General features: G+C 44.6%; 7 protein-coding genes and 4 long non-coding RNA genes across 18 annotated transcripts in view; 3 read left to right on the top strand and 8 right to left on the bottom strand.

The window, feature by feature from the left end:
• The window catches only part of LOC106097179 (uncharacterized), an 11177-nt gene extending 3460 nt beyond the window's left edge, over positions 1 to 7717 (top strand). For both annotated transcript variants that reach the window (XR_002061190.2, XR_003217504.1), the window contains exons 2-4: positions 418 to 597; positions 906 to 1039; positions 7275 to 7717. This is a non-coding gene — a long non-coding RNA (uncharacterized LOC106097179). The remainder of the gene's footprint in view (positions 1 to 417; positions 598 to 905; positions 1040 to 7274) is intronic.
• A 12649-nt stretch (positions 7718 to 20366) lies between these two features.
• Positions 20367 to 22750, bottom strand: LOC106097180 (uncharacterized). The gene is made up of 3 exons (XR_001223493.3): positions 22653 to 22750; positions 20943 to 22034; positions 20367 to 20785 (listed from the first exon to the last, which is right to left on the bottom strand). It is a non-coding gene; the product is annotated as an uncharacterized LOC106097180 (long non-coding RNA).
• A 10626-nt stretch (positions 22751 to 33376) lies between these two features.
• On the bottom strand, positions 33377 to 38926 carry LOC106097178 (NLR family CARD domain-containing protein 3). Its single transcript, XM_025904378.1, has 4 exons — positions 38338 to 38926; positions 36399 to 36570; positions 35573 to 35637; positions 33377 to 35018 (listed from the first exon to the last, which is right to left on the bottom strand). The coding sequence occupies exons 1-4, from the start codon at positions 38877 to 38879 to the stop codon at positions 34826 to 34828; spliced, it is 972 nt and encodes a 323-aa protein (XP_025760163.1). The 5' UTR covers positions 38880 to 38926; the 3' UTR covers positions 33377 to 34825.
• A 974-nt stretch (positions 38927 to 39900) lies between these two features.
• LOC112844755 (uncharacterized) lies at positions 39901 to 41705 on the bottom strand. The gene is made up of 2 exons (XR_003217503.1): positions 40362 to 41705; positions 39901 to 40199 (listed from the first exon to the last, which is right to left on the bottom strand). It is a non-coding gene; the product is annotated as an uncharacterized LOC112844755 (long non-coding RNA).
• Positions 41706 to 47379: 5674 nt separating this feature from the next.
• LOC100708399 (uncharacterized) lies at positions 47380 to 58015 on the top strand. The gene is made up of 3 exons (XM_005464714.4): positions 47380 to 47728; positions 47836 to 48919; positions 55912 to 58015. Exons 2-3 carry the CDS (start codon positions 47838 to 47840, stop codon positions 57143 to 57145), a joined length of 2316 nt encoding a protein of 771 aa, XP_005464771.2. The 5' UTR covers positions 47380 to 47728; positions 47836 to 47837; the 3' UTR covers positions 57146 to 58015.
• A 5229-nt stretch (positions 58016 to 63244) lies between these two features.
• On the bottom strand, positions 63245 to 77683 carry LOC100708131 (retinal guanylyl cyclase 2). Of its 4 annotated transcripts, XM_025904384.1 has the most exons (25): positions 77417 to 77683; positions 76768 to 76907; positions 73980 to 74226; positions 73171 to 73401; positions 71993 to 72148; positions 71769 to 71911; positions 71463 to 71618; positions 71171 to 71320; positions 69859 to 70078; positions 69598 to 69673; positions 69029 to 69113; positions 68644 to 68760; positions 68487 to 68570; positions 68153 to 68329; positions 67597 to 67750; positions 67244 to 67387; positions 67019 to 67167; positions 66761 to 66924; positions 66230 to 66353; positions 66080 to 66148; positions 65801 to 65975; positions 64566 to 64664; positions 64387 to 64472; positions 63954 to 64039; positions 63245 to 63854 (listed from the first exon to the last, which is right to left on the bottom strand). In XM_025904384.1, the coding sequence occupies exons 3-25, from the start codon at positions 74215 to 74217 to the stop codon at positions 63767 to 63769; spliced, it is 3171 nt and encodes a 1056-aa protein (XP_025760169.1). In that variant the 5' UTR covers positions 74218 to 74226; positions 76768 to 76907; positions 77417 to 77683; the 3' UTR covers positions 63245 to 63766. The 4 variants fall into 4 exon arrangements, with proteins under 4 accessions (XP_025760169.1, XP_025760168.1, XP_025760167.1 ...); XM_025904383.1 differs by having other exon boundaries at positions 76768 to 77683; XM_025904382.1 differs by lacking the exons at positions 76768 to 76907; positions 77417 to 77683 and adding an exon at positions 75931 to 75954.
• Positions 70004 to 74037, top strand: LOC112844758 (uncharacterized). The gene is made up of 3 exons (XR_003217506.1): positions 70004 to 70123; positions 72439 to 72727; positions 73953 to 74037. It is a non-coding gene; the product is annotated as an uncharacterized LOC112844758 (long non-coding RNA).
• Positions 77684 to 77815: 132 nt separating the features above from the next.
• eif4e2rs1 (eukaryotic translation initiation factor 4E family member 2 related sequence 1) lies at positions 77816 to 87353 on the bottom strand. The gene is made up of 7 exons (XM_003459269.5): positions 87166 to 87353; positions 86489 to 86570; positions 84949 to 85083; positions 84648 to 84752; positions 82696 to 82848; positions 80751 to 80887; positions 77816 to 78013 (listed from the first exon to the last, which is right to left on the bottom strand). The coding sequence occupies exons 1-7, from the start codon at positions 87180 to 87182 to the stop codon at positions 77974 to 77976; spliced, it is 669 nt and encodes a 222-aa protein (XP_003459317.1). The 5' UTR covers positions 87183 to 87353; the 3' UTR covers positions 77816 to 77973.
• A 962-nt stretch (positions 87354 to 88315) lies between these two features.
• On the bottom strand, positions 88316 to 103386 carry zgc:158659 (phosphatidylinositol 4,5-bisphosphate 3-kinase catalytic subunit alpha isoform). Its single transcript, XM_003459264.5, has 28 exons — positions 102837 to 103386; positions 99493 to 99616; positions 99163 to 99266; positions 98922 to 99084; positions 98631 to 98840; positions 96134 to 96201; positions 95911 to 96039; positions 95778 to 95831; positions 95375 to 95484; positions 95154 to 95295; positions 94778 to 94863; positions 94576 to 94681; positions 93931 to 94083; positions 93719 to 93850; positions 93174 to 93298; positions 92780 to 92861; positions 92525 to 92689; positions 92265 to 92368; positions 92080 to 92179; positions 91626 to 91697; positions 91435 to 91541; positions 91050 to 91171; positions 90894 to 90972; positions 90652 to 90822; positions 90459 to 90576; positions 90232 to 90383; positions 90009 to 90157; positions 88316 to 89709 (listed from the first exon to the last, which is right to left on the bottom strand). The coding sequence occupies exons 2-28, from the start codon at positions 99575 to 99577 to the stop codon at positions 89585 to 89587; spliced, it is 3213 nt and encodes a 1070-aa protein (XP_003459312.1). The 5' UTR covers positions 99578 to 99616; positions 102837 to 103386; the 3' UTR covers positions 88316 to 89584.
• Positions 103387 to 103539: 153 nt separating this feature from the next.
• On the bottom strand, positions 103540 to 113750 carry tsc22d4 (TSC22 domain family member 4). Of its 3 annotated transcripts, none has more exons than XM_019356739.2 (5): positions 113325 to 113750; positions 109545 to 110219; positions 108825 to 108958; positions 106127 to 106175; positions 103540 to 105498 (listed from the first exon to the last, which is right to left on the bottom strand). In XM_019356739.2, exons 2-5 carry the CDS (start codon positions 110193 to 110195, stop codon positions 105349 to 105351), a joined length of 984 nt encoding a protein of 327 aa, XP_019212284.1. In that variant the 5' UTR covers positions 110196 to 110219; positions 113325 to 113750; the 3' UTR covers positions 103540 to 105348. The 3 variants fall into 3 exon arrangements, with proteins under 3 accessions (XP_019212284.1, XP_005464773.1, XP_005464774.1); XM_005464716.3 differs by having other exon boundaries at positions 106127 to 106178; positions 113325 to 113749; XM_005464717.4 differs by lacking the exon at positions 113325 to 113750 and adding an exon at positions 110670 to 111413 and having other exon boundaries at positions 106127 to 106178.
• A 1373-nt stretch (positions 113751 to 115123) lies between these two features.
• On the bottom strand, positions 115124 to 121236 carry mogat3a (monoacylglycerol O-acyltransferase 3a). Of its 2 annotated transcripts, XM_003459268.5 has the most exons (9): positions 121143 to 121236; positions 120436 to 120614; positions 120211 to 120271; positions 119989 to 120132; positions 117738 to 117868; positions 117445 to 117488; positions 117272 to 117362; positions 116862 to 116970; positions 115124 to 115662 (listed from the first exon to the last, which is right to left on the bottom strand). In XM_003459268.5, exons 1-9 carry the CDS (start codon positions 121234 to 121236, stop codon positions 115508 to 115510), a joined length of 1008 nt encoding a protein of 335 aa, XP_003459316.1. In that variant the 3' UTR covers positions 115124 to 115507. The 2 variants fall into 2 exon arrangements, with proteins under 2 accessions (XP_003459316.1, XP_005464776.1); XM_005464719.4 differs by lacking the exon at positions 116862 to 116970.
• Positions 121237 to 141775: the final 20539 nt, after the last annotated feature.

Below are 141775 nucleotides of genomic sequence, written 5' to 3'. Positions count from 1 at the left end.
TTATTGATGAGATGAACCTTTAATCCCAGCGTGTTCACCTCCTGTTACATGAACAACATGAAGCATGTTGGTGCAGGGGAAGAGTTGGATGGAACTCTGTCTTTGGTTCTAAGTGATTAGAAATGTTAGTAGTTATTTAAATACTGATGTCAGACACACTGATAGATAGTTTGTTCATACTGACAGCACAGACAGTGTTCAGCTCACATAAACACCGGATCGCTGCTCTGTGCATGCAAAGCCTGCAGGGAAATGTAGTGCACTACCTGTTACTGTTGCACAGTCTAACTGTGTCACACAGTCATAAATGTATTTGCATGTGTTGTATTTTAACCCAACACACAGACGTGGAGGTGAGCAGATATTTGCAGTGATGTGTCCTGAAATAAGCTGATTATGGGTCTGAATGCTCTGCAGGTCCCTGCTGTGACTACAGTATCAACCCTGGTCCCACTGTGGATCTTTCTTGAAGCCCCTGGATGACTCCCACAGTGGAGGAGGGGCCCTTTGTCACAGTGGATGACCCAGCACTGGCTCCTGCACCTGGACTCTGGACCCTGCTCCAGGTCATCCACACCCACACAAACTCCACAGGAGGTCAGGAGAACATGTGGAGCTGGTGTTCCTCACATGTAGTGGGAATATATTCGGATCAGTTTTCCTGCTGGGATTACATTTGGCTCGAGCAGGCATAGCTGGGAATGAGGAGACTGTGAGGCTGTGAGCAGATGGAGATCCTCGTCTTCCTTAGCTTTGAGTTCTTCCTCTGTCTCAGGGGGAGAACATGTGCTCACTCTCACTGCTTTCATTTTGAGTTTAACACAAAAGAAACGTGTTTAGATCAGAGTGAGCTGAGAAACTGTTTGTAACAGCGTGTTTGAACTCTGTCACTTTTCTCTCCTCAGTCTGCTGCTGGACGCTGTCAGGCCCATGAAGCTCTGCTGTAAAGGCTTCCATGTCCCAGGCTTCACCTTTACCTGCTGACCAATGGGAGGCGTGGCCAAAACACAGATGGCGAGTGGAGCAGCAGGTAGGAGAGGTGAGTCTCTTGTATGCAGCCTGTTATCTGTGGGACCAGGGAGGACGTGAGAGCCCCTGTGTGTCTGGATCAATGAAGCTGGTTTAACATGGAGTCAAACATGGAGATGATCCCAGTCTGTGTGCACTCGTGTCTTTGTGAGGACAGTTTGAAGATGTTTCTGGAAACAGTCACATTTCTGCTCTCAGTCCGAGGTTGAAGATGTCTTTGTTGCATTTACTCGGCTGTGCAGCACCCTGTAACATGTTCTCTGATAACGTTCCAAGAACATGTCCAGGAATATTTGGCTTTCCATGTTTTCAAGTAATGGTTTGACAGGCTGGAGATGAGATATCCAAAGCATTCTAACATGGCGTCTCCATGAATACATTACTTTACCTGTGATGTGCAGTTCTGTTGTAAATAGAGAGGACCTTTCCTACAGTGCTGACAGTGCTGTGCTGTAGCAGCTTTCACCAATGTGCACACGTTCATGCACAGCAGCTGTCTTTGCCAAACTGTTGGGAGAGTTTCGTTTAGTCAACAGGAGGTTTTTGTGTCCTTTGCTGTGCAGCTTGTGTTGTGAGGAGGTTATACAGCCGTCCAGCTCTGGGAACAACTCCCACCTCTTTGATTTGACGGGATTCTGATGCTCCACCTAAATGCCTCCAGTTTATTGGGCTACAGACACAGTCTTCCTATGGTGGGGACGGCCTCGAGCCACAGGTTGATCGAGCTCTGTGTATATTCTTGCTGACAGAGTGTAGCAGCGGCGAGCTGTCCTGCTGCTGTCAGAAATAACTGACAGCAGAGATGGCAGGCTTGGACAGAGGAGGAGTTTCAGCTGTGTTTACAGCTTTCCCAGGTTTCCTGATAAATCACGTGTTAGTGTTTGTCACCAGGACTCAGCGTGTGCTGTTTGGGCCACATCCTTCTCCTCCATACGATGTTGGTGACACAACTCTGTAAAGACTCCAAGGCAGATTCGCTGCAGAAGTCATGAATGAATCTGCAGGCCTAGTCTAAATGCAGCAGGTTCTCATTGTGCTTTATGCTTTGGATGCTGCTGCTGGCTCTCCTGTACAGCTGCAGGATCATGGCTGAGTAACTAAACACAAACTGGTGCTTCTCAAAACCCATTTAGTGGCAATGTAAAGGATTTGTTCACGTGCAGGTTCTGAGATGCCTGCTGGGCTGTGTTTCTGTGTTGTTCAGTTGATTCACGGAGTTTCCCCCTGATGATGATAAATGATAATAAAAATGCTTAAGGAACCATCCAGAACCATTAAAAAGTGTGTTGAAGTCAGTTTCAGCTCAACGATTGTCTTTATTTAAAAAAGAAACTATATTAGTCTATATTTGCAATATCATGTAAAATTATAAGGGAGCTTTCAAGGAGATGTTCACATGACTTTCTGTTTGTGTGTGTGGTGAAACAGTGTTCAGTGCGAGGCCACCATCCTGTGACAGACACAGGCTGAAAGCACATTCTGTTGCTCTCTGCTTTGTTAAGGTAGCCAAAGCATTTCCATATCACAGAGGCTGTGTGATGTTTGCTCTTTAGACCTTTTTCAAAGAACAACTAAACCTTTATCCTGTGCAGGTCACCTCAGGTTACTGTAGTGATTTGATAGATTGGATGTGGTTTAGAGCCCAGCTGATACTTGTTTGATTGTCCCAACAAATCATGGATTTCTGCACGAGTCGTTGGCTTAGTGACAAACACTTGCTGATAACAGGAGGTTGCAAAGTGCCCACTGCTGAATAAACATCGTATCAAACCCATGTGATGGTTGAGACTTTCTGCTGTCTCCACTTTACTTTAAATCTTCATTTATTGGCCTTTATAAATGTGATACATGCATACTGGGGAAAGCTGATGTCGACTGGTCTGCCTCGTCCCAGTAAGGGTGAAGCTGGCTGGTAGGTGGATGTAATCTCTGACCTTGGTTTGTTGTCTTTGTGAATCGTCAGGCCTCGGTTAGACTTGGGACATGTTGGGATATGAAGATTTTCTCTTGCCAACAACATTTTTTATGTCTCTACTGCCATTTGCAGAGCTGCTCCTTTTTCAAATGCACCACTTTGAATTTACTGTGAATGTGAAGAATTGAAGCAGTGAAAGCAAAGACACACAGGAGACACTGGAACAACTGAAGAGACACTTCTGATGACTGAGCTTTGTTTATTCTGACTAGATGATGTCATCAGTCATCATCAGTTTTGATTGGCCGTTGGGTTAGGTTTGTAACAGATATGGTCACCGTGGAGACATGAGTGAAGATTTAAAGAGTTTGACATCACTACTGAAGGAAGAAAAAAACCTTGTTAAAACTGATGCTTTAATTTAAGCAACATGTGACTCTTTGTATTTAACCTTGCTTAGCTGCTACTGTCACACTGTGTTTGTCCATTATCCCAGTGCTTTGGGCTTATGGGTGGTCATTCACAGTAACTCACAAGGCTCCAGCCTCACTGTAATTACAGTCCATACTGCACTTGAGCAGCTCATCACATGCTCAGGATTTATCCCTCTATTGATGCTGCTCTTTGACAGGAGTCTCATTTAAAGACTTTAACGAGTGAAAGAGCAGCTGATAATTACTGTAACAGAGAAGATGTGAGTCAGGTCAACACTGCCTTCATACACAACCAACAACAGTGACCAGCAGTGACCCCAGGCTGATATGGTCAGCACTGATACTCAGACAGGCTGTGGTGTTTTTAAAAACAGAGGTGTTAAGGAATCCAAAGTGAACCCGAAATCAAACATAACATGAAAACAACAAAAGTCCAGCTTCTGAGTAGCAGTTACAGAAGTGTTTGTGTGAGCTCTGAGCAGAACACAGATGTAATGAGCTCTGTTATTCAGTGACTGAGGAGCAAAGTAAGACAAGGCTGTACGACTTTGTGAGACTCATCAGGAAAGGCTTATTGCAGTTCTCAGAGCTGCCCCCTGCTGGCCAGTAGAAAGATTGCAGGTTAAAGGCACTTCCATATTGGCTTCCATTTTTCGACCACATCCGTCTTTTAACAAATACACTTCATGGTATTTGTCCACAGGACCTGGTTAACAGGGCAGCACAGTGTTGCAGTTGTTGACAGCTAAAAGGTCTGAGTCTGTATCCACCATCTGGTCTTTCTGTGCAGTTTGCATGTTCTCCCTGTGTTTGCATTGGTCCAAGAACAGATTAATAGTCTCCAGTGGAACGTCCCCTTTATCTTCAAAGTCTTCATGTGAAGGGTGAGAGCTGCAGTAGGCAGACCTAAAATGCATGAAGCACCACAGGATTGGTGTTTGTGGCTGAGGACATGTTGAGTCAGAGTGGCTCCAGTTCTGAGGCAGCTTAACAGAAATGAGAACGTGGAGGCTCAGGGTGGATGTGGGCTCACATTCATGGCTTTCATTTTCAGAGCAAAAAACAAGCTGCTGTTGCTTTTTATGGTGTAAAGTTGTGATGCTGATTGAAATGCTGGAAAACTCTCACACATGTGGAGTTTGATCTATAGGAGAGAGAAAGCTTTGAGTCAGCAGGAGCTCAGCTGTGGGACGTTTCCTGTCTCTGTGTTTGCAGCTGAGGAAGAAGCAGAGACGAGAGCTGTTCTGGCTGCAGTGGAATATGTGACAGAGGAGCTGCAAAGCTCTTTGTTTTTACATGGAGCCATTCAGGCTGTGATTTCACTGCACGTTTGAACAGAGAAGGTGACACTGGGCCACTGAAACACTGTCTCAGAGTGAGTCACACTGTCAGCAGCTCTTCAGCTTCACTCATAAGTGCTGCTTAAAGCCATCATGCTCAGGCTGTGGGACAGTCACAGAAAATCTGCTCACAGTGATTTCATATCATTTACCAATATGTCCATGAAGCTGACGATCAGGATCAATAAGTGAAGTCAGGGAAGCGCCCAGATAATAACACCCGACTTTGGTCCAGTTTACATGGAAATGCTTCTTTTGCAGAACATAGTGAAGAAAAAGATGCTGCTGTAGTGTTGTGTTGTCACACACACGCTCTTCTATATCTATATAGATCTATAGATGGATAGAGAAACTAGAGCAGCGCTCCCCAACCTTTGTTGCTCCACAGATGGTTTAATGTCAGACGCCTTTAAGGTGGATAAATACAACAAAATAAAATGATACGACCAAGACAACAACTGTGGTGTTTTGTAAATATAATAAAAAATGTAAATTCACTGTGTAACTGTGTAACGTAGCCCTTTGTTGTCATTCTGTGTGCTCCACACCAACAATGCTGAGATCAAATATAAATGGGACACAGCAGGAATAAATAGCAAACAGGAGAAATGTGTACAATAAAGTTTTATACAAAACAAGACAAATGTACACAAAATAAAGAGACAGGCACATATTAGATGGTCCAAAGAAAAGCCTGAATAGTCTGTGTGTGAGTGGCTGAGTGATGAGGGTTACCATGGCTCAGATCGGTGAGGTTGGTGGTGTGTGGGGGTCGTACTGTTTGTTAGCCCCCTGTGGAGCTTTCCTGTTCTCAGCTGTGGCCCCTGTGTACCAAACACCCAGGCAGTGGGAGAAGGCCAGCAGCAGCTCCTGGTCCTTGTCCTGGTGCAGGCGCTGCTGGGCTTGTTTACCAGGGCCCAGCATCATATACCAGGTGTCTTTGGTTTATGATGATTCAGTTTGAGTCAGTTTCCTCACTTCAGGTCAGTCAGTGCAGCACTGTGAGTTGACTGCAGGTACCTCGCTGACCACTTGACCCTGATTCACATAGTGAAGAAAAAGATGCTGCTGTAATGTTGTGTTGTCACACACACACGCTCTTCTATATCTATATATATCTATGTATTCCCTGTGGGCCCATTAAAACCACTTGTTCAGTGGTTTTAATGGGCCCACAGGGAATCAGGCTGTATCTGTAGTGAGGACTGTTCAGGACCTTGTTGGCTGTAGTTGGAATGAATAAAATGCTTCCAGACTACTTTTGTTGGCTGCTGAATGTGTCAGTCAGTATAGTGTGTGTTTATTGTTCAGTGGGTCTTAGTCCTGCTTTTAAATCTCTGACTCTACATGAAACTGTCAGGCAGAAGAAAAGCATCATACTTTCAGTGAATGATGAAGTAATGAAAAATACTGTGAAAGCTTTGGGAGTAAAGACATAGAGTCGCTGCTGAAGCGTCCACAGCCCTTAAGTCCAACTATCTCAGTGCAGAGATGTTGTCTCAGAGGTTTGGAGCCCACACACATATTTAAAGAAATATGTCTTTATATTTGCATCCAAATATGATCCATCTCTGCTTCAGCTTGTCTTCAGTGTGCATAGATGTGTTCAGCACAGTAGAAGAGGAGTCTACAGCCATCTGTCAAACCAGTCTGTGCTGGGAATCTTGTCCAAATGTGATGGAATTATGGAGGTAAAAAAGTTTGATCCACTGTGTAAGATCATCTGGAAAGAGTCTGATTTGTTTTTCAGTAGGACAATAATCCCAAACTGGGTATGTGGAGAAGTAGGACCCACACTGCAGGACTCTTGTGACGAAAAGGTGTCTTTATTTACAGTAAAGTAAAATAAAAGGTAAACAATAAATCCCCGTGTCTCCCGTTTCATGTCTTCTCCCTGCGCCCGTGCTCCGTGTGTCTGTTCCCTGTGTACAATCCGTTCGCTGCTTCCTTGTTTCTGCAAATCCTCCTTGGAAACACAGGAAGGCAGCCATGAGTACCTTCACAGAATAGCACTTACTTCAAACAGTTGCTGAGAAACTGATGGGAACGATCCAGCGTCGAGGAGCGCTCAGCCACACTGTTAAGTAGCTCCCCGACGAGGCTGGATCAGCTCCAGGTGTAAGTGAATCTCTTTCGCAGGTGTGGCCAGGCTCCCGGCTGACACACCCACCAGGCCTGAAGATGCCTGTAAGCTGGTGCTCAGCACACCCACAAACACACAGATGCACAGACTCCTATACATACAAGCATGGAAAAACAAGGGACCGCAACCGCAGACCCAGGGTTCTTGACCCAAACACATTCCTTTATATTTTCCTAGGAGATATAAAGGAATAAACTGCACTATATTAGATTTAAATACATTGAAAAGCAACAATTGGGATTCTGTTTATTCACTCATATTTGATGACTTCATATTAGCTGAAGTTCAGACTGGTATACTGGGCACATGACATCGCACTTTAACATATATGCATACACTAACAGTGATACTGGGACAGGCCATTGAAGCTTCTGTGTGTGTGTGTCTGTGTGTCTGTGTGTGTGTGTCTGCAGGGCTCTGAGACCTGGACATCACCTGGAGGATGACCACCTTGTGCCTGAACTGGCTCACATCCATCCCAGTGAGAGCCCAGACTGGGAGGAAACCATCAGTGCCATGGTGAGAAACACCTGACTTTGATGGATTGTTGTGAGCATCATTATCCATGTTTTCTTTTTACACCTGCCCACTCATGATCACAGTAAGCTGCTGAAGTGTCACCCTGTGGCTGAGTGACTTTTCAGGGAGGATGGAGCACTGGGATAACATTCACTTGCCACTGTTATGTTTCTAAAGGTAGACTGCATGGCTACAGTGTTGCAGTGGGACTGAAAACACCTGAGTGTAAAGATGTTGTCCCTATAGTGTACTGAAGCTTGTTTATAATGACATATGCCGTTGATGTCCTTACCATTGGAAATAAACCTGTACATTAAGGCTTTGCAGTCATTGACAGTATGTCAGTGTTCAATGAGTGTAATGTATCACTATACTTGTATCCTTTTCATTTTCATTCATAGCTTCATATAGAGAATGGCATTTACACAGACGCACTAATGCAGGGTTTTCTGTTCCTATCATCAGTTCAGCTCCATCATTAGTCTTTACAAACATTACAGACACAGAGAACCAAAGTCCAGGTATGTGTGGTCCACATGAGTCCAGCCTGCAGGAGAAACTGTGCACCCGTCACTGTAGCCAACCTAGTATGTTTGTGTAGCAGCTTTGTGCTTTGTGTCAGATGTGATCTGTGTAAAACCTTTAAGTTGTTTTGTCCTGTGATCACCGCGGTTCAGTAAAGTCTCCTGTCAGCCATCGCTGACACGTCTGATCCAGTGAGAACACCTCCTCACCCTGTCAGCTTGTTTGCTGATGTCACTTCCTGATCAGTCTGTTTTTAAGCCACTGGACGATCAGTTGTCTGTGTCTCGTATTGAAAACTGTCTCTGTTTTGCTCCCAGAGACTGCTGAACCTTCATGATTGATGCAGGTGGTATAAAGCTGCCCACTCCAAGCTCGTCACACACATCGGTCATGTACCTGTTTCATCTCTCCGTGCTCGTCACATTCACCAGACGCCATTTATTTATTATTTCCTTTCCCCCTCTTATTTAGTTCGGGTCTTGCTTCCTGCATTGGCAGCAAAATGAGGCTGTCTCCATGGTAACATGTTGAGCCGCCCGTGGTTGGCGCGTGGCTGGAGCGGTATCACGATGGCTCATTTAGATCGGCCAACAGAGAGGAAGAGAAACAACAAGAGAAATCAGAGGCGGGGCTTTTGTTTGCTCAGTGTGTGACACAGCTGTGTGTCCACCCTGCATCATTTATGTCTCCACTGGTTCGAATGGAAACAAATGTGAACAGCTTGGTGTAAGCTGGTGCAGATCATATTCAGTGCACGAAGAGCAAAACATGTGATGACTTCTTTCTTCAGCAACATTCCTGTTTGAGCAAGGACACAAGATTAAGATTTGATTTTACCAGCAATCCCAACACTGACAGATTATTTGTGTTGTAGTGATTACAAAGTTACAGCTGTAACTGGAGTGACTGATGTTGGACATTGAACACAGAGATGGGCGATGAAATCAGAAACGATGTGAGCAGCTCAGTTTCTTTTTTTTGCCAGATGAAACACAAATGTAGGTATAAATAGTTTCCTTTCCCCCACAGATCATTGTGCTGTCTAGAAATCAGCCCGGCCCTTTGTGCAGCTGGAGCAGAAGTAGTGGTGCAGAAAGTCTCAGTGGAAGCTTTTGCGTTAAACAAAGCAGCTCGTTGTTCTTCTTCATAATGCTTTGATTCTTCCATCATATGTAGAAGAATTCAAACAGCACGTCCTGACTTCCCTCCAGCTGCTGAGTTAAAAACCAGCCAGCTTTGGAATGATCTTCAACCAAAAACAGGACTGACTGTGATATTTGAAGCGTGCACACTATGGACTGAAGGCTATTCCACAACACGTGGAAGTGTGCAAAGAATCCCTCAGCTTGTCCATCAGCCACATGTATGAGACGCTCAGTCACATTAATTACATTTAAATGAGGGATGCACACGTGTGGCTTTTCCAGCACAGATATGATACAGACGGCTGCCAGGCTGCATTTAAGTGTTGCTTTCTAAAGTCAAAAGTAACAAATAATCCAAAAACATTCACGTATCAGTCTAGTATTCATTAGCACAATCTCATCTCTTGCAGCCAATCAGAAGAAAGCTGGCTTAAAGGAGAGGAGCTGGTTTTAGAGGATGCACTGAGATAAATGAGGATTAACGTGTCCTGTGAAATCATGCAGAGTTACTCTGCTGGAGTCTGAGAGCAAAAAATATCAAGTTTAAAAACAGCAAAAGGAAAGTGCACATGTTTAAAGGGCAGGATTAGCTGCTGTCAAAGAAGTCCTCATGTCGTGCTGTTGTCCAGTAAACTAACAAGCAACTGGACACGTGTCAGGATCAGCTCATCCAAACACAGCATGTTGCTGTACAGCATTGCTTACATAAGTCTGACTTTTGCAGAGCCTCATGTTGGTGTGTTTTTAGGCGAGGAGTGCTGAGATCCCTGAGCTGAGGACTGAGCCCCTCATGCAGCAGCAGAACTTCTCCTCTGTCCGTTTCTAATATCACTCAAACTGGCTGCTCATCGAGTCCAGTCTGTGCTTTCACTCCCTCTGTTTGCATCGCCCTCGGCCTTTCCTGCTAATCACACTCCAAGCTGTTTCCATATCAAGACAATGAAGTGCTCACCAAACTGTGTGTGTGTCGCATTTGCAGACTTTGCTTCACCAAGGGCCAAACTGGCAGTGTGCTCATTTCCACTGTGGAAATGTGGACTTTGGTACAATCAGGTACAGTTCTGAAGCTTTTTGGTTCCTTCTCTTGAGTTTGTTAATGCTGTACAAACATGTGGTATGACAAAGGTTTGATGGGGATCATGTGTTTAAAACTGCACAAACGTCAGCGATGTTGTGGATGAAACTTTGTACATGTTAGTGAAACATACCGAGAACAAACCGGCTGCTGATGTTTGTACAGACAGAATGAAGCAGGACTTCTCCACATGAGGTCACGTAGAACTTTGTTCCCATTGGTACATGGAGACTGGTGGTGTTTGTGTTGGTTTCCCAGCTCCTAAAAGCCCAATTTCACTAATATAATACAAAAATAAGGTCTTTAAAAAGCAAAGTTTCCTTCTTCCACATGGCTCTCTCATGTGACCTCAGTGGCTGCTGAGGCCAAACCTGCCAGCAGTTGTTTTAAGTCGCCCCAGTTCCCTGCAGCTTTAAACTATTGGTTACATACTTGGTTTGTTACACTTTCTGTTTAGAAAATGATTTTTTAACTAGTTCAAAACAAAGAAATCACAAGCTCAGCGAAAGCCTGTGCCCCTGTAGTGCAGCTATGTCTAATAATATATTTGTTTTATTGTAGTGTGTCTAACATCTGTCAGCATCTCTGCTACATCAGGTTTCACTGATCTTTGAAACATTTAATTGTGAAGTTTTGCTTTATTTTTGTGAAAGACGATTATGATCAACACCACCGTCTCTGTTTTACAGGTAAATACAGCTCATGTCTGACTGGTGGGCTAACGTGTGGCTTACAAATCCTTTGTGTTACAGCATGTGTGCAGTATTTTACAGGCATCATTATTGGGTGAATATTTAAACAGATCCAGGAGTTACAGCTTCAGCAATGAGACAGGAAGCTTTACAATCTTAAGATATGCAGTTTGAATATAAAATGCGATGCTCTTCTTTCACTTTTCACCAAATGCAAGCTGTTATTGGCTCCATGTGACTCAGTAGAAATAAAGAGGCGGATGAAAGGATTCTCTATTATTGCCACGACTGCCAGTGTGAAAAATGTTTATATGAGAAAATCAAGTTTCCAGTCGGGAGAGCTCTGTGTTACCACATGCAGGTCATTTGTTGATCTAACTCAGGTCACACTGTGAACTCCATCTGTCAAGTCATTGTGTAGATATCTCAAGCTCATTTAAATGGTCTACACACTGGTTGTTCTTTTGTTCTGCCAGCTGATCCTTGCATATATCAGCATCCTGGGTGTCTTATGCCTTTGTGTGTCTTTGTGTTGTGTACTTGTAGTATTCAGTGCAGCTCCCGCCTCTTCTTCTGAGCAGCTGAACCCAGGTGGAAACACAAATCTTCGGTGTTTGCTCAGGGATTCATTAGTTCTTGTTTGTTCCCCGTCTCACTCAGCATATTATGTCTAATCTCACCTCAACCAAACATGCTTGCTTGTCTAATGAATTGGTTCCAGTGACTCTGAGAGGGCGCACATACTAAAGCTTTTTATGATACGTGAGAAAAAAATCATTCAATGAACAGTGTTAGCGCCATTTATAGTTATTACATGTTTTATTTTGGAAAGCCTGAAAAGGATATGGTGCTTTTGAAAGGTTTGTGAGAAATAAACAAGCGAATGGCGGAGCGACACGATGGTTTTACCCTCGTTGTTGCACAAACCGACGCGTAAAACAGCCTCTTGTCCATCCAGACTCTTATTTTAGATATAAGAGAAATAGAGAACTCCAAGAAGAAACAAGATAGCCGCTACATTAAGTAAAACCATCATGCTCCCGAGTGAGACGACTGCATCGCTATGAGATCGTACAAAGTTTGGTACGGCAACTCAGTTAAGTGTACAGAGCTGTATGCATGAAGAATCTAAGAGGAGAAGAAATAAGCTTCCATAGATAAAGTTTTGGACTATGATATGCTGCCAAGCTACAAGTCGTGCTAAAATTGAACAATTGCGATATTCAACTTCTTACAAATAAGTCAGTGACAGTGTTTTTGGTCTTAAGAAGATGACATTCACTACGAAAGCCTCAGCTTTGTGTCATAGACCATTTGTTTCATGAACACTTGTTGAATAAGAAGTTGTGTAAAAGGAGCAGAGATGGCAGATAAAGAGCCGCAAGGTTCCAGGCCCATGGCACAGAGCTGCAGTAGCGGGACTGGCCACAAGAGGGCACAAAAGTACACCGAAAGAGGTTTGGAAGAACAGCTCGGCAGGCACATAAACGCAAGAAGGTCCAAGCTGTCACAATTAACTGCAAAAATGAATAAAATTAGCGGACTGATGAAAGAGAATGAAAGCCTTGACATTGTTGATGAACATTTAAGTAACTTTTCAAAGCTACATGAAGAATTCTTACGGGAAAATGATGATGTACTGTCACTGTTGCCAGAAGATGAAAGGAATGTGGACCAGATGGTCTGGTTCAATCCAAAAAAGGAGCAATTCAGTGCGTTTATGACTGAAGTTGAGAAATGGATCATGGTAACAAGACATCAGCATCAAGATGACGTGAGCCCAGATGACAGCGTGTCAGTGACTGCTAGACCATCTGCAAAGAAATCAGGTACCAGCGTTGGAAGAAGCTCAGTCAGTAGCCGCTCATCGAGGTCGTCCAGAGCTTCTTCGGTATCATCTGTACGGCAGAAAGAGGAAGCAGAGCGTGCTGCTCTGCTCGCACGAGCCGCTTCCTTGAAACAGAGACAAGCCTTGGACATTGAAGAATGCAAGTTAAAGGCAAGAAGAGAACAGCTTGAGATCGAGACAGCTATTGCTGCTTCGACAGCCAAAATAAAAGTGTTAGAGGACTGTGAATATGAGAGCTGTAAAAATGATGTGGAACAGTGTGAATCAGCTGTTAAACAGTTCAGCTTCCAAGAGTCAAAGGTACGCAGTGAACATGATGGGCAGTCAAAGGTAAATGGTGACAGTGTAAAACAAGAAGATGACTTGCACCAAAGTGATGCCAGTGTTATTCCAATGAATCTATGTGAAGTCATGTTGAAACAAAATGATATCACTGAGATGTTAGTCAAACAGCATAGACTGTCACATTTGCCTCAAAGAGACATTCCCATCTTTAGTGGTGATCCACTTGAGTTCATACCGTTTATAAGAGCCTTTGACCATACAATTCATGACAAAACTGACAGTGACAGGTTATATTACCTTGAACAGTTCACCAGAGGTGAGCCCAGAGATTTGGTAAGAAGTTGTCAGCACATGAATCCTCAACAAGGCTACAGTGAGGCAAGGAAGTTGCTGTTTTGTCATTATGGTAATGAACTGAGAATTGCAACTGCCTACATGAACAGAGCATTTGATTGGCCACAAATTAAAACAGATGATGCAAAGGCTCTTCATAGCTATTCACTGTTTCTCACCGGTTGTAACAATGCAATGCAAGACATCAGTCAACTCCAAGAAATGGAGATCCCCACGAACCTCAGAGTTATTGTCTCTAAACTGCCATACAAAATGAGAGAAATGTGGAGAGTCTCTGCTTTTCACATTCAAGAAAGAAGTGGAAGGAGAGCAAAGTTCTCAGACCTGGTCAGATTCATAAACAGACAAGCAAAAATAGCTACAGATCCTTTGTTTGGTGACATTAAGGATGCTGAAGATAAAGCAAAGTCATCTGCAAATGTGAGAATGAACAGATCATCCAGGCAAAGGGGAAGCACATTTGCTACAAGTGTAACACACGCTGCAAATGAAAGGCCACCTGAAATTAATAAAAGTGCTTCTTGTCACACTAGCAGTGCCTCCCAGAAACCATGCATATACTGTGAAAAACTGCATACACTGGCAGAATGTCAAAAGGTCAGAAACCAGCCTTACAAAGAAAGACTAGAGTTCCTCAAAGCAAAGGGTCTGTGCTTTGCATGTCTGACACAAGGTCATCTGAGTAAGGACTGTAAGAAAAGATCATTGTGTGAGTACTGCTCTAAGAGACATCCAAGTATGCTTCATCGGACAAGGGAGGAGGACAGTAAGGCAGATGATTGCATCCAGAGAAACGTCACTGACATTCTCACGACAAGTGATGAAACACACATTTCAGGCAGACTTTGTGGAGCCACAGGGGCCGGAAAGGACATTCATGTGTTATCGGTTGTTCCTGTGTCGGTTAAGTTAAAGAAAGGCAATAAGTTAATTGAGACTTATGCATTCATGGACAATGGGAGCCAAGCCACATTCTGTTCAGAAAAGCTGATGAGACAACTTGGTGTAGAAGGTAAGAAGACAAAATTCATGCTTCGCACAATGGGACAGGAAAAGTTGGTGACAAGTTACCACCTGTCAGGATTAGAAGTGTGTGGTTTAAATGAGAACACCTATATAGATCTTCCTGACATTTACACTCATACAGACATTCCAGTGTCTAGAGAGAACATCCCTACACAGGATGACTTAAAAGGGTGGCCACATCTTCGGCAAGTCAAGTTCCCACATTCAGATGCAGACATTGGACTTTTGATAGGATGTGATGTGCACAAGGCTATGGAACCATGGGAGATTATTCATAGTAAAGATAACGGTCCATATGCTGTTCGAACAGTCCTGGGTTGGGTTATCAATGGCCCTCTCAAGAGAGATTCTTGCTCTACTCCTTCTGACAGAGAGCTGAGTGTTTCAGTAAATCGCATCTCTGTCACTAATGTTGAGAATCTTTTGATGCAACAGCTCAACTATGATTTTCCAGAGAAAGCTTCAGAGGAAAAACAGGAAATGTCACGAGAAGACATCATGTTTATGGATTCTGTCAATGGCACAGTTGAAAGGATTAATGGTCATTATAGCATAGGTCTTCCTTTGAGAAACAAAGCTGTCAAAATGCCAAACAACCGCAGTGCAGTAATGCAAAGGGCAGAGAATCTGAAAAGGAAATTAATCAGAAACACAGAGTTTCATCGGAGTATCGGAGCTTCATGTCTGACTTGCTGAATAAAGGCTATGCAGTTCAGGTACCAAACACAAAGACTACCCCTGAAAATGAGAGAGTTTGGTACATACCACACCATGGGGTGTACCACCCCCAGAAAAGTAGTAGTTTTTGACTGTGCAGCATCCTTTTCAAGGGAAATCACTGAACGAAGAACTCTTGCAAGGGCCAGACCTAACGAACACACTGATTGGAGTACTAACAAGGTTTAGGTGGGATCACATTGCCTTGATGTCAGACATAGAAGCTATGTATCACCAGGTGCGAGTACGTCCAGAGGACAGTGATCTTTTGCGTTTTCTCTGGTGGCCAAATGGGAACTTGAATGAACCTCTGCAAGAATACAAAATGATGGTGCAATGTTTGGGGCAACATCCTCCCCAAGCTGTGCAAACTATGCACTGAAAAAAGCAGCAGAAGATGCTAAAGAAAAAATGCCACTAGCAGCAGTTAACACTGTTCTGAACAACTTTTATGTAGATGATTGTCTTCTGTCAGTTTCAGATGAAACAGAGGCATGTACTATGGTCAGGGACCTGACAGCATTGTGTGAGAGTGGAGGATTTCACTTAACAAAGTGGATGAGCAACAGCAGATTTGTCCTTGCTTCCATTCCTGAAAAGGAAAGAGCAAAAGAGGTTAAAGATTTGGACTTGAGACATGATGCACTATCAGATGAAAGAGTCCTAGGAGTGAACTGGTGCACAGAGACAGATGTATTCAAGATCAGGATAAATGAAAAACCTATGCCAAAGACTAGGCGAGGCATCCTCTCATTTGTAAGTGCAATATATGACCCACTGGGCTTTTTGTCTCCTGTCATTCTGCCAGCAAAAATCATCCTGCGAGAGCTATGTGGCAGGAAGATCTCATGGGATGAGGAAATCCCAGCTGAACTGGCTCAAAGGTCACAAGTTTGGCATTTAGAGCTTTCAAAACTTCATGGCTTTACCGTCAACAGGTGTTTGAAACCTGCTGGATTTGGAGTGGTTATATCTACACAATTGCACCACTTTGCTGATGCCAGCGAGAGAGGTTATGGAGTCGTTACTTACCTCCGTATCACAAACCAGAAAAGAGAAACTCACTGCTCATCAAGGTTATTATCGTTAACGAAAACTAACGAAATAACGAATAAAAAACAGTTTCGTTAACGGAAATAAAAATAAAAACGAGACTTTGCAATAAAAGGAAAACTAACTAAAACTGAAATGACCGTTCACAAAACTAACTAAAATTAACTGAATTTATAGAGAAAATGTGTTTAGTTTTCGTTGATGTGTATGTGTCATACGTTAGTCAAGGGTGAGAATGAAGTGTATTTTCCAGGTTATGTTCTTGCTGTGCCTTATTATGCCTGCAGGTGGCAAGTACCTCAGTCGGGTCGTCTATGTTGCTGCGCCGTCCACGCGTAGCATCATGTCAACAAAAGTCGGGAGAAAGCGTCAGAGTCCAATTTGGGATTACTTTGAATATGACTATGTTTTGGATAAAGCAAGTGTCTTGTAGTGGAAAGAGACAAATTATGAGGGACATTTCTAAAGGGAAAGAAATCCCACAAACCTTAAAATGCACTTGAAAAGCTCACACAAGAAGGCTAACCTAGCTTACCTGGAGAAGGTAAGGGAGCACGCCCAACCCTCATCCCCAGAAACAGAAGCTAACACAGGCAAGGCAGCGTGATGCATCCCGAGACAACAGGACTGGGATATCTACATAACTGTGTGAGTCAATTGCCTTCAAAAAGTTTATCAATTCACTTGGACCAAAATTACGAACACCCGGTGCTGCAAGAGTTAATAGTCTCATTGGGGCCAAGATATACATTTTATAGTTGCCTGGTATCAATGGTTGTTCATCTGCCTTTATTTATTTATTTAAAGAACCCATAGGTGGGAATGTGAGTTGTCTGTCTCTGCATGTTAGCCCTGCGACAGACAGGCGACCTGTCCAGGGCGCAGGGTATGGTAGCTGGAATAGCAACATACCCAAGGATAAGCAGAAGAGAATGACTGATATGATGAAACTGGGATTTTGTTACACTTTATTGCAAACACAACTAAAACTATAACTGAAACTAATCAAAACTAAACTGAAACTAAGGATTTTCAAAAAAATAAAAACTAAACTAAACTAGCAAACAATTGGTAAAAACTAATTAAAACTAATATAAAATTGAAAATCTGAAGTCAAAACGAAATAAAAATAAAAACTAATGAAAATTGCAAAACTATTAAAACCCTGCTGCTCATTCATTATTGGCAAGTCCAGAGTGTCTCCTCTGAAGCAGATAACAATTCCACGTCTCGAGTTGACAGCAGCTGCCGTTGCTGTAAAAATGGACAAGCTCATGAGAAAGGAGCTGCAAATGCCACAAGAAGAATCTGTGTTTTGGTCTGACAGTACCACTGTTTTAAAGTACATCTCCAGTGAGAACACCAGATTTAAGACATTTGTGGCAAATCGAGTGTCACTTATTAGAGACAACACAAAACCAAGTCAGTGGATGTATGTGAACTCTGAATTAAACCCTGCTGACCATGCTTCAAGAGGGATGAACACAGACACATTCATGAAGTGTTCAAACTGGATTGCTGGGCCAGAGTTTTTGACAAAAGATAGGAAAAACTGGCCAATTCCACCGGACATTAAAGAAACACTAAAAAATGATGTTGAAGTCAAAGAGGTGATGAGTGTGGATGTTACAAAATTACACGAAAATCCAGTGAACAAACTGATCTCTCACTATTCAAACTGGTACCGTCTGAAAAAGGCAGTTTCCTGGATACTTATGTTCAAGCAGCTGCTTTGCAGGTTAAGTGCACATCGGAAGCTTCTCATGTCACAAGCAAGCGACTGTGAAAGCAGCAAAAGGAAAGCTGAAAAGGTTGCAGGTCAAATGCAGCAGTTCAAAACATGTATTAAGGGATCTTCACTTACCATTGCAGATGTTGCAAAGGGAGAAACTGAGATTGTTAAGTTTTGTCAAAATCAAAGCTTCGCAGAAGAACTTGCAAGTCTTCAGAAAGGTGACAAGCTTAAAAGGAGCAGTCACATTGCAAAGCTGGATCCTTTTGTCCAGGATGGAGTTTTAAGGGTTGGCGGTAGGTTGCATGAGTCTGGACTACCAGCCGATGTTAAGCATCCAGTGATTCTCCCTAAAGGTCATCATGTTTCTACTTTGATTCTGAGACACATTCACCAAGAAACAGGTCATGGAGGAAGGAATTACACATTATCCAGGCTGAGAGAAAGATTCTGGATTCCACAGGCAGATTCAGCAATAAGAAAGATCCTGTCAAAGTGTGTAACATGTAGAAGGACATCTGCAAAACCTGGTGAACAAAGAATGGCAAACCTGCCACAAGATCGCCTGATGCCTGACAAACCTCCATTCACAAACGTGGGCATAGACTATTTTGGACCTTTTGAGGTCAAGCATGGGCGCAGCAGAGTTAAGCGATATGGTGTATTGTTTACATGTCTTGCTGTTAGAGCAATACACATAGAAGTTGCCCACTCACTTGAGACTGATTCCTGCATAAATGCATTCAGGAGGTTTATTGCAAGACGAGGTCAAGTGTCTGTCATGAGATCAGACAATGGCACTAACCTTGTGGGTGCAGAAAAGGAAATGCGTGAAGCAATCAAGGGATGGAATCATTCAAAGATCTCAGAGATGCTCATGCAAAAGGGCATCACCTGGATATTTAATCCCCCAGCAGGGTCACATTTTGGAGGAATCTGGGAGAGGCAAATTCGCTCAGTTAGGAGAATTCTTAACCAGATGCTAAAGCAGCAACCTCTGGATGATGAATGCTTGCAGACATTGCTATGTGAAGTTGAAGCAATTGTCAACGGCAGGCCAATAACAAGAGCGTCTAATGACCCCGATGATTTAGACGCACTTACACCCAATCATCTACTTCTTCTTAAAGGGCAGCCAGTACTGCCACCTGGATTGTTTCAAAGAGAGGACTTGTATGCAAAAAAAAGGTGGAGACAGGTGCAGTACCTGTCAGACATTTTTTGGAAGCGTTGGACTAAAGAGTATTTGCCGCTTCTACAAGAAAGACAGAAGTGGTTAGTGACTAGGAGAAATCTGAGACCAGGAGATGTTGTTCTCATAGTTGATGGACTTGTCAGACGTGTGTTTGTCAAAACCAAAACTAGCGTTTTGAAGAGGCCTATCGACAAGTTATGTTTATTGCTTGAAATGGAGGCAACAGTTTGAATCTCAGCCTCATGTGTAACAGATTTATGTTCAACACATATGATGTATGTTGCATATAATGTTTGGTTAAGCCATTTATATTCTGAGTGTTGATATTAAATGACACTTTATTGTGTTAATATGTAATTGTTATGCCTTAGCAGTAACAATTAGGGGCCGGAATGTTAGCGCCATTTATAGTTATTACATGTTTTTTTTGGAAAGCCTGAAAAGGATATGGTGCTTTTGTTGTGAAAGGTTTGTGAGAAATAAACACGCGAATGGCGGAGCGACACGATGGTTTTACCGTCGTTGTTGCACAAACCGACGCGTAAAACAGCCTCTTGTCCATCCAGACTCTTATTTTAGATATAAGAGAAATAGAGAACTCCAAGAAGAAACAAGATAGCTGCTACAAACAGCACACATATTCACATCAAATAATTTGACACAAATAATTTGATATGTTTATTTTAAAAAACACCTTGGCTGCATTAAAAAAAATTTGCTCCAAAAAAACTTCATTGTTTGCCAAACTGAGTTACTTTTTTGAAGAAGTAACTTTATAATTAATTGAAGGTGTGGAGGTGGATCAGAGTGTCAGAGGAGACTTCATTGTTTGCCAAACTGAGTTACTTTTTTGAAGAAGTAACTATATAATTAATTGCCTAACATTGGTCATTATATACTGTATTTTGCAGACAGAGAGTTACAGACTCTCTCTCAGACCACAGACTCATAATACAACACACTCACATAAACAACAAGTTTGAGTGGAAAAACTGAGGCTTTAAGTGGAAAAAGACAGAAAAACAACATGTGGACCCTGGAATGGGAGCTTCCATCTTTAAAGGACTGAAGAGGAAGTTTACAAGGAATCGTTTAGAAGAGTTTCAAACATCAACTGATTGAATCCATGAATCTGAAAACGTGTTTGTGAGTGAAAGAGACAGACATGTACAGACTGAACTATCTGTTCAACAGTCAGAGTGTTTCTCTAACAGGAGACACTCTTTACACTCAGCACAGGGACACTGAGGAACTAGATCCAATACAAAACCCAGGATAAAGAGTTTGAGTGAATGTGGTGTTGAAGGTGTGGAGGTGGATCAGAGTGTCAGAGGAGACTCTGTAGAAGGACAGAGTGCCAGCAGGACAGTCCACATACACTGCTGCTCTGTTAGAGACAGAGGAGGAGGAGGAGATGTATGTTACTTTGTTATTGTGCCATACACAACTAGGACGAACTTCATAGCAGAACAGATTCCAGGACTGATCATTCCATCCAAACATACAGTCGTCACTGTCTCCTTTCCTTCTGATGCTTCTGTAACTCACTGATATATAAACGTTTCCTCTCCACTCGACCTCCCAGTAACAGCGACCAGTCAAACCATTTTCACACAGCAGCTGTTCATGAACATGAAATCTGTCTGGATGATCAGGATATGACTGAACCTTCTTCACACGTGTCACCTTCCTGTTTTTGTGAGACAGTTGGAGCTTTCTGTGTACTGTGTTTGTGTCGATTGTGAGTTGACAGGAATCTGATGGAAAGAACAAACACAATCCAGCTGCAGTTATTGATCATCTGTTCATTGATTGACTCCTGACATCAGAGATGTGAATGAGTGATGTGACAGTTTGAAGATGGTTGAATGTGTGCTGCTTTGTTTTCATGAATCACAATAAAAACACACTTACACTTCCTCAGACCTGGTCTCAACCATCGGACTCCAGCAGGCTCCACCCTGAAAGGAAGGTTTAGGAAGTGTGAAATCCAGAACATCCTGACTCAACAACTCTTTCTTCCCCACTGCTATCAGACTCCTGAACAGCTGACCTACCTCAGCTGCAATTGCACATCAGGACACTTTTTGTACTTATTTATCTTGCATTATTTTTTATCCTTATTTTTATCTTGTTCTTTTAACCCTTACCTAACTTGGCATTTGTGTATGGACAGCAAAGGAAGAATTTCATTGCACAGAAAAATGCTATTTCTTCTGTACATACGACAATAAACACTTTGAATGTTAAATCTTGAAACTTGAATCTAGGGTGAGGGTAGCAACATAGCCCGACTGGTAAATCGAGAGCTTCGCTTTTACACTCAGCTCTCTCTTCACCAAGATGGACCAGTACATCGTCCACATCACTGCAGCCGTGAACAAGACCCCGAGATACTTAAAGTCCTTCACTCAAGGCAGGAACTCCTCCATGACCCGGAGTGGCACTGCACCCTTTTCCAGCTGAGGACTATGGCCTCAGATTTGGACATGCTTATTCTCATACCCACAGGAACAGTTCACCCTGCCCGGGATAGGGTTACCAATGCCCTGCCCTGGAGCCAGGCCCAGGGAGGGTGCCGAAGGGCGAGCGTCTAGTGGCAGGGCCTTAGTCTCTGGGGCCCAGCCAGGCACAGCCTGAAAGGGGGAGATGGGCCCATCCTCCTGCGCAATTGTGCACTGCTGGCACGGTCTCTGCGCAGAAAAAAATCTGCATTGGGCACAAAAAAAAAATTTCTAACCTGAATTGGAATTAAAGTAAATACGTTAACAATTCTGTAGTGGAGATATCAAAGAGAGGCACGGCTGTGGCACTGATTCAGACTTGGAGCACTACGGTCACCCCGGTGTGTCGGCCAGAACACCACTTAAGGCCAAAGAATCCCAGAGTAGGAAATAAGAAGGGAGCTTGAGGTTCCGTTTGAGGCACTTTATTGTCACCACTCAATTCCTGGGGCTGTAAACACAGCGAGTGTACATAGGTGTGTGTGGGTGTGTGTGTGGTTTCCTACAAAAGAAATAAACAATGGAAATACAAGATAAATAAAGAGAATAGACAAGTAAACACTCAAATATAAACATGATCCAACATAGTTGACCTAATCACATATATAGAAATAAGACAATACAGTACACTTCAAACTGCTCACACTATGCAACTAAACCGCATTAGTGCGAGGTTAAGTTACCGTCAGTACACAGGAACTACTTCCGGTAGTTGTACAAAATAAAAGCTTCCCCATTATAATCAGCGGTAATGCTCTTATTGTGAAGGGCAAGCGGGAACGCGATACTTCCGGCCAAACTACGATCGCTATTTATTAATCCTCGTACCTAATTGTACACTACAAACCCCGCTACTTCAAAGTAAACAATCACATACAACATACAGAGAAGGTTTGATAACACAGGAATGACGGTATGGACATACGAGCGGCCGTACATGTGTCAACAAGCTAAACCAGGATAAGCTAACGACATAAGTTAGCATATGAAATGAGGGTGGACTCACGCGTTGCATGCGTGGCCTACCGCTCCCACTACGGACTACATTAACTCCTAAATGGTAAACATACTACAGTACTGACAAAAACAAAGGCAAAATACAACACAGGTCAATACTCACTTGTCATTTACGCACACATAACATTCCCCAGGAATTAGTGCAACCCCCCCAGACCAACACTGCTCATCCGACATTAAACTGCCCACCTTACTAACCGGATGATGATGTCACTAGAAGGTGGGCTGGCCCAAACTGACGGAAGATTAAATATTAAATGAACTTATATAAACTTATAAACACCAGTAAACTATTCTATGAACTTTGGGGCCTTTTATACAAATTCTGTTTTGCAGTGTTAGTCAGTGAGTGACTGGCTGCTTCCGTATGGGTTTAGAACGATGCCACCTTATCCCATAGTCCAGCCAATCGCGCGATTCACATTTGTATATACACAGTTAATCAACGTCATTGACAGGCTATGACAGCGTCCTTATGTGCCGACACCGGTGTTTTAGCGAGCAAAGCGGTGTGGCTGATGTGGAGTGAAGCCACGTTAATGACAACGTGTACAACCATTGGAGATGTGAGCAGGACAGACGGAACAACTGACGGAAAAAGTGTGGACTTTATACCAGTTTTTAAATTGTGTTGATCGGCTACGTAAAACCAGAGTTATGATAAAAATATCTGCAATGTTTGGTTTTCTTCCTGAATACTATCGTTGTTTATATTTATTGCGGGAAGAAATGGTAAAAACAGCGTTTTATAAGGAAAACGCTCGGAAGCCTGTGAGCAAAGATGAAACACAAACACCCCCCACCCTTTCCCATTGGTCGGAAAATGTACCATGTCGACCAATCAAAACATGGCATTTAGAATAGAATAGAATAGAATAGAATAGAATAGCTTTTTATTGTCACTGTTACAAGAACAGTGAAAGGCAGTTTGGCATCTCTCCATGTGTGTGAAGTACACAATAGCGTAAGTATTTACACAATGACAAATTTACATTTACACAAGAAAGATATGTACAAGTTATACATACACCTGCAAACATACACGCACATACATACATATATGTATATGTAAGGCAGTGACTGGAATAAGTCACAAGGTGTCGCTGTTGAGCTGCATATGTATGGTAGATTTTAGCAATTTTGACCATTTGTCCTCTGCAGGACACTGTAGTTCAGATTTCTCGTTCGCGCGGGCGCCATCTTGGTTCAGTGTTTACCGTGATTTGCAAAGGTAAGCACTGTCCGTGGTGTACTGCAATGGTTTTGTTTAAAAATAAGTGTTCCACTGTGTCAAATGGCGATTGGCTAAGTATATATTGTGTTTATTGAGATGTTCATGTACTGTCTGATGAGAGTACGAGGAGTTTGTGTGCACGTTTCATTCTGTAATATCTGCCGCGATTTCGGGTTACCTTTCCGCTAGTTAGCAGAGTACTCATTCGGGCAAAGTAATGCAAGATGAAGCATTAGCTTTTCAGCTACAGTTTGCTGGTGATCCGGCTATGTTAGTTTTGTGTCATGCTCATTCCTGAGACCGAAGAATTGTGTAAAGGTGCCTTGACTACATGATTATTTTTTGTTTAATGTGTTTTATTTTATATTTATTGTTGGCTTTCGCTATATGTTGATAATCACACAGTGTTTACCGTGATTTGCAAAGGGCCAGCAGCAGAGTTGGAGTGGTGTTTGCCCCAGCGTTTGAATAAACGGCGCGGTCCGAGCCACAAATTGAACGCCTGTGTCCGACTGGTCTCTCTACGGTGCACCCCAATCCAACACAAAATTACACAACGCAGAGTCCGGGGTGTAGGGAGGCCCCTGCACGGGTTGGGTTACATCTTTGGTGCCGTGACCCGGATTTGTGGCACTTCCAGACCGAAGAGAAAGCAATGCCGACACCCCCCAGCTACGCTGCCGCAGCAAGAGGTGTTGCCATCCGATGGGGTACTGAACTAAGTTATAACTGCCTGTGCAGCTGTATTACTGGGACTTTCACCTCCCCAGGCATATCCTTTGAAAGTGAAATCTTGGGGTAGTTTCATTTGAGGGTTTTCTGTCATTGAAAAAAAAAAAAAGAAAGACTCAGAGACTTGAATTGTAGTGAGGATGTTAAATGATGTTCCCCGTCTATAATGATAATCATTGAATACGGTGAAGCAATCGCTGCTGATTTGTGTCATTCACAACCTCTGTGCTGAAAGAGTTGTTTAGCTGCACTGTCTAATGTTGTTGGGGTTTTTTTTGTGAATTCTCTTTTGCGTTATGAGATGATAGTTGTCGTACACCTGTGTTGTGTTCTATTTTACTAGAAAAACAGTGTACTTGCTCACAGTTAAGCATACTACAAGTAATCTACACACATTTTCTGGTGCAGCTAAATTAGAGATACAGGACAGTGAAAATGATGAGAGACTATGCAGACACTCCAAAGAGAGCACAGCCTCACCTTTTGAATGAAGGGGCAACAGCTAGCGCCAGTACAGTGGACCAACAGTCATCAGTGAAGTCGAAGCTAGTCACCCAGTTCCCCAGCTTCACTGGCCAGCGGTTACAGTACCACACCCCAATCAGGGACCTCACCGACTCCGGACTGAGCACACAACAGACCCCACCACCAACCATGTTTTCACCCCAGACTGATCTTGGTGTGGCCCCAGCTCATGCTCCTCCACTGCCAGCCTATGGAGGCCAAATGCAGGTGCCCTCACACCTATCCGAAATTCGCCCAAGTTCAGTGCCAACTAATCAGACAAGCCAGTCCAACCATAGCCCTCTAACTACAGCCCCTCCAGTGTTTCAGCCACATGTCCAGATAACGATGCCCCCTGCTCTTTCCCCTCAGGCCAGTGTCCATGGGGCCACTGCTACACCAGCATCCCATGTTGCCTCATATCCCAACTACCCAGCGGTGCAAACTACCCAGCAGCCCACCCTGAACCAATCACTTAACACTCCTTACCCAACGATGACTGTTCCATCTAGCTCCCAAGCATACACCAGCTATCTGTATTCCACACCTGCCCCCCAAGCCACCATGCCAAGCCCCCTAACACTGCGAGGAGTGGGCATAATGAATAATCCCTCTGCAGCCGAGCAGACCCTTGAAAGTTCAAAGCATGTGCTGACCCCCCATTTGCCCCATATGCCACTAGCTGCTGTCCATGACTCTCGAGCTCCCCTCCACTCATCTGCTATAAGCTCCAACACTGTCATGCACCCTATCGTGAATATGACCCATGGAGGTTTTATAGCCCCACCCGGCACCCATGCCTCAACGCACGTACCAACCTCTGCTTCAGACCCCCAAGTTAGTGGACACCCTGGTATACCCCCCCAGCAGGTGCATACCTCTTTAAGTGCTCCCGGCGGGGCTGCAGCCAACGCTAACCCCCCACTAGCTGCCTACGGTGGTTTTATACAGACTCATCAAGTGAAAAATGTCCAAGCCTTCACTGGCAGTGCTGACAGCAAGGTGCTTGTAGAGGACTGGATTCGTGACATGCAATATCTTCTTGAAGCAATAGAGCTCCCCATTCACCTCCGCTTTTCCACGGTGGTGCGGCACCTAACTGGTGAAGCCCGAAAGCTGGTCCTGAATCTACCTCTCCATGACCAAACACCTGAAAGGGCATTCGAAGAACTGAGAGCAGAGTACGGCGACACACAGAGCTCCTCAGATCTACTAGCTGACTTCTATGAGCGTGTTCAGAGGTCTGGGGAGTCTGCCTGTTCATATGCTATAGCACTGGAGGCAATACTGCGAGCCGTGGAAGAAAACCAAAGAGGAGGCAAGCCCTTCCCTGACCGTGACAGTAAACTCACCCGGCAGTTCATACGGGGGATTAATGATGAGGATGTATATGCGAGGATCTCGCCAATGAAGCCCCGGCTTTTGAGTTTCCGTGAGCTGCAGGCTGAGCTTCGAAATTTAGCAAAAGAAACAAAGAGATTCCAGCCTCAAAACAAGTCAAAGAAGACTTATGCTCAGGTACAAGTGGCATCAGAGTGTAGTGTGAATGTGAAGGCAGAAAAGGCTAAACATTCATCAGAGTGGTCAGAGCTAGCAGAGATGGTCAAGAAGTTAGCATTGAGCCAGGAGGAGCAGATGGCCAAGTTGACCCACCTTGAATCGAGGATTAATGCTCCATCCTCTGCCACTCCACTGAGAGTCCGACCACCTCCTGGGGCTACAACACCAACACCAGTGGTCACATGCTACCGGTGTGGGAAGCAAGGACATATAGCCCGGGTTTGCAGAGCAGTGCTCCCAGGGCCTGATCAGACATGGGCACATGATCCTCAGCCTGTGACCCCCATGGAGGGAAACACTTACTCAGCTCACCCTTTAAACAGATAAAGCCCATGGTCGCGGGGGCAACCATGGGCGAGCAGCAAGTCCCCACACTGCAGGTGAACAAAGGTGACGGAGGAGAGAGCACTCCCCTAGTTGGTCCCAGGAATGAGGGGGAGGTGGAAGTCAACGGAATGAAGTGCAGGGCACTCATCGACTCTGGCTCCCAGATAACCAGTATTACGCATCAGTACTGGCGCAGCCACCCCACCCTCCATAAACAAAAGCTACAGCCCTCTAAGATACCCATAGAAGGTGCAGGGGGCCAGAGTGTCACCTACCATGGTGTGCTACGCATCAACCTAAAATTGTTGGGGAGAGAGTTTAAGGGTGTGCCTGCTTTTGTTGTCACTAACACAGAGTACCGATCCACTGTTCCTCTGCTTGTGGGAACTAATGTCCTCCGTGCCTCCAGAAGCCACCTCCAGGCAACCTACGGCCAGCAGTTCCTTCTCCAGGTCAAGGAGACTCACCCGGAGTGGTACACCTCCCTGCTAGAGATGGGGAGCACTGAACAGTGTGATATGGATGACACAGTGGGCCCTGTTGTTTACACCGGCCGTAAGGTACACATTCAAGCAGGGAAAGAGATGGATTTAATGTGCAAAATAAAAGCTGGACCACAAAGAAAGACTTACACAGCCCTAATTGAAGGCCACCCCTCCCTGCGGCTCAGCCAAGACATCCTGGTCGCCAGAGTTCTTGCTGATGTAAAGAAAGGATGTGCCCCGGTAAGAGTGATGAACCTTTCCCAGCATGCTATCACCATCAAGCCTCACACGCATCTGGCCAAGGCGTCTCTGGTGGAAAGTATTGTGGACTTTTCAGACAGGATGCAGGGCAGTCATCACATTAGCGGAGGCGGAGAAGCATGCCTGGGTATGGACCACGTGGTGACAAGCCAGGAAGTGGATTTAAGTGGAGCGGACGTCGAAAACGAGCACCAGCGTTCCCTTCTTAAAGAGCTTGTGGAAAGGAACGTAGGTGTGTTCTCACAGCACCCCATGGATTATGGCCATACAAAAACTGTGCAACATGAAATCCCTCTGGTTGACTCTAAGCCATTTCGACTGCCTTACCGTAAGATCCCCCCATCACAGTGGCAGGATGTGAGAAGGTTGCTGACAGAAATGGAGGCTGCAGGAGTTATCAGGCCCAGCAAAAGTCCATATGCTTCACCTGTCGTGATCGTAACCAAGAAAGATGGATCACTAAGGCTGTGTATTGACTACAGGAAACTGAACTCCTGTAGCACGAGAGATGCTTTTCCTCTCCCCAGAATAGAGGAAGCCCTGGAGGCTCTAGGGCAGGCAAGATACTTCTCCACCCTTGACCTCACTTCTGGTTATTGGCAGGTAGAGGTGGCGGAGCATGACAAACACAAGACGGCATTCAGCACCCCTATGGGGCTGTTTGAAGCAAATCGTATGCCCTTTGGACTGCAGAATGCTCCCTCCACCTTTCAGAGACTCATGACCTGCTGCTTTGGCGATCTGAACTTCACCCACCTCCTAATCTATCTTGATGACCTCATCATATTCTCCAAAACCTTTGATGAGCATCTGGAAAGACTGCAGCTGGTGTTTGATCGGCTTCGGGAGCATGGCTTGAAGTTAAAGCCTTCTAAATGCCAGCTTGTGAGAAAGGAGGTTCAGTATTTGGGTCACTTGGTGTCTGCTGAGGGGATCCGGACAGACCCAGAGAAGATCAGCAAGGTGAAAAACTGGGTGAGGCCCACAAACCGCAAAGAAGTGTTGCAATTCCTGGGATTTGCTGGATACTATAGGCGGTATGTAAGTGGGTACTCTGCCCTAGCCGCTCCCCTGTACCGCCTAACTGCTGGTGACCCCAGAAAGAAAAAGAGAGGGGGAAAGAAATGCCTGGCCACCGACCCACCTTTTGTGTGGACAGATGAATGCGAGAAGGCATTTCAGACCCTAAAAGAAAGGCTGACAAGCGCTCCAGTGCTGGGATATCCTGACTATAGCTTGCCTTTCGTTCTGCAAACGGACGCCTCAGGGGAGGGTCTGGGCGCCGTTCTAGCTCAGGTCCAAGGGGGAGCTGAGAGGGTCATAGCCTTCGCCAGCAGAGGTTTGAGCCCAGCAGAGACAAGGTATCCTGCACACAAACTCGAGTTCCTTGCTCTCAAGTGGGCGGTCACAGACAAATTCTACGACCACCTCTATGGGCGTAGGTTCTCTGTCCAGACAGACAATAACCCTCTCAAGTATGTTATGTCCTCAGCAAAGCTGGATGCCACTGGCCAGCGGTGGGTGTCTAGGCTGGCTGCTTTCGATTTCGATGTCCAGTATCGGAGGGGACAGAGCAACACAAACGCTGACGCCCTCTCTCGCATGTCTAACCAGGAGGTCATGCACATCCTACAGACATGCCCTCAGTGGGTGGGTGTCGACGAACAGGGGCATGGTGTGAGACAGGCTACCCAGGATACTCAAAGCCTCACTGGCCATGGCACGCCTGCAGGGGAGGAACTGGAACTCGGGCCCCCTACATCCACTGAGCCTTACAGGGATGTGGGGATGGAATCCCTGCCCACCATGACCAAACAGGAGATCCGTGCAGGGCAGAAAAAAGACCTTGTTATTGGCCCTGTCTTGCACTATAAGAGTTTGAACCAGAAACCAAGCCGCAGTGAGCGAATGAGTGGTGAAGGGCACGTGCGCCTTCTCTTAAAGGAGTGGAGAAGGTTAGTGGTAAGGGATGGCATCCTGTACCGCTGCATCCAAGACAGCCAAAGAGGAGTAGTTGAACAATTGGTGCTACCAGAGGATTTGCGTATATCAGTGAAGACTGCTCTCCACGATGACTCAGGCCACCTTGGTTTTGAGAGGACATTGCACATGATAAGGGAGAGATTTTATTGGCCACGGATGTTTCAGGAAATCAAGGCTTGGTGCGAGCAATGTGAGAGGTGCTGCCTTAGAAAAACTCCAACCGCAGGGGTCAGAGCCCCCCTGGTCAGTATCCACAGCAGTGCCCCCTTGGAGCTAGTTTGTGTGGATTTTTTGACTCTTGAGAAATCAAAAGGTGGTATCGAAAATGTCCTCGTTGTCACGGACCATTTCTCACGCTATGCGCAAGCATACCCCACTAAAGACCAAAGAGCCAGCACAGTGGCTAAGGTGCTGTATAGAAACTTTTTCTGTCGGTTTGGCTTCCCAGCAAAATTGCATGCAGACCAAGGGCGCAATTTTGAAAGTGCTGTGGTGAAGGAGCTTTGTAAATGCACCGGCATCACTAAGACCCACACCACGCCCTACCACCCACAGGGCAACGGGACAACTGAACGGTTTAACCGCACCCTCATGAACATGCTGGGGACGCTAGAACCTCACCTGAAGCCCCGGTGGCACGAATATGTGGATGCAATGACACACGCCTATAACTGCACCCGCCATGATTCGACAGGGTACACACCATACTACTTGATGTTTGGCAGGCATCCCCGGCTCCCAGTCGACTTGGTCTTTGGGCTGTCAACCACTAATGGGTCGGGTGGATATAGCGAGTATGTCCAGACCCTGCATGACTGCCTGTCGCAGGCTTATGCACAGGCTAATCAGGCCTCCCGCCAGGCTAAGGGTCACCAGAAAAGATACTATGACCGGCAAGCAGCGAGTCAAAGCTTCAGCCCGGGTGACAGAGTCCTTGTTAAAGTGTGTCATGTGGAGGGGCGAAGCAAACTAGGAGACAAGTGGGAGTCACGTCCATACATTGTGGTGAAGAAACAGCCAGACATGCCGGTGTATGTGGTGCGATCGGAAAATGGTGATACGGAGAGAGTGGTCCACCGCAACTTACTCACACAGTGTATGTTTCTTCCCGTGGAGCAGGTGGGAGAGGAGACAAGGGAGGAAATGGAGCTCGACATGGAGGAGAGCTGGGAGATTGAGGACATAGAGGACAGTGGAGAGCAGGCTGGTGAAGTAATCAGACAGGAGGAAGAGTTGGACACGATCGAGGACAGGGAGGCTGATAGCCTGGAAGGAGGTGTGGAGGGAGTTTCACCTGAAGCAGTAAATGGATCACTTGCCCCCACTGGACCAGAGGAAAGGGACACAGGGGCAGGACAAGAGAGTGAAGAATGGAGGGGGAATGAAACTGCCAGGGTCACCCACTCACCTCCCAGACCAAGTGAACCAAGGAGGAACTTGCCGAGGAGTCGGCATCCCCCAAACAGACTGACTTATGGGTCAAGAGTTATTGAACCAGGGGAGGATCAGAAGAAGATAGAAAGGGGATGGAAGCTGTGGCAGAGGGCAAAAGCAAGGAGGGCTGCAGGACACACGTAGGATGACACAGCCAGTGTACCCATACTAATAGGATACACACATAGACATTTTCGCATTACACTGCACATCTTCCCACACTGTTATTCTTTTGTACATAGTGAGAGTGTTCTGTTTTATTTTGTTTTGTTTGATGACTGGGACGCCATCACGTAAAGGAGGGGCGGATGTAAGGCAGTGACTGGAATAAGTCACAAGGTGTCGCTGTTGAGCTGCATATGTATGGTAGATTTTAGCAATTTTGACCATTTGTCCTCTGCAGGACACTGTAGTTCAGATTTCTCGTTCGCGCGGGCGCCATCTTGGTTCAGTGTTTACCGTGATTTGCAAAGGTAAGCACTGTCCGTGGTGTACTGCAATGGTTTTGTTTAAAAATAAGTGTTCCACTGTGTCAAATGGCGATTGGCTAAGTATATATTGTGTTTATTGAGATGTTCATGTACTGTCTGATGAGAGTACGAGGAGTTTGTGTGCACGTTTCATTCTGTAATATCTGCCGCGATTTCGGGTTACCTTTCCGCTAGTTAGCAGAGTACTCATTCGGGCAAAGTAATGCAAGATGAAGCATTAGCTTTTCAGCTACAGTTTGCTGGTGATCCGGCTATGTTAGTTTTGTGTCATGCTCATTCCTGAGACCGAAGAATTGTGTAAAGGTGCCTTGACTACATGATTATTTTTTGTTTAATGTGTTTTATTTTATATTTATTGTTGGCTTTCGCTATATGTTGATAATCACACAGTGTTTACCGTGATTTGCAAAGGGCCAGCAGCAGAGTTGGAGTGGTGTTTGCCCCAGCGTTTGAATAAACGGCGCGGTCCGAGCCACAAATTGAACGCCTGTGTCCGACTGGTCTCTCTACGGTGCACCCCAATCCAACATAAAATTACACAACGCAGAGTCCGGGGTGTAGGGAGGCCCCTGCACGGGTTGGGTTACATATATATACATATATGCATCCGTACATACCTACACACACATATTTCCACATACACGCTTACATCTATATACATACACATACATGCCATCTAACTAGCAGGTGCATTGAGGGGTGCAGTGTGATCAGTGATATTGCACACTGAGTGGGGGGTGCTGTTGGAACTATACTGAATAATGTTATAATAAATACAGTATAAAGAGGTAGGGGTGTTGGTTGCAATAGAAATAGAAATACGATTTATAAATAAAGGTGTAATGTCCATGAGTGTTGACAGTGCAGTTATCCTCCAATCAGGGAGGTTTAATTGTTAAGAAACGGGAGGAAGTTTTAGGAGTGACAGTGGTGTTTTGAGATGTGAGAGATTTGAGACGTTTAGCACAAATCTTGTGTAGTTAGTGTGTAGTGTAGTCAGTAGTTTTGTTGTCAGAACAATTAGGCGACTGCTGAATGTTACAGGTGTTACAGGAGTGGTACATCTCCTGTTGTCAGGCCTGCAGGTATCAGGCTGTTGTTCTCCTTTATGTCATAGTGGACAGAAATTATTTTTGGAGTGGCACAAATAATTTGTGTGGCATCAGATTTGATGCAGAACAGCTGATTGTTCTGTAAATAGTTTGAAATGTTTATTTAAAAAACTGCCTTGGCTGCATTTTTAGGTAAACAGCTGCAAAAAACTTTATTTATCAAAACTCAGTAACTTTTTTGAAGAAGTAACTATATAATTAATTGCCCAACATTGGTCATTATATGCTGTATTTTGCAGACAGAGAATTACAGGATTCTCTCCCAGACCACAGACTCATAATACAAGTCAGAGCTTTATTTAAAAAGAAAGAAAAAAGAAAGTTGTGTGTTTAAAATTGGAGTTCAAGTTATTTTTACTTGCAATAGTGTTAACATACTACACAGGTCATGAACAAGATTTCTTTTAAAATTTTCATTGTAAGTGGGCTAAAGCAGTTAATTAAAAGTAGTGTAACATAAATGTAAATGCTGTAATTTGATTATTTTAATAAACATGTAACTGGGATCGATTCAATGCTGGCGTGACCACAGTGCACACGTCTGCTGTTACTGTTGCTGTCGCTCACAGTGGTCCAAGGGATCACTCAGGGACTTTGTGCGTTCGCTCAGACACATGAAAAATTAGAGGGAACTTTGCTGACGGCCCTTTTTTGCTTCTCATCCATTAATTGTGAAAAGTCTTAACAGGATCTTCAGCTTTATTGTGAAAGGTTTATATAGAAAATAAACAAGCGGGCACGCAATGGTTTTACCATCATTGTTGCTAACGACAACACATAAAAACAGGCGCTTGTCGGTCCGTAGTGTCGTTATATTAAATATAAGAGAAAGAGAGAACTTTAAGAAATTAAAGCCACTACAGTGACCATCAAAACGATGAAAAAAAATATTGCCATTACTATGGGCCATTCAATCCTTATGGAACAATTGGAAGAGTTTGGTCCGCATAGCTGGTAATAAGTTGAATTTGTTTCCAGTGGGTGGTTGACCAGGGCTGCTCCTTGTCACTGATCCTGTTTGCAATTTTTATGGACAGAATGTCTCTGCGTAGCCAAGTGTAAGAAGGCTTTCACGCCACATTAAAACATGTTAGTGGATTATCCACCAACAAATTAGTTGATTTTGGACTTGTTAACAGATGACAGATTACGCCTGGGTATGTGATACTGTTAGCAAGCACAGAATATTAGCCAACAACTCATTTATTTCCATCATTTCCATCACTTTTCTTTGACCACCTGAGCTTTTCTTATCTCTGATTCTAAGCAGACTGCTGGGTCCATGGTATTCCTCCCCCTCCTGAAAAGGTGCCTTCTTTCAGGCACATACATCAGTCTGTCCACTGTCATTCTTTCCATGACTTTCCCTGGATGAGAAGTTAGAGCTGTGGACCTATAACCTTTGGTCTTTGTGGGGTCCTTCTTGTGGTTTCATAACTGGAATTATTATGAGCTTTTTCCAGCTTTCTGCCATATTCTATTGTCGAAGAGCAGCAGAGCATTCAGTCCTTCATCCTTTCTCTATCCTCAGCCATGTTTCCTGTACTCAGGTAACATGTGAAAACTGCCTCTGCCAGTTTCTTCTGCTCAGTCTTTGATGTTTTCTTCACTTTCTTCATCAGGTATTTCGAAACACTTTTCAGAAGGCAGCAACACCTTCTATACCCTGCTATTCCACACATCTAGTTCCAGCTGGTCACAAGCACTGGCTGCTTTCTTTGTCAGAACCTTAGAAAAACAGGCAAGGGTACCCGTCCAGACCTATACAGCTGTCGGTCAGTACCTCTACCACCATTTCTTTACATGTCTGTAATTCTTAATCCAAATCCTTAATCTGAAAAACAACCATCAGCAGCAATACCAGTAACAATTCAAAAAGCCACCAATCCTGACACCAATCACCCACTGTCCAATCAGCTTGTCTCTCACCAACCAAACACTCCCTCTCCTCTCTATATTTCCTTTTTCCTCATTTCCTCTCTATACAAAGATTAATGTTCAATATCCTGAGATATCTACAAGTTGTTCCTGCAGAAGTTCTTCCTGGAGACCTAAAACATTAAAACCCCTTATTGATCAGTTCATGTCACATGAACCGACAAGAGGTAAGTGAACGAGGGACACTGGAAATGTTTCCAGCTCTTCCTCCTCTATCAGACATCCTCTTCATACCTGAGAGTGTCCAGTCTCCAGCCTGGATCCTTCAGTCCAGCCGACAGCAGCTTCATTCCTGAGTCTCCTGGATGATTGTAGGTCAGGTCCAGCTCTCTCAGATGGGAAGGGTTGGCACTCAGAGCTGAGGCCAGGGAAGTACAGCCTTCATCTGTTATCAGACAGCCCGACAGACTGCAGACACACAACACAACAATCCATCTGTCAACAATCATTTTCCTTTTGTCACATACAATAAAATCTATCCATTTACATCAATTCAAGTTAACTTTATTTATAAGTGACAATTCCCAACAGACAACAACATCCATCTCAAGCTGTTTAACAGTTTAAGGTAACACCCTATAATATTAGAAAAACAGCTCAAAGCATCAGACAATCCACTGTGAGCAGCATTTGGTGATGGTGGGAAGGAAGAACTCCCTTTTACAGAAAGATGAAATAGGCTCCAGGGGGACCATGTACCATAACTGGCTGCAGGGTGAGCGGAAACAGAAGAGATGAGCTCAGAGAGACAACAACAAAACACAAGCAAAGGAGAGAGAAGACAAAAGATAAGGACATACAATAGTGACTTCTGAAAGCATCATGAGTGAAAAGAGGGGGGTGGAAAAGAAAGCAGAGCATCATGGGACATTTGAAATGAAGTCAGCACACTCAGTACAGATAGTGCAAGAAATATGATGGCTGCTGCCAAATACATCTGGTGAAGAAATTCAAAGTCTGACCTGAGACTTTCCATTTTACAGTGTGGACTCTTCATTTCAGCAGACAGAAACTTCACTCCTGAATCCTGCAGGTCAGAGTTACTCAGGTTCATCTCTCTCAAACTAGAGGACTGGGAGCTGAGGACTGAGAACAGAGCTTCATAGCCTCTCTCTGAGAATTTGCAGTGACTCAGTCTTCCAAAAAAAAAAAAAAGAAAGAAAGAAAGACATTAACCAAACCCTGTTGCTGAAGTGTAATGAGGGTGCACTAAAGCAGTATGCAGTCCTTTTTTTTTTAAAGAAACCTTCATTCCTTACTAAGATACAACAAATGGATGACACTGACCTTTACTGGTATACTTTGATTAAAAAGTGTTCCTTTTTTATTTTGTTAGCATATTATTATTGCTTAATTCTAACAACTGATGAAAAACCCAATATCCCTTGATCTCACCTCAGGATATTTAGTTTACAGATTGGATTTCTTAGTCCAGCAGAAAGAAGCTTTACTGACGAATCCTGTAGGTTGTTGTTACTCAGGTCCAGCTCTCTCAGACTAGAGGACTGGGAGCCCAGAACTGAGGATAAAGCTTCATAACTTCCCTCTGACAAATTACAGAGATTCAGTCTGGGGGAAAATAAAATTTTTAAAAGTACTTGTTGGTTTAGGTTATAGAGATTACAAATGTGTCAGATTATCATAACTTTGGAATAAATGATCTCTCACTCTCTCTTTCTCAAATATATTGAGTAAAAACAACAATAAAAGCTAAACTTGATTTCATTAGAATTCTAACTGACTACTTATGTTTATTCCTGAATAATTCAGAATATTACATGACCTGACCTGAACATTTCCAGGGTACACTGTGGACTCTCCACTGTAGCAGACAGAAGCCTCAGTCCTGAATCCGGCAGAGTGTTGATACTCAGCTTCATTTCTCTCAGAAAAGAGGACAGAGCAGAGAACTGAGGATAGCGCTTCACAGCCTCTCTCTGAGAGATCAGGGACGCTCAGCCTAAAAAACACACACACAAAACAATTTTAAAATTGTCATTTGATCACATACTGTTTGTGATTAATTTAAATTACTTCATATGTTGAACCTTTACTAAAAAGTCAAATGTCAGTGTGCATTACTATTTATGGTTGACTGACAAACTGATGGCTGGTGGCTGATTGGATAACAGACCTTTGCAGGCAGAGCAGTCCTCGTCCAGCACTTGACATCATACCAGTTCAATTTTATTTATATAGCGCCAAATCACAACAGCAGTCGCCTCAGGGCGCTAATATAAAGAGTTTTAACCTCTTTATATTGGCAACCGGTTCATTTTGGAATTAATTTAAAAATGTTAGTCCTTACTTTTAAGAGCCATATGTGGTAAAGCCCCAGCCTATATTTCTGGCCTTCTAGAACCTTGCACTTGTGGCAGTCTGACATTTTCCAGTCAAAGGCTGTTAATGGTCCTACAAACTTGTTTATTCAGATTGGCCTAGTTTTAGGTTGGATGATCCCAAATGTTTACTGTTTTATGTTTTATGTGTCTCTACACAACGTTACTCGGCCTCGCCTTTCTCCTTCACTGAACACAACTCCCTCTCCTCCCCCTTAGCTTCGCCTGCAGGCAACGACAAGATGGACACGGCAAATCTCTGTTAATGAGTTACTGCGCATCTGCGTGGGGCTGGACGGCATCAACATGTTAACGAGCTAACCAAGCTAACGCCATGCAGCCCACAGGGGCTGCACGGCCTAAAATCCTTTCATTTTCTCAAAAGTTGACAGTGCGCCTTATGTATGAATTCTGGTTGTGCTTGATGACCGCAAACTGATTTTATGTGGTACACGGCGCTCAGCAATCTGTCAAAAAATGTTTTAGTACGACTTTGGTAAGCTACGCAGCTGCACCGCTTGGATTGTCGGAGCATTACGGCTACCGAGGAGCCTCGCGGAGTAATAGATACTGTGCTTCAACGTAATATTACCGTACTGTGTGTGTATAAGGACCACAAATGACACCTGTTCAGCGACGTGGTTACAAAGAGGATTTCAAACTCTAGGCTGTCAATCACGCAGTAGAACTTGGGAACAAAGCAGCTGTGAAATCTGTCTGTCTTTGTTATTATGCTCAGCGTCTTTTAGTTTACATTTTGACTGCACATTTGTGAGCTTTTTGTTATGCACAAAAACAACATTGTTTTCTTTTATTTATGGAGCATTATTATTTAATAAATGCTAATAATTTATTTTTCAGTAATTTTTTCAAGTACATTGTCAATAGAATGTAATGTCAGTATAATCTTTTAATTATATAAGTTTACTTATGTTAGAATGCTGCATGTAATCGTTTGTGTTTAGAAGTATGTAGTTGATAGTATATTGAAAGAATGTCTCATCCTAGGAGGTTTGTGTGGATTCCAGAGCATTCTGGTATTCACCCCCCACATTCTTGAGCATGGAAGAGGTCATGCCTTCTCCTATTGTTTTATGGTATAGGATACCTACTCTGTATCTGGTTAAGCATAAGTGCTTTTTGTTTAGATGGACCGCTAGGCTCCTGGCACCAGCTTGGGGAGTCTTCACAGGTTCAAATAACACACACACACACACCTAAACATCCACATTCCAATGTAAAGAACAAACACCTACTACTTCTTACTTTATGGCTTTAAAAAAATTATCAAGATATATATCGTATATTGCCATCCAGCTAAAAACTATCGAGAAATAAAATTTTGGGCCATATCGCCCAGTCCTAGGACTGAGCACATATTTACTCACAGAGCTTTGTTGGAGGCTTTGACTACTGGCAGCAGCCACAGAAGAGCCTCCTCTGAAGCAGAGTATTTCTGCAGGTCAAACACATCCAGATCTTCTTCTGATGATAGTAAGATGAAGACCAGAGCTGACCACTGAGCAGGAGACAGTTTATATGTGCAGAGATTTCCTGAACTCAGGGACTGTTGGATCTCCTCCAGTAGAGAACGATCATTCAGTTCATTCAGACAGTGGAACAGATTGATGCTTTTCCCTGCAGACAGATCCTCACTGAACTTCTTCTTGATGTACTTGACTATTTCCTGACTGGTCTGTGAGCTACTTCCTGTCTGTGTCATCAGGCCTTGTAGGAGAGTCTGATTGGTCTGCATTGAAAGACCCAGGAGGAAGCGAAGGAACAAGTCAAGGTGTCCATTTGGACTCTGTAAGGCCTTGTTCACAGCACTCTGGTAGAAGTGTTTCTCTGCAGATGCTCTTGTTTCAGACTTCTGGGAGGTTGTTTGTTGTTGTTCCAGCAGATTGAGTCCAGAGTTGATGAAGGTCATATGGACATGAAGAGCAGCCAGAAATTCCTGAACACTCAGATGGATGAAGCAGAACACCTTGTCCTGGTACAGTCCTCTCTCCTCTTTAAAGATCTGTGTGAACACTCCTGAGTACACTGATGCTGCTCTGATATCGATGCCACACTCTGTCAGGTCTGATTCATAGAAGATCAGGTTTCCTTTCTGCAGCTGATCAAAAGCCAGTTTTCCCAGAGACTCCATCATCTTCCTGCTCTCTGGACTCCAGTGTGGATCTGTCTCAGCTCCTCCATCACACTTGACCTTCTTCACTTTGGCCTTAACTACCAGGAAGTGGATGTACATCTCAGTCAGGGTCTTGGGCAGCTGTCCTTCCTCTCTGGTTTCCAGCACATCCTCCAGAACTGTAGCAGTGATCCAGCAGAAGACTGGGATGTGGCACATGATGTGGAGGCTTCGTGATGTCTTGATGTGGGAGATGATCCTGCTGGCCTGCTCCTCATCTCTGAATCTCTTCCTGAAGTACTCCTCCTTCTGTGGGTCAGTGAACCCTCTGACCTCCGTCACCATGCCAACACATTTAGGAGGGATCTGATTGGCTGCTGCAGGTCGTGTGGTTATCCAGAGCCGAGCAGTGGGAAGCAGTTTCCCCCTGATGAGGTTTATCAGCAGCACATCCACTGAGGTGGACTTTCTAGGGTCAGTCAGGATTGTAGTTTTGTGGAAGTCCAGAGGAAGTCGACACTCATCCAGACCATCAAAGATGAACACAACCTGGAAGTCTTCAAAGCTGCAGATTCCTGCTTCTTTGGTTTCAGTAAAGAAGTGATGAACAAGTTCCACCAAGCTGAACTTTTCCTCTTTCAGCACATTCAGCTCTCTGAAAGTGAATGGAAATATGAACTGGATGTCCTGGTTGGCTTTGTCTTCAGCCCAGTCCAGGCTGTATTTCTGTGTTAGGACCGTTTTCCCAATGCCAGCCACTCCCTTTGTCAGCACTGTTCTGATTGGTTCATCTCTTCCAGGTGAGGCTTTAAAGATGTCTTCTTGTCTGATTGTTGTTTCTGGTCTGTCTGGTTTCCTGGATGCTGTTTCAATCTGTCTGACCTCATGTTCATCATTGACCTCTGCAGTCCCTCCCTCTGTGATGTAGAGCTCTGCGTAGATCTGATTCAGGAGGGTTGGGCTTCCTGCTTTAGCGATCCCCTCAAAAACACACTGGAACTTCTTCTTCAGAGCAGATTTCAGATCTCTAAGCATTCTGGGTAATCTGGACTCAGAACCTTCTGGAATCCTTTTCTGCTCGTTCTTCATAAAAGTGATGATGTTGTCCTCCAGCAGCTGGAACAGAATACTTTATGAATGAGCCAATCAGACTGAAATCATGGAGCCAAACATCAGATCCATGTTGGACACACTGACAATCCACTGGTCTACAGAGAGCAGCATGGAGATGACTGTGAACACATTTGATGTAAAAGTAGTTGTTGTACATGTACAGACCATAAATATGGAGTCCAGCTGTGTTTGATGCTGCTGGGCAGACTGACCACTGGGAACCTCTGAGCTCCCCTGGTCCACTCGATGGAGGAAACATTAGTTCAAGCACAGGATAAAGATCCAGTAGTTTTCTGCTCAAAAAACTTCATCTGAATCAAGTGTGTCAAGCTTTAAATGAAAATATTGGACATTTTTAGTCTGTTTTTTATGGCCCCCCTATCAATGGTGATGTAAAGCATGATGTTGTAAAAGCTCAGAAGAATGTTTGAAACTTCAATAAACTGAACAAACAAAAAATAAAACACTCGCTGAAGGTGAAGTTGATGAACCATCAACTAACCCCACAAGCTGATCACTGCTCCAAAACCAGAACATTATCTGAGGTCTCCCCTCTACCACATCTTCTTCTTTCACCCTTTCTCTCTTTCTCCAGGGTCTCAGTCCACATACAGCTGTTCTAAATTGTTTGTATAACTGAGAAGTCATTTTTCCATTTGTAATGGTGAGCCTTTCTGACCCAGAAACAGTAAAACAGGCCAAAGCTACAGTCTCAGCTACAGTCGCCATGTTTCACAAAAACATTTTGACTGAAAAAATTAAAAAACTTTATTCTTTGTTCTAATTTAATTCTCATCTCTTGTCATGTGACTTATCCACATGCCATTTAGCTGTAGGCGGTGTTTTTTGGAGGGGAGTACTTTATCCTTGCAGCCCTGCCATGAAAGTCAAAGTTAAATTGATGAAAAAAATTAGTCCAGTGTTTACGCATTTTTTCCCCAAATCTCTTATTTATGCTTATATATGAATGAACTGGAGTTTTCTTACTGTTACATTTCCCTTTTGTTTTAGCTTTAATGCTTGAGAATATAAAAGTTTTTGAGAATATACAACCATTTTGGGCTGTGTCTTTAAGAACTCTGCAGGTTTCTCGTGTGTAAATATTAATCACAGTCACGGTAAAGGCGAGCAAAACACTGCAGCTGAGCTGTGATGTCATCACGCACACTGGATTCTTTGTGGACTCTGAGTGAACTCACAAAGTACAAACTCGGGCTTGTTGGTCCAGTTGTGAGTCCGTTACCATAAACTATGGAGCTGCAGATTTGTACTGGAACTGCTGCACACACCTGATGTTAGCCAGAAAACATTACACACTGATTTTAATGGAGAGACTGCCCGGAAATAAAACACACACAGTTTGTGTGAAAAAATCAAACATGAGCTGAACAAACAGTAAAGTTCTTAAAGACAAATTGTTGAAGGAGGAAACAAAGCAAACTTACAGTTTCTTTACACAGAGACACCAACAACAAGTTCCACTCCACACCACACCTGGGTACTAAACACAGTGAGCCGCTTCCTGGAAGGAGGCCGGACTTCACCTGAAGCAGGACTGGTGGGAGGGAAGATGAGTCAGATTTTCACAATAAGAGCACTTGGTTTTTTAAGGACTGTAACATCATACTGATGGTTTGTTACTGTGTTACTAACAGTAACCAGTGTTGGGGAGTAACGGAATACATGTACCACCGTTACGTATTTAAAATACAAAATATGAGTAACTGTATTCCGTTACAGGTACCGTTTTAAAGGGTGGTATTTAAAATACAGTTACTTGGTGGCTCAGGATAGTGGAATTGTAAAGCGCTTTGACGGCTTCGAAAAGCGCCATATAAATGCAATCCATTATTATTATTATTAAATAAATGGATTACACGGCGGTACTTCCCTGTTTCATATTGTCGCGGGTCAGGACTGTTTGGGTTTGTTTGACAGCTGTTCTGTTGTTCCAGGCGGCAGCGTTACGGTTGCCATGGTTACAGTGTGACGCTCTCTCTCTCTGTGTGTGTTTCCTGGGTGAGAGAGCGCCTTTTTGTTGTTGTTGTGCTAAGCTAATAGGCAGAATGCTACATGCATAGCTCTAAAGAATGTAGCATCATGGGCAGTGTAGTCCGTGCTGCAGGGAGAATGGACTACCGTACACGTTATGTGTCTGTGAGCGAGGGAGGGAGAGAAAGGAAAAGTCCGAGCTGTCACGGAGCAAAAACGGGAGCTGGAAGCATGTAAATATAATAATAACCACAGCAGCCAAGAAGAGTGCCTGACGAGCCCATTTGTAAGTAAGCTATTAAGACTCAACTGTACACTGTGTTCGTGTTTTCCTCCGGAAAAAATAAGTTCCGTTGGAGCAGCCTTTCAACGCCTCTCTCTGTCTCTGGCAAGCAAAGTTGACCCACAAAGTAAAGCTAGTTTTCAGCTACCAGCCCGACACGGAAACCACCGTATTAGCCAGAGGTCCCTTTACTACGGTTCGGAGCCGCGGACCTTCAGTAACAGTAATAGATCACAATTATGTAGTTGTAAAAACCATTATAATATATTAAGTAATCCAAAGTATTTACTCTCATTAAGTAACGTAACGGAATACGTTACAGAATACATGTATTCAGTATTCTGTAATCTGTAATGGAATACATTTAAAAAGTAACCTTCCCAGCACTGACAGTAACTCGGGCTCATTTGACATTAAAGGATATTATTAAAATAATAATCAGTAAGTAATCAATAAATAATAATCAGCATCTTTTTAATCAACAATAATTAGCAACAAAAAGTGTGTACTATTTGTACAGGACTGTAATGGAGCATAAATAAAGTTTATTTTTTTGTTTTGTTTTGGGTTGTTTAGTTTGTTTGTTTTTTTACAATTGTAGGGAACATTTAGAGGATTGTAAAAGTTTCTGAATCAAATTCAGTTCAATTCATATATCTTTACACCAAATCTCAGTCCTCTGTGATTCGAAACGCCGTTTACGTGTGGACGAAACAGCTGCGTTTTCATAAATACCTGTGTATGTGCGGACGCAGCGTAAAAGAGTTAGTAGTTTATTTTCTTACTACCTGTAAAATAATACGTAAACGAGCAAAACATGGGCATGTGTGGTTGGAGGATGTTTTTGTGCGTTTTTCTTGTAAAACAAAGGGGGGCCTAGCAGAAAAAGTTTGGGAACCATTTTTTCTGTCACATATCTGCATTCACGACAAAGGGCAACAAGTAGAATGGTTTTAATTCTTGTGGACAATCAGTGTGAGCCCTGTGTGAAAAGGCAGTACCAGAGTCAGCTATCTACACTCCAGAGTCCCTTTACTGATAAAGAAGTCTCACATAAACTAATGTTTAACATAAGGATGGGAGAAATAACTCACAGCATATAATGTTTAACCAAAAATAACTGGGTCAACTTATATTTGTCTTGATTGAGAGAAAACATCGCAGGCTGTTTTACAGCGGATCAAAAGTTTAGGACCATGTGGTGTAATTGCATTATACAGTAGATGTTAAAGCAGCCGGCCAGTGTAGTTAGGCTGACAGCAGCTAGAGAGCGAGTTGTTTTTGAATAGAATGTTATGTGGGCAAGGGCAAGAGAAATAAAGTGTGGTTATGAATCGTAACAGTGGACCCGCGTATAACTGAATAACACGACAGACCACACCTCCAAAAGAAACCGTAAACTTCCCAAGATAGAAATTTAAGTTTCAAACACGAATGAGTAGCTCCACCGTTATTGTTGATCACTTCAATAAATTTGTTGCAGCATGCTTGATGCAAGCATTTCCATGAGGTGAGTGGGAACATTTCTCCATGTGGTGAAGACTGTCTGGAACTGTTATCCATTTCTGTAAACTTCCCTTGCCATCCATCCCCAAAGATTCTCAATTGGATTTAGATCAGGGGAACACACAGGATGGTCCAAAAGAGTGATGTTATTCTCCTGGTAGAAGTCCCCTGTCCTGCGGGCATTGTGTACTGTAGCGTTGTCCTGATGAAAAACCCAGTTGTTACCACACAGACGAGGGCCCTCAGTCATGAGGGCTGCTCTCGGCAACATCTGGCACAGCTAGCGGCCGTTTGGGTCTTCCACTTGACTTTTTTGTTCCATAGCCCTCAGGATATTTTAGGAAACTCCAGATGACCTTCTTACTGCAGCCGACCTCAGCAGCGGTGACGTGCTGCAAGAGACCCTTCTTATGCAGTTCAACAACCCAACCACGTTTAAAAGGGGCTTCTTAATCACATAAGATGTCATATAAACTGAACAGTTATAGTGTTTCCTGATTTAGAGTTTAGTTAGCCTTAGTTGGAATACTCCTCCTATGCCAGGCAGCCTCAGGCTGAGATTCATCCTGTCACATGTTTTTCTCTGCAGGAATGCATGGTTCCATCTCCCAGACTCCTGCAGTCCCAAATCATCACACCCTGCTTCACTGTCAGGACTCTGCATTCATCAGACTTCTTTAGGAACATTTCAGTTTGCATATTTGTCCAAAAGAGCAAACAAGGTTTTTATTTCTTGGACACTGTCCTTCACTCTGAGGGACGTTCATTTTTTACTGACAACCCCTGAACGGTGTGAAACAGCGTCCTGCTGTGTGTGGATTCATGTTAGAATATCACCATGACTCCGATTTCTGATGCAGATGCTTTTATTTGCTCAGATTTTCCATCATCTCACAGTTCTTATGTTTTGATTTTTCTCTTAATTATTTTTCATGTGACTAATTAATGCAGACACAGCCCTAAAGGCTAACACGGGAGTTGCCAGTTTTGTTCAATTTTGTGGCTTTCACTTTCTAATTTTCAATATAGGCCGTGTTAAGCATGTGTTCTTAAATGTTTACAAAAAAACTATTCAAGCTGTGAACTCAGTGATGATGAAATTACTGTAATGTTGTGAAGGATTTGACATGTATCAGTTCAGATATGTACTCACTTCAGTTCTCGGGTTTAGAGTAGAGGTGTCTGGCTTAAAACAGGACATATTAGCTGCATTTAACCTTCAGTTACTCTTTATAAAGTTAGGTAGGAGTCAGGCCATGTTTCCTTTTAGCTGAAAAACATGACACCAGGTAACCTGCTGTGTTGAAAACGTGTTTCCCGACTATGTTTGCTGCCCTACAATCCGTCCTGCTCTGTTGTAAAATCATTGACATTTGACCGCCCTGTTGCTCCCATTGTAATTTATACAGCCTATTTAAAATCTAAAACTTAACATTGTCCGTAGCTACTGTTGTTACCACTTTCCTGTTTGAAATGTAATGAGAGAAACTGGTTATTTTGTCATGCGCATGTGCTGATATTGAACCCAAGGCACTAACTAGCTAACTGACTGGATGCACATTAACTTCATAACTCCTGGTGTGTGTGTAGAGAGAGACAGCCAGGTTCATAATGGATATGAGGAAGTTTTTTTTCAAAAAATAGGGGCCACATCCAGGTAAAAGTGTAAAATCAATAAAGGATAATGTTGGATCAGTGTTTCAATATTTATGTCCTTTATTAGATGTACATGTGGTTTGGTTAATTGCCTTTTGGTTGAAAGTACACTGAGAGAGGAGTTTTTTATTAGTGATCTTAATAGTATTTTTTTAATCTAATTGAATAAAATCTATTTGTGTATGATTGTCGGTCCAAAGAGGGAGAGAGGAAAGATGAGAACATGAGGAGAAAGTACAAGATCAGGAAGAACCAGGTAAGAAAACAGAGAGGGAATACTAACAGGCACAACACAAACTGTTAAACTGGCAAAGAAAAAAAAACTACTAATTTTACTCATACAATGTGGCTGGCTCTGCATTACCATACCGAGCTTCAGTCAGAGGAAGTCAGGGTTGCCAAAAACTTTTTGAAGCTCAAGAGTGAGGCTGGTGCCATTCCAGATATGTTAACATTGTACAATCTTCTGGATAATCAGATCTTTCCCACACTGAAAACTGTTATTCAGGTTGCCCTCACAAACCCAGTTAGCAGCTGTAGCTGTGAGAGAGTCTTTCATCAGCTCCATAACTGGCTGAGAAGGACCATGGGTCAAAGCAGACTCCAGCACCCAGCTGTGATGTCATTTGAGAAAAAGATGCTTGAGAGACTTGACCACCAAAATGTCAGGGTTCCTGGGTGACCCAGTGTTTTCAGTTTTGTCACGTTTCGTTTCTGTTGCCGTATCAATGTTCTCACTTCCTGCTTTTCCTATGTCAGCTCGTCTCGTGTCATTAGCCAGATTATGTTCAGCTGTGTACTCACCGGTCTCTCATTATCATCCTCATCAGTCTGTGTATTTCAGTCCTCAGTTTCCTCCAGTTCTTTGTCGTGTCATTGATGTTATTGTGATGTATGTTCAGATCAGTCAGCCAGCCATTCAGTCAGTCAGTCATTCAGTCAGTCAGTCATCCACCCAGTCAGCCATTTCAGTTCATGTTCTGTTCATCCAACCTACCTACAATAAACACCATTATCCTGCACCGTGAGTCCAGCGTTTGGGTCATCTCTTCCTCGCCTCCACACACGACACTCCTGACACAAAATGTGATTGACAGATTTAGCAACCTCAAGGTGAGGCGACATAGAATAAAAGAAAAGAAAAAATCTGCAGAGCATTGGAGCATCTGCAGTAAAGATCTTTTCATATATTGTACCAGAGGCCAAGGTGTCTCAGTTTTTCTAATCTTTTAATAATATTTTGTACATTTCAAGGACTCTTCTGTTTTTGGAGTGCATTTTTTTGTATCTGTATTATATTATACACACACTTTAAAAGTGAATCTCTGTCCAGAAAATGCACTGTTTACTTTTTACTCACTGTAAGCATCATTCATTATTCTTCCGCAGTAATTAAGGTTTGGGCATGTAGTTTTTGTTTTACATTCCAATCCAGTCGTCTTTGGCAGTAGTCGACTTTAGCAGCATTTAAATGTACAAAACAGTGATGTCATGTTTTGAGACGAGGACCCAGGGACAGAGAGACTTGATGAATTTAAAAAATCTTATGGTTTAATGTAGAAATTTGCAGACTTGCACAGAGAGGGTAATATTATGATCACTGATAATGGAGATGAAGTCAACAGAGGATGAGGACAGGGAGGAACATGGGTTTAAATGCACCATGGAGACATTTAAGGATGCAGGGACTGAAGTCTCATTGTGACGAGTAAAGTTTACCTGGCCTGGATGGGCAGCTCTCTGGGTGCTCAGCACCCCCAAAGCTCTCAATCTAGAATCGCCTCTGGATCACAGATGCAGGAATAAACACTGTCTCTGTGGGCGGAGTCAGACCTCCCCTTCCACTTTGTTTTTCTTAAAGCCAAAAGGTGGAGGTTTATTCTAAACTGCTGTAGTTGGCATGCTGATCAGCTGAACCTGTTTAACCTGTGAGGGGCTTCATGGTCTGTTTCCTAAAGAGTTCATTCGTTCTACTCAAATGAGGAAGTGGTTGGAGACGATGTGGTCAGTGTTTCAGTAGAAACTAAAAAGAAGAAGAGCCTGTTTCTGACTTTCATTTACACCGCTCAGTTTTGGTGAAGTCTTCATACAGAAGGTATGCATTTTTTCAGTATCATTGTTGCTTTGTTGTATATTGAATGATAAATGAGGATTAAATTGACTTTATGCTGTGCTAATATTAGCTCTCCTTGTATGTTGCAGTCATGGCTGCGGCGTTGGCTCTGGTGTCTGAGGACAGTCTTCTTTGTCCCGTCTGTCTGAGTGTGTTCACTAAACCTGTGTCGATTCCCTGTGGACACAACTTCTGTATGAACTGTATCACAGAGTACTGGAGCGCTTTGTCTGTACTCCAATGTCCACTGTGCAAAGAGATGTTTTGCACCAGGCCCTTGCTTCGGGTTAACCCTGTCATTGCTGAAATGGCAGAAAAGGTTAAAAAATCTCTTCAAGAAATGTTTTTGAGTTCATCTGAACAAGCAGGACATGAAGATGTGCTCTGCAGCATGTGTGCAGGGTCAAAGGTAAAAGCCCTGAAGTCCTGTTTAATGTGCTTACTGTCCTACTGTCGAACACATCTGGAGCCTCATCAGAGGATTTCAGCATTGAAGAAACACAAGCTGATCGATCCAGTTACAAACCTGGAGAACAGAGTATGTCAGGATCACGGTGAGCCTTTGGAGCTAATCTGCAGACTGGATCAAATGTTTCTGTGCCAGTCCTGTAAATGCAGTGACCATAAAACACATAAAACAGTGACTCTGGAGGACGAGGCTGAAAGGAGGAAAACCCAGCTGAGATTAGAAAATAACAGCATGGATCAGTTGATCCAGGAGCGTGAGCAGAAAATCCAGGAAGTTCAGCAGTCAATGAAGACCAGCAGAAGTAAAGCTGAGGAGGCGTTATTGTACAGCAGGAAGGTGATGACCGCTTTGGTGCAGCACATAAAGACAGAGTTCACCAGACTAGCTGAGGCGATCGAGACGAAGCAGGAAATAAATGAGACTGAGGCAGAAAGCTTTATTAATGAGCTGGAGGCAGAGATTACACACATAAAGAAGAAGAAGCTGCGCTTTCATGAAGCTTCGCTCATCATAGACCCCTTCAGGTTCCTGGAGAATGTAATCCCTCTTGCCTACAATAAACCACAGCTGCAGGACTGGTCTGCTGTGACTGTAACCAGTGACCAGTTTATGATTCAGGAGACCCTGGCCGAGCTGGAGACAAAAGTCAGAGAAGAAGTCAGCACGCTCTATGATATAAACTTCAGAGATGGGAAACAACAAAGGTATGATCTGAATGTTTTGATGACTTGGTCCAGATATGGGTTCTTAGGTGGCCTGAAAATCTCATCTCAGCTTTGCACAGATGATGTGGTTGTGTTGGCTTCATCAGGCGATGGCCATGATTCTCAGCCAGAAAGGAGTGGAGTCCCTACTCTCAGTCAGGGACAAGCTCCTGCCACAAGTGGAGAAGTTTAAGTATCTTTGGGTCTTGTTCACAAGTGATGGGAGAAGTGAGCCGGATATTGAGAGACGGATTGGTGCAGCGGCTGCAGTGATGCGTATGTTGTACTGGTGAACACCTAAGCGTAAAAGCAAAGCTCTCAATTTACCATTCCATTTAAGTCCCTACCCTCACCTATGGTCACGAGCTGTGGGTAGGGACTGAAAGAATGAGATCAAGGATACAATTGGCAGAAATGAGCTTCCTCCGAAGGGTGTCAGGCCTCTCCCTTAGAGATAGGGTGAGAAGATTAGCGATCTGGGAGGGGCTCAGAGTCGAGCCGGTGCGCCTCCACATTGAAAGGAGCTAGTTGAGGTGTTTCGGGCATCTGATAAGGATGCCTCCTGGGGGCCTCCTGGGTGAGGTGTGCCACCGGGAGGAGGCCCCGGGGCAAACCCAGGACAGGCTGGATAGATTGTGTCTCGCGGCTGGCCTGAGAACACCTTGGTGTTCCTCTGGACAAGCTAGAGGAGGTGGCCAGGGAGTAGGAAGTCTGGGCTTCTCTGCTTAGGCTGCTTTTCCTCACTTGGCTAATGCGTACCCAGCCCAATTTTACTCTTTAAGTGTGTGTGTGGGTGGGTGGGGGGGAATGTGTGTATCCATGACCGTTTCTGTTAATGAGAGTGTGGGGAATGAGTGGGAGGGTGGGGAATGAGTGGGAGGGTGGGGTGGGCTGCTTTTAACCATGTAAAGCACTTTGTGCTACAGTTTGTTTTGTATGAAAAGTGCTTTATAAATAAAGATTGATTGATTGATTTGTACAAGCACTTTGTTGTTTTTGCTACCTAAGTGCTCACTCTGATTGTAACTACAGACAGCAACCTGGGGTTCAGCATCTTGCCCGAGGATACTTTTGGAAGTCCAAATACTTCTCAGAATTATAATCCAACATATCAATTACGATGATGATGATCATGATGAGGAGCAGGAATAGAGTCAAATCCAAGTGCAACAAGGACAGTTTCCCCTTGGTGCTGCTGAAATTTCCAAGGATGAACTTCTGCAATCCTTTGAACCTCTCTCTCTCATAGTCACTGTTCTGTGTGTGCTTTCAGTTTGACATACCTCAGAGGTGCTCTGATTCCTCTATCCTCTCTCCATCTCATCTCCTCCAGTTTCTGGACCTTCTCTGTGTTTCCTTTCTCCTCAATCTTCCCAATCAGGAAGTCCAAGTGGACAATAGTGGATGCTGAATCAGCTTTCAGAGCGATCTGTTCCAGTTTGACTACATGCTGGTAGGACTCATCCAGAAACTGTGACTTCTCTGCTGTCAGCAGTTTCATTTCCTTTCCAAGTAAATCAACATCCTTCTCTTTGGTTGGTGGTTCGTTCTTCTGACCGCTCCTTATCCTGGTCACATGTCTCCACTTTTCTTTCACATGCACTGATGCAGGACACTTGTTGGTACACCGTTAAGGGCACCGTGCATCCAGGATAGTAACAGTTCAGACTGCACAGCTGACAGCTGCTTTCAAACCCAGCCCACACGTTTCTTCTCTGATAGGTTCTTTATGTTTAAAAACTTCAGCAACAAATGAAGTGACCTCTTCATTCTTCATGTTATCATGTTTCTCTAAAGCTTCCTGGCTCTGTTTCATCTCTCTTTGTTTCACTTCAGTGAATTTGAATTTTTCTTGCAGGTTTTGGATGCAGGCTGTCAGTCTGATACTTCCCTTTAACACTTTAAATGCTGCCTCTGGCTTTAGAGGTGTAGTTTCCTTCAGGAAGGCTGTGAACTCTCTCATTCCATGAGCTTTCAAAATTTAGTTTCAGGTATTTTTCTTTCTCGTCTTCAAGCTGGCAGTTATTAAACAGGAAGTAAACAGGCTGATTCATCTCATTTTTGGCACATTTAATTTTTGCATCTTCAAGAGCTTGAAGAGCATATTTAGGGTTTCTTGCATCTGAGATATCTGTGATATGAGAGCTACAAAGTTTTTCTCCACATCTTTTCCAAACAGAGACGTCACTGAATCGAAGGTGTACTTCATTCGGTCACCCAGTCGATTGTCTGTGGCCTTCATCACCAGACCCACTGCACTAACTTCATGAACTCTATCCAACAAGTCTAATATGTCTCCATATCCAGGAGTATTGATGATGGTCAGAGAGTAGGGCAGAGTTTCATCTTCAAAACCAAAGATCTCGTACACGATCACATCTGATGTCTCACTTCTCTTCTCCTCCTCTACAATCTCAAATCAGACTTTATCCTCAAACGTCACTCCTATCATGTAGTTGAGCAAAGCGTTGATCAGAGTAGATTTTCCTGCTCCTGTTTCACCCACAAGTAAGATGGCTCTGCTTGGCTTGTTTGAGTTTCTTTCACCAACAGTCATTCTTGACAGAGCCACAAACTTCTGTTTCTTTGCTCTCAGCTGGTAGACAGCAGGAGGTCCTGAACTGATCAGATCACTTCTGGAGATGATGTCTTTGTATTTTGAGACGTTATTCGTCGGGCAGCAAAAGCAGAGTTTCAATCAGCGGGCAGAGTGAGTGCAGAAGTCTTTATGAGTACTGATGTCTGTGCTTCTCTTATCCGTACTGATGCAGCTGCCACACAGCTCAGACTTTACTTTTACAAATACTGTGACATCATAAAAGATATAAAACCCGCAGACACAAACATGTATGTGGCGACAAAAACTGAACATTTATGTGATCAGAATAAAGAGATCAGATGAGGTCAGAAATCTTACTAAGTTTATTAATAATAATGAGCATAATAATAATAATGTATGTGATTCGTGTGAGAAGGAATATAAAATGACCAGGTATATCATAGAAAACATGGTTGGCCTTCAAATAAACAAACAGATAAAAAATAAATCAAAATGTGTCTCTAAAAGTTGAATCTGTTCATCTGGACGTAGCCTTTTGTGGGAGAAACGTTTCGTCACTGATCCAAGTGACTTCTTCAGTCTCAGCTGACTGCAGGTTTCAATCTTATAAACAGTACATTTGCATAATGACTGAAACCAGCCCACTGAAGGAACAATGGGCTGGGAGGTCAGGGAGTTGGGAGATTTACTTTCCTGGATGATTGAGACTGCATCAAGACGTAAATCAAAATGGTTATCCTCTCCGTCTGTTAGAAATCAATAAATAAATTATCAATTTTAGGTCACACCTGTGTTTCACGGTTAACAGAGTTAGAAATCAATCATCTTCACTACCCACATAGCAGACAGGTCTGGCCCGGATCTGGTGTCACACCGACACTTCTGGCATGGTAAGTGATATGTCATCCAGATATGTGCCAGGCCTGGCATAGATGGCAGTGTTTATGTGATTGCATGCCACATCTGGCCAGATTTTGTTTTAGTGTATGAGACCTGGGCCCTGTTTCAGAAAGCCGGTTTAGTGCAAACTCTGAGTAAGTATACCCTGAGTTAACGAAAACTCTGGGTTTTCGGTTTCACAAAGCGAGTTTAGATTAATTCTGAGTGAGTTACTATGACGACACACTCCGTGAAGCTAACCTGCCCCCTAGCAGGTTTACTTCAACTAACCCTGACCTTCTCCGCCTCTTTGTCGGAAACCTGACTGTAGGAAGTGTCAGACATGGCGTGCCCCTTCCTTGAAGAGCCAGTAGATGTTGAAGCCCAAATTCTCCGCAGAGCTCTCCGCCGGGAGAGAGTGATTAGAGCGCGTTTGGACATTTTATCATTTCCTGATGATTTTCTGTGTGAACGTTACCGTTTTTCAGCACAATCCATAATTTATTTGAATAACATCCTCAGGCCTTATATTACTCAAGTGACACATCGCGGACATTCTCTCAGTTCTGTGCATATTATTTGTATTGCACTTCGTTTTTTTGCAAACGGGACCTTTCTGTATAATATTGGTGACGCTGATCACGTTTCCAAGGCTACCGTCTGTCGGGCAGTCAGGAATGTTACAGTTGCACTGAAACGTCTCCTGTACTCGTTTGTGGTGTTCCCCGGTCATAGACCCACAAGATTTATCAAAGAGGGATTCCACAAAATTGCAGGTATCAGGATGAACAAAACTTAATTCATGATGTGGTGATACTTGAACTACTACTTAGATTTTACATTTATTTTCAGGGTTCCCAGGCGTGATTGGCTGTATAGATGGCACTCACATTCCAATCATTGCTCCTTCAGTAAATGAAGGAGACTATGTGAACAGGAAGTCTTTCCACAGCATTAATGTACAGGTACATAGTTCCCTGTAGCATTTCAAACTAACAAATTATTTCATTATAGTAATGGAGTATAGTATAGGCCAACTGCTCCGCCTCTGTGAGTGGCGGTGGTGGAGGACCCCCACCTGTTTTTCGGGCCTCCGCTTTTTTTCTGTTGGCTATAACGGGTCACATTTGAGCATACAGAGTAAGCAAATATGTACTTGTAATGTGCTCAGATAATTTCAATAAGTGCTTACAGAAAGAAAATTAATGTAGCCTCTAACTGCAATTGATTTACACAGGACAAACAGACCAAGCACTATGGCTCATAATACAATTACACCTTACCTGTTTGGACTATATTTTTATATTTCATTTTTACTTGCTGCCAGGATCGTTTGGGGCCTGTTGGGTTGCACCTGCGCTCACATCACATCACAAAATAAAATGTATGAAATAAAAAATAAAATGAAATATAATAAAATAACGTGTTAAATGGGTGGAAATCCCTAGATCAATGTTTAAATTAACACTCACGCATTGACTCTATTGGCTATGTTTTGCCATGCATGCTCCCTTTCTTTTGCAGCTGAGGCTGTGTTACTTTTTTTCCGCAAAATTTGCATGCTATCTGCCTATGCTGCCATCAGAATTTCGGCCTCAAGCACTGTAAAATACATTGACCGCGCCTTCTTTCCCTCCGTCGCCATGGTGACTCGCTTAATCTGTGCTCCACTAATCAGGGCTTTATGCGCGCGCTTAACTTGGGGTTAAAGCAACTCCGGGTTGATTGAACTAATTGTTATCAGCCTTTCTGAAACCGAATATTCCGAGTTGGACATTTCGGGGTTACTCAACCCTGAGTATCATTTTTAACTCTGAGTTTTCTAAACCGGCTTTCTGAAACAGGGCCCTGGGGTCATAAAAAGCAGGTCTGGACCAGATCTGGTATCAAGCTGGCACTTCTGACTGACTGGTGTCATGGCAGAGTGTATGTCAACCAGATGTGGGCCAGGTCTGGCAATGATGGCGCTGTTTATGTTCCTATTTTCCTATTTTAGTTGGAAGATCCAAATGACATGTTGCAATACTATACTGCTATGGTAGCCAACGTTTCAAATGCAGGTTTGAAAGGTTTGTGAGTGTACATTTTATCCAAAACCTAGTGAGGGTTTACTCATGTTTACCACTGCATGGCTGTAGCTCAGGAGGTAGAACAGGTCACCTATTATTATGGTTCCATCCCTGGCTCCTCCCATCTGCATGCCAAGAGTGTGAATGTGTATGAATATAGCCACTATAACTACGTCTGTGAAACACTGAAGTAATTATAAACCAGGTAGATGTTTAATTATCAGAGAAAAATGTACAGATCAATATCACTGCTTATGTCACGGCTGGGGCAGCAGTCGTGTTGAGGAGTGAAAGGAGGACCCAAAATGCAGGCAGCCGACTGAAGTCATAAGAAACGGAGAATGCAGAGCTACACAGACAAACGCAGACGAGCCGACAACAAGCACAGACCGACACCCACTAAATATACACACACAAGGTAATCGGGTAATCACCCACAGGAGGGGACAACAGCTGATCCTAATACACACGATGACTGGAGGACACAAGCTGAACACAATGACAACAGACACAGACCTTCAGAATAGAACAGGAAATCCAGAACACGAGCCTTCAAAGTAAGGAAACACACACTGATTTACAACACAACACGGGGACATGAACAGAGCACTGAGGACAGACACAGGTAGGGCTGATAGAAACACACAACTCAAACCCTAAGAACAAGTACAGAATCAGAATAAACTAGAAAACTGATAATAACAAACTCAAAGCGCTGGGTCACCGACCCAGGACCATGACAGCTTAGTTTATTTGGGTTTATTTCACTCTCAATATTCAAATAGTTTCTCTGCTCAGCGTGACACAGTATTAAATAACTGCATTTCTGTAACCGATGAAGAGGATGAGAGAAGACTGATTCCCATGACTGGATTTGAACATTAGCTATTGAAATGTATCTTTTCTCATAAAGAAACAAAACAAAACAATCAGTGTTTTGTGAGAATATGAAAAAAACTATAAAGAGAAATTAACATCTGGTTTAAGGATGGATAATTAAACCAAACTTCTTATACTGAACTAAAACTAAAATAATGTGCAAAAAAACTTTAGTCCAGCATCTCATCCCCAAACTGTGATGGACACTTCAACCATTTCCAGCAGTGCCGAGTCTTATCCCAGTCCCTTCTCTATAGACAGAGGGTTACAGCTGGAGGTTATTGTTCAGTCATGGACTAACTATTTTATTTAATGTAAAATTTAAAATCATTTTATATAGAGTCCAACTATAAAAATAAAACATAAAGGTTGAGGGTTGAGGGAAAATAAAAGTCTAATAACAAGAATCAGAGTGACCAATAATGCTTTTGGAGAACACACAGACAAAAATAAGAATCTAATTGGAAAAAGAAAAAAAGGTTTGATTTTATGTGACCTTTGACCCTGAGCAGAAAAGGATCAGCTCAGGTTTCAGTGTTAAACAACAGGAACCTGTTCATAATGTTTACATGTTTACTGAAGACATTCTGTGCTTTTCTGTGCAGGATCAGTTTGATCTCATCACCACATGAAGACATCATCTCAAACAGTTTTCTCATCAGGTCAGGACCTCCTGCTGTCTACAAGCTGAGACCAAAGAAGCAGAAGATTGGAACTCTGACAAGAATGACTGTTGGAGAAAAACATCCAAACAAGCCAAACAGAACCATCTTACTGGTGGGAGAAACAGGAGCAGGAAAATCGAGTCTGATCAACGCTCTGCTCAACTACACCATGGGAGTGAAGTGGGAGGATGAAGTCTGGTTTGAGATCGTAGAGGAGGAGAGAAGAAGTCAGACATCAGATGTGATCGTGTACGAGATCTTTGGTTTTGAAGATGAAACTCTGCCCTACTCTCTAACCATCATCAATACTCCTGGATATGGAGACACCAGAGGGATCGAACATGATGACATCATCAGTCACAGATTATTGGACTTGTTTCAGTCAGAGGATGGAGTCCATGAAGTTCATGCAGTGGGTCTGGTGATGAAGGCGAGTGTGAATCGACTGAGTGAGCCACTGAGGTACATCTTTGATTCAGTGATGTCTCTGTTTGGAAAGAACATGGAGAAAAACATTGTAGCTCTGATCACACACTCAGATGGGAGCAGGCCTAAAAACCCTCTTCAAGTTCTTGAAGCTGCAAATATTAAATGTGCCAAAAATGAGGGCAGTCAGCCTGTTTACTTCCTGTTTAATAACTGCCAGCTTGAAGAGCGAATGGAGGAAAACACAATTTTGAGAAATTCATGGGAACTTACACAGACAAACATGGATACCTTGACAAACTTGTTGCAAAAATCTAATCCTCAAAAACTGATGAAAACAGCCGAAGTGTTAAATGAAAGAATCAGACTGAAAGCCTCCATCCAAAACCTGGAACACAGAATCGAGCTGGGTGAACTGAAAGAAACAGAAATCAAACAGATCCGAGAAGCTCTGAAGCAGACAAATCACAGAAATAAAATAGAAATTGAGAAAATATTGAGTCTTTTGGAAAATCTTGAAAAGGAAATGAAAGTGCTGACAGCAGAAAAGGAAAAGTGGCTAAGTGACTGCTACCAGCATGCTGTCAGACTGGAAGAAATCGCTCTGAAGGCTGATTCAGCATCTACTGTTGTGCACTTGGACTTCCTGATTGAGAAGATGAAGGAGAAAGGAGACACGGAGAAGGTCCAGAAACTGGAGGAGATGAGGAGAGAGGATGGAGGAACCAAAGAAGCAGTACAAGCTTAAACGAACACCATCACCAACATTGGGAGACCCTTCCCCTGGCATACGTGAAACATGCAAAGAAGCATCAGGCAGATGGTACTGATACTGCTCTATGCTACATGTTCAGATGTACACAGATTGATGTGGACATGAGGGCCTCCTTCTACGACGAGAACATCATGTATGCTTTCATATTTTATCCAGTTATTAAAAAATATCAATTCTCATGTTAAAAAATACTTATTATTAATACACATGTATTTCACACAGATATTTGTACTTATGCACATGACAAATATTACTACATAAACTCCACAGTCAGTTATTATGCAGAACAGAGCAGGTCTGAGCTGCCAGCTGTGCTCTAAATGCAGTGAGGCGCCCCCTGCTGTTTAGTGATCAGTACAACAGTGTGTGAGAACAGCTCCCTGCTTCTCTGATGTCACTATCCCCACAAATACATGTGTTTCTGTCACGTTGTTCTAATGTTGTCAGTGTGAGCTTTATTCTGCTGCTCCTCTCATGGTGACTCATTGCAGTGGTTGTGGGACAGTAACGTGTCACATGATCCAGAGACAGTCCAACATGTTGTTGTCTTTCTAATCAGTGAGTACAGAGGATGCTGGAGACACTGAACTCAGAAATATTCAATCCAACTTTGGCTCTTCAGTGTTTCTGAGTCCAGTCCTGAGATCTGATCTTCTTCCATCTGATCGACGCCTCGGATTCTTCATGTGTTCATGCTGGATATTTCTGATGGCTCAGGCCGAGTGGAAACATTTGGATCCTTTCATGTTGGACTTGATCTGTTCAAATTCTCTATATTCTGTTCTTCCACATGAATCATCTCCTGCTCGATGCACTTTTTTGTCAATCCTCAATAAAATCTGCTTAATTCAGTCACTTTGCTCAGAGTGTCTTTACTGGATCATCAGCTGATTTTCTCTGTTTCTCTTTGTTCCTCAAACACTTTCAGTTTATTGTGAGCAGCAGCTCTCACACACACTAAACAAACACACAGAAAGCTCCATCACAGCTGAGATTCCATTCAGTTATCAGGAAGAACCTGTGTCTTCTGGAGGAAGCAAGCCCATAAAATGCTCTTTACATTTCTGTAATTAGTGATACAGTTCCACTGTAACAACCAGTAGTAACAACAATATAATCATGTATTTATATTTATTTATTCATCATTAAAATATTAGTATTATAATACATTATAATACAGTAACACTCATCATGACAACAGCAGCATATCCTCACATGTAATTATTAGTCTCTGCACTATGTTATATGTTTTTCTTCCACATTATAAACATTTGAGGCCCGTCTGAGCATTGAGTGTAACGCTGTATGAAGGCTGCAGGTAAAAATACACCAGTCAGCTCATAAAATATCCAAAACCTGGATTTTTAACCAGAGTGAGATCCACAAGTATCAATTATGACAACTGATGGAAAAAATAGACTGTGTTTGTGAGAGAGACTCACCTGGTCTCTGATTGTAAAGCATTCAGCTCCACCTTGGTTCATTTTTCAAGTCAAGTTGCTTTGCTGTCATTTCGACCACGTACAGCGGTGCAGTACACAGTGAAATGAGATGATGTTCCTCCAAGACCAGGGCGCTGCATATGACAGACAATCAACACAGGACTACATAAAGTGCAAGTGTGTAGAAGTTGCAAAAAACAAAGACAGTGAAACACCAGACAGAACAGAAAATACAGACACAACACTGCAATAGAAAAGTGCAACAATGACAGCGGGTTGTGAAAAAGACTGAGCATTGTGGAAAAGTAACTTGGTGTATGAAGGTGTGCGTGTGTTTGTGTGTGTGTGTAGAGACGCACATAAGATTTGAGGAGAGAGAAGCAAGTACCCGCCCTGGTTCCCAAACCAAACATCCAAAACTGGTTATGAGTAAAAAAGAAGGTGATTTTTAAGTCAGCCTTTTTAAGTCAGCCTCAATCATGTTAATCCCTGATCAGCATTAACAGCAAGACATCATCTCAAACAGCTTTCTCATCAGGTCAGGACCTCCTGCTGTCTACCAGCTGAGACCAAAGAAGCAGAAGATTGGAACTTTGTCAAGAATGACTGTTGGAGAAAAACATCCAAACAAGCCAAACAGAACCATCTTACTGGTGGGAGAATATGGGATGTCTTGATAAACCTAGCAGATATTTGAAGTTTACACAGCTACATTCACACCTGAAAATATGTTAAAAGTTTATTTTGTGACCCTGAATGAGTAATAAGAGTAATATAAAAACCAAACCTTCTGTTAAAAAACAGCAGCACTGTGCATTTACAGTCACGTAAGTTTAACAACTGTAAAAAAAAAAAAAAAATCACCTTAATATTTAAAATTAAACTTCCATTAACTTTAATATCTTAACATTAACAATTTCTACCGTCTCTGTAGAAGGCCGCATTTGGAGCAGCCTCCATCGCCTGGCTGTGACGTGATCTGCCTTCAAATGCCTCTGAAGGATGAGGCCCCTGAATTGGGACACAACTAATGTTAGACCTCATGTGGCTGGAGTGTGTCAGCAGTTCCTGCAAGATGAAGGTATTGATGTTATGGACTGGCCCACTCATTCCCCAGACCTGAATCCAATTGAGCACATCTGGGACATCATGTAGGTGTGTTGCACCACAGACTGTCAGTAGTTGGCAGATGCTTTAGTCCAGGTCTGGGAGGAGATCCCTCAGGAGACCATCCGCCACCTCATCAGGAGCAATGCCCAGGTATTGTACGGAGGTCATACAGGCACGTGGAGGCCACACACACTGCTGAGCCTCATTTGGACTTGTTTTAAGGACATTACATCAAAGTTGGATCGCCCTGTGTTTTTCCACTTTCATTTTGAGTGTGACTCCAAATCCAGACCTCCGTGCTTGATTTCCATTGAAATTTTTTGTGTGATTTTGTTGTTGGCACATTCAACTATCAACTATCAAACTAAGTATTTAATAAGAATATTTCATTCATTCAGATCTGGGATCTCTTATTTTTGTGTTCCCTTTATTTTTTGAGCAGTGTAGTTTTGTGAGCTTTAACCCAAGATTCTGGCATTTCTGGCAAAATCCATTTATATTTAAAAAGTGATTCAGGATTTAATGAATCAATATCACTTTATTCAAGCTAAAATCAATTATCGAAACCCACCCCTAATTGGACTTGGAAGGGTAACTGGAGTACAGCTGGTTATGTTTGGCAATCACACTGAGGAGAGAGGGTTAGGGGTTAGGGTATATCAAAAAAAATATTAATACTTTTAAATCAACTTTAATTAAATTAATGTAAAATTGGAATAATCCAGAGAATATCCATTTTTAAATTTAGAAGGTGAAAAGCTTAAAAATAGGATTTAAGAAGAGGAAGCACAAGGAAATTAATTTAAAATGCACAAAACATGAGAACGAATGAAAATTGGAAAGGGAATGAACACATGCAGACTGAGAGGGAGGTTATAAAAGGAGGAGGCACAGGCTGTGTCCCAATTCAGGGTCTGCACGCTTGAAGTACGCACACTACGCGTACTACGTACGGTGAGTACTACAAGTACGGGAAGTGCGGAAGTGAGAGGCTTGTGAAATGGGACGGTCTAGCCTTCGTCGCGCTGTTCAGGTTGCCTAGCAACCATGATACTAACCGAGAGAAATGTTTCATACAGCTTTGTGTGACAGAAATGAAGGAGAAAAAATGTTTTGTTGTTCATTCATTTTTGTCATGACATCACTTTGATTAGTTGAGACCACAGGACTGTAAAACATGATAGTTGGGCTTCATTTCTGTACTGAACAGTCATTTCAAGATTAGTTAGTAAATAATAATTAGCTAATGTTGTTCATGAGACTAAAGTCATCTCACTGTGGTAATGTTAATATAATATGGACAATATTATATGTATTGTCAGATTATACATATATATATATATATATATGAGCTTGAACTCTGGGTCAAAGATGCAAGTAGCAGTTATTTATATTTCCTATCACCTTAAATCTTCACTCAAAGACAAGTATCTCTGACAGTGTATATACAGATGTATTATATATAAGAGACAAATATTGTTCGTTTAATGTTGGCATTACTAAATTTGGCTCAATGCTTATATATATGTGTAAAAAGCAAATGTACGAGCTGTGATAACTGTTTCTGATAGAATGAAGAGTAGACTGATATATGAAATATTCCTTTATTGGGTGAGAAAATCAGACCATGTCATAACTGCTTTAAGTCATACAGAATAGATATCAGAGCCTTAAACAGGCTGACTTCTGCTAAATGGGTCAAACTGGGCAGAAAGTCTACAAACACATAACATCCTTATAGAATATGATGTAACACTATAGATCAACTTAGCTCAGAATATATAAAGCATATAAACAATTACAGCAATATGATGCAACAAACACAGCAGTGCTACTAATCCAAAATACTCAAAGCTTCATAGAACTGAAACAAACATTTATTTTTAGCTCCATTCTGCTGCTGATACATACTTTAGGTTTCTGAATATTAAACTTGTTGCTGCCTTTCATAGTGTGTAACTTGAAGGCCCTGAGTACTTTCTCCCACACTGAAAACACTGGGATGATAACATTATTTGAACATTACCTAATAAGACTGATTCAGGACAGACAATTAGTTATGTTAAACTTTCCTAGCAGTCCTTCACAAACAGGGAACAGTCTGTCTATTCTCTCCATCTGTCAGCTGCTGCTGGCTCTTCCTCCTCCTCTTCCTCACACACTGCTGAGTTTGTCCTGGTGGATCATCAGGGGTGCAAAGCCTCACAGATGATGTGCAGCAGTGGGTCCCTCAGTCTGTCCTCACTCTGGACACTTGCAGTTGTCACACATGGAAATCAAATGTGTGATAAGCTGCAGGATTCAAACACAAGTGTAACTTATAAATACATGTTCATACTTTTATTCCACAATCAGAGAGAAAGAAACAGAGAGAGAGTGCAGGACAGACAGACAGGTGACAGTCTCAGGTGTATACACTGCTACAAAACAGCACAAGAGAAGGAGGATTTAGTGTTTGTGTTATTACGAGTGCTAAACAAGAAGAGTTCCCAGATGGTCCAGTGGACACATGTGTGACTCCTGTGATTAAAGCATCTTTCTTTCAGCTTAACGAGTGAACCGTCAGCTCGTTCAAACACACGTTAAAGTCCGTTTGGCTCGACACCACCGAACAGAGGCAGCAATATAACATAGCTAACATTAACAGGGCAGTGAATCCTGCTTGTGCCGTCATATTCAGGACTGCAAACCGAGCAGCATCACTGACTTTCAACTTGTTGTGTTTGTGGATATATGACTGACTTTATTATCCATAAAATCATCACATTCTCTGTAAGATTAAGGTCGACTATATATGTATTTAGAAGTAGAGGCTTTAAAACCAAGTTACCGCTGAAAGTACAAACATCACTAATGTCACATAACTTTGCCGACATGTGGCCAACAGTAATGTTTTGATGTTCTTAAACATTCGCACATAAATAAGTGACATCATATTCAGTACTTACTTTTGACAGCTCACTCTTCGGCCGCTCCCTTCTGCCGTATTTTGCGGCAAAATTATCCACACCCACCGCCGCGCTATGGATTGTGGGATATATGGGGCCACGAAGCATGCACCGGACCACGCTTGATATTTGGGGAAATCGACGGCGTATTTGGAGTATGCATTTGAAGTACACTTTGAATTGGGACAGCCGTCGTCGCGTGGCGGTGACGTAATCGCACTTGAAATGCGTACTTCAAGCGTGCATACCCTGAATTGGGACACAGCCACAGTCATTTCAGCCCTCACCTGTCAGCAGACAGCATCTCAGCAGCCACCCTTTGTCTAATACAGACAATATTTAAACTAAATTGTTTCCATTTTTGGGGGTTTTTTTCACTCTTTTCACAATTTCTTTCATTTGTTTTAAAAAAATTATTATTACTTAAAAAACAATGGGTGTGTGTGTGTGTGTGTTATTTTTACAGATTTTTATGTGAAATCCAGCTGGTAGTGAAGAAAATAGACCTGAACTGCACATGTTTGATTGACTTATTGAGGAAGACGGTGCTTTCAGGTGCATCCGGGAAAATCCATATTTAAGCACTGAGTCTAACTCAGAGTTTAATGGAACATTTACATTTTAAAGAAACATCAGAAACAGCGACAGCATACAGCCAGAGTCAGTGCGCAGGACTGATTATTGATCATCACGAACAAGGTAACAGTGCAGAGCCAGAGATAGACATCTGTCATGCATCCACTCACTCTTTAACAGTCAATTAAACAGCATTCACTGGACAGGAACAACCCAACCCTAATTCTATTTTAAGGTTACTAACACATCACAGTCACCATGGTAACAAGAGAGGTTAAAGTTAGTTTCTCTACAACTGTACAAACATCAGACAGTGTGAGGGACAAATTCCACTAGTCAGACAGAAACAGAAGTGATGTCAGTGACCAATCAAAGAGGACTTCCAGTTAAATCAGGAAGTAGAAATTGGCACCCATGGTGATGATTGAGCCTTCGGGAGCCTGAAGATCTCCAGGGTTCAGATGTCTTTGAGAGGGTCTCATCAGCTGATGACACTGTGTGTGTGTCTGTGGCTGTTGTCACTTCTTCATCTTGTTCTGTCGGTCCAGAAACTTTTGTCGTCTGTCGACTGGAATCTCATCCAGGCTGATTCCATGGTTGCTGGCCCTGACAGAGAGACAGGTGTGGCCAGGTGGAGAAAGAGAGAGAGTTTCAGTTTAATGATTACTTTATTGATAATCGATAATGATCACTGTGTGTTCTTACCCTCCGGTGAGGTCTGGAGGAACAGGAAGGGGTTTATTAAAACCTTCTCGACCCATCAGCCAGTACGTGTCCTCTGTGCCCTTAACCTGCAACACAAGCATCCAAACATCAACGAGTCCCACCATGGACTCGCATCAGACTGACTAACTGTGGACAAGGTCACTTTGGATCTGGACCAGACTCTGAACCTGGTCAGACTGGACTACATTAAACCTGGGGGTAATAACTTGACTTGAGGTTTTGTAAACCATCCAATCGAACTCAAGACCTTCTATATGTGAAGCAACAGTGCTAATAACCGTGCCACCGTGCTGCCTTTATCACCATTTTGTGTGTTTGTTTTCTAACAGCATTCACAGCTATTCCATCGTGCAATTACATTTTCATGTTATTAAAATCTGGATTTGCTTCAGGTCTGTTTAGATTAGCATACCTGTGCCTTCCGGGTGTCTATGTGGTATCCCACTTTCAGACTGGTCAGGACTTTGACCGTACTCAGACTGATGTGGATCCTGTAAGCTGCAGACCACAAACACATCATTTAAATACAGACAGGAGAGACATCAGGGTGGTTTCTCAGTGATCAAACCATTGATCAAAGATTTTACTTACGTAGCCCAGAGGACTCCATGAGTGAGGCCGTGGTCACCGTGTCTCCAAAGAGACAGTACCTGGGCATCTTGAGTCCAACCACACCTGCTACCACAGCACCTGAAGACAGGGAGGGCCAGACCTTTATGGCACTGCCTATGTTAGCGATAACACCATTGACAACCTCAGGAATCATTATTACCATACTTTAACCAGAGATGTAGGGTTACATTCAAACTAGCTGGTAACAAAATTACACTACCAGTCAAAGGTTTGGACACGCCTTGTGCAGAATTCAGGTTGGTACACAGCTGACAGACATATTTGAAAACTGTTACAATTCATATTATGGCAAGAACCAATCAGCTAAGTAAAGAGAAACAACAGTCCATCGTTACTTTAACAACTGAAGGTCAGTCATGGTTTTCCTCTTTTTAGTGAGCCAAGCCGAACGAGCTGGTTCTCTAAAAAAACTCGAAATTCCCATCACTAGTGTTGTGTGGGCTGGAGGCCTTATTTGCTTCCATCTATTCTGCTACTGCCAATCTCCTTTCGGAACCTAGTGAGTTAGTGAGTGTGAATCGGAGTAGCCTTGTGGTGATTCGACACTGGAAGGCCCGAGACCCGAACATTGTAAATATTACACTTGGGGCCAGCAGGGTGGATCCCTTTATTAGGATAGAGGGACACACGTTCAGGTTACACAGTAATCAAAGCAAAGATATTACAAAGAATCTAAAATATAAAACAAAAAACATGTTTTGAGTTTTTTCACACTTTTTGATTTACTACATAATTCAATGTGTGTTCATTATTAGTTGATGCCTTCAGCAAGAATCTAAAAAGAAAAACCATTAAACTGTTTTGTCCAAAATTTTGACTGGTACTGTGATCCAGTCTGACTAGTTCAGATATTATTCCCATCCTTGTGGTCTGAGCACCACCTGCTGATGAAGCAGGACCTTCAGCCAGCCTGAGATCTCCCAAAACAGTTCTGTCAACAGACATTTCTACTCACTACTCCCGATATTTCTATTTAAATTTTTTCTATTTCTAAATCTTTAAGTTGGCCACAGAAGTCGACCTTCACTAATCTCATCCATATGTGTCTACACTAAGAGTAACTTACACCTGAGACACATTGAACATACTCTGGATTCTTCAGAGGAGGAAAGCTGATAGTAATTACACTGATAAATGAACCCTCTCCTGACGTCCTGGTACTGAATGAGTAGATAACCGGTCGACAGGTGTACCTGAGTGCAGTCCGATGCGGATTTTGACTTTAATCTCAGGCATGTGTTTGATCTTAAAAGCTCCTATCGAGTGCAGGATGTCCAGAGACATGTTGGCCACTTCAGCTGCGTGTCGATTCCCATTCCTGTTGGGAACACCTGAAGCCACCATGTAGGCATCTCCAATAGTTTCCACCTATAACAAAACCAGAACCAAATTTCACGTGTCTTTGTTCAGATAATCCAGAAATTAAGAGAAGTCTTTACTGTTTAGTTCAGACACGTGTGGAAGTGTGTTACCTTGTACACATCATGGAGAGCAATGATGGCATCAAACATGGTGTAGAGGTCATTCAGCAGGTCGACCACCTACACACATACGCACACGCATGTGTTTAGTCAAATAGTGAAAAATATAAATGCAGAAAAATAAGTTCAAACAGTTTGTACCTCGATGGGCTCGCTCAGAGCAGAAATAGTTGTAAATCCAACAATGTCGCTGAAGTAAAGGGTGCAGTCCGAATAATGTTCAGGTTGGACTGGTTTCCCTTTCTTCAGAGCTTGAGCCACAGACCTGGAACAAATGGGAACTCACAAAGTAAGAATTTCATTGTTTAGTGTAACCATGCAGTAAACAGCCAAAATAGAGGCCAGAAGTTTAAACATGGCTCTGCACTTCATCCTTCAAACCCAGGACTCTGCAGGAACCAACAATGGATCCAGTTTAGCTCCACTTTTAATACCATCAACATCCTGGTCTGCCAAAGAACAAATTCTCCTGGCTAAATGTACTCCTCCTGCAGAGGAAGTCTGCATCATGAGAATCCTTCATTCCTGTCTGCAGTGAACTTCATTAACGAGGCCCAACGACCCAGTTCTATTCTCAAGGACTCTTATCCACCCACTCATCAGAGACTCTGACCCCACCTCCAGTTCACATTACTGCTAATTATTAGTAGTAATTTACTGTTTTAGTCTTACTTTGGCAGGAGCTGCCCCACCAGTTTATCTGTCTTGGTTCTCTCAATCTCCAATTCATCCGTTCGTTCTCGGATCAGATCCTCCAGGTTTGAGCTGTACTGCTCCAACATCCGCAGCATGGAGTCGATGATGTTGGCCCTCCTGCCTCTACTGATACCTCGAAACTGCAAACAGATTGTCAAAGGAGTCGAGATGAAATCAGAAAATAACCCCGAGCATGTAGAAGGCAGCAGGTGGCAGCAGTGAGACTCTTCTCACCTGTTTGAAAATGTCATCAAAGCTCGGCCTCTTACTCGGATCTTCATTCCAACATTCATTCATCAGCGTGAGACACTCGGTAGGAGCTTCATCGACCGAAACGATCGGCCTGCAGAGAGGAGGAGGCTGCTTCAGACGCTCCACGATCTCTGAGAGACAGACAGGTCATAAGAGACAGACGGTTTATAAGAGACAATAAGAGACTGATCTGACATCCTCCCTCACCATGAGCCGGCATGTCCATCATGGCATATGGCAGTGTGCGTGAGATCACTTCCTGTATGATGATGGAGAAGCTGAAGACATCTCCAGCAAACGAACCGCCTGAGACCGGATTCCTCAAAAGCTCGGGAGCTGTCCACAGCATGTCTGAGAGACGGGAAGAGAAACACACAGATGCATTTAGATATCTGCAGTTTTTATTTAAACAGGATTGTGTTCTGTTTTGTTCATGATTAGGGTTAATGTCAGGGTTAGGATAGAGAGTCTTAATATGCCCTCTGACATAAACACACGTGTGAGCAGAGATACAGCGTCTGAGACAGAATTCAAACATCTGAACATGCTCATGTTTCTACCGTGTGGATCCTCAGGAATGCTGATCCCCTGGGATTTCAGGATCATTGGAAGTCCATAATCCGTTATTTTCAGAACAAAGCGACCATCAACTAAACAGTTTGTTGACTTCAGACGGCCATGAGTCAGACCTCGCAGATGAAGGTACTTCATGCCCTGAAACAAACACTTAATATCAGTAATCTGATCGGTCTGATCAGAAATGAAACAGTCGTTAAAGATATCATAGATAAAGTCGAATAGAACTGCATAATTAATTGACTTAGAAGTCGAGTCGTGAAACCTGAACTTTATCAGACTAGTTCATAGATCATTTATTAGGACAGCAGTGTTTTATCATGGCACTGTTAATAATAAGGAGCAGAGCACTAGTGTGAGTAATGCTCACAGTACCAGTTGTTGTATTAGTAGCAGTATTGTACAAACAGTGATTATCTAATAAACTCTATCAACATCAATTAAAACAAAAAGTGGATGTGATATGACATCCCCCGACCACCACCACTATTCATAGCAAATCTAACTGAACACTGAACTGGAGAGGGGGTTCACCAGTACCTTGATGAGGTCCATGAGCAGTGAGGATTTAAACATCCAGTCCAGCCTCACGTTGCCATCAGCCAGCAGGTCTGCCAGACTTCCTCGGGGGCAGTGTTCGACCACCAGGGCGAAGATCCCCGAGTCCACAAACAGACCCAGGCACAGGTTTAGGTTCTCGTGTCGCATCTCCCGCAACTGATCACCAGGCAGAAAATACTCTTAATACTGCAATACTGCTAATCTGTTTCACATACAGATGGTAACGCAATACAACAGAACAGAAAACCGGACACAGAAACAAATAGAATCTGTGTCTGTTGTGTTTCTATTGTAGTTTTTCTTCTCATCATACCTGGCTGAACATATTCTGGGTGTGTTGACTGGCTTCTGTTGGTGTTTTTCCAGTACTGAACTTCTTCAGCCAAACCCAGTCACCCTGAAAACAGCACAGCCAATCAGGGAATGTGACAGGACAGGTCTGCTCACACAGACACAGGTAAAGGTAATACCTCCAGTATCCCGATGTTGGAGCTCTCAGGTGTTGTGAGGATATAACTTCGAGCAATCGATCGCAACGGAGTTTTAATTTCCAGAAGACTCTTCATGATGGACTCATCGTTGAGTTTCTATGGAAGCAAAAACAATCTGATGAAAGGTAGCTCACTGATCAGCTCACTGATCAACTTATCAATCAGCCCATTGATCAGCCCATTGATCAGCCCATCGATCAGCTCATCAATCAGCTCATCGATCAGCTCATCGATCAGCCCATTAGTCAAACATGTCTCGCTCTCAGTTTTCTACAGAACTACAGACACACCAGTACCAGCAATGGTACGAGATTGAACAGTAGTTAGCACCCGTTATAAGTAAAGAAGCTAAACATTCTCTGACCTTCCTGCTGACTTGAGTATCGATGAAGACAATGTCGTCCAGAGTAAGGATCATTTTGTTTGCTGTCACTGCTCCATTTGTATTCCTGTCCAGAGATTTAGACACGTGAGAGAAGAAAGAGGCTGTGGTGCACAGTTCTGCTGCACTATATACATATGAACAGTCCCAATTCAAAAAATATAAAATATACATGAAAACATAAATGGTGTTATATATTTACAGTGGGGGTTAATCAGGGTGGTTATGGCTTTTTTGTTTGTTTGTTTAAGCAGCAGAAATCTAAGAAGCTTGGAAAGAAAAACGACTGGACTTCTTCAAGTTTCTTAAAGCGGCTCTGTCTGAGAAACCTTCCTTAATTCTAAGACTATACAGTGGAGAGTCCCAGGTATTTAAACCATAGTGGGAGTGGCCTCTTAAAAGGGTCATTGGCCCACTTAAAGAAGTCGAGACGCTTTTCTTTCCAAGCTTCTTAGACTACCATGACCGCGATGACTGAGAACCAGACTGAAAACAGACTAAGCAGCCGATAAGTTAGAGAGGAGTGTGTGAGATTAAGAGTGTGTGTTAACCTGTTCCAAAAGAAAAGGCCTCCAAGCAGAGCGCAGAACAACAGGAAAAGGAAGAGCACAGTTACAGCGCCCATACCTGCAGGGAGTGGAGAGGGAAACTTGCTCAGACTGACTGCTTAACTTCCACATTTATAGCCACGTCAGACAGCAACCTTATGTCAACACTAAATCACCACACATACAGAAACTACAGGTGTAATTAAGACCTCATTTGAACTGAAGCACAAAGCTCCCACCCTCTCTGTGGGTCAGTAAACACACCTCCACTGCAGGCCTCATCCGGATTAAACCAACAGAAGCTGGCTGAGGGGGGTTTTCCTCCCGGGAAGACAAAGGAACGGCTCAGCGGTCTCAGACCTCCGGTCATCCCGTCGGTGTGCGTCGGAGAGAGTGAGTGTGTTGGGACGAGGCGGTCGCCATCGCTGTCCAACACTACGTAGCTGGCCTGCAGGCCACGCCCCTCAGTACCTCCATACAACACCTGATAGGGAAGAAGACAGGAGCTGATTGTACCATTGAGTTTAAGGTGAGGGCGTGATGAAAATGATGATGATGCAAAACAAAAAAGATCAAATCAAATTCTGTGGTTCAGAAATTATACATTTTTTAACTTTATTCTAAATGTCTTTGAAGTTTCTTAGTCATCCAGGTCATCATAGTCTAAGGAACTTGGAAAGAAAAGCGTCTGTGGGAGTGTCCCTTAAGAGCAGGGGTAGGCAACTCCAGGCCTCGGGTGCCGGTGTCCTGCAGGTTTTAGATGTGTCCATGATCCATCACAGCTGATTTAAAGGGCTAAATGACTCCTCAGCATTTCTTGAAGTTCTCCAGAGGCCTGGTAATGAACTAATCATTTGATTCAGGTGTGTTAACCCAGGGTGCGATCTAAAACCTGCAGGACACCGGCACTCGAGGCCTGGAGTTGCCTACCCCTGCTTAAGAGGGTTGTTGACCCATTATTGATCCTCTAATTCAGGGGTAGGCAACTCCAGGCCTCGAGTCCTGCAGGTTTTAGATCGCACCCTGGGTTAACAGGGTCAAATGATTAGTTCATTACAAGGCCTCTGGAGAACTTCAGAGAGAACGGTTCTGGTCCATGTGTGCCGGTAAACTTCAGTATTGAGGTTTCTATTCTTCTCAGTGTGCACTGAAAATCTTTCCAAGCTCCTTAGAGAGGATGCAAACTATTAACAATGGGATAGATGTGATTATGTTGTATTAAGTGGTGAAAAACAATTATTAAATCTGTCTTTTGTGTTTGTGGACACAGAGACTCAATGAGTTTGTCCAACTTAATCAGAACTAACTGTTTCCAGATCAGAGTCATCTGACACTAGAAGGTTCAGTCATGAGTAACTCTTCACTGCCACAAAAAATTTGGAAAACAAAAACTTGAGTTTTAGGTCATAGTTTTAAAAACCGTAAAGTTGTTGTACTTTTTGCCTCTGAGTGTCATGAGCCTGATCTGGAGCAGTTTGTTGAAGGAAACGAGGAGAACGTCTTTTATCCCAGCTCTGATACTGAAAGCAGCAACACCATCAGTTACTCAGCTATCGAGTGCTTAAATCTGTGTGACCTGATTGAAACCCTGAAAATCAAAGCCTCCATCTGATTTCATGAGCTGATTGCCCGTCACCCAGTGTCCACCCCCCGCCTGACGGCGCTCTTCCACTGCCTTTGCAACGAAGTAGACCATGTTGAAAATGGTCCCAAACAAAGGAGACACCTGCAGACAAAATCCAGGACAACACTTTGTCACATTAGATTCTCTCATAGGGACGCACACATTGTGTGTTTACACGTTATTTACTTGTTTACCTCTGAATCCATCAGCACATTAAAGCCTGTGTTTGTTGTTGTTTGTTTACCTCTGTGGTGGAGACACCCGAGTGAATCTCTCGGCTCATCTGAGCCTCACGGAAAGCTTCATAGAAACTCTGGTCGGATGCCATGGTAACAGTCAGGACGGCACTATAGGCGTGACGTAGCTGCGTGCTATTGGTCAGCTGGTTGAAGACTGTGTGCTGATTGGATAGAACAGAGAGGGTGAAGAGAGTGGGGTGGTGTATGGGTGGTAAATAAGAAAAGTTTCAAATCAATTGCTTGACTCAGTTTTCTTTTTGACGATCAGAGAAAATGAAATAAAACCTGCTTGAGAACCTGTTGGTTGTTACCTGATAGGGCATCGCGTACAGCAGGGCGTCGTAGGGAATGAACACGTAACCATTAGAAACCATCCCCATCTCCAGGGCGGTCAGCAGTAGCTCCCTCTGATCCTCTCCACCAATCAGGACAGAGCTCATGCACATGATGACCACTGAAGATGAAATAAAAAGTTCTCTGCTCTGATGTGTTCAGTTCAGGGATGGCAGCTAAACGATCATCTCTTAGCTCTGACCTTTGACCTTGTCGGCTTCTCTGATTTCCTTCAGTGCCTCCCGAGCGCCGCCTTTGCTGCCTGTTTCCATGGTAACCACCGGCGCAATGGGCAAACCCATAGCCCGGAGCGCAGAGGCCACTTCCTGTCCGGTGCTCTCCCAAAGGTCGGTGGCAGCTACACAACAGAGGAGAAGGGATGGAGAAAGGAACCACTGATAAACAATTAAGACAACAAAGACGATCACAATATAAACAAACTGCTGGGGTGATGCATAACCTGTGTTTACGCAAATGTTGGGTAAAAGCTGTCAGCCAGAACTCGTGCAGGTTCACAAAAGGATCAGTGAAGCAGGAACAGTGTGAGGAACTGTGACGAACATTGACTCGTTTCATACTGCACATGGCTGCAATGACAATAAAGCCACTTGACTTGACCTGACATTGCTCTGTTTTTTACTCTCACAGAGAAGACGAGATGATCACAGCCGTCTGGACTTAGATTAATTGAATGAGTGCCCCCTGACATCATGGTTTCGTGTGGATCATTTAGTTGATGGTTGGTGTGAAGTGATGAAGAACCAAAGATTGTGTACATCATCTGAGCTTTTAAGAAGCTTCCTTAATACATTGGAATCAGACAACCAGGACAATTGAGGTCCTCCTGGATAAGTCCATAAAGAGAAGGGCTCGGTCAATGATGTCTCCTTTTTCCTTCAGAATGGAGAAATCAGACTTGGAGGATCAGAAGAGTTAGGTTAGTGGATCTGTTGAACCTCCAGCTGTCTCTGTGTATCTCTGTACTTTACTTTGGTAGAGAGGATTTCATGTCAGAAAGAAGTTTCCTTGGTGAAAGAGTCCTGGTGAACATGTCGATACTGTTAAACTGGGTCTAGCTCTCACTTCTATCTCCATTCACAAGCTCATAAGTAACAATGGTTAAGTTAAAGCCCTCACAGAAAACACCACCACTTCTGTGATGTCCCAGTGAACAACTGCAGTTATACTCCGATGGGCAGTAAAAGTCAAAACACCAAAATAAAAGAAATGGGGCCTAATATGTGAGTGTAACAGTCTAAAAGCAAAATGGTGAAGCTCAGATCAAATAACCGGCTCAGACTAAATTAAAATAACACAAGTTTGAATGAAGAGATTATGGTGAGAACCACACACCACTCTGACTGTGACTCAAACCCTCACCTGTGATGATGCTGACATGTGCCCAGCCGAAAAATCTGAGCACGGTGAACAGGACTCTGGTGGGAGGAGTCAGTGGCGGCAGGTTTGGCCAGTCAGCATCTAGACAACCGGGAGAGGCAAGTCCCGCCTCCCAATGCTCAGTCATTAGGGAGGCAGAGTGACAGAGGGCGGGATTAAAGGGTCCAATGTAGGCATAGCCATAACCTTCAAAGTCCCCAAAGTTGGTCAGAGCTAAAATAAAAACAAATATCACACAAATAAAAATAAGGAAAATAAAAAATATTTCACTTACTTCAGTCTGTAAGCTGATAAACACACTTCAAATAAATAAACAGTCTGCAACTTAATAAAGCGTGTGTTGATATGACGGATTAAATGTCTAATGATCCTTTGGAGGTGGAGTGATCTGATATGTGACTAACAAGCAAACTTTTCAAATTAAAAGTTTTATTAAATGTGTTCTGATTGTTAATTCAATTCAATTTTATTTATACAGCGCCAAATCACAACAACAGTCGCCTTTATAGGCGCATTATATTGTACAGTAGATCCTACAATAATAGATACAGAGAAAAACCCAACAATCACATGACCCCCTATGAGCAAGCACTTTGGTGACAGTGGGAAGGAAAAACTCCCTTTTAACAGGGGGTCTAATAATTGGCTGCTAACTCATCATTATGTGATTGGTTAACCCTGTACCACTTTGTTCTAGTGTAACTAACCGTAACTGTATCTAAAGGTAATCTCTTTCTAATTATTTTACTGAACTTTATTTTAAGGTCCTGTTGGCTGATTGGATAACAGACCTTTGGATGCGGAGCAGTCCTCGTCTAGCACTTTGATATCATACCAGTACCCTCTGCTCATACTGGTGTCAGTCCGTAACCTGGACAACGCCAGTGTAACCGCTGCTGCGGGCATCGCCCGGGAAAACAATGGGTCACATGACCACGGACCGACCAAGGCGATCTTGAAGGTTGTTGTCCAAATCTCTTCGATGCATAGCAACCACAGACACGCCCCTAGCAACCATCGAAGCTGCATCCTGACAACCTGCCAGAGATTCAGACAGATTTTTAGAAAGTCAACAAGAAAACAAACTCGTCTGAACAAAGATGAAACACAAAAAAACTGATTCAGGTTTGTCAAACTACTGTCTGTTAACAAGGAACCTGAAACCTCCACGTAATGAATTACTTAACCTGCAATGTCAATTCATTTTAAAGACAGGGATTAAGACTGTGGGCTTACCACCCGCACAAGGGGCTGTGGGGTTGGGTGCTTAGATGGTAAATGGACTGGTTCTTATATAGCGCTTTCCTACTCTTTCTGAGCACTCAAAGCGGTTTACACAACGTGTACATTCACCCATTCACACCAGCACATTCTTCCAAGTGCTTTCTAAGTAACATTCACACACACATTCACACTCCGATGAACGCATCGGAGAGCAATTTGGGGTTAGTATCTTGCCCAAGGATATTTGGCATGCAGACTGGGGAAGCCAGGGATCGAACCACCAACCTTCCGCTCTACCACCTGAGCTACAGCCACCCAAGACAGTCTGATGTACTGGCGCTCCGATTTTCAGCTTCCAAAACTGGCTTGTGGCACATGGAATGTCGCCTTTCTGGTGGGAAAGGCGCCTGAGCTGGTGCATGAGGTTAAGATGTGATAACCTCAGTGCATAGCTCTGGTTCTCAACCAGTTTCCTATAGATGACCTGGACTTTGTTCCCCTCTGGAGTTGCCCTCGATGTAAAGTCATGGACAGAGTGGTACTACTTGTATCGCCACGGTTGGCTGCCTTTGCTGTTGGTGTTTTCTCCGGTGGATGAGATGGTTGGTTCCCTGCGCCTTGTGGTCATGGAATAGGTCCTAATTTTTGTTTGTGTGTATGAGCCAAATGACACTACAGAGTTCTCCAGCACCCCATCCAGCCTTCTTAGAGTCACTGGGTGGGGGTAATAACTCTCAATAACTCTCCAATAAGGAACTCTATTGTGCTGCTGGGGGACTGAGAAGGTGCTGAAGGTTATGTTTCTGCAGTGTTGAATTGCCTCTATATTGGTGGTTGCCCTCTTTCAGCAGGGGGACTAGAGGGTGTGTTCCAACTACAGAGGGATCACACTCAACAGCTTTCCTGGGAAAGTGTATGCCAGTGTTCTGGAAGAGAGAGTTCATTTGTAGTCGAACCTCGGATTTAGGAGGAACACTGAATCCACTGGTTGTGCAACACTGGACCAGCTCTGGCAGTCTGTAATAAGACTTAATAATGCTGGACATACAACTCCGAGAGGAGACACCTCCACAAGCATCATAAATCTGTATGAATCACTTGTTTCATTTTTTACGTAACACTGAAAACACATTTACACTAAACATACCAGTCAAAACAGGCTATTGTTTTAAATAGATTTTAGAGACCAACATTGCATATGTACACTGATGTTTTTACAGGGTTTGGCTTCCTCTGGACGTAATGCAGTCACATGTCACAGTTACATGGACAGCAGAAGAACATGTAGTCAGATTCAAAGTGGAATCAAACTCAGGACTTGCTGTGAGGCAACAGTGCTAACCACTGCGTCACTGTGTACTGTGGGTAGCCAGAATCAGATGATTTGTAAGTTTTACATAAAAACCTATTCTGTAATCACTAGATTTGTAAACTAGTATATCTATTTTTAAGTTTATACTACAGCAGAGGTTTTAAATCCATCGACCAGCCTCCCACCTGAATGATGTAACATCTTACCTTTAACATCTGCTCCTTAATCTTGTGTTAGGTATTAAAGTGAATAACAGATTAAGAATTTAGGGGTCTATGCAGTGCTTCGTTAAAAAAATGATGACAATGTAGAAGCTCCAAGGTGATAAGGTAGGTCAAAGGGACCTGCTGGACCCTTCACAGAGGAGCAGTGCACGCTCTGTTTTAAGGTGAGAATACTTAAACCCTCAGAAGAACACCTTCTGTTTGACATCATATCACATGACTCAAGTGTCATTTCCACAGTAACTATAAATGAGATGCAGTTAACCACACGTAGGATGCTTGCTTGTATCAGCGTTTGAAAGCTGACTGTCAAAACCTCTGAAATGACCACATTTCATCTGCACTCCTGCATTGGGAGAGATAGAGCAGACTATGTAAATGTGACCACACATGCTCAGGTTAAACCACAGAGGGCATCAGCTGACACCTTTAATCCAATCATGGTAACCATGGAAACACACACACACACCTGAGAGGTCAAGACTTGATCTGCAGCTCTCTGATTGGCTGGTTTTAAAGAAGATCAAGCTCATTAACAGATTTACTTAAATCACTCAGGTCCCATGCTCCCTATATTCAGGTAAAATTTAACTTTATGTATACAGCTCGGGTTTACAGCAGCAGTCTAAGATCCTACAATATTAGAGGGGCAATCGAAGGTGGGAAGGAAAAACTCCCTTTTAACAGGGAGAGAGCTCCAACGGATCGAAAATCAGAGAGGACAAAACAACCTGTCTTCACACACAGAGTCTAAGTCTGTCTGAGCATCAGAAGCTCAAATATCAGAACAATCAATCGATCGATCAATGATCTGTTTACCTTTGTCTCAGAGCTTCATCTGTCCAAAGGAAAACTTTACACCGGAAATCCTGAAACCAGCAAACCAAGCAGATGATGTCAGGGTGAACGAGGGAGGACCAGAGACCAGGAGGGAGAGCGTCAGTGTCGAGTTACATCCACTTACAGTGGAGAGAGAGAGAATGATGGTCGAGCTAGATTGACTTACAGTGGAGAGAGAGAGAATCATGGTCGAGCTAGATTGACTTACAGTGGGGAGAGAGAGAGAATCATGGTCGAGCTACATCCACTTACAGTGGAGAGAGAGAATCATGGTCGAGCTAGATTGACTTACAGTGGAGAGAGAGAATCATGGTCGAGCTAGATTGACTTACAGAGTAGAGAGAGAGAATGATAGTCGAGCTAGATTGACTTACAGTGGAGAGAGAGAGAGAATCATGGTCGAGCTAGATTGACTTACAGTGGAGAGAGAGAATCATGGTCGAGCTAGATTGACTTACAGAGTAGAGAGAGAGAATGATAGTCGAGCTAGATTGACTTACAGTGGAGAGAGAGAGAGAATCATGGTCGAGCTAGATTGACTTACAGAGGAGAGAGAGAGAATGATGGTCGAGCTAGATTGACTTACAGTGGAGAGAGAGAGAATCATGGTTGAGCTACATCCACTTACAGTGGACAGAGAGGAACTTTGCATCCACCCGTGTGTGTTATGTTCTCACGTCTGTTGCTTCACTTCCTGCTGATGATGTCAGCACCTCGCTGTAATATCACAGCTTGTGGTAAGAGGGTGACTGAGTCTTTCTGTGTAAGGAGCAGCAGGGGAGGTGAATCATGTGATCAGACAGGTGAGCTGGATCAGGTACCAATGATGGTACCTCGGATCTGCTAATCCTGGCCTGGATCAAGTCCATCTTCAGAGCGCTCAGCTCCCTGCTGGACTGCAGCCAGGAATAGACCCAGATTAGTCTCAGCTACCATCCTTGGAACGGCCTGGAATAGCCCGGGACAGGTTTTTATACTGTTCTGGGACCCAGAGGTGCCACCTGGGATTAAAGAGTCACACTCAGAGTTTAAAGAAGACTCAGTTTTATTTACACCAGCAGAAACTTCAGAGATACAAACTAACACCGTCAGTCCAGTTCAGTCAGTTTATTGGTCCATGTGGCCATCCTCTGGCCAATGAGAAAGCAGAGTAACACCACGGCCATTCGGCTGACCCCGGTGACCTCAGACAGAGATCTTGGTGTTCCTGAAGCTCGAGTTGTCCCTGAAACAGAAGACAGAAGAGGTCTCACTGCTTTATCAGGATCGTTTCCCACAATGCATTTTACCAGTCAGCAGTGACAAGCACAGCTGTTAGTTTAAACACAGTGTTAGTGTCATCTGGGCAATCGTGGCTCAAGAGTTCATGGTTCGTCCTGTAATCGGAAGGTTGCCGGTTCGTTGTGTCCTTGGGCAAGACACTTCACCCAATGCCTACTGGTGGTGGTCAGAGGGCCCGGTGGCGCCAGTGTCCGGCAGCCTCGCCTCTGTCAGTGCGCCCCAGGGCAGCTGTGGCTACAATGTAGCTTGCCATCACCAGTGTGTGAATGTGTGAATGACTGCATGTAGTTTAAAGCGCTTTGGGGTTCTTAGGAACTACATAAAGCACTTTACAAATACAAGCCATTTACCATCTACTGCGATCCTCCCTCTCTCTAAACACGCTTCAGTGCAGACATGCTTGTCTCTTCACAGAGGGGTTTACAGTGGCTTTATAGAGAGGACAGAGGGGTAACAGTGGGTTTACAGGGAGGACAGAGGGGTAACAGTGGGTAGAGCTGGGCGATATATCAAGTTTTTTAAAAATATCGATATATTTTCATACGAGATATAAGATGTGACAATATCCTTTATATCGATATAGTCTATGTTACGTTATAATTATAGTTGCGGAGCCGCAGGTTTGCCTCCCTTTCGTCCACTTTTGTCTTTACGCAACCTTACTCGACCTCACCTCTCCTTCACTGAACACAACTCCCCCTCCTTCCCCATCGCTTCACCTGCAGGCAGCAACAAGATGGACACGGCAAATCTCTGTTAACGAGTTACTGCGCATCGCCCTGTGCGTGGGGCTGGATGGCGTCAACGTGTTAACGAGCTAGCCACGCTAACGCCATGCACAGCCTAAAATCCTTTCATTCTCTCAAAAGTTGACTGCGCGCCTTTTGTATGAATTCTGGTTGTGCTTGATGACCGCGAACCGATTTTATGTGATACACAGCGCTCAGCAATATGTCAACAAATGTTTTAGTTCGACTTTGGTAAGCTACGGAGCTGCACCGCTTGATGGATTGTCGGAGCATTACGGCTACCGAGGAGCCTCGCGGAGTGATACGTACTGTGCTTCAACGTAATATTACCGTATTTTGTGTATAAGGACCATAAATGGCTCCTGTTCAGAGACACGGTTATGAAGCGGATTTCAAACTCCAGGCTGTCAGTCACGCAGTAGAAGTTGGGAACAGAGCAGCTGTGAAATCTGTCTATGTTATTATGCTCAGCATCTTTTAGTTTACATTTTGACTGCACAATTGTGAGCTCTTTGTTATGCACAAAACAACATAGTTTTCTTTTATTTATAGAGCATCATTATTTAATAAATGCTGATAATTTATTTTTGAGTAGTTTTTTTTCATGTACATCTATGCTGTATGTTAATAAAAGTGCCTGTGTGACATCTGGGACACAGCTTTGACTAAGAACTCTCTTTTTGTTCTTACTTTATGGCTTTAGAAAAATATCGAGATATGAATTTTGGGTCATATCGCCCAGCTCTAACAGTGGGTTAACAGAGTGGACAGGGAGAACACGCACATTTGATCTCAACTTTGACCTAAAGAAAATAAATGTCCTGATTTCCTTTCATTAGATGAAAAGTGGCTCCACCTCATGTCCCAAACGTCAACAGAGGACAAACACAGTTTAGAGTATCATTAACCCTTTAAGACCTACCATAGACCCAAGAACACCAGAGCTTACTTTATATTTTTACATGCTGTGGAGCCATTTTGGGGAGCATTTCAAGTTGCTATACATCAATACAATTGTTATAGCCCAAATTTTAATAATATGTATGCATTAAGTCCATAGTAGCTACATAAATTGCAAAAAAGTGCAATAAACTACAAAAAAAATTAAAAATCATTTTTGTTTTTTTTACACATATTTCTACTTAGAGAAATTTAATAGGTTTATCCCTCAATACTGTAAATACAAAAAAGTTGCAAAAATAGTTTACAACAACAGGAAATTTATTTTGTGTCTCCGTAGTTTTATTTTTGAGATACACCAATTTTGATATACTGCAGAAAAAAAAGCATGTGCATAAAAATAAACTATTTAAATCAGTGCAATTTGAGTTCTAAGCATCCTAGGAACTACTCAGAAAAGCATAAAGTCAAACATGACTTTTAAAAACACCAGTAAAGGCTTACAAGGCCTACAAGTAAAAAACTACATTTTCCGCGAAAATGATGCCACTTCCGGTTTCGGGCAGGTAATGGCGGACATGCGATAGTTCGCACTGACGTCTGTTTCAGTGTAGGAAGTGTTATGAACAGCTGATCGGATCGGCAAAGCACGTTTCTGGAATATTATGTTTTTGTTGCTGCAAGCGCTTTTTATGCAATTTTTGCAAAGCTATATGTGGAAGGAAACCGTGACCTAGGACAAGCTGATGGCATGAGATACAACCCGGTTTCATAAGCAAAAGAAATTATTGCGCTAGCTTACGTGGTTCCGGTTCTACAGGGATTTAAAAAATAGTTACGCAAAATGGAGCGTGCTCGCTCCGACCGGCTTTAAAGGGTTAAGTACAGATGGTTTAGAGTTGAGACATTTCACTTTGATCACTGTCAGGTTCATATGAATACACTCAAAGCATCTCAACTACCAACCTGACCAGTACAGTGTTAGCAGCAGTAATAGTAGCAGTAATAACAGTGGTAGTACAGTAGTAGTACCTGAGGCTGTCGTTGTGGGTCTTGTACTCCATGATGGTGTTAGCTGGAAGGTTCAGGACTCGTCTCAAAGTGTCTCTGATTCTGGACGTTGTCGTCTGGTCGTTGGACGTCCTGTTCCAGATCGACAGGATGTCCTCCTGACAGACAGACGGTTTACAGACAGTTCAGATGTTATCATAAATGTACCACAGGCCTTCAAGCTGGCAGTAGTTAAACCGCGACTTAAAAAGCCATGTTTAAACCCAGCAATCTTAGCTAATCATAGGCCAATCTCCAAACAGCTAACAGATCATCTGCAGAGGAATGGCTTATTTGAAGAGCTTTAGTCGGGTTTCAGAGCTCATCACAGCACAGAAACAGCTTTAGTGAAGGTTACAAATTATTTTCTTATGGCCTCTGACAGGAAATGCTAAATCGACTGGTTCTCCTATAACACTTTCCTACTCTGAGCTCTCAAAGCACTTTACACAAGGTGCCTGATTCACCCATTCACACAAGTTCTTTTTCCTATGCTCTTTCTCTGTAGGTGCTTTCTATCTAATATTTACACACATACATACTCCGATGGATGCATCGGAGTGCAACTTGGGGAATGAGCTTCCAGTTTGGATTTGGGAGACAGGCACTATCTCTAATTTTAAGATTAGGCTAAAGGAGCAGACTCCTGTCAGTGTGGAGGAGCAGCAGCTCTCCTCTGAGTGCCTCAGCTTGATCAGCTCACTTCCAGCGCTCATATATCGGACTCATTGATTTGGTCTGTGAACACAGCTCGACAACATTGCTGCCACAGTCTTCACAGGACACACTGAGGCCAAACAAGACCCCACCCATCCAGCTGAACCCATGCAGATCATGCAGAGCTACCCACCTGATTAGATCACATGATCCAGACTGGAAATGCTTTTACTTTGAAAGATGTCGCAGGAGAGGTCCCTGAGCTCTGAAAGTGGAATTCAGCACTGAAGGTGACGGGCGCTCACTGTAGCGTTTCACATTCTTATTGTAAAATATTTTTATGTAGTTTAATATCACTGCAACATTATTATAATGGAAAGCAGCATGTTGCCTTCAGGGACTGTGAGGGCTTCACAGACACAGAGGAGATTCAGCACCTGATGAACTTTAGTATGTGAAACAGATCATAGTCACAGTTACACAGATTGTTAATTATTTCTTAATCTCTAATTGTGTAGCAGAGCTGTCCCCGCTCATCTGTGTTGGGCTTCAGTTCCCAGTATCAGATATAAAGACCCAAATAACTGGACCTTTTTCATTACTGTTAGTTAGTCACAGGTTAAACACTTAAATAAAAGGACAGCTGTACTTCCAGGCTGAGCTCACAGGGCCCACTCCCTAACCCGGAGCAGGCCCTCCACCCTCCTCCAGCTCATGGCTCAGACTGACACGTGCTGAACCTCCACCCAGTCTCTTCACACTCAGCTGTCAACTCCCCCACAGCTGCAGGTCATGCCCTGATGAAGCCAAGACAGCCACACCATCCACCCTTTTGCTCCATCCACAACAGGTATGAACCGAGTCAGTGATGGAGGGTGGGGCAGACCACTCCAGGACAAAGCCCACACGATTTATCCTGAATCTGAGGCTCTGCTAACAGCCTATGAGGATTGAGGTCAGCTGAAGGTAGAGCCCACTTTAAAAGAGGGGACCAGCACACCAAGGCACTGGGTAACCCTGGTAACCCTGTACGATGGAATCACAGAAGTCCTCTCTCTGCTTGACCTCTGCACTCCACAAACTTCCACAGGCATCAGTTGCTATACTTTAGTACTACAGTTCTATTGTGTTTTCCTTGGATAGGACTAAATCACAGTTTGAGCCCTGATGTTTAAGGTAGAGAAGGACTCCGCTCTGCCTCACATTCTCCCCCTGAATACTCGCAGTCTGAGACTGACTCAGAGTAACACTGCAGTGGTTGTGTGGTTACCTGGAAGCGTATGGAGACCACAGCCCCACAGATCTCCTCTCCCACCATGAACTGCTCCCCTAGCATGGCCAGGATGATGTTCTCCCAGAACCGACTCGCCAGACCCTTACGCAGCCGAATGATCCACTTCCCCCCACTGCGGTTAGACTCGTCCTGCACAGGTGAGACAGACACAACAGGTGAAACAGGTACGAGACACAGGTGGGAGTTTGAGTGCGTCTCTGTATCCGATTGGGTAGCTTGTTCATAGATGTCCTGTCATGTGGTATGGTTCTGCAGGTGACAGTCATGTGACCACACAGCTCTGACATCACTGCAGGTACTTATTTGGGACAACTGGTATGAGCAGCAGGGGGGCGGTACAGGATTACTGCAGTATCACAGCAGGTTTACATCGTTTGAACTCCAGTATCAGTACTGGATTAGGGCATGAGTACATCTTCAGGATTACTCCTGCAGTACTCGAGTACACTGATGAGCAGTTAATACTTTCCTGTTAAAACAGGTTTTCTGTTGAGAATTCTTAGTTGAATTATTATGTATTTTAAGACTACTTGTTTATTTTCATGTGTTTTATTTAATCTTTTGTATTGACTATGACCTAATCTTCATGTTAATTTTAGCCTTTTGTGTACAGCTTTGGGAGCGCTCGTCTGTGAGGAGCACTTCACACGTTTAAACCAGGGGGTGCACCAAAGTGCTTCACAGTAAGGAAAAACAGTAAAACGATTACACTGAACAGTAAGTCATTAAAACAATGTAAAATAGAGCAAGTAGAGAAAACAAAGAAAAAGCATTAGTAAGTAGAGATAGGGAGAAATCATGATTATCCAGAGACATGAGTAGTGATACAGCAATTAATGAGTGGTGAGAATTAGCGAGTTGGAAAAGCCAGGTTGAATAGGTAAGTTTTCAAGCGTGTTTTAAAGGATTGCACGGAGTCAGAGGTACGAATGATAGCAGGAAGACTATTCCAGAGGTTTGGTGCTGAAGAGGCAAAGGCACGATCACTCCTAGGCTTCAGACTAATACGACGTAAATCTCGTATAAAGTAATTTAACCAGGGTTGAGGGGAGGACCTAAGACGCTTCATCTTTACGGGGGCCACTAGGTCCAAGGTGGTTGGCGGCTTCAAGCCAAGTGTGAAGCGGTGGGAATGAGAATCAGGAACTCCACGTCAGAGGCCAAAGTCCTCAGCCAAAAAAGGTTGGAGTGCCCACTCCACGTGAGGGACAAGTTAAATTCCTTCACTTGTAAGTATCTCGAAGTCTTGCTCATGAGTGATGGGAGAAGGGAGCGGGAGATTGACAGATGGATTGGTGCTACGGCTGCAGTGATGTGGATGCTGTACCGGTCCATCGTGGTGAAGAGAGAGAGCTGAGCATAAAAGCCAAGCTCTTGATTTACTGGCTGATCCATGTCCCCACTCTCACCCATGGTCACGGGCTGTGGGTAGTGACTGAAAGAGACTGTGGATATGAGCAACAGAAATGGGCTTCCTCCGAAGGGAGCCCATTCTCCACATCAAATGGAGACAGTTGAGGTTGTTCGGGCATCTGACCAGGATGCCTCCTGGGCAAGGTGTGCTTGTTGGTGTTCTCCTCCGACAAGCTGGAGGAGGTGGCCATGTAAGAGGGAGGTCTGGTATTCTCTGCTTAGGCTACTGCCCCGTGACCTGTCCCCCAGTGAATGAAGATGGATGGATAACCCTAATCTAATGACACTTCATCAACACTTCACTAAGAATTCATTAATACTTCATTCATTCATTAGTACTTTCTTGATGTGGGTGTGACCTCACACAGGTGTGTCTGGTTCGTGGTGATGTCACTGCAGCACCGCATGTGTTGTGTGTCTATGATGATTTTATTGTTGTACTTTCATTTGTCTGAGCAGCACAAATCCAAATCTGTACTACACGAGTACTGCAGGAGTACTGGGTACTTAGTTACCTCCCACATGGGTTTGATGCCCTCCTTAAACAGGTGGAAGTCGCTGTGCCCGCTCAGGTCACCTGGTCTCACCAGATGACTGTAAAACCTCCAGAACTGCTCCACCTGAACACACATTACTGATTATCAGAACGATAGATCACACAGACTTTACTGATCGAACCTCTGGTCAGATTGATCATGTGACTGAATCAGAGAGAAAGGGAAAAAAATTGTGTCAGACTAAAAATATCAGTAAAGCTGACAGTGTGTGGTCTCAGAGGAGGTGTGTCCTCAGAGAAAGTTGCGTGTCCATACGTACCGAGGCCACGGTGCCGATCTGTCGTATGTTCTGCTCGTAGCTCAGAGAGCTGGCGGGACGACTCGGGGTTCTCCTGCTGTACCAGAAGGTGTAGTTATACTGCAGGGGGTGCTCACCTGCACCTGGACACACTGTCTGCAGGTTACAAAACACACAGGTCACACACATCACAGCCTGCTGACCAATCAGGTCCTCACAGTCTGAGGGTCTTCAGGTTTTAAGAGTGCCTAAACTCAAGGTGTGTCCCAAGTCAGGGCCTGCGTCCTTCGGAGGCCACATTTGAAGGCCGATTACGTCACAGTGACGTGATGAAGGCTGTCCTAAATCGAAGGCTGCTGCAAATGCGGCCCACAAATGCGTCGTCCTTTTCCTCAGATTTCAAGGATGGGTTATGATGTGGGTTGGCACATCATATCCCAGGATTCATAGCACAGTGGAGGATAACGTGGGGCTGCCGAAGAGTAAACATTTAAAAGTGCTGAGTTATATGACTCTTATTTATGCGGCGATACAAAAGTTGCAATAGTGAGGAACATTAAAACAATACTTTTAGCTACCTGTCAGCAAAGTCCCGTGACATTGTTTTTATAAAGTATTTATAATGTTCAAAAGTTTAATCTTACAGAGAATGTGATGATTTTATGGATAATTAAAGTCAGTCATATATCCACAAACACAACAAGCTGAAAGTCAGTGATGCTGCTCGGTTTGCAGTCCTGAATATGACGGCACAAGCAGGATTCACTGCACTGTTAATGTTAGCTATGTTATATTGCTGCCTCTGTTCGGTGGTGTCGAGCCAAACGGACTTTAACGTGTGTTTGAACGAGCTGACGGTTCACTCGTTAAGCTGAAAGAAAGATGCTTTAATCACAGGAGTCACACATGTGTCCACTGGACCATCTGGAAATCTTCTTGTTTAGCACTCGTAATAACACAAACACTAAATCCTCCTTCTCTTGTGCTGTTTTGTAGCAGTGTATACACCTGAGACTGTCACCTGTCTGTCTGTCCTGCACTCTCTCTCTGTTTCTTTCTCTCTGATTGTGGAATAAAAGTATGAACATGTGAGACCAGTCTCATGAAAAACATTAGCTCGTTGTTATTTACTAGCTAATCGAGTCCAGTGACCGTTCAGAAATGCTCAAATGTAAAACCTGAAGGTCCTCATTTCTGAGAGTTTCTACTGGCTTCAAATAAACTTTATTAACACAGCAGCTGGCCGGCGAGGTCCAAACACCAATCAGACAAGGCCACAATGAATAACAGCTGCAGCTTAATACGGCATTGTGAAGAGGAAAACAACCATCAAATCACCACGGAAACAGTAACACGCTATCAGATTGGCCTGATTGGTGCTTGGACCTCACCTGGTCTCTGACTACAGACTCGGTTTGTCTGTCCTCTAATGCCACGTGTCTGAGTGAGACTTTCACCTGGATAAATATGGGATAACATAATGTGCCTACAGACACAGGTGAGCACGACGTAGACATGTGAAAAGGTAACCAAGGACACAGGTAAAACAGGAGCAGGTTACCTTGCGCCGGTTGTTGTTGTTGTTGTTTCCATCGGCATTGTCAACGTGACAATCTGTCTCCTGTGCGTTGTCATCTTGGGGACTGAAAGACAAACAGGAAGTACTCAGCAGGTAATCACAGGTGTCACCTGAGGGACGTGCCCATGGTTTATGCTGGATGAACAGCTAAAATGCTTGATTCATCTTTACGTTTACATTTCCACTGATATGTAGCCTGCATGTATTATCACAGCAGGGCTGCTGTACACCGAACGACCAGCAGATGGCAGCAGTGAGCTGTTAAATGGGGCTCCGTGAGACCGAAACGATTGGCTGGAAAGATCCGACACACCGCACCGTCACTACTCACAGGTGAAGTCGCCCCTTTATCTCACATGTCCTTCCTAAACTCCATTTAAAAAACGGAGCCCTGCGCTGACGTCACACCTCCACAGGTCCTCTCACTTGTACACAACCGCGCACGCGACCGTCTCTCGCTCCGAAACAAACGGACTGTTGAGGGAGCCTGTGTCAATAAAGTTTAGACCCCGACTGTCTGGATAAAAACGCTGTTGTTAACGGCTAACTCTTATTTCACACTGTCTGTTTAAATAAAGTTTGAATGAATCACACTGGATGCTAGCTCTACGTGCTCGAGCGTTATCTGCAGTTATTACCGGGTCAAAGGTTAGCCTTACCGCTCCAACTGATCCATGTCTCCTCCGTCTCTAGTTCTGCTCCTTATCTCCGCCTTTATCACCTTTACTTTTCTATTTTTAATCTATTGTCCCTACTCGGCTTCTACTCAACACACTGGACTGCGGTGACGGCTTCTGTCAATGCGCATGCTTACGGCGGAACACTGGACGGAAGGCGCGAAAGGACAGATTTAATAGCTGTCACTAATCGCGCTTTCACGAAAGGTTATAAAAGCGAAACGGTATGTCCATGTGTATGGAGGACCAATGCTGCATAATTGACTACATTAAAAAAATAATAAGTGATAAAAAAATATTATGGCGGACCCATAGTGCATAAAGTACAAAATTATATTTATACAAACATATGGAGGACCAACACTGCATAAATCAATACATTAAAAAAAAACGATAAATGAAAATACATTGCACTGCATTAATGCATGCTTCTCAAGTCAAGTCATCTTTATTTAAATAGCACATTGAAAGGGCATCTAGTGTCCGCCAAAGTGCTGAACAGAAGGATAGCATAATCAAATAAAAAGAATTAAAATAGATAAGACGGGTCCAAACCAGGTTCCTTTTAGAAGCAGCTGGACAACAGCTTGTTTAAACAAATGAGGAACAGTTCCATTTGAGATGCTGCTATTCAAAATAGCGAGGATGTTTGGGCCGAATGTCTTCAGCACATCTCTTAGAAATGGCGTAGGTAACACATCCAAGGGGCACGTAGTTGGTTTCATGTGCATTATTATATCCGTAAAATGGGATAATGAGACTGGTTTAAATTCTGAGAAAAAGGATGAACATGCAGGTGGTTCAGAATTACTTCCAGCCTTTTTTCCTCTATTGTTTTTTTAATTTTGTTTCCCCATATTTAATTTGTGTTTTTGTCAAACCTGCTCTAAAAATAGTCAAAATATATGTCATATATCATAGATTGATTAATACCCACAGTTATTTGCATTTATTTGATTTGAAATACGGTGAAATATGGAGAAAATATCTTATTATTTAAGTTTTATTTATTTCATTTTTTTTTTAAAAAGAGCAGTTAGAACTCAAGAGTCACAGCAGCACCTGCTGGAGGTCAGACGAACTGAACATGTCTCAGGTGAGTAAAGCACACACACATACACACACACAGTACACCAGTTAAAGTTTTATTTTGAAACAACAATAATCCATAATAACACTGATCAATAAGTGCTTTAACACCTGGGCATGGTGTTATAACATCAGGCTCCGCCCTTCAGGTGACCTGCTCTCCTATGTCAGAGGGTCAAGAAGAATCAATAACATCACAAATCAATACATGAAGAAACCAATCAGTTAAAAATCATTAATACATCAGAAAACAATCAATACTGATCACATGGAAACAAACACATCACATCTCCCCGTGTGTTATCAGTCACTATAGTAACCATCACAGTCGATGATGTCAGCAATGAATGATTAGCATGCAGCAGGGGGCGGGGCTTTGATCTCTCACCTGAACAGGAAAAAACCTTCACATAAAACTATTTGAATGTAGCCCCGCCCTAGGAACTGGCAGCCAATGAGATTAGAGGGATGGGGTTTTCACTATGGTAACTAAACCTACCCACAGTTCCTTTATCCAGTGCAACAACTCAGCTATCTAATAGCTAACAGGCTAATGCTAACTATCTCAGCATGACTCATGAGCCAACAGCTAACAATGCTAAGTAGACTAGCTAAGGGCTAACGGCAGCAGCTGATTGGTTCAGATTGTCGAGTACTTTGATCCCTGATTAACGAGGATGATATGCTGATCGTAAAAATCTGTTTAAGTGGGTTCAAATCAACAAAATACTCCAAAAGATACTTCAATGAACTCTGAAGGTAACTAACTAGACTGCATCATCACAATGACTCCGCCCACAGCTGGTCAGCTCTGCCTTCCTACTGGTCAGAACTCCTGATTGTCATAATCTAAATATTGATTGGTTATTGGAAGTTTTATTGCTCTCACAGTGACCACAGTGTTCACTTTGCTGGTTTCAATAAAGTTAAGTCACTCAAAAATAACATTTTATAAAGTTACAGCTGCTTGTCAATAAAATTTCGCTCAATAAAGTTTGACTCTTTTTGAAAAGCACAGCAGCTAACAGGCTAACAGTAGCACCGATTGGAAGACTAATGTGACATCACCGTCACCTTCATCATCAGCATCGTCATTTTTTCCCAGCCTGCCTTTGGCATCTTCAAAACCCCTCTGACCTTTGACCCTGAGATTCATGTTTCTATGACAACCGTCCAAAAGACACAAGGACAAAAAACTTTTAAAGAAAATCTATGACATCAGATGACGAGTCTGTCATCATCATCATCATTAGTATCATAATCATCACAGTAGTGCAGTAAACAAACACACCAGTGTGGGTGAGTGGGTGTGTCAGTGCTCATTGGGCATGTGCCTTATGGTGTGGAAGATCCAGTCCATCTTCGTGCTCCAGCCGCCGTGGTGAGCGTCGTTCATCTGCTTGGTGAAGTACTCCAGTGCCTCCTGCTGGCTCTTCTCTGAATTACAGACAAATGGGTTAGAGACAGACGAGTTAGAGACAGACCAGTTATAGAAAAGACTTTTAAACAGACCGGTTAGAGACAGACAGCTTAGAGACAGACCAGTTATAGACAGATGGGTTACAGACAGTTCCAAGTACTGAAATGAGTCCCTGTGATGGACTAGAATTTAAGGAAGGACAGGAGATGGTTGCTTAGAACAGGCACTCTGCTGCCACCATGGATTGTTGGAGTTCTAGACATCTACAGCATCATAATACCACCTGTCTCCTGCCCGTCCGTCACCCCAGTCTTACCCAGGGCCAGGGTTTTTCTCAGGTAGGCAATGTCATCAAAGCTTTGCAGTTCAGGCATCCCGCAACCCAGCATAAGGGAGAAGAGATTGATGAAGAGGCTGGCGTGCTGACGGATGGCGAGGTATGCTTTGTAGCACATCTCCTGGAACCTAAACAGGTAGACAGAGAGTGAGGCGGGCTCAGAGGGAAACAGCAGGAGGTGCAAAGAGGAGGGACAGGGCACCTCTCAAACTCCTTGGTCTTGGTGGACTCCTGGATGCCTTTACTAATGACGATGAGGAAGTCCTGAGTAAGGACAAAGGGTACGCGCTCCCTCTTGTAGCCAAACTTCTTCTTCTTGTGATCCAGGAAGTGACCAAAGTCAATGTGGAACAGCTGGAGGAGGCAGACAAAGAGTTAGGCGGCTGCAGTCCCAGGAAGCGCTGTCAGGGCGTGGGGTCAGAGGCTCACCTGTCCGTTCTCTTTCACCATAATGTTGGAGTTGTGGCGGTCTCCAATTCCCAGGATGAACGTGGCAACGCAGTAACCCGCACATGAGCGCGTGAACAGGTCGATGGCCCGATCGTACCTGTGGGACAGACAGGAAGTGAGCAGAGGGCAGACAGGTGTTCATGCAAACAGGTGTGCAGACGGCTGAGCTCACGCTTCGCCGCGGTTCTTGTCTTTGATCCAGTGATGCAGCGTGTTGGAGTTGAACTGCAGCGCCCCCTTCAGGCCTCCCTTGCACTGAATCTGCATGATGGTGAAGCTGTTCTTCACGACCTCGATCAGACCCACGCAGTCACCGATGGAGAGGCATCCATAGGGCAACATGCTAATACACAAACACACGCTCCGTTAGCCAGGTGTTGGTGTGATGTCACAGCTAATGTCACGGGTTCTCACCGCAGGTCCAGACCCTGGTTCTGCCAGATGTTCTCCATGATTTTAATAATCTGCAACGTTAGCATATCCTGACGCAGGTCTGTAACAGAACACACTACGTTACCCACAGTGCCCTGGCACAGCTGTGAACAGCAGTAATACAATTAGCGTCGTTACCATCTCCATTCTTGAAGATGATCTCGTTGTTGGTGAAGAGAAGCTCAGACATGATGTCAGGGTTTTCCCAGTTCAGCCACAGGGGGCGCTTTGCCGAGGACATGATCCTGCACTCCTCCAGCCTAAAAGCACACGACACTTTTTAAAACATTGTTTTACTTTGTTGTTTTTCAAACCTGAAAACACGCTGATGCAGTCAGGAAGATCTTTAAAGAATAAAACAAGTCAGTCAATATGCAGATGCAGATAAATAAACAGCCGCTACTCTCTCTGTCCCTGTCCCTTCCAGACTGATCTTAGTCACAGTCACACACACTAAAAGATCTGGTCATGCAATGATCGTTCAGATAGGAAGTCATGCAGTTATTTTACCAGTAATGCCTACCTGAGATTTCCCAGCTGGTGAACTGGATTCAGTGGAGAGACGAATCCCTGCAGAGCTTCCATGTAATCTGGACGAGACATGTGCTCAACCAGGAACTTCATCTGAGTCTGACAACCAATCGCAGTACAGAAACACACGTCACCGTCAGCCAATCACAAGTCAGATATAAGTTGCTTTGTTTGTTTTCATACTTTCTGAGTCTCGTCCTTCTTCTCCTGCTTCAGTGTGTCAGTCAGATTCACCAGTTTATCCATGGCCTCTACCTGCACACACACACACACACACACACACACACACACACACACACACACAGGTGTGTTAGTAGCTCAGTTTTACACCGAACGACCAGGTGAGCGAAGCTTCGTTAATCACTGACATTGCTGTTTCATTGTGTTATTTTCACTCTCTATTCTGTGTTTAACCTTCTAATATTTTTCCAGGATGATACTTCCTGTGAGTATATGTGTCCATGCTTCTGATTGGTCTTCCAAGGCTTCCTGGTTCCCATGAACTATCTCACAGGTAGACTGATAAATCCTGGGTTAAGAGCCACTTTTGTTGTGTGGTGATGATCTTAGGTTAAGAAAAACTAGATAAGGAGCTCATGTTGAACTGGACTCAGAAGACCAGGTGTGTCAGGCTCACCTGTCTGTTCAGGTGTTTCAGGTACATCCCGCAGGCTCTGCAGAAAGCTTCCAGCAGCAGACCGAAGCGTCGGGAAACCGTCTTGTTGTGCATCTCTGACCTGTGAGAACACTTCCTGTTAGATTAAAAATGGCCAAACAGACGTGTTAGATCCCTCAGGTAACCACCAGGACATTTGCACTCACTTCAGATGCCAGAAGAAGAAGTGCCCTATCCTCTGATTGGTCAGAGCTTTCTTTATCAGGAAACGGGCCAAAGGATTGTCCAGGTACATCTCATACTTCAACACCTGCAAAAAAGACCATGAGACAAAAGATAAGTGTATGTATGTGAGGTAGTACACAGACAGGTGAGGAGTCCAGGTGTGTCTACAGTGTGCTGCAGAGGAATCTGTGTGAGGCACACAGCAGCAGGTGTGCAGACCATTTACCATTACCAGACGCACCTGTACAAGTTGCAACAGATACTGCGACAGCTTGTCATCCGTCAGGCCCTGCACGAGGCAGCGCAGCGCAAACTCTCGGACCATCGGGTCAGGAAAGTTACAGTCCAACAACTCGAGAGCCGACTCGGGCTCCATCAGAGGCCACTCCTTCAACAGACAGTACATCTGAGGGAGGGGACAGGTGGCAGAGAGACAGGTGAGTCAAAGTGAAGGGTTTGAAGCATTTTTCCCTGACTGTGATGGGAAGTTCGGTACCTGAGAAACTTCGTCTCTGGAGTTCCATTTGACAGAAAGAAGCAGCTTAGGGAGAGACTCTGGGATGTTTACACAGTAATGTCTGCAGAGATACAGACAGGCAGAGACACAGGTAGACAAATGGGGAGAGACAGGTAGACAAGGCAGGTGGACAGGAACATGCACAAACAGAGAGAGTCACGTGAAGCTGCCAGACATCTAAAATCAGACAGACAGAAAGGTCCAGAAAGTTTATGTGTCAAAGATCATGTTAGGTAAATCTGGGACTATTTAAACCTGTTCAAATATACCTGGATCAGATGTTTAACTGTGGGTTCAGAACGTCACAGCGTTCAGAGGACATGCCTCCAAAAATACACCTGCAGGGTGTTCACTCCGTTACATTCATTCTCACCTGTGTCTCCAGAGGAAGTCCTTCTCCTGCTCCGAGAGCTCGTACAGCGGATCCTTGGAGCAGAGAGAGCGAAGCTGCTCGGCATCGCCTGATGAAACACTGCTGTCACAGGCCAAACGGCTGCTCTGAGGGAGAGGTTAGAGATGGGTGAGAGACGGGTCGTCTGAGGCAATCGCTGAGTCTTCTGTATTTGGACCTGAGTCACAGGTAAACACTGACAAACTAAAACACACAACAACATCGGAAACACAAACTACACAGGGACATTCAGGACTGCTGCTGCTCTTCGGTCGAGATGAAACCTATAAAGATTACACCACAATTTCCAAAGAGGCAAAAAGAAGCCAAAGGCAAAACAGCTGGAGAACAGCTGGAAAGCAACTGTGTTCACTTTGAGGAAGACCCCGAAGAAGAGCACTGTTAGTGGAAGGCAAGCACACAGGAAACCACTACTGATAGATAGTGGACCTCTGTAGAGGTCTGGAGGATTTCACACACACACCAAACCTCAGGGGGCAGAGAGGAGTTTTTAATGTTGTAGTTACCAGGCCGTGGCAGTAGTTGTAACCCAGCTCTCTGCTGATGGTCCAGTTGGCGTGCTCTTCAATCTGCTGCTCGTCAGGAAAAACAACGATCTGATTGAACCAGGAGAACTCCAGCTCCACACAGGGGGTCTCCTGCAGACCACAACACCATCATTAAATACTCACTTCAGGATCAGACACATTTCTACTGTCTGAGAGAACTTGTTGGGTACCTTGTTGGGATTTGAACCCGCGGCTCCAATGGGGTTGAGCAGGTCCTCTAGGCCATGAGGAACAGGCCACAGGCTGAGAGCCACCTTACCACAGACCAGGATGTCCTTGTAGTCAAACAGGTTTACATTCCCCCAGGCCAGAGGGCAGTGCTCCTGTGAGACAGGTGAGACAGAGGATCAGTCCTGGCTCCTCCCCGTTTATCAAGCATGCATAGATGGTCATTTCACCTGATGTAAAATGTGCTGTTCTTATTTAAACAGCTGACTCTGAATTAAATCTCTAATTTTAGCTGTTCACACCTATGAAGCAGATGATATGTAAAAGGGAATTTTTGCCAAAGTGCTTAAAATAAAAAAATCTTTTACTTTGTGCAGTTTTTAATATCATGCGTAATTTCCATTGTGCATATCAATCACAGTTAAGTTAAAGGGCGGTGATGATGTCATCAAGTGCACGTCCGTTCCAACATCAGAACGATCGCGGCGCGTCCTCCAGTTCTCAGGAACTCCAGATTCCCGTGGGAACTTCAGAGGTGCGAGGGGGACGAGTACGGACTTGCGTACTTGAGTACTGAGAAACAACCTGAGACAGGTTCAGCCAGGCAGTCTCACTACACAGATCACCTGTACTCCCTTCTTTCCTACCTCCTTAGCTCCTTTCCTTCCCTTCACAGAGCAGATAGACAGGCAGAGTCTGGCTGAACGAGGGAGGTCAGCCAGGTAGATGTCATAGGTCAGCCACTCATTCCACCTGAAGACAGACAGGTGAAGGTGAGCAGACAGCCAGGTAAAAGGACTGACAGGAGGGGGGCAGATGTTTTAAGGTGTGTGTTTGGGTGTGTCCTACCTGGGGTTGGAGCAGGGCACTCTCTGGGTGTTGACGTTGTCACAGAGCGGCTCTCCTCCGTGATAGATCCCTGTCCTCACATAGATCTACACACACACACAAGAAAATCCTATCTGATGTTTTGGATTCATATCACATGCAAGGGTGGGGCTGATCCAACCATCCACCCAAACATCCAGTCCTCTCTCTCCAGCTGAGAACCTCTGCAGAGTCCTGGGTCTCCTCCTGCTACGACCCTGTGAGTCCTTCTTTGAACATTAAAGCTTCTCAAAGCAGGTAATAATGACTGGAGTCAGGGCTGATGCATGATAATCTTAACACCTGTGTTAGACCCCACGTGTGATGCAGCAGGTCCAGGCAGCGAGTACCGACTCACCTTATCGATGTCTCTGATGTTCACGTTCACGTACGTGGCGCAGAGCAGCCGGGCTCTCAGCAGAGTGTTGAAGGCCCACAAGGAGCGAGGAGGAGAACCGTCGCCTCCTCCTGGACAGGGAGACGGCTGAGGAGTCCGACGGCTGAAACACACACAGCTCAAGTCACCTCCTGTCCTGTGTCCTGTGATACCTGCAGGTGTGATACCTGCGGCTGCCATACCTGTAGGAAGGCGTGACGAAGCCTGAGGCGGGAAGCTGAGAGTAGAGGCTGTCTTTGGACACGAGCATCAGGTGAGGAAGACGTCCCACGATGATGCAGGAGCGGATGTACTGCAGACACACAGGTGAGGAACTGAAGGTCACCTAATCCTGGATGACACTTTAATCAGACGAGGATCAGAGAGCCAGCAGAGAGTGCAGGTATGTCCCTGATGATTGGCTACAGCGCACCCCTCCAAATCAGCTCCGCCCTCTGTGTTTGGATTCATTCTAACCTGACACTCTCAGAAAAATCTCAACAAGCTCATGTTGGACAGTCTCACCTGTCCTGTACGTGACATTAATGTGAACTATGGACAGCAGGCAGGTCACAAACTGTGACAGGTGCAGTGATCAGCTGTTACCTTATACTGACTGAGAGGAAACTTCTCCAGCAGGTACTCATCACAGCCACACACCTGAGAGGCACACAGGGAGGGAGACGGGTGAGTCGACAGGTGTGGGGGCAGACAGGTAGACACAGACAGACAGGCGTACCTTGAGGATGTACTGGCCCTGGTACTCCTGAACGCAGAGGCGGAGCTGCTGAGGTGAAAGGTGCATCGATCGGCTTTTCTTCCTGATGGACTCGGCGATCAGCTGCTCAGGTAAACTGTCATGACTGACCTGCACACACACACACACACACACACACACACCTGGTGACTACCTCACCTTCTGTTCTGATTGTTTCAGGAACCAGCTCAGTGTCCAGGTTTACCTTCAAGGTGTACTTCTGTTTGGAGTTTGATGGAGACACGATCACCCAGATGGTCACAATCAGGCGCCCTGCACAGACAGGTACAGGAAGTCAGACAGGTATAGAGAGTGAAACAGGAAGAGACCCAGGTAAGCAGGTTCTGGACCCAATGAGACAGGTGTGTGACAGGTAGACAGGTACAGGAGTATGAGGTGCCGTAAGGGACATTATTACTGAAACGCTCTCACACAGTACTTTAAGGTGTCTCGGATAAATACAATAAAATAAAACCAGTACCGCTACCAGAAAAGAAGATTTATTCATAACACACGGGAAAAGACCCAGGGAAGCTGAGTTAACAATATACATGATATAAAAATTTAAAAAACGATAAATACCCTGAAAACCATAAATTTCAAACTCAAGCCTCGACTCTTGCAACCCGGTACCAAACGACTCACAGACCGGTACTGGTCCAGGACCTGGGGGTTGGGGAAGGCTGTGCTTGTAGCCTAAGTGAAGCAGCCACATTACTTAAGAATATTTTAGCTTCCTTGAATCAAGGAATGGATTCAAGGTGCAAGAGGGAGTTCGGCAAGTATGTCCTGTTTCCCCTAAGCTTTTTATATTGGTAACTCAGTTGTTAACACTATTAATCAAAAATTGTAACGACATACAAGGAATATCAATTTTTAATAAAGACTTCAAAATAAGTCAATTCGCAGATGATACATCTATTTTTTTAAAGAGAAATACGTGGTCGAGAAAACTAAATTTTCTCTAATGCTTCTCGGTTATCTCTCAGTATCAAACAATGTGAACTACTCCCGATTCATGCAAGCTCTGACTCCTCAATAGCTTTGGTTAGAGTTGAACCTAAAGTTAAATATATAGGGCTGATAATATCTAAAAAAAAAAACAATTAGCAGAGAAGACACTGATATTTCTAACTGTATCATGGAGATGAAGAAATCACTTAGCCAGTGGTTAACCAGAGACCTCACTATTATTGGCAGAAACATCCTATCTAAAGCTGAAGGCATCTCCAAATTGATTTATCCTTGTCACTCTCTATATATCTCCTCTAAAAACATTAACACAGTTATTTTTCAATTTTTGTGGAGGAATAAAACCCATTACATTGAAACATCTCAGCTTGTGAAGGAATACAATAAAATATCAAAACTCCAGAATTTGAATTTATGGTTGGCACCCTTAGAATTAAATGGTTAAAATCTTGTCTGTCACAGCCAGACTCTACATACATCCCATGATCCTTGTTTAATAAAATAGGAGGATTAGACTTTATTTTGAAATGTGATTCTGAGGTAAATAAAATCCTGATCAAGATATCGAACTTTCCAAAACAGACTTTTTTTTGGAAAATTATATTTACCCACAACTTCTCCCCATAATTCAGCCTTATGGAATAATAGGGTAATAACACTTAATCAAAAATCAATTTTCAAGAGCGACTGGTTTAAACAAAAAGATTATATTCATAACAGATTTCTTGGATGATAACGGTGTCATTCTAAGTTACACAGACTTTTCAGAAGAATATTGTCTAAACTGTTCTCAAAGAGAATATAACAAATTTTGTGAACTGGTCCCACTGCCTCTGCTTCATTTGATTAATAATTTTATGATATACAATAAGTTCCCATCTGTGCTCCCAAATTTATTGCTAGGGCAATGTCAGTTACAACAGAATGGTTACATTGCATGGTTCTAATTTAGTTATTTCATATACTGGATAAAGCATACTAAAAATGTATGAAATAGCCTATTCTACCTAAAGTTGAAGAAACACACTTAAAGTAATAAACAAAATTAATCCTGTGGCAGAATTACTAAAAAAGAGATTTGGTTTTGAGGTGGATCAATGTTCTTTTTGTACTGATGAAAATGAAACCCTAGAACATCTTTTTTTCTATGCCCTATCACACAATGCATTTGGTGCAACTTAAAAAAATTGGATTTCCCTAAATATTAATGATGCGCCACTATTTGAATTACATCATAAATTTTTTTATATCGATCATCTAGCATTGGGTGTCTCAGACATTATTAACATCATCATACTTCTGAGTAAATATCATATCCATTGTGCTAAATGGAGGAACGCTAAGCCTTCTCTCCCTGGTTTTATTAATGATTTTAAGATATTTTTTTCTTTGCTAAAAAAGACAAAAAGCACATAAAAAAATTAACCAGGATAATGCCCGTCTGCTATTCTAAATTTTGACTTATGCTGAGGCTTATATATTGTTAAGTAATGCAGCTGCTTCACTTAGGCAGGTTGCTGAGTAGACATCTGTGTAGTGGTTTGTTTGAAATTTACCACTTTTTCCTTCAGTTTCCTTGTCAAGAAACAACTTCCTGTTCAACTGAAACGCCTTGGTTTTTCAGTAGTGTGTGTGTGAGAGTGTTTCAGTAATAATGTCCCTTACGGCACCTCATACAGCAGAGTGAGACAGGTATTGGGTGGTTCTGGGCCCAGCAGGTTTAGGAGTACCTTTGTCCAGCTTGCTATAGATGTGCTGGGGCAGCTGGGGACTGGACTCCACGTTGGGGGGGTAAACGTAGAGCGCCTGGCTGTGGGCCCCCCCTCCTTCCCGTTCCTCCATGGCCTCTCTGCACACGCTCAGTATGGAACGGCGGAAGTCCTGGACCTCCGGGTCCTTCATCATCTCAAACTCGCAGACCGGCATCCCGATGGCGAAACCTGTGGGGGCAGAAGTCTAAAGGGTTAATGACGTGACTATGAGGTCATAGTTTGATTACATGTGATGGGGCGTTCCCTTACCGATCTCACGGTTCAGGATTTTCTCCTCACGGTTGCCGAGTGGCTCGATGACCTTAAGGATGGGGTGGAACAGGCGCAGGTCACACAGCCGCCTCGTCTCATCGTAAAACTCCTCCCTCTCAGCCTCCTGGGTCACGCCCACAAAGATGTAGCACGACTCCTCCTGGCCAATCGGAGACCAGAATTTATAGTTGGACGTGAGATAGAAGGAGGGGGCGGGGTCAAAGTTAAGAGCATATACCTGCAGCAGGTGGTACAGGGGGTACTTCCTGGCCTCGGAGAAGAGCTGCTGCTTGATACTGATGAGAGGAGTTTCCCTCAGACACTCCAGGCTCACCATCATACCTGAAGAATGTCATGGAAACACCATGAAAACGCCATGGAAACGCCACAGAAATACAATAGGAACACAAATATTAAAGGTGAGCTGAAAGAGGACGAAGGTAAGCCTGTACGAGTGAAGCTTGTTTTCAGTCTTAAAAACAAAGCTGTGATGTCATGATGGCATCTGTTGTCCGACATCATGACATCACGGAGCTACACCCAAGCTTACATCCGCCTGTGGGTGTACCGTTAGGCAGGCAGCAGTCCACCAGGATCCGGGGGGGCATCAGGTGGAGCCCCCATAGTTCCCCTGACGATGGCCTGGGCACCATGGTAACCAACAGTCACACCTCACCTCAGTGCTGGGCTACCTGTGAAAAGAGAGAGCTGCAGGGGTCAGAGGTCACTCTGGAACAGATGCAACTGTTTGAATGGGTGAGGCCCGTACCTGTGGGCGGAGTCACGTAACCTGAAACTAGACTTGATAAAACAAGAAAGTGAGACTAATTTTGATCACATCTTGGCCTCCTCTTTAACCCCGCCCACTCTCCTTTGCTACCCAGCCTTCTTTGTTTGGGTGTTGTTGTTCTTTGATAATAGGAGGTTTATCAGAGAGTGAGCAGGTGTTGTGTCCTCCTCGTCCTGTTACGAGCCGTAACGATATTCAGAGGTTTGTCTATCAACAGCTGCGATTATAAGAAATATCATCCTCTGTGAGGGCTCCTAAATATCAGTATGAGTTTCTATGGTAACATGTTACACACATCATAATGAAAGTGTCACATGACAGGTCACGCCCATATGAGAACACCTGGAAAAAAACAGGTGCTACAGCTGCTGGGTCACATGATTCTCAGCTGAAGTGAATAGATGCTTAATGAACAGAGCAGCTTCACTGACGGAGCATTTGTATTGGTCCACAGGTAAAGTGGAAGGGCTAATGAGCACAGGTGATCTGATGTTCGCTAAAATCAGGGAAATATTTTATCAGTGAAGCAGACAACGAGACGATTTAGGAGAGGAGGCTGGGTTTAACCAAAAGCAAGACGTTTATTATGGCTAAAAGCAAGCATAAAACACAATAAATGAAGAACAACCATGACAACCTAGACTGGGGAAACTTAAACAGAAACAATCGGAAAACCTGGAAGACTGGAATTTATCGAGGAAACCTGGAAACAAAAGGAGGGACCGCTGGAGATTTGCAGATGCACTGACGAGGAATCAGTGGAAAATGACACAATGTATGCACACAGGAGAGGATGACAAAGGAAGAAACACACGGAAAAACAGCTGGAACGAATTAGACTAAATGAGACGGGGAGGCAAAAACCACAACACCGAACGTGGGACACAAGACTGTCAAAATAAAACAGGAAACACTGAGAGGCAGACTTAAGACACACAGGCTTGACACATCAACAGAGATGGATAAACAGAGAGTCAAGGGTGAGACACAAAGAGAGGAAGAGGGGAAACAGGTGAGGAAGACGAAACAGTGACACGACTAAAACACAAAGGGACGAGGGAGCGAGAGACACAAACACAGAGACACAATAGACTCTTACACTCAATGAAGACACAGCTCAAACACACTTGGTCGATGCTGAGAGTGGGGTCATCCTGTAATCTCTTATGAACTACCTCCAACGCTTCCGTGACTGGGATGCAAGTGAAGATGTAACGTCGTACGAGACCAAGGTTTCATCTGCCTCCATAATGACATCTCTCACCTTCTCAACAAAATCCAGGGTGTTCTGGATGTGGTGTTCAGAGCTGCCCACCAGCGGGTTGAGGATTGAAGCCAGAAACCAAGAGATGTTGTAGGTGACTGAGCTGATCATACAGAAAGTTTGTCTTAAAGGTGCACCCTGTTAAAATGTCTTGATCGTGCTCAGTCATCCACGTAAGCACATCCTCGAACGCTGTGAGGTCAGTTTTTGATCAGCTCTCTGTGAACGGTACTCATAGCTGTTGATCAGTGGTCAGTTTGCATATTAATGATCATAAACTGACCTCACCGCCCATGTGTTCCTTCAGTGGTGCTGGTTTCATTCATTGTGCAAACGTCCTGTTTAAAGAAAACCTGCAGTCAGCTGAGACTGAAGAAGTCACCTGATGATGATGATGATGAAACGTTTCTCCCACTGAAAACGTCCAGATGAACAGAATCAACCCTTTGTGCTCTCTCTCAGATTATTCACTGTTAGATTAAATGTCTTTAATCGGCATCTGATAACATCTGTGGAGTAGTGAAAGAAGAGTCACGTGATCCATGAAACGCTCCTTTTAGATTGGTCAGATGCTGCTGGCCCCGCCTCTTCATGCAAGTGCGCAGCTAAAACCATGATTTAACTTAAGAGTCATCCTGGGTGACTGAGAACCGTCACAGATATCCTCATGTACTGTTGTTGTTGTTTTTCCAACCAGGCCGTCAAACAAAGGAAATAGGACACACACACACACACACACACACACACACACACACACACAGTCAGGACAAAGCAGGGGTGCGTGTGTGTGTGTGTGTGTGTGTGTGAGGAAGCAGACTTCCTGGGGTTGTTTTCCTGTTGACCAGCTGCTTTAATGCAACAGCAGTTATTTCTCTCAGAGTCTCAGAGCATGATGAGGCGATCAGAGGTCAGAGGTCAGCTTCTGCTGTGAGGAGCTCACACTGTTACTGTGTTACAGACTCCTGCAGAGGAGAAGATGGAGGAGCTGATCAGCTGTTTGAGGCCAGCCAGACGGAGAGGAAGTGACCTCTGAACCAGGGCTGCTGGTTTGAATCCCATAGGTCACCATGGGCAGAAACATGACGATGAATGAAGCGCTGAGAGGTCAAAGGTCAAAGTATCACTGAGGATAGAAACAACCAGCCAAAGATTCTGAACGACCAACAAAGACCTGAGGAGGTCCAAACACACGTCCCAGACTGATCTAACGGACAGGAGAACATTTCTGACAGAACCACACATAAAGAGCTACAGAGGGAACCCCACAGAGAGCTGCATCCACCCCAACCCAACAATAATCTAACAGGGTCTAAACAGAGAACCTCAAACAGTTTTTCACAATCTGAACAAGAACTCTGTTGTTGTTTCACGGTGATGTCCTAACAATCAGCACAAACATGTCAAACAAAATGACCTGATTTCAGGATAAAATAAACATTTTTTTTTCATATATTTTACAAACAGATTTCAGGAATTTTCACAATAAAGTTCTAAAAAGATTAAAAGTTGTAAATGGAGTTTTGTTTTTCAGACTAAATAAATAAAGTTCAGAGTCAGAATGCTTTATTATGTAAGTGTGGACCTTCATCGATCACGAGGCTTGTGTCAGCAGGAAGCTGATTATGCTGTTTGTTTATTTTGAAAATCTCAGCTGCAGTTTAAACAAACAAAAGCTCTACAGTCACGTGACCCGCAGACATCCCACTGACCGATGACATCACACAGGTAAAAACAGGAAGCGCCGGCTGATGTAACAAACCAGCCCTCCTCCTCTCCGTGACCTCAGACTAGGAAATGGTTACCATGACAACAGGAGTGGGAGCATCCATGAAAAAAGGAGGAGAGTCTTTGTTCCTACCTGGGGGCGAGCCCGAGGGTCCAGCGGTGCCGCATCCTGTCAGTCCATTCGTCCAGTCTGGTCGTCTGTCTGCGAGTCTTTGTCTGTGCTCACGTGTCCGCCCCCCTCAGCTGATCCCGTCGGACACACAGACAAACGCCGTTCCTCCGTCTGAGGCACTGAAACTGTCTGTCTGTCAGTCCGTTCGCAGCGGGCTGAGCAGCAGCAGCAGCAGCAGCAGGAGGAGGAAGTGGCTTCTCCCGGAGCCACAGAACAATGTGCGGCTGAGGAGGAGGAGGGTGTGTGTGTGCGTGTGTGTATGTGTGTGTGCGTGTGTGTGTGTGGGGGGGGGGGCTCATCCTGTGCTCTTCCTCTCTTAAAGGGCCAGCAGCCTCACGGGGAGGAGGAGCTGACTGCTGAGCTGCAGGTCAAAGGTCAGCTTTAGAGGAGCAGAGCAAGCTGTGAACCAAAGTCCATTCAAATTTTGACCGATTTAAAGATCATCAGTTAATCCTAATCCTGTGTTTGTTTCCAGGATTCTGTGTGTGTGTGTGTGCAGGGGGCGGGGCTCGCTGGATTAAGGATCAGATATTCTCCTTTCTCTGATTTTGCTGTTTTCTCTCCATCTGTCAGCCTGACCCAGTATCCCAGCATGCACTGTGTGTGACGTCAGACCCCCACAGAGAGACAGCAAACACAGAGGGACCACACAAACATCAGTCTGTAAGGCTTTATTAATTTATTAGACTCTACTCTTCAGCATCAGCATTTGCATCTGGACGGCTAATACAAACAGTCCCAGGTGCGACCATTAGGCCACGCCCACACCGTCAGGTGAGGCCAGTAAGGCACGTTCAGGGTTACTGTGTTACAGGCTGCATGTGTGTGTGTGTGTGTGTGTGTGTGTGTGTGTGTGTGTGTGTGTGTGAACACAGGGGTCACAGTGGGTCCAGCCTGACCTGCTCTCCCGGATCTGTCACACTGCAGCGTCAGCTGTCATGGCTGCTGCCTGTATCCATGGTGAGGACCGAGTCTGCTGATCCTGAACTACAGTTCAAATTGATGAAGCAACTCCTCTTCCTCAGCAGCCACACTGAAACACATCATCGGGACACCTTGGACGATTACTTTGTAGCACAAATCACAACAGTCGCCTCCGAGTGCTTCATACGGTGGGACAGTGGGGAGGAAAAACTCCCTTTAAACAGGAAGAAACCTCCTTGGGGCAGTGGGAGGGGCTCTCAAAGAAGGAGGAGTTTCAAACCATCAACTCTGACTGGTCCATCGGTTTCTGACAAAGCCTCTGCTGCCTGGAGCTGACCTGCTGACACCACCCATCGTCATCACTGTCCTCCACACACTCGCACACACACACAGTATCTCACAGAAGTGAGCTCACCCTCACATTTTTGTAGATATTTTGTTACATCTTTTCATGGGACAACAATGTAAATCTGACACTTTGATACAATGTAAAGTAATCAGCTTGTGCAACAGTGTACATTTGTTGTCACCTCTAAATAACTCCACACACAGCCATTCCTGACTGAATCACTGGGAAACAAAAGTGAGTACACCCATAGGTGAAAATGTCCAAACTGTGCCCAATTAGCCATTTTCCCTCCCTGGTGTCATGTGACTCGCCAACACTCTGAAACTGAGCTGCAGCACGGTGGCGGAGACCATCCAGCAGTTTAACAGGACAGGTTCCACTCAGAGCAAACCTCGCCATGGTCGACAAAAGAAGCTGAGTGCACGTGCTCAGTGTCATATCCAGAGGTTGTCTTTGAAAACAGATGTATGAGTGCTGCCAGCATTGCTGCAGAGGTTGGAGGTGTGGAGGGTCAGCCTGTCAGTGCTCAGACCAGTATAAACCATGTCTCCAGGCTTAAACCCTACTGAGCATCTGTGGGGCATCCTCAAATGGAAGGTGGAGGAGTGCAAGGTCTCTAACATCCACCAGCTCCATGATGTCATCGTGGAGGAGTGGGAGAGGATTCAGTGGCGCTCTGTGGAGCTCCAGTGAACTCCATGACCAACAGAGTTGAGGCAGTGTTGGAAAATAATGTGAAACAAAGTACTGACCCTTTGGGCAGAGTTTGGACATTTTCACCTCGGGGTGTTCTCTGTTTTGTTGCCAGTGGTTTAGACATTATTGGCTGTGAGTTGATTTATTTTGAGGTGACAGCAAATTTACACTGTTATACAAGCTGCACACTGACTGTAACAAAGTGTCACATCTACATGAAAAGATCTGACACAATATTTACAGAAATGTCAGGGTGTGCTCACTTTTGTCAGATACTGTAAGTACTTGCACACACACACACACACACACACACCTTTCATCAGTACACAGTACCACAAATACTGCAGTACAACAGTACTACAGGTACATGAAGGAGGACGAGCAGGAGGGCACAGCGAGTGTCTCTGAAGCATCAGCTGATCAGAAAACGCTGGAGCCGGAACGCCGTCCTGTTAACCCCGACATGACTGCACGTGTGTGTGTGTGTGTGTGTTAGTGAGTGGGTTAGTGCGTGTGCATGCTGTGGGTCAGCGCCCTCAGCGTGTGGTTCTCTCTCTCTAGTTGCCGGTTCCTCTCCTGCAGCTCTCTGATTTGTTCTCTCAGAAGCTCCACCTCCTCCCTCACCGCCAGCATCAGGTGACTCTTCACCAGGTCCTACACACACACACACACACACACACACACACACACATACATGATGTGCATAAATAAACCAGCCAATCATAAAGCCCGTCCTACAGAGGGAGCATTGTGTGTTAACAGCATCATCAGCATAGAGGAGAACTCTGCTCTATTGTCCTCACTGAGAGACGTTTGTAACCACAGAACGGTGTCACATTTATGGTCGTCAGCAGCAGGGACAGATCTGAACACAGCTCTACATGCACACTTGGAATGGGATCAGATACAAACTGCTTCAACCTCAGATTGAGGATAAACTGAGCCAGGACCGACCTGACGGAGGACCACCTGTAATCATCAGAGCTGGCTCAGAAACCTTTACAGTTGTAGTTTAACCACTGCTGACTGTCTCTCAGTCAGGACCCTCTCACAGAATAGATCCTTAACCTCAGGAGTCAGGTTATCCTCGTTTATATCAAGGTGAAATCAAATAAGTACAGAACTATATCTACACAGGAACAGAGTCACAGACAATCTCTCACTGCAAAGAGTAAATACACAACTAGAAAAAGAACAGACAGCTTGATGGTCTCCATGACAGATACAAAGGTTTATAGATCGACGACTGACAGAAGAGTAGAAAAGCAGAAACAGGACTCACCATGGCCTGCTCAATTTTGTTGTCGATGGCGATCAAACTGTTACTGGAACTACTGCAAGACACAGAGAGACAGACAGGTGAGACAGACAGGTGACTCTCTGATAGGTGACTCTGAGACCGGTAAATGACCGTAATCAGCACCTTTATCCACAGCTGCACAGATGTTCTTCTCACCTGTTATTAATTTACCTAACCATGAACAAACCCACTGAAATGATAAATCTCCATTACGACGGTGCCCTGGACAGGTACTATCACATATTTATTATTGTGCAGGTGAATCTGAGCCCCGCCCGGGTTACCGTGGTTACCTGTGGCAGAACAGCAGCAGAGCCATCATGGTGGCCTCAGAGCCCTGCCCAGTGGGTGACGCCCTGGCAGGAACTGACCAATGAGGATGCGGGGCAGTGTGCCGCAGAGGATTCTGGGGTCGCTGGGATGGCTGTGGTTGATTGGTGGATCGGTGGCGGGCCTCTGTGACAGGTTGAGCTCTGGAGGGAGGGGTCAGGGACCTCTGACTCACCCGTGGTTTGAGTTCTTGGATCGATGTCCTGGTACTCGGCCAGGACTCCCTTACAACTGAGCCACGACCTTTGACCTTTGTATGATCCCGCAAGACAACTGGAGGCTCCAGTTGCTTAGCAACAAGCTGCAGAGTCCTGGGAGGAAGGGGCGGAGTCGAAGGGAGACGGCGCTGAGGACGTGTTTGAGAGGTCTTCTTCTCACCTACAAACATCTTCAGCTGATGGAGGCCCACAAAAACACCAGCCAATCAGAACTCAGCTACATATTTTACAGTCCAATCACAGCACTCTGAAAAAAAACCCCAGTCCAATCACAGCATAGCACAACAGGAAACATCCAGTGAGAACTTCACCACCGAGCACCAACCAATCACAGCACACCATTGGAGCAAACTCCAATCAGCTTAAGGTTCTGTCTCCTCGCCGTCCATCGTCAATACCTCTGACTCCGCCTTCCCAGGTGGCCCCTGATTGGCTGCCTCCTTGTATGCTCACAGGTGTGTGAATGTCAGCAGCTGTGTCCAGATGTTGTCTTCAGACTAAGGTGCGTCCAGACTTCAGATCTTCATGTTCTCTGTCACTCCCACACATCTCTGCTCTCTGATTGGCTGCTGCCTGCCAGCTCCTGCCCACTCACGGTCTCAGCCAATGGCAAGGCAGCAGCAGCATTCTTCTCCCGCCCACTCGCAGACAGAGGCCCATTGATTCAGACGGAGGGACCATGGAAACAACAAACTGCCTGCTCATTACTGGAACTAATCAGCAATCATTCACTGGTATTGATCAGTAATTAACTTCTGATCACTGATATTGATCGCTGACACTTCTGTGGTTGGTTTCCAGGCCCTCTGAGACAAAGTCATGGCTCACAGTGATACAGCGCGCACACACACACACACACACACACACACACCAGGTCTGTTTTGGCCCTCAGTCAGCTGACACTCAGCAGCTATGTGGGCGGTTACTGTGCAGCGTGATCTGTGTGAGCTTTCTTTACACCCGATTCAGGGTTTATCCTCCTGGAGGTTAAACTTCAGAAGCTTTTGATTGAAAGTCCAAAGACGTGGTTCCTGTCTGGACAGTGTGTTTAGTATTTGGGGTCAGACTTCCTCCCTGTCTGAGGTCAAACATCTCCATCATCCCAGCTGCTCTGGAGTGAACCTGAATCCTACAGACTGTAGTACAACAAAGGATCACTGATCAAACTGAGCACAGGTTCAGGGCCAGGAGCAGAAGGAGAGGTCTGAGCCCTGGTCGAGGAGACCGTCTCCATAACAAAGTGCTCACAGGCTGCAGTGGAGCTCCATACAGTCGCTCTGTGCTGCACCAAGAACAGAGTTTATGGTGTCAAAGAAAACACACGGATTGTGTCCGACAGGTGGAATAAAACCATGAGCTCCTCAGTCTGGCTGCATAAAAAACTCCGGGATTTTACAGTTCTGGCTAAAAACTGTTGAAAACTGCTCAGCAGTGGAGGAGTTAAAAACGCGACAGCAGCAGCGACAGCAGCAGCGACAGCAGCAGCAGCGCGAGGTTTCACTGAGGTACAAACATCACAGGACTGTGGTCAGAAAACACAGCATCTCACGGGATCTCCGACACGAACGGGAGCAAAGTTTTATGTCCAGCTTGGTTCAACTTGGTTCAAGCCACAACCACTGGCACTATCTGGAAGGTCAAAATGGGACACACCCCCTACGGTGGTGGAGAATGACCAACCTAAGATCGCATCCAGCTGGTCTGTGCGTTTCTGCGGCTCAATATACAAACCAGCCCGTTTACCATTTGGCGTTCCCTCCTCCCTTCTCATGAAGGATGCTCCAGTGTCTCCTCTGCTAAAGGAAGCAATAAAGGAAGCACTGAGGCTCCTTCCTTAGGGTTTGGAACAGCTGTGGCCTCTACACAGATCACAGGTCACGTCTCTCAGCGAGTAACCTCACGAAAACGGAAAGTACCCACAGACTTTATGATGGAGCGTTTCAGACCTCACTAAACGCACGGAGTTCAAACAGGATGGACTTTTATTGTGAAAGTCCAGGTTCATCAGTCAATCAATCAACCTGATCAATCACAAACAAACCAAACACTGAAAACTGATCAGCTGACCCCTGAGAAGCATCACCCTAACCCACTGAGCAGTGACATCAGAAACACCTGTTAAACACACTCACCTGGCGTCCCCCGGCAGGTCGAACATGGTGCGGTCCAGGCTGAAGCCTGAAGGCGTCTGAGCGGGGGTCAGAGGGGGTTGGTACAGTCCAGCAGGGGGGGAGCCAGGCTGAGAGTGAGACAGCCTGAGGACAGACTGACAGGTGAGACACACAGGTGTGAGTGACTGTAGTAAAAACAACGAGCGTAATTCATTTTATATCCCGGCGGGTTTCCTCAGTGTCTGATGTCATGATGATGTCACATGTTGCTCTGATGTCACTGCTGCACGTACATGTTTTTATTATTCCAATGACCTGATCAACAATCAGCTCGATCAGCTGCAGCTGGAAGCCCCGCTGTGACATCATAAGCACCTGACGCCCTATCACACCTGAGTCAGGCAGGACACGTGTGCATGTATACTTGCCTAAATGTCTTTGTGGGAACCAAATGCCGGACTTCACAAAGGAGCAGAGATATGGCTGCTGATTGGTGGGTTTTCTCTGTACGATCGGCTTTACATTTGAACATAAAGCCCACTGTGGTTGTGCTTTCGTGCTGTATAACTATAACTGAGTTAAATTAGGTTCTGGTCAGGCCCAGGTTAGTCCAGATTAGGTCTGGGCTAGTCCGGGTTAGGCATTCATTTCTGAGGATTAGGGTAAGAGGCTAGCAAAAATATTATGTCAGATTGATGTCCTCACTAAGGTATGAAAACGAGTGTCTGTGTGTGCATTTACCCGTCCTGAGGCGTCCACATCCAGCCGCAGAGGAGTTGGGGCGAAGCGAGGGCGGGGTGAAGGTGGTGGAGGGGTGGAGCCTAAGCCCTGCTCGACCACAAGGCGTGACTCCTTGTGGTCGAGCAGCCGGACATTAGTTGGCGTCTGGTGCGTGGGTGAAGGCGGGCCGCTGTGCAGCACGTGCTGAGCCAGCAAATGGGTGTTGTCCTGAGAGTGGACTCCACCCCTCTCGCTTTCCCGGCCAATCATCTCCAAGGACTCCAAGGAGTGGGCGTGTCTCATGCTGTCCATTACTCGCCTGAACCCTGGGCCTTCCTGCCGCTCTGTGAACTCTGTGCACGTCCATCGCCCGCGACGATATGATTCACCCCGGCCTCCGCCGCTGGCTCCGTCCACTAGTCTCACCACCCTGAACCTGGAGGAAGACCCCGCCCCCTGCCCGCCATCGAGGGAGATGTACTTCCTCTTCAGAGAGGGTGTGGTTGGCTGGGAGGAGCTTCCCTGAGGGCTGCAGAGGGGGGACTGCAGAGAGACCTCTGATTGGATGATGGGCAGGACCGCACTAGGAGACAATTGGTCTACTGGACTCTGGTTCACCTCTGAAGTCACGCTGGTGATCTGAAAGCCACTCCTCTTTTTACCACCACTCATTCTCACACACACTCCACAGGCTCACTGACACACAGCACAGAGTACACCAGTTAATGTGGTTTATGGGGACATTTCAGAGACACAAGCTTAAAAAATTAAACACAATTAAGAATAAACATGGATTTCTGATCTACAGAGGAGGAGCTTAGGGGTTAAAGTTCAGCTTTAACCACAGTCCAGTGTGAGGACACCTGACAGGTACGCCTCCTGAGTTAAGAAGGAACTGACATTCACTGCTGTTTGTGTCCAAACATGGGGACGTAGCCTCATAATAAACACAGGTAGTCTGCATCAGTGGACTAAGTCGTCAGATGCACAGACCTCTGGTACGTCCACATAAAGCACAAAAACTAACATACACAATACACTCTAAGTCCTCAGAGAAGCATGTACACACCCAGGTCCCCATAGAGCACAAAAACCAACACAGTGTGTGGAGTCAGAGGTCCGAGTTAAAGCAGTAATGTGTCTCACCCCTCATGCAGTCTGTCTGTCCAGAAGAGTGCACCGCCCTGCAGATCCCGCTCTGCTTCTTCTCTACTTCCTGTTCACTCCACCCTACTCAGCTGTGTTGCTTCAGACTATTGCACAACATGACTGTGTGTGTGTGTGTATGTGCATGTCTGTGTCTGTGTTTTTTTAGGTTCTGCAGGGCTTTAACCCTTCACTCTCCAGGTCAGGTGAGGCACTCAGAGTTCTCAGAGCTGTGCTGTGATTGGTCAGCTGAGTTAAGGTGGACCACATGATAATGATGATGTTGGTTTCTGAACATGACTTTTGGTCACTTTGATATAAGCTAACTGACCCTCAAAGCCTGAAACACCACTTCAACAAAACTTTATTGAGCTTTAATAAAACTGTATTAAAACATTAATTACAGCTTTTGTAAACAAAGTTTTATTTATTTATTTTTAGTTTTATGTAATAAACAGTGAGACCAGCGCCCACCTGTTTTATTTTGATTCTACTTCCTGTGTTTCACTTACATTTTTACTAGGAGGTTACACATTAATTCATAACGTAAAGCCATATTTGGTTTTGCTGAGCAGTTTAATTCTGATTTTGTGTCGTTCTCAGAATCTGATTGTATTTCAGATGATACTAGTTACTGGAGATCTCAGTGGGGTAACTGTATACGAGTATTAGGGCTGGGTGATATGACCCAAAATTCATATCTCGATATTTTTTAGCTGGATGGCGATATACGATATATATCTCGATATTTTTTTTTAAAGACATAAGTTAAGAACAAAAAGAGAGTTCTTAGTCACACTGTCTCCCAGAAATTACTCAAAAATAAATTATGAGCATTTATTAAATAATAATGCTCCATAAATAAAAGAAAACAATGTTGTTTTTGTGCATAACAAAGAGCTCACAATTGTGCAGTCAAAATGTAAACTAAAAGACGCTGAGCATAATAACATAGACAGATTTCACAGCTGCTCTGTTCCCAACTTCTACTGCGTGACTGACAGCCTGGAGTTTGAAATCCGCTTCGTAACCATGTCTCTGAACAGGTGCCATTTATGGTCCTTATACACACACAATACGGTAATATTACGTTGAAGCACAGTACGTATCACTCCGCGAGGCTCCTCCTCGGTAGCCGTAATGCTCCAACAATCCATCAAGCGGTGCAGCTCCGTAGCTTAGCAAAGTCGAACTAAAACATTTTTTGACAGATTGCTGAGCGCTGTGTATCACATAAAATCGGTTTGCGGTCATCAAGCACAACCAGAATTCATACAAAAGGCGCGCAGTCAACTTTTGAGAAAATGAAAGGATTTTAGGCCGTGCAGCCCCTGTGGGGTGCATGTCGTTAGCGCGGTTAGCTCGCTAACACGTTGACGCCGTCCAGCCCCACGCACGGGGCTATCCGCGGTAACTCGCTAACGGAGATTTACCGTGTCCATCTTGTCATTGCCTGCAGGTGAAGCGATGGGGGAGGAGTTGTGTTCAGTGAAGGAGAGCCCCGTAACGTTGCGTAGAGACAAAAGTGGACAAAAGAGAGGCAAACCTGCGGCTCCACAAGTATAATTATAACCTAACATAGACTATATCGATATAAACGATATTGTCACATCTTATATCTCGTACGAAAATATATCGATATTTTTAAAAAAACTCAATATGTCGCCCAGCCCTAACGAGTATCTCATGGTGCAGAAGGTTCTGCAGGGATGATAACTTAAAAAACAACTTTAATGGTGATGTTCACCCTGCCTGGGATAAAGTTACCAGGGCCCCGTCCTGGAGCCAGACCTGCAAGGGTACTCGAGTGCGAGAGTCTGATGGCTGGGCCTTAGTCCATTAGGGCCCGGCCGGGCACAGCCAAAAAAGGGAAAAAGAGGCCCACCACCCGCAGGAGGCATCGTAGGGGTCGGGTGCAATGTGTGTCAGGCAGCCCTGGTGGACCGATCCCTGGCTACCAAGACTAGTAACTGGGACGGGGAATTACACCTCCCTGGTGGGAAGCAGCCTGACTAAGTGTGACTGTCGTCTGCACTTATTCGCGGAACAACGGTTCTGAGTACCTAGCTTTCCTTGAGTCCCTGGGTGGGGTGCTGGAGGGTTCCCCACTTGGGGACTCTGTTGTCCTGCTGGGAGACGTCAACGCTCATATGGACAACGACAGCGAGATCTGGGGGGATGTGATTAGGAGGAACGGCCTCCTGGATCTGAACCCGAGCAGTGTTGTGTTGTTGGTTTTCTGTGGAAACCACAGTGTGTCCATAACGAACGCCATGTTCGAACCTAAAGGTGTCCTGTAGCACCAGAGCACCCTGAGCCACAGGTCAATGATGGACTGAGGGACCTGTATTGTATCACCAGACCTGCAGCCACATGTTCTGGACACTCGGGTGGAGAGAGGAGCTGACATCTGATCACCACCTGGGTCTCCATTAAAGACTCTACGAATCCCAAAGCTACTAAAGCTGCTTGCGGGAAAGAAAACATCACTTTATCATGTTGTTTCTTTAAAAATGTGTTTAGACAGTTAACAACACGTTTGTTGCTCCTGTTTGTGTTTCTGTCTTCATTGTCAAACGTGTGTTTTATTTGTAAAACATGTTTGGATTTTTTTTTAAAAAGTTACGTAAAGTTTACTTCTCAGTAAACACTCACGGTCACGCGCTGAGCCGAGGCGCGCTCCCGCCGCCGTCACTGGTTCAGATCCGGATAAGCAACCGGTGACGTCACAATCGGTCCATTGTGTTCCGATGGGGTGAAAACTTCGGGGCGCATGCGCTGTAGCACGGCCCGACCGTGGAGCGCGCAGGAAGTTAACGGAGTCAGAAGTTTGGGACTCTTCTGCTCCTCCTCCTCCTCTCCTCGTGCTGTTTCAGGAGCGAGACTCTTCTGAGGAGCAGCTTCACCTCTTCCTCCTCTTCTTCTGTAAACAAACACCCTGCGCTCCGTCACTTCACGCTCCTCCTCTTCCTCTCCATCCTAACAGCGTGCGCGTCTCTGTACCAGCTCGTGAACGCGCAGCCAGGTCCGGGTCCGATCCGGATCACGTCCGAGCACCAACGTGCGCGTGCACGACAGACTCTGACAGGGTTAGCGCCTGCGCAGTGAGGACAGAGGAGGGGTCTTTGACGTAAACATGTTGTCAATAAAGTTTGGTTCAAAGTGTATACACGTGTGTCTTTAAACGTGAAAACAAGCAGTTACTGAGCAGGCCTGCGTGTCAGCACTGACCTCCAAACTGATTCAGCTCAGTTCAGAAATATTATAATGAATAATAATATAAATAATACAAATATTATAGTTCAGATCATTATACTGTTGAAAGAACCCTCTAAAGCTTGTGCATTCAAATTATTTGTCTATTCCTCTGCCTCACTGTCAACTACCCATGCACTTAACCAAAGCTGGCACTGTGAGACTTCAGAGGTGTGAGCAGATCTCTGTGTGTCAACGTAACTGAGGATAAAACAGACAAACATGAAGCAGATTTTCCTGGCCTGGCTTTTTATAGCAGATAACCTAAAAATATTCTGCAGTAGATCAAACAGGAAGGTTGGAGTTTGGCCTATAATTAGCTCAGACTGCTGGGTCTACAGATGGCTGTTAAAGTCACAGCTTGAAGGCCTGCAGTACATAGCTGATTATTGGTAATGGTACTGAAAGTTGCTGTAGATAAAGAACTCATGATGATGTTCTTCAAACGTGAAGCGTAGTTTTCTTTTTTTGCTGCTGCTTCAGTAAACTTTTGTTCAGAGGGATAAAACCTGTGATATTTCTGCTCTCAGCAGCCGGTGGCGTGTACGTGCCGTCGGATGAACAATCTGTGCTTTGTGTTAACATGCTTGTACCATTTACAGATTCAGAATTTATTGAATATTGCATCATTCAAATTAAGATCGATATGAATCGTGAAATGTATTTATTTATGTCTCTGGGGGAAATTCACAGATCCCCGTGAGCATCCCCTCTCAACTTAACCTGCTGCTGACCAGACGCTCAGCATCAGTTACAGCTCATGAAGAAAAGACCCTCCAACGCTCAGCTCGTCCATGCCAAACACTTTAAACAAGGGAAACAATTCAAAGACGTAGCTTCAGTTTATTTCCAGGTGTGACTGCCAAACCAGATGTTTCAGCATCTGCAGCTTCAGGTTCAGTCCTCCAGGGTCTCTGCTTAACAGCAAACAGCTCTGACTCACACTGCACCCTCCCCTGTGATGTGATGCCACACCTGTGGCTGTAGCTGAGGTTAGAGCAGGTCAGCTACTAACTGGAGGGTTAGTGGTTCGACCCTTGTCTGCTCCAGTCTGCATGCAAAATATCCTTGAGTAAGATAGTAACCTCATGTTGCTCTCCGATGCATCCATCCATCAGAGTATGAATATGGGTGAATTGTGTAAATCGCTATGAGTGCTCGAAGCAGGAAAGAGCAAAATAAGAACCAGTCCATTTACCTGTGATCCTATTACATGATTTATTGCACATAAACCCACAAGAAAGTGGTCTTTATGACACCCTTAAATGTACCATGAAAACTCCATTAGCATTAAAGTTAGCAAAGCCCATTACAGGCAATGATTCCTGCAAGCGTTTCCTTATGAAATGAATGGTTCCCACATATGTGTCAGCTCTTCCTACTTAAATGCATGGTTGCTGCTAACATTTTTAGCTTTTTCCCCATTTAAATGCATGGCTCCTCCTAGTTTTGGAATTTCCAATTTAAGTCAATGGGCTCTGCAAGCAGATACTCGTAGTGAAATCACATGCAAGTGACACACAGGTCAGGTGTTTACATAAATGTAGTTCATAGTTCACAATGTTCATACGCTCCAGCCGGCATCAGATGAAGGTGAGGTGCTGGTCGTCAGCAAGGCCGTAGGTGCGTTTGTGTTGCTCGAAGAGCTCAGTGAGATTCTGCAGGTAAACTTTATGAAGACTCTCGATGTCCTCACTGCTGGGACTCGGAGTCTGGACGACTGGGATTGGCTTCCCCACTGAGGGCAGAGACAGAAAGGGAAGGATGAGGCTAACAGCAGTGTTGGAATTGATATTTTTTATATTGTTATTTATGCTTAGAAATATATAATCACTTGTATGCTGATAATAATCATATCCTTATTAGGTCTGATAAGATTCTGTGTGCACTCGTGTACCATGAGATGAGAGGAAGCAGCCTCGACGTTATGATTTCCATTATAGCTTTAGAAACCAGACTGTCCTGTTAAAGTGCAAGACTTCACACCTTTAAATGTTCATCTGACACATGACCTATTGCAACCTCCTGTTCTATCATTTAGCGAGACGCCTACTCCTGCTTTCCTGCATACCTCATACACACAGTTTAAGTTCATTGAAAGGTCGTATGTCTATCTATGGTATAGCTGCACACACACAGAATACAGACACTGTTGTTGTTCAGATATACCTGCTTAAGAATGTCACATGTATTTGTAATTGCATGTTCAATTAGGACAGGTGAAGGCCTGGGCTGACTTCCCTCGCTAACAAGGACAAAGAGCTCTGTCTTGTCTTGTTGTGCAGTTTGGGCTTGTGTTCCAACAGCGTTTGTGCCTAGATAAACCCAACAAGCAGCCAACGGGGGCTAACACAGGCTGAGACTGGGCCAGAGATAACAAAGGGTAAAAGGTGTTTAAAAGACTGACAGATACTAACGGGAGCTGATGTAGACTCAAAGGGACTAAAGGAGACCAACACAATCCCCTCCACTAAGGCTGGTTAATCTGGTTAGTGAAGCCAGGCTAGTGTTCAGTGTGGTGTACACTTGGTTAGCTGTGGTTTAGCATTAGATGAACACTGTGTCAAAAAGGTTAGCAAGTCAAGTGAAGTGGCTTGATTGTCATTTTATCCATATAGTACACAGTGAAGCCACACAGTGTTCCTCCAAGACCATCGTGCTACATATAACAGACAATCAACACAGGACGACATAAAGGGCAAGTGTGCAACAATGGCAGAACACACCAGGCACAGGACGGTGCAACAGCATCAAGTTAGTATTGAATCAATGCGGGATACAGATTGAGTTACCATTAGGTTAGATCTGAGTCTATATTAGAGGAACGACAGTGCAACAGCATCAGGTTAGCATTAAATTAAGATGGGATAAACGTTGAGTGAGTGTCAGGTAAGTGTTGGGTTAGCCTTGGATTAAAGCTGTGTTAACAGGTCGTACCGATGGTGTGTATGGGCTTCCTGTAGGGTATCAGGCCGAAACTGTACTGGAAAACTCCTCTGGCATGAAACAAAGGCATGGCTATTCCCATGATGCTCTGCAGTCGGTTCTGTAGACATAGGGTAACACACTGGTATCCCATAATACCCACACAAGTCATTTCAAGCAGCTGTAGAAGTGCAGGGATAAATAAACTTCTTTTATACTCAGTGTATCAGCTGCCTCACTGAGACGTTTCTATCGGGTCAGTGAGGTTACGTGGTTTTTATGATGAGTTCACATAGCTGTGGTAATTGTTTGTAGAAGGTCCCTCTGTGGTTCCTTTACAAGTATCTAGGAGGTTACTCTGAAGCTTCTAAGGTGATGTGGTGGCTCTCGTGTGGTGTGTCAGGTGGTGCGTGACCGCTGACCTGCAGCCTCCTCAGAGGGGAGCCGGTCGGGTTCTCGATCTGATCAAACAGCTCGTTCTCTCCAAAGGAGAAGACGGGAACCAGCTGAGCTCTGCACACAGACAAACACACAGTCAGTCAGGTGATATAGTCCTGCCCCTCTCAGACCCGCCCTCTTTACAGGCTCCACCCACCCATGTTTGAGAGCCAGTTTGATGAAGCCCTTCCTGTTTTGAACCTGAAAAACAGATGGAGACGGCGCTTGGTGAGGAAAAGCAGAATTTAACATTTAAAATGTGGTTACTCCAGGCTGTGACCTTTGACCTCATGTTTCACTGTGCTAATAACCCAATGATGTTACTGAGTGAGAGTGCGGTGCATTTCCACACAGCTTCCTCTTTCTACATCAGTGATGTAACTGCGATGGGTGCGGTGACCGCAGATGGGGCGGAGCTGTGAGCCGCAGTCACAGCAGGACTCTGTGTACCTGTAAGGTGAGAGCTCCGGGCCGAGCGTCCAAAGCCTCGGGAGCTCCACCCACTGCGATGACGGCCACGTTCCCTCCTTCAGGACGGCTCACCAGGTACGAGAGACTGGACTTGGAGCTGGACACCAGACCTGACAGAGACACGGGTGACACACCGGTGAGAAGCTGGACAGATTCACCTGCTCACCTGAAAGACACGTCAACATTACAGACTCTCTGCAGACACTCCTCCTCTCACCTGTTACCTAGGTAACGCCGTGGTTACCACAAGGCATAGACGGGTACCTCACTAACAACATCTGTACAGCAGATACCAACATCAGGATCCACGGAGTGTTGCAGATGTGTGCAGTGATGTGTGTGTAAACTCTGAGGACTCCCTCTTAACCAATACAGAAAGGACTCAAACAACCCGACAAGAGACACTGAGGCCATGTAAACGTTAAGACTTCATCCACAGATACCAGCGATCTACAGACAGGTGAAACTGAGCTCAGCACGTCAGCTCTACAAACCAAACACAGGACTTACTGAAATACTACTTGACAAAGTTAAAGCACAAACAGTCAAACAGCTCCCCCCACACCACCGTTAAAGCGCTCAGCCAAAAATCTACTTCAACCTGAACTTAATCTTCCACCTGACACTGTAAATCAGATCAACTTTCACCAAATTCATCATCCAGGACAGGGGTGGGGAACTCCAGGCTTCGAGGGCCGGTGGGTCAACACACCTGAATCACATGATTAGTTCATTACCAGGCCTCTGGAGAACTTCAGGACATGTTGAGGAGGTCATTTAGCCTTTAAATCAGCTGTGTTGGATCAAGGACACATCTAAAACCTGCAGGACCCCGGCCCTCGAGGCCTGGAGTCCCCATCGGCCCATCATCGCTAACACTGACCTCAGGGTGGTACGGGTGTAGGTGAAAAGGACCAAAACAATCACCCACCCCGTCAGACTAAAGGCAGATATATGTTTCTTACAAGAAGAAAAAAGTACAACCACATATATTCTTCAACAAACAACACAAACTGTTTACTTAGAGATAAAAATATTAACTGAATCCCTGCTGCAGCTCTTACTGATCCAGATGGGAGGCACATTATTATCAGTCGGTAAAAACAACCAACAACCTTATTACTGTGCAGTCAAACGATCACTGATGGTCACTTTAATTCTGTCAACAATCCCACATTTGACCGGCAGCTCAACAATCTGGCATTCCACAGATTCCACACATACAGTAAACAATATATGTATCATAATGGAGTTGGCCGGATAGTTGGAGGACCAACCTTTGGTCCAGAGAATACACTTGTTCCTCTCAGTCGCTCTCACACATCGATTTGCTTCTCCTCTGTGACTCCCACATGCATCAGCTAATAGATGCAACAGTCATAGTGATCATGCTCCCACTCACAGCCACACTTTACACCCATTAGAAGCTATAATCATTTACATCTTCTAGATCCAGAATGTTCCATTCAGAGAGAGTGGGCCCACCCACCCCTCAGTGTCCACTCTCACTGATAAACACAGACCTTACAATAATCACTGAAGCCCATCTGTAACACTTCTGAGACAAGCTTCTCTCCACAGATCCAGATGTTCATCATCTACACACATCAGCACAAACAGGAAATGAGGTCAGAGTTGACACAGGTGAGACCCTGACACACCCATCACAGCACGACGCACAGTCTGTGAGTGGAATCAGCACCAACACCAGCTCCACCCATCACTCCATCAACACTGCACTCGTCACACCCTCATGATGATGTTCTAAATCTCCATCCTGCAATTCCTCATTAGACCACCAGGTGTCACATGACCCCGCTTCCTCCCTCAGGTGAGTCAGACCTGAGGTCACAGAGATGCACGCTCCGAGGAGACAACAGGAGCTGAGCCAGAGTCACATGACCAGGCGCTCGATAGCTGGGACACATCGACCCATGTGACCCTGCGTGTGGTCAGACAGCCAATCGGAGAGCCTGTTTTAGCCTCCTCCCTGCTGACCTGCAGCCCAGAGTCCAAAGGGCTGATGGAGCAACTGAAGCCTGATGGAGACGCTGTGATGAAAGCACAGCTGGATTACAACAGCTGGAGGAGGAGGAGGTCACAGCGACAAAGAGTCAAAGGAGCGTAGCGTAGAGTTTAAAGGAGCGTCATTATCAGAGCATGACTGTCCTCCAATCAGCACACAGATCGCCGTCACATGACCAGCTCAGTTTACCTCACAGGTCCTTACCTCCACACATGATGTAGTCTCTGAAGAACGGCACTCGGAACCAGAACGGCAGCATCAGCAGGTGAGGCTTGAGTCCAGGAAACAGGTGAGAGAAACCCGTCGCCTCCGTGCAGAAGTTCCCAAACGCCCCCGCCACCAGCACACCTGAGGACAGGTACATGCATGGAGACAGGTATCAGGGGGCGGGACTAAAAAGGGCAGGTGTACAGGTGTGTTTGTTACCATGTGGGTGGAATCCAAAGATGTAGTTCTTCTTCGGGTCCAGGTCGACCGTCTTCAGCAGCTGCAGACAAACCAGCAGTGATTGATCACCGATTGATCGATCACTGATCGGTGATTGATCAATGACCACTGATCCGTAATCAATCAGTGAACAGCAGCGCTGATCGATCACCGATCAGTAGTGATTGATGAATGATCAGTAACCAATATTCAGGGATCACTCACCGTCAGCGGGAAGTAGTCTCTGAAGTGCTCCCACATACTCCACCTCCTCATCCACTGTGACCTTCGACCCCCGTTGGTGGATGTGTCCCAGTCCAGCCACAGCCAACCAGCATAGAGCAGAGCCACTATCCACCAATCAGAGAGGGCGAGGAGGATGAAGGCCGCCAGACAGCACTGAGCTGGGAGACAGGTGAGACAGACAGGTGAGCTGAGGCGTTCAGGTGCTCTCTGAGTGACCAGGCTGATCTACACCTGACAGGTGTGTGTGTGTGTGTGTCTAAGCTCCGCCTCTTTAAACCTTTTCCAGGTGAAAATAAAAATGAGTGTGTAACATCAGATAAACTCAAACATCACATAAAAACATCTGAATAAAAATGAACAGGTAGAAGTGGGAGGATCCTTTTTAACACCTGAAGCAGTGAAATCCTTCAGTTTTCCTGTGATGTGCCTCTGATTGGACAATGAAGCCAAACTCAAACACCTGCGGAGCACAGCAGGGTCCACCTGCAGGCTGAAGCTGCTGATGACTCACCTGAGAGTGACTGCACACTGCACTGATCAATGACTGATTACACTAATCAACGACCCTGATCACACTGATCAATCACTACTGTGTCTGTGTGTTTCTGTGTGCGCGTGGGTCTCTGGGTCTCTGTGTCTCTACGTGTGTGCGCGTGTGTGTGTCTCGGCCGGTGACGTGACTGTACCCAGCGCCAGAAAGGAGAAGACCCACTGCATGACGGCGGCGGTCTGCAGCCTCCTCCGCAGCGGGACATTCAGCGGGGCGAACTCGATCCTCATGCCGACTGTGGAGCTCCTCGGCCCGGTCTGCAGCTGTGCGTGCTCCCGGTGCCTATGGAGGTGTGCGTGTGTCAGCCGTACGCGTGCTGCTGCCGCAAGCAGTAAGCGCCACTGAACTCAAAACGCTGCTCCTACCCTGCTATACTGCGCATGCGTGCTGTTCATTGGGTGGTGTCCTTTTAGCCAATCGCAGCACGTGACGACACAAGGCGAGAACGAGCATGTGCTGAGGCGCGTGCACGCCAGGGGGACGCTGAAAAACTTTAAATAAAGTTTATTTAAAACATGAAACGTCCTAATAATAAGTCTCTGACATCAGCGAACAATGAGGTTCATCCAGGTGAGTCAGACACGTGACCTCTCACCTCTGCGCACGCACAGCAGAAACTCTCGAGTGACGTTGCTGTTACCACGGTAACGCTGTTTGTTTGGTTGCCACGACAACGCCTCCTGCGGCTGCTTTGTTTCGTTATTAATCTTTATTGAGAGTTGTTGGTGGTTACAGATGTTTACAGTTATTAATTCGCTCAGTAAACTGAAACTGGAGAGTGTGACGCTTACAACAGTCTAACATGTAACGTGAACAAAATAATTTCACGTTTCTATGGTGATCGTTATAGTGTCTAGTTAGTGTTTGGACTCCCGATATCACAAGATCACACGCGATTTGAACCCACAGGAGAATCACTGTGGTTGTGAGAGGCAGACACCCGCACACACACCACGTGTATGCTGGTGGTGTTTATTGTGTTTAACCTGTCAACGACAAAGAATAATCAGTACCAAGCCCTGTAATCATACTTTTCCTAGTTTTTTTTAAGTCTGGATCGACAGCTCAGTGGTGCTGTGGTTAGCACTGTTACCTCACAGCAAGAAGGTCCTGGGTTCAGCTCCACAGTCCGGCTGCGTTTGCAGTGGGTACTCTGGTTTTCTCCCACAGTTAGTGGGCTTGGTTAACTGCTTTATATTACCCGTGAGCAATGTTCCCTCTAATGTTTCATGTGTCTGAGCAAACACACAAACTCCCTGAGCGTCCCTTGGACCACTGTGAGCAACATCAGACGTGTGCACTGTGGTCATGCCAGCATCTAATCCAAGTTACATGGTTTATTAAAATAATCAAATTACAGCATTTATGTTAGACTACTTTTAATTAACTGCTTTAGCCCACTTACAATGAAAATTTAAAAAAATCTAGTCATTGACCTGTGCAGTATGTTAACACTATTGGAAGTAAAAATAACTTGAACTCCAATTTTGAAAACACAACTTTTTTTCTTTTTCTTTTTCTTTTTATAAAGCTCTGACTTGTATTATAAGTCTGTGGTCTGAGAGAGTCCTGTAACTCTCTGTCTGCAGAATACAGTATATAATGACCAATGTTGGGCAATTAATTATATAGTTACTTCTTCAAAAAAGTTACTGAGTTTTGATAAATAAAGTTTTTTGCAGCTGTTTACCTAAAAATGCAGCCAAGGCGTTTTTAAACAAACATTTCAAACTATTTACAGAACAATCAGCTGTTCTGCATCAAATCTGATGCCACACAAATTATTTGTGCCACTCCAAAAATAATTTCTGTCCACTATGAGATAAAGGAGAACAACAGCCTGTTATGATTTAATGTTGTCAGTGTTTTGTTTTATGTTATGTTTAAGGATTTGTTCTCGTTTCCTGTTTTATTGTGAAGGTCTGCGTCTCATGTGAGTGTGTTCAGTTTTACCTCTGTCTCGTCTTGTTGATTGTTCCCAGCTGTGTTCCCCAGCTGTGTGTAATCTCCCGGTGTTTCCCTGTGTGTATTTAAGTCGCGTCTTCTGTCTTTGTGCTGGCTGGTCCATCTGTGTATCCACCGTGTCTCATCCGTGTGTTTCCCTGCTGCCCAACCGTCATCTGTTTTCTGCTCACTGTTATTCGTGTTCAGGTTTGTGTTTCTGTTCAGGGTCAGTAGTTTAGTTTTTCCCAGTATAGTTTAGTTCTCCGTTCACCATTTTGTCCATCTTTTGTTGTGTTTGCCTTAGTGGCACCAGCCGTTTTTTAGCCAACCTAGTTGTCCAGTTTAAGATAAAGCCTCTTCTCATCCCACAATCTGGTATTCATCTTCTTTTATGTTGCGGCTATGAGCTGGGTCGTAACAGAATTGGGGGCTCGTCCGGGATCCGTCTGTCTTCGCTGGAGGGTCCGAGGGGCCCGTCCAGCCTTCATTCGTCTTCGCTGGAGGGTCCAAGGGGCCTGTCCAGCCTTCATTCGTCTCCGCTGGAGGGTCCGAGGGACCGCTTCAGCCTTCCGTCTTCGCTGGAGGGTCCAGGGGCCGCTTCAGCCTTCATTCGTCTCCGCTGGAGGGTCCGAGGGACCGCTTCAGCATTCTGTTTCAGCTGGAGGGTCCGAGTGGCCCGTCCGGCGTTCATCTGTCTTCGCTGGAGGGTCCCGAGGGACCGCTTAAGCATTCCGTCTCCGCTGGAGGGTCCAAGGGGCCTGTCCAGCATTCATTCGTCTTCGCTGGAGGGTCCGAGGGACCGCTTCAGCATTCAGTCTTCGCTGGAGGGTCCGAGGGACCACTTCAGCATTCTGTTTCAGCTGGAGGGACCGCTTCAGCATTCAGTCTTCGCTGGAGGGTCCGAGGGACCACTTCAGCATTCTGTTTCAGCTGGAGGGACCGCTTCAGCATTCGTCTCCGCTGGAGGGTCCGAGGCACCGCTTCAGCATTCGTCTCCGCTGGAGGGTCCGAGGGGCCTGTCCAGCCTTCGTCCGTCTCCGCTGGAGGGTCCGAGGGGCCTGTCCAGCCTTCGTCCGTCTCCGCTGGAGGGTCCGAGGGGCCTGTCCAGCCTTCGTCCGTCTCCGCTGGAGGGTCCGAGGGGCCTGTCCAGCCTTCGTCCGTCTCCGCTGGAGGGTCCGAGGGGCCTGTCCAGCCTTCGTCCGTCTCCGCTGGAGGGTCCGAGGGGCCTGTCCAGCCTTCGTCCGTCTTCGCTGGAGGGTCCGGGAGGACCGCTTCAGCATTCCGTCTGCCTGCAGAATAGCGGCCAGTGCCTTGTGCGCTGGTCCTCCAGGACTACAGCATTCATGGCTCTCTAGGTCATGAATCAAACATTTTCATTTGGGGTTAAACGTTTGATTTTTGGGTGGGGGGAAATGTTATGATTTAATGTTGTCAGTGTTTTGTTTTATGTTATGTTTAAGGATTTGTTCTCGTTTCCTGTTTTATTGTGAAGGTCTGCGTCTCATGTGAGTGTGTTCAGTTTTACCTCTGTCTCGTCTTGTTGATTGTCCCCAGCTGTGTGTAATCTCCCTGTGTGTATTTAAGTCGCGTCCTGTCTTTGTGCTGGCTGGTCCATCTGTGTATCCACCGTGTCTCATCCGTGTGTTTCCCTGCTGCCCAACCGTCATCTGTTTTCTGCTCACTGTTATTCGTGTTCAGGTTTGTTTCTGTTCAGGGTCAGTAGTTTAGTTTTCCCAGTATAGTTTAGTTCTCTGTTCACCATTTTGTTCATCTTTTGTTGTGTTTGCCTTAGTGGCACCAGCCGTTTTTTAGCCAACCTGGTTGTCCAGTTTAAGATAAAGCCTCTTCTCATCCCACAATCTGGTATTCATCTTTTATGTTGCGGCTATGAGCCGGGTCGTAACAAGCCTGATACCTGCAGGCCTGACAACAGGAGATGTATCACTCCTGTAACACCTGTAACATTCAGCAACCGCCTCATTGTTCTGACACACCAACAAAACTATTGACTACACTACACACTAACTACACAAGATTTGCGCTAAACATCTCAAATCTCTCACATCTCAAAACACCGCCGTCACTCCTAAAACGTCCCCCTTCCTAAACAATTAAATGCCATGTTTTGATTGGTCGACATGGTACATTTTCCACCAATAGGAAAGGATGGGGTTTTTTGGTTCTGTTTTTGCTCACAGGCTTTTGAGTGTTTTTCTTATAAAACGCTGTTTTTACCGTTTCTTCCCGCAGTAAATATAAACAACGATAGTATTCAATGCATATATTTTTATCATAACTCTGGTGTTACGTGGCCTATCAACACAAAATCAAAACTGGTATAAAGTCCACACTTTTTCCGTCAATTGTTCCGTCTGTCCTGCTCACATCTCCAATGGTTGTACACGTTGTCATTAACGTGGCTTCACTCCACATCAGCCACGCCGCTTTGCTAGCTAAAACACCGGTGTCGGCACATAAGGACGCTGTCATAGCCTGTCAACCACGTTGATTAGCCGCGTATATAAATGAATGTGAATCGCATTATTGGCTGGACTATGGGATAAGGTGAAATCGTTCTAATCCCATACGGGAGCAGCCAGTCACTTACTAACACTGCAAAACAGAATTGTTAACATATTTACTTTAATTTCAATTCAGGTTAGAATTCTTTTGTGCGCGACGCAGATTTTTTGTGCGCAGAGACCGTGCAATTGCACACGCGCGCAGCTTAGAGGGAACGTTGCCTGTTCCCTCTAACCATCTGAGTGCAGATGGTTGTCGGCTGGTGAGCTGTCCAGGGTCTACCTCACCTCTCGCCCTCTCACACCTGGGATACCCCCCCCCCTCCAACCCTGATGAAGATAAGAGGATGGATGGAGTGGATGTTGTTTTAAATCCATTAAACCTTTATGTTGAACACTCCAAAGAATAACTCTTTACATGAACTTGAACTTGAAAGTGCCAGCAAGAGGGCTGGCCCTGGTTGGAGCCCTCCAATGATAGGCCATGTTTCCCACTTGATCACAGCACGGTGGCACTGTGGTTAGCACTGTTGCCGCACAGCAAGAAGGTCCTGAGTTCAATTCCACCATCAGGCCACAGTCTTTCTGTGTGGAGTTTGCATGTTCTCCCCGTGTTTGCATGGGTACTCCGGCTTCCTCCCACTGTCTAAAGACATGCAGCTTGTGGGGATAGGTTAATTGGATAATCCAAATTGCCACTAGGTGTGAATGTGAGCATGAATGGTTGTCTGTCCCTGTGTGTTAGCCCTGTGACAGACTGGCGACCTGCCCAGGGTGTACCCCGCCTCTCGCCCTATGACAGCTGGGATAGGCTCCAGCACCCCCCGCGACCCTGAAAAGGACAAGTGGAAGCGAATGGATGGATGAACTTGAACTTCCTTCCTGTTAGCATTAAGTACTTCTGTGGGACTAAAGTAATTTACATGGGTGGGATCAACTCAGCTCAGTTAAATTAAGGACTCAACTGCAGTAAATAAGCTGATTCATCCTGAATTAAAGTTGGTTCAACTCAAGTACATTAAGTTATAATGACAGAACTGCATAATGATGAAATAAAGCAATTTAATCAGTTGGAAATTCTTTCCATGATTTTCATTCAAAGAGTTATGTCTACTGATACACACTTAGAGCAATGGAGACACATCAGAGACAGCACAGGTGAGACAGGTGAGAGGCCCTTTCACCTGAATCACCAATGGTTTTAATGTCTCCTCTTTAAATGTTATGATGACTAAGCTGATTAGGTGTAGTCCTCCCAGGTTGCTGTTCTTGTCCTCGTGGAAGATGAACAATAAATTATTCCAGTATAAAGAAAATCTGTGGTTAGTATTTTCATGAATGAATCAGTTAGATCCTGCCAGAAGGTGAAGGGGTAGAGATGCTGCCCAAACAGGTGTGTCAGGATCAGGTGAGCGTATGTCTTTATTAAAGCAGCGGAAGAATTGATCAACACAAGTCTTGATCTCCTCCCCCGACTCAGCTTGAATCATGGGGATTAGAGCAGGGCGATATGACCAAAAATATTTATCACGATATACATTTGAAAATTTGCGATAACGATATAACTGACGATATAACTGACACTAGACAAAATACTTTACAACTCCACAACTTTATTAGTGCAAAAAAACCCCATCAATGTATTTTCACTTAAACGAGCAGCTGTTTTTTTATGTGCATTAAAGTTATATAAAAATGTAACAGTGCAAATGCAAATTCCTTGCTGACAGTTTAACCAAAAGGCATTTCCAGTGGAAATTGGCCGACATATCCTCAGCATAACCGTGTATAATATCCACAAAACTTAAAAAGAGGTTATACACACACAATACGGTAATATTATGTTGATGCACAGTACGTATCACTCCGCGAGGCTCCGACAATCCACCAAGCGGTGCGGCTTCGTAACTTAGCAAAGTCGCACTAAAACATTTGACAGATTTTCGAGCGCCGTGTACAGTAGTGTTTTTTGATACGGGCAACACGGGCGGTTGCCCGGGGCGGCATCGTGGTGGGGGGCGGCATCACGGGCATCAGCAAAAAATAAATAAAAAATTGCTCGTACTCATGCCAGCGCATATTGGGAATGGCATAGGCACTGATCGGTTTTCTATCGCCCATTTGCTGGGAGTAAGGGCGCCCTCCGTTTGCGAGGTGCGCCTGCTTCTTGCGGCACAGGGAGGAGAGGGCGGGGCGGCGGGGGATTCTCTGGCTGGCTGGAGCAGCATTTAATAACCAACTCGCAAAAATAAAATAAAAATTAAAAAAAAAAACAACAAACACGAAAACACCAGACATCATGATACAGACTTATAATTTGCACCGATGTTTTTTCGAAATTCTATACGCGAAAAGTGAGCGCGAGAGCCCTCGGTGCGCCTGCTCGCTGCTGAAGTCAAAGTAAACTTTATTGTCATCTCCGCTACATACAGTCCAGTATATAGAGAGACGAGACGACGAGGCTCTAACACTTTAAAATTTATAATTTACAGTTTGATGATTTAAAGTCTCACACACAACCTGCCGAAAGGGGAGGGGGGCCGGTGTTGTGCCAAAAAGTGATTGTCTGCCCAAAACTGATTTCCAATGTTTCTGTGTATTACCGGCTGCTTCCAAATAGAGCACATTTCATTCATAATGATGTAAATCCAAGTCCATTATCTATTCATGATTTGAATCCTGGGTTGTGTGAAATCCCAGAAATACACCTTAGAAAAAGTGAATCTGTGAACTAAGGTGTAGGTCTGTTAGGTTATGTTGTGGTGATCCTCGGGTTGGGGGATGGGTGTTCATACTGGAGTGTAAAATTAAAACCAATGGAAGATGGACAAGAAACGTTCAAAGCCATCAGGTGCTCAGTTTAGAAAAAATAGAAAAGAAGAGGAGGAGAAATGAGCAAAAGATCCAGGTAAGCAGATGTGTCATTGGATAATGGCAGGTCATCCTGAAACAGTCAGAATCAGAATACTCTATTAATCCCAAAGAAATGATGTGGGTTACAGTTGCTCCAAGAAGAAATTGTAAAAATAGTAACAGTAACAAACTAAACTCCAAACAATACATTATGTTACAGATTTTAATATTAATTAGTCATTGTCAATTGTTGATTTGTCCTGTTCTCATTGTATGATGAATTATGATGACTGTTTGGTAGCCGTTTGCATACCATGCATACTCTCTCTCTCTTCATGTGTGTGTGTGTGTGTGTGTGTGTTTCTCTGGTGAAATTCAGTATGGTTCCGACAACAGTTTTATGTCTGTGAGATGATTATGGGTAAATTAATCCTGGAAACAGTAAATCTTCTTCTGTGAGCCTGAACCGTCACATTACAACCTCCTAGCTTACAATAAAACAGATGAATCCATGGTGAGAGTCATTATGTTTTTCATTTTGTGAGTTTATTATGTGATACAAACACACACTCTGATCATACAGCAGATTATCTAATACACACCTGAAGTACCAAAGAAAGTTCAAAGTATAAAACTGTCACAGATTTCTGAATAAACAGGAGCACACAAATATATGATGACACCAACATTTAAAAGAGATTCAGGTTTACAACACGCTCTGTTTACAGAGGTGATCAGATTTATCGATCCAGAATCAATAAATAAGCATCACTACTGATTGAAATAGCTCATCCAGACATCTCACACTCACAGTGAAAGGGTTAAAGGTCATTCCACTGATTTTACACACATTACTCTCAGTTTATCGCCTCTGCAGAGGTAAAGTTGCATTATGGGACATATAGGAAATTAAACAGCTGATCGGGAGGATGCTTGGGGGGGGTTCTGGGTGAGCTGTGACAAATTACAGACTTATTTTATAGAGACTCTCTGTTACAGCACCCAAATCCAATAGCAGAGGGAAACATTTAGCAAAAGCTCATATTCTAAACGGGAAGTGATGTCACCAGAGGGTGAGGAATCGCTCCAACACCTGATTGGCTGACAGAGGGGACAATCACTACACTATCTTCATCTACAGCTGGACTAAAATAACTACACCTGAGCTACACCTGGTCTATACGTGAGTTACATCTGAGTTACATCTAGCCTACACCTGAGCTACACTTGAACAACACCTGAGCTACACTTTCTCTACACCTGAGCTACACCTGGTCTATGTGTGAGCTACATCTGAGCTACACCTGGTCTATACGTGAGTTACATCTGAGTTACATCTAGCCTACATCTGAGCTACACTTTCTCTACATCTGAGCTACACCTGGGCTACGTATTAATGAAGTGGACCCAGACTTCACCTGAAACTAAATTCTTCCTAGGACCTGGACTACGTCTAGTCTACAGTTACGCCACATCTGGCTACAACTAGTCTACACCTGTCTTACACCTGGAATCTAACCTTACTTCACACCTGAACTACACCTAGTCTACACCTGGTCTACATTTGTATTCTTATAGGGTGGCCTGGATGTGAAGTATAATTGGTGGATCAAACCAGTCTACACGTGGACTCTGACCCCGGACAGGACCTGGACTCTGATCCATTCAGGACCTGGAATGATGAGCTTGACCTGGACCTGGACTTTAATCCACCCAGGACCTGGACTCTGACCCTGCCCTGGACCTGGACTCCACATTTCTGGTTTCTGAGAGCTGGATCTGCTGCTTTGGCCATCATGGACAGTGGCTTGTCCCTAAGACGTTGGTGCTGAGAGGCATTCAGAATGACTTGCTTTCATTCAGGGCAGGTACAAAGCTGCAGAAGAAACAAGCAGGTGAGTCACATGGTCAGATGGTCTGTTACCTGAGGGGCAGGTGGATGTTTGAGGGGGTGGAGATTGTGGAGATTGTTACCTTTCTTTTGCTTGTATCGCTGGGGTAGCATTGAGAGAACCAGAGCGAGCACCAGAACCAGGAACACAGACACTGATCTGCAGATATAGAAACACAGTTAGCCCTACCCCTTCAAAAAAGAACCAACTGTAATGCAGATAAAACTAAGCCCAGCTAAACAGCCAATCAGAAGCCTTCATCCGTTTAATACAAAAACACAGACAAGAAGAGAAAACATTGAGCACCAGTAGGTTAAAAGGATCAGATGAAGGAAGGAATCAATAACAGATGAACAGCTCATCACAGAGTGTTGATTGATTGATTGATTGATTGATTAAAAAGTGAGTAGAGGCCACTGAATAATTACAGGAGAGTTATTCTTACATCACACTTAGGATGATCCACATTTCAGCAGGGAAGCCTGTGGATGAGAAAAAGAAAAGTGATAAGAACTTCAGGTTTCCTCTCAAGCTGTGTGAAGAAGAAGGATGAACAGGTGAGCCTACCAGGAGTTCCAGCAGTGGTCGCTGTCACCGTGCTGACTGTCACTGTGGTGACTGTCCGTGTGGTCACAGTTTGGTTCCCGCACACAGCATCAGTCCATGGCGTGCACTCAGATAGAGTCTCCAGAAGTAAAGCTGGAGGACACATAGGAAGACAAATCAATCAGTTCATCAGCTGACTGATTGTAAACAGGTAAGTCCAGCCCTTTTACTGAAAGTGTTCTTACCCGAGCAATCAGTACAGTCTTTGCACCTGATCCCTTCAGTCTTGGAGCAGTTTTTCACCAGGAAGTAACCTGAGAGAGACACACATGAGCTTAGAGACATCTGCAGGTGTGCACAGGTAGATCTGTTTGAGTCAAAGCTTCAGGTGCAGGAGAACACACATTAGGACACATTACCTGCTTCACAGGAGGGACAGCTCCCTGCAGCCCCTTGTACAAAGGTCATCTTCACCAGCAGACATGCAATGCTCACCTGGGATAAGACACATAGACAGTTAGGCAACAAAGTGTCAGGTAAGAAGGGCATAACTATAGCTCACCTGCCTGAGCTATACTGAAGCTATACCCTGAGTATACCTGAAGCTAAAGTCCTTTCTATTTGCCTAATCTGCTCTATCCTGTAAGGTAACAAACAAACACACCTGGACAGAAACCAGATTCAGTGATCCAACTTCAGACACCGCATAGTCTCTGATTCTGTTTCAGAGTTCTGCCTTTCTTTAGAAACACTGGCACACGTGTTCACCTAATCTTAATCTGTAAACAATCAGTTCGTCACTGGAAACCCTGTTGCTAGGAGACAGAAACAAAGTTCAACAAATGTGGATTCCTGAGAATGAGGCTCCACCCCTCTGCACGTATCAGCAAAAAATGAGCCAGAACAAGCTGATCTGATCTGAGGAGTCACAAATACTCACAGACCATATCAGACCAGGCGCAGACCAAAAACCACAGACCAGGCACCTCCTGTCATGGACTACACTTACAGAGAGTAAAGACATTAAGTCTGAACTGCATTAAATGTGTTTAAATCTGCAGTCAGTCGTAAAATCAGGACTCCTTTAACCCTTCACCTTCTTCCTCCTCTGAATCTATGTATCTTCAGTGAGCTGGCACTCCTCTCTTAAAGCTGTAACCATCCTGCTTGTCCTTGTGTGCACTTTCTTCTGCTCTCAGACTCATTCAGGTTTCCTGTCATCGTCACCTGCCCAGCACTCACCTGCAGACCGTCCATGTTGTCGTCTCCTTGCTTTCAAAGTGTGAAGTGATCGAACGAGTGACCCTGCACGTTATAAACTCTTTTTTGTAAGCTCCACCTTGCAACTGAGGAACACCCCTGAGTCATCACATTACATCAGCAAAGTGGGAGGGGCAAAGAGTTCCTGGGAAGGGCTGTTCACGTCTGCACAGAGACTCTGGCACTAACAGATGTAGTGTGACCGGCACTCAAACATCTGGACTGCTTAACTGGAGCTTTATTGTCATAAAAGGTGTAAACTGTAGTCTCTGAGAGACCTTTAATCACAGGAAGGAGACAACATGGGCCAACTCTACCTGTGTCCAGCTGTCCAGGTGCTCTGCTCCTAGCAGTGGGGACTACAGGTGATGCTGACTGAAGAGAATGTTTTGTTACACACTCAGGTAAAGGTGCAAACCTGTCAGGAATAACTAGTTTCACCTGTTCAGACTGAGATCAGACAGAACTTCTTAGACTGAAGTCAAACTACTTTTATATCAAAAGAAACATGTTGATCCAACACATCTGCAGGAAGCCACAAATGGTAGAGCGCCAAGATGAGGTCACTTCCTGTGAAGTGTGAATGATGGATGGCTAGTTTGTGTTCACTAACAGTTTCAAAAAGTGCTTAAAGAAGTATTTAGACTCTTAAAGTTGCTAAAAGTGCTTTGTGGCAGTGAATGACCCGACAACAGCAGCACTGCAGTTTTACACGTTTTTCATTGGCTGGCTTTCCACCTGCCCTGCTTCTGTAGCACACACAACACACCCTCTCCTCAGGTCCCAGCAACATCTTTATCAGGCGAGACATGGATAGATAATGGGGCCACGTGTGTGAGCCCGCCTCCCCTGACATCACACCCTGAACCCACTGCTCCACCCCTGCCCTGTAGCTGAGCCACACCGCGCCACACCTACCCTGAATTAGTATACCCATGAATACACAGAAAACACGACAGAAACAGCAACATCATCGCTTTGTTGCTCAAACAGTTTTACCAATGATGATGAAACATCTGAAGCTCAAAGCGGTGTTGATGTTTAGATAGGTAACAGACATCAGAGCTCTTTCACAGAGTTAAAAATATCCACGAGTGACTTTGTTTCTTCAGTGGATGTTTAGCTCACTGCAGTAAGCGTGCTGCAAATCATCTGTGACAGGCAGACTCACAAAGAACTCGTGCTTAGAGAAAGTTTTGTGATGATGGATCTGTCATCATCAGTCAGATAAAAGCTGCGTCTTTGCTGTGTAAAGCAGCGAGGAGTCAGAATCACTGTGAACTCTACGGACGCGCTAAAGATCACAGACACAGGCTCTGAGTGGGAGAGGAGTCTGGTTTCCTGATGAGTCTACGTTACAACAGCAGATGGTTTGGATCTGGTCCCTGTGTCAGTACAAACATCTGGATGTGATAAATATTTACACATAGTTTCCATGGTGTCTGTTTGCAGGACGTGCTCTTTGTTTCATCACACTGTATCAATGGACTCATGTGTGTGTTTGTCCGGCTAGACCCCAGTAGAGCCTTCAGTACAATCATATCTATCTAATATCTATCATGTAAAAGGAGAGTCCTCTTCACACACTAAGGTTAATTATGGAGCTCCACAGGGTTCAGTGGTAGGACCAATTCTGTTTACATGATCACATATGATGTGGTTCTGTTGGCTTCATTGGGTGATGGCCTCACACGGGAACGGTTTGCAGCCCATTGTGAAGCGGTGGGAATGAGAATCAGCAGCTCCAAATCTGAGGCCATGGTCCTCAGCTGGAAAAGGGTGGAGTGCCCAGTCCGGGTCAGGGACGAGTTCCTGTCCCAAGCGGGGGTGTTTAAGTATCTCGGGGTCTTGTTCACGAGTGACGGGAGATTGACAGACAGATTGGTGCTGCAGCTGGAGTGATGCAGGTGCTGCAGAGGCCAGCCACCCTTCAGAAGAAGGGTGGCTGGCCTCTACCTTAGAGATAGAAGTGAGGAGTTCGGGCATCCAGGAGGGGCTCAGAGTAGAGCCGCTGCCCCTCCACATTGGAAGGAGCCAGCTGAGGTGGTTCGGGCATCTGACAAGGATACCTCCTGGGCACTTCCTAGGTGAGGTGCTCCGGGCATGTCCCACTGGGAGGAGGCCCTGGGGCAGACCCAGGACATGCTAGAGAGATTATATCTTTCAGCTGGCCTGGGAACGCCTTGGTGTTCCCCCGGACAAGCTGGAGGAGGTGGCTGGGGAGAGGGAGGTCTGGGCTTCTCTGCTTGGGCTGCTGCCCCCGCGACCGGCCCCGGATAAGCAGAAGTGGATGGATGGATGAACTGAATATTTTTGCTCCTGGAACATTCGCTGGTGTTCATGAAGAATGGAAGAAGCTCGTTTCTCTGTGTGTGACTGAGCAGTTGGAGGATTTTTACAGTTCTGAACCACAAAAACACAACGACTGAAGATATGAGCGGTTTCACAGCTCACTGAAACATGTCCTCTCTCTGTGGACAACATCTGGGTCTCTGACTCTACAGCTCATGACGTGGAGCTGGAGAGAAGGTGTGACAACAAACAGCTTGTAATAAATATAGATCCTAGTCACAGCTGACATTATGTGTGTTAATACTGATCACTGATGAGGCTCCATTGTACTTAAAGTATCATGTTCTTTTGCTCTGAGAGCTTTTAGGCTTTACTTCCCTTTTTATAAAGTTTCCTGTTGAGCCTCTGTGGAAAAGGGGGAATTAAAAATGTGTGAGGTGACTCTCAGTGTGGTGAACAGGTTGTTTTTACAACATTCATGTGTGTGCGTGAGAGATGCAGTGTGAGTGAAACTGTGGGATAAAAGCTGCTCATTTAGAGCTGTAAATAGTTCAGGACAAGTCCTGACAGGTGCAGGAAAGCGTTTGGCACTTCGAGTGGGAAAAAACCTGCTAGGTGAGGACCAGCTTCATCCCGGCTTCTGTAACAGGGCTTATTGTAAACAACGATCTGTTACACCCAAATTCTGAATCCATATTTTGTATTGCTGAGCTTCTCATGTTAGGTTTGTGATTACTGTTTGAGGGTTATTCTTATTTAGGTTTTAGTTGAGGTTAAGTCGTTTTCATCATCTGTCTCCTTGTTTTTCTGTTTGGTTTCTTGTCTTGTCTGTCATGTGTTTCACGTCTGGTAAGCTGGTGTTGTTTAAGTCTCCATGTTTCCTGTTTTATTTTGAAGAGGTCATTGTTTTGTTTTTACTTTCTCCTGTGGTGTGATCATGTTAATTTGTGTCAGCTGTGTCCCCTTCCCCTCGTCACCTCCTGTGTATTTATTCTGTGTGTTCCTCATCACGCCGTGTGTGTATCTTTCCCCGTCATAGTCAGTCCATAGCAGTCTAGTCACAGTGTAATAGTTTTGATTTATGTTTCATGTGTATCAGCCCAAAACAAACGCTCGCCTTTGGTTAGAATCAGCTCCGTCTCCCCGCCTGTGTCCACACCTGGGTCCTCCACACCCACTCCACACGGTCTGCCCCCCACAGACCGTGACACTAGGATGCTTGTGAATACAAACACAATACAGTGATTTATAAATCATTAAAGCCACATTTTATTCACAGTAGAACAGAAAATATGACAAATATTTGAACTGCGAGCTCATTTTGAACTTGATGGAAGCAGCATTGCTCAGTAAAAGGCTGTAAAAGTCAGTGGTACCAAACAGAAACAGCTAGAGGAGCATTTATAGCCAATCGTTTTGATTTTGGCAGCAGGTCTGTAACATGATTGGGTAGAGGATCCTAGAGAGGCCAAGTTTCTCAGAGGTAAAGATGGGCACCAGTCTGCAACAAGCTGTGGATTTCCCACTAGAGGAATCTTGTGATGACACCCTACTCTCAGCATCCAAGTGACGTAGAGCTGACAATTTGTATTGATTAGAGACAGGCTGTATCAAGTGAGTCATGACACTGGCATCAGTATTTCACCAGAGCACATGGGAGATATCGCTTTTTATTATTTTATATATTTTTTTGCACATAGAAAAAGTGAATGGCGTTGTCACTTGGTGTTGAGTATCACTTCCTGTTCCCTGTTCCTATGAACAGTGGTGTTTTTGCTGATCTGTGTAGCAACTTTAATTGAAAACTTATAGATAACTTCTTGTTTCCTTGAGTGATCTCCACGCGCTTCATCCAAACCACTCTCTGTGTATTTGGGGATTGGCTAGCTTAGCTTAGCTCGTAGCCGATTCGCTCTGTGTGTCAGGTGTTAATCAGACACACCCTTGACACACGCTTCAGTGCTAACAATGATTTCTTCAGATAAAACATGATTCATACAAACGTTCTGTGACGATCAGTAATAAAGTCTCTGATCCAATGAATCAGTCCTGGAGTTACCCTCGTGTTAATTAATTGCTGCAATAAAACGTGTGTCCTCATTGTCCTCAAAGCTGAAGTCAAATCAACAAATAAAATTCTTACCTGAGCATCTGTTTGTTGTAACTGATGTGCAACTGTATCAACTGAAAGCAGTGTTGCATCTTCTTTCATTTCAGCCCCTTTGTGGCTTAAATGCAAACTGCATAGGGTGCACCTGATCCATTATAGCAGAGGTAAGATGTTTACTGACCACTCGCTACGTAAACTCAGTAACCTGTCAAAGCGTGACTATCCAGAGTTGCAGTCCTACATGCCTCTCTGCAGCCTGTCAAAGTGGGCCCAGAGGCCAGTACGTGTACGTGGACCTATAAAATGCAGTTTTTAACGTGTACACAGACTTTATTCGCAAAATACAGGTGAGAAGAGTCTATGTGGGGAGATGTGCGCAGAATGTCACAGCTACTAACTATTCACAGGGGAATAATCGAGGTGTGGGAAACTCGAGTGTGGGTCTCTGGAACAGTCAGAGATGGTTGATTAGCTGAGAAACCGAGCACTGAGGATGTGGACAAACAAAGCAGTCTCATCTGATGTGGCTTACTCTGCAGGCTGTGTAACGGCAGTCTGGCAAGGAAGGAGTGGCTAGCAGGTCCAGCAGGCATGTGGTGTGGATGTTAGCCAGATGACTCGGAGACCAGGTAGTTAAACAGGACAACAGAACAGTCTCCCCAACTACTACAATAGTAGGACAGCACCCCCTACTGGTGCTATACCACAATAACAAGGGTTATCAGGTGGTGAGTGCCTCAGGAGGGGATTGCTGAGTAGGCTTGCTGACCTGAGAGACCGACAGGGTGCGTCGGGATGTAGACGCTCAGAGAGGTAAGGCGGGGCAAGATTGTGAAAGCATTTAAAAACAAACATGAGAATTTTAAAATGAACTCTAAAAGGCACAGGCAGCCAGTGAGGCCAGCACAGGGGTTGGCGAGCTTCCTGAATGGCTGTGAGTGAGGCTGGCAGTACCTGCAACATACAGCATGCTCTAATTGTTCTAATAGGATATTATAGTTGACATTTCTGTGAGGGTTCTCAGTCATCCAGGTCATCGTAGTCTAAGGAGCTTCGAAAGAAAAGTGTCTGGACTTCTTTAAGTTTCTTGAAGATGTTTCATCCAAGAAGCTTCTTCAGTTCCGAGGTTCTAATGGTGGAGAGTCCCAAAACGCTGATGGCAAAAATACCTGCGGTGCCGCTGTGCTGCGCTCCCAGCCACTATTGATGAGTCTATCAATGAGAGGCCCCGGGAGAATCGGTGGGGGTGCGGGAGATGCTGTCGGTGAGTCGGGAACTGTCGCCTGGATGCTGAAGCTTCTGGTAGCCAGGAGAATGGAATCTGTTTCTTCTGCAAGTGAGCAGTAATCCTTCGCAGCCAACAGCGGGGAGTTGGCGTGGCCACCTCGCTCTGGGAACTGTTGGAGGAAGATGTGAGAGAAGAGTAATCCACCATCATCCGTTCCTATAAAGGACAGCGTGCTCTCCATGAGTTGTGAGCGGTACCATCACCCAGGCCCGAGAGAGAAAGAGGAGTCTCTCAGCCCACTCTGCGTCAGAGAGGGAGTAGCACCGCAGCAGCAGCGCCTTGAGAGTGGTGTATCTCCCTTGGGTGGGGGGATCCCGGAGGAGGGTCATCACACAGCAGGTGGACAGTGGATCCAGTGAGGCTGCCACATGATGGCATTTTGTGATGTCAGCTGAAGAGCAAACTGAGCTTCGACGTGAATGAACCATGAAGGAGGGTTGCGAAGCCAAAAATCCGGCAGCCTAACTGCCACAGCAAAAATTCAAACATACAGCTCTGCTATCACTTCCAACATAAATGAAAACTAAACAGCAGTGACGTTTGTAGGGTTACTGAAGTTGGGCTAGCTGGTATATAATGATGTGCTGCATGTGGCTACACTGTTATGTTAGCATAACATAAACACAGTGAAGCTGGAGGATGAACGCTCACTTTTTTTCACTCAATAAAAGTTAATGTGAGGGTTCCTGATGGTTATGGACAAATGCAATCACATGGCAGGATGCTGTAAACCAGGGGTCCCCAACTCCAGGCCTCGAGGGCCGGTGCCCTGCAGGTTTTAGATCTCGACCTCTCTACACACCCCCTTTATGCACCTGAATCAAATCATTAGTTCATTACCAGGCCCCTGGAGAACTGCAAGACATGTTGAGGAGGTAATTTAGCCATTTGAATCAGCTGTGTTGGGTCACGGACACATCTAAAAACTGCGGGACACCGGCCCTCGAGGTCTGGAGCTGGTGACCCCTGCTGTTAACTGACCCAACTTCAGTCAGGAGAACAACTGAGACAATCCATCCACAATACGAGGTTAGTCATTAATATACTGCAGCATGGGCTGGGCTGTAGTTACATCCTAAGGTTTTAAACACTGAACTTTTAAAATGAACAATGGTAATAAAAACCGAGAGACACTGACACACACACACTGAAACACCTGCTGAGAGAGTTCAAACCTGAATGATTGAATAAAGAAACACATTCAGCTCTGTGTTTAACTCAGAAAGTGGACGTCACTTTGATTAAAGTCCTTCTGGGAGCAGCTGTCACGTCTCTAATAATAATGTGTCTGATTTTATCAAATGTTTCCTGAACACAACACTGATCCTTTCATGAACAGTAAACACACCACATCAGCCAGATCAAACTGGATATTCAGCCAGTTTATTAATTACAGTTTAAAACCACTGACTCAGTTTGTTTTCACTGAGCTGTTCAGATTCATTGATGCTGAGTTTAAATCAGTCACACTGAGCTCAGACATTCAACAGAACCACACCATAAAAACACACTACACTACCACGTGATGTGTGTCTCATTAGCTGCCCAAACTCCCACACCTGATACTCATTAGAAGGTTACAAGGCGCCACCTGGTGGCAGGAGGATGAAAAGCAACAAGAGTTATGGTAAAGATGCAAGTCTAAAAATCTCTAGCCTGCCTTTCATTACCTCCAGTTTTAAGCATTATACCTGACAGCCTGGTGGGAATTAGAAACTAAATATTCACTTATTCCATGTAAGCTAACAACTATTTAGAACAATCCAGATATTTATGAGAAAAAGAAAATATCACATTTTCTGTCATGGCAGGAGAAGGGGATTAAAAATCTAGAAATTCAAACCCAAGTTTGGGGAAAGACCCCGTCGACTCTGTGAAAGCAAACGGTGGTTCACTGCCCTGTGATGAAGCTACTGTGCTAAGTCAGGTGAGGTAGACCGGACAGCTCGGTCTTGCTGCCGAGATGTGGCACCCTGGGGTGGGGAACAGGAAGCGTGGGTGAAAAGATCCAGAAACTACCACCTACACCCGTTGCTCAGGATCTCAATTGGGGCTAGAGGTGAGCCTGCAGGCCGGAGGAACAGAGCAGTGGAAAAGGAAAAGTGCCGGAAAGTGCCAGCAAGAGGGCTGGACCTGGTTGCAGCCCTCCGATGATAGGCCATGTTTCCCACTTGATCACAGCACGGTGGCGCTGTGGTTAGCACTGTTGACTCACAGCAAGAAGGTCCTGAGTTTGATTCCACCATCAGTCTGGGTCTTTCTCTCTGGAGTTTGCATGTTCTCCCCGCGTCTGCCTGGGTTCTCTCCGGTACTACTGCTTCCTCCAATAGTTCAAACACATGCAGTCAGTGGGGTTAGGCTGCTCAGCAGGTAGTTTGCAAATGTGTGTGTGTAAAGTACTCAGAGTGGAGAAGCGCTGTATGAGATACATTTACTGAGTGGAAAGGTCAAAGGTCACAGCTCTATGAGAGAGCAGAAGAGTTAATCCAAGTCCAGCAGGAGGTCTGAGCCCTTACCTGTAGGAGAGCTTGGGAGCTAAAGGATGGATGGTTCTTACACAGTGTTCTTCTACTCTGAGCGCTCAACTCACACAACTGGCCTCATTCACACACTCATAAAAGCTCTGACTGGAGCAATCCGGTTGTTCAGTGATGACGTGACGAATCCTACTTCCGGGCCTAAAGTAGTCTGCGTTTAATATGCCTTTTGTGTTGTTAACATGTCTAATGTTTTGTATTTTCTTCTATTTAATCTCAAAAAGCTCCTAAAACAGTCAGTGATCACTGTTGACCTCCCTCGGCTTTTATTTACCGCTAATCATTTATTTAGGCTCAGTTTTTAACACCTTACGATGTAACTACAGCACAGCCCATGCAGCAGTATATGAATAACTAACCTCGTATTGTGGATTGATTATCTCAGTTGCTCTCCTGGCTGAAGTTTAGTCCTTTTACAGCATCCTGCCATACGATTACATTTGTTCCTGACCACCGAGAACACTCACGTTAACTTTTATCGAGTGGAAAAAATGTTAGCTTGTTTATATTATGCTAACATAGCTGTGTTGCTAGCGGTCACATAGCACATCATTATATACCAGCTAGCCAAACTTCAGTAACCCTACAAACATCACTGCTGTTTAGTTTTCTGTCTTCATTTATGTTGGAAGTTATAGCAGAGCTGTACGTTTGAATTTCTTTCCAAAACCCCGCAGTCAGGACATGCTATATTGTATTTAGATGGAAGCTAGCGAGCTAACTTCCTGCTAACTTATAACGCCGTTAAATGTCATAAATTCCATTTTCATGGATGCCTGGATGTTAAACTCAATTGTTACACCTGGTAGAGCAGAACACTGATCATTTTATTAAAGATGAAAGACTTTAGACAGTTTTTCAACTCTCAGTAATGCCACAGTGATCGCTTGATATATGGACCTGCAGCGGAGTTTAGGCCCAGACACGGCCAGTGACGTCAGACTGAACAACCGGATTGAGCAACTGGTCTGGGGTCTGGGAGGTCCATGAGGAGGTGAGTGAAGGTGGCCAGGTGAGTCGGTGTTTCTCCAACTTCTCCTTAAAGGCAAATGTCAGTAAACAGAGGAGCTGAGACCATGACGGCCATTACAACGAGCGTTAAAGCGCCTGCAGGTGGGCTGCTCTCAGAGTTTCATCAGCTTCTCTGAGTCAGCATCTGTCATCGTGTCAGCCTGCTTCATTTAGAGCCTCCTGTCATGTTGGAGGCGGAGCTTACATTTATCAGATTAACACCTGAACATCTCTGATCCAACCCCAGCCTTGTGTGACCGAAGGATACTGTTTCCATGGTGACCTGATAAACCTCTGTCATAAAGACAATAAAACACTGAACTCTATTGTGTGTGTGTGTGTGTCCTCACAGCAGAGGAGACAGTGTCTGATCTAACCCTTCATTGTTGTTGTGTTTGCCTTCATCTGCTCACTGAGCTCATTTTGACTTATTTCACTGTTCAGGACATTCCTGAAGCGTCTTAATGTCACGCTAGCAGGGACAGGAAGTGAACTATACCCTGCTCGTCAAAAT

The sequence above is a fragment of the Oreochromis niloticus genome, unplaced genomic scaffold (assembly GCF_001858045.2).
Source record: "Oreochromis niloticus isolate F11D_XX unplaced genomic scaffold, O_niloticus_UMD_NMBU tig00001339_pilon, whole genome shotgun sequence".
NCBI classification, from domain to species: Eukaryota; Metazoa; Chordata; class Actinopteri; order Cichliformes; family Cichlidae; genus Oreochromis; species Oreochromis niloticus.
The sequence above is the reverse complement of the archived record's forward strand: the minus strand, read 5'-3'. Positions and strand labels throughout refer to the sequence as shown.

Bases quoted from the DNA above. Each gene is read 5' to 3' on its own strand.
- LOC106097178 (XM_025904378.1), bottom strand. From the start codon at position 38,879: ATGACCTTCATCAACTCTGGACTCAATCTGCTGGAACAACAACAAACA. The intron at 35,638-36,398 runs GTCAGGTCATGT...TCTGACCTGCAG, and splicing joins TGTACCCTGGAAATGTTCAG to GATTCAGGAGTGAAGTTTCT. The intron at 35,019-35,572 runs GTCAGACTTTGA...GTGTGTCTGCAG, and splicing joins TGTAAAATGGAAAGTCTCAG to TCTGTCGGGCTGTCTGATAA.
- LOC100708399 (XM_005464714.4), top strand. From the start codon at position 47,838: ATGGCTGCGGCGTTGGCTCTGGTGTCTGAGGACAGTCTTCTTTGTCCC. The intron at 48,920-55,911 runs GTATGATCTGAA...TTTTCTGTGCAG, and splicing joins AGAGATGGGAAACAACAAAG to GATCAGTTTGATCTCATCAC.
- LOC100708131 (XM_025904382.1), bottom strand. The intron at 71,619-71,768 runs GTAACAACCAAC...CTATCCAATCAG, and splicing joins TGTACGCGATGCCCTATCAG to CACACAGTCTTCAACCAGCT. The intron at 66,925-67,018 runs GTGAGAAGAGTC...ATCTGTTTGCAG, and splicing joins TTGATGACATTTTCAAACAG to TTTCGAGGTATCAGTAGAGG.
- eif4e2rs1 (XM_003459269.5), bottom strand. The intron at 85,084-86,488 runs GTAACCTGCTCC...TGTAACCTGCAG, and splicing joins ACAACAACAACCGGCGCAAG to ACAGTGTGTCCAGGTGCAGG. The intron at 82,849-84,647 runs GTAACTAAGTAC...TCACCTGTGCAG, and splicing joins GCATCAAACCCATGTGGGAG to GACGAGTCTAACCGCAGTGG.
- zgc:158659 (XM_003459264.5), bottom strand. From the start codon at position 99,577: ATGGTGCCCAGGCCATCGTCAGGGGAACTATGGGGGCTCCACCTGATG. The intron at 95,485-95,777 runs GTAACAGCTGAT...GTGTGTCTGCAG, and splicing joins TTCCTCTCAGTCAGTATAAG to TACATCCGCTCCTGCATCAT. The intron at 92,862-93,173 runs GTGAGAATGAAT...GTATCTCTGCAG, and splicing joins GACTTCCTCTGGAGACACAG to ACATTACTGTGTAAACATCC.
- tsc22d4 (XM_005464716.3), bottom strand. From the start codon at position 110,195: ATGAGTGGTGGTAAAAAGAGGAGTGGCTTTCAGATCACCAGCGTGACT. The intron at 108,959-109,544 runs GTAAATGCACAC...CTCACCTGTCAG, and splicing joins ATGTGGACGCCTCAGGACGG to TCTGTCCTCAGGCTGTCTCA. The intron at 106,179-108,824 runs GTGAGTGTGTTT...TGTGTCTTGCAG, and splicing joins GACCTGCCGGGGGACGCCAG to TAGTTCCAGTAACAGTTTGA.
- mogat3a (XM_003459268.5), bottom strand. From the start codon at position 121,236: ATGAGGATCGAGTTCGCCCCGCTGAATGTCCCGCTGCGGAGGAGGCTG. The intron at 120,615-121,142 runs GTACAGTCACGT...CCTGTCTCCCAG, and splicing joins CTTCTCCTTTCTGGCGCTGG to CTCAGTGCTGTCTGGCGGCC. The intron at 117,489-117,737 runs GTACACAGAGTC...TCTGTTTTTCAG, and splicing joins CCGGAGCTCTCACCTTACAG to GTTCAAAACAGGAAGGGCTT.